This window comes from Macrotis lagotis, chromosome 1 (assembly GCF_037893015.1).
Source record: "Macrotis lagotis isolate mMagLag1 chromosome 1, bilby.v1.9.chrom.fasta, whole genome shotgun sequence".
NCBI classification, from domain to species: domain Eukaryota; kingdom Metazoa; phylum Chordata; class Mammalia; order Peramelemorphia; family Peramelidae; genus Macrotis; species Macrotis lagotis.
In genome coordinates this window covers 348,700,753-348,844,931 of record NC_133658.1, presented here as the reverse complement: position 1 = coordinate 348,844,931, position 144,179 = coordinate 348,700,753, and the positions used below count along the sequence as shown (strand labels likewise).

The 144,179-nt window shown below is 39.1% G+C and overlaps 1 long non-coding RNA gene across 1 annotated transcript; it reads right to left on the bottom strand.

The window, feature by feature from the left end:
* Nucleotides 1-32,947: 32,947 nt before the first annotated feature.
* Nucleotides 32,948-143,173, bottom strand: LOC141517755 (uncharacterized). The gene is made up of 3 exons (XR_012476977.1): nt 143,015-143,173; nt 74,553-74,743; nt 32,948-36,034 (listed from the first exon to the last, which is right to left on the bottom strand). It is a non-coding gene; the product is annotated as an uncharacterized LOC141517755 (long non-coding RNA).
* Nucleotides 143,174-144,179: the final 1,006 nt, after the last annotated feature.

Here is a 144,179-nt window from a genome sequence, read left to right as displayed (position 1 = left end):
CTCACTTTATCTACTCAGCTACCATCCCTTTTGTTCTAACACAACAGCCTCCTGTCTGCCTCCTATAACCCGAGTACAATAACTCACACTGCTTATCATGCCTGAAATACCCTTACTTTAATCCTCACCTATTCAATATCCCACCTACCTCTTCTGGAAGCTTTCAGTAATGTATGGGGCAGCATAGTATAGAGAAAAGTGTAGAGAACCCTGGTTGCAATCCTTCCTAAGCTATTCACTACTAGAGTGACCTTGAGCAAGTTACTTGGTCTTATAAGTCTCATTTCTTTCTCTATCAAAAAGGATGAGGAGAGATGACCTCAAAAGTCCTCTCCAGATATAAAGTCTATAAACCTCTGACTTGATGTGCATTCTCCAGGCTATGACCCCAACTTCAAGGTCATCCTACCCCCACAAAGGGATGGGATTCCAAGGATCTGAACTTTGGTTTGTTTAAACTTTATTAATCTGAACTCAGTAAGTTTTTTTTTTAAAAAAAGGTATTGTCCTCCCCTCTTCCTTCCATTTTGGCCCAGAAACTGTATAACTCATCTCTCCTACCAAGTCTGATTTCCTATAGTCCTTCTCTCCCAAAACCCACTCCAAAATCAGTACCAGAACAAAGAAAATAAAATCAGAAATGAAAACCATCCTGCTCTGATCCAGCAAGTAGGAAGAGTTGGGGTACAAATCAAAAAAGAACATTTACTATACCATAAGACTTGAGATGTTTCCTATTTCTTATATTAGTAATGGTTCATGAACAAGGATCACACAGGAATAATTACAATCAATAAAAAAATTAGCAATTATGATACAGGGTATCCCAAAATATGAGCACAGTTTTAAGCTTCAATAGCTTAAAACTATTGGCTTTATTTACACTTTAAAAGCTTAAAAACCATTATCTTTTGCAACTTACAGCTAATCCTTTCCTGCCTCCATCAAATATCTTCCATCAGAAATAGGAAAAGGTAAAGGTTTCTACCTCTGGGAGAAAGTCATAGCCTTTAACCTATTAGTCCTAGATTTAATAGCTTAAAACTATGTTAAGACTTTTGAAAAATCCTGTAATAGTATTTATTTAAATGGTGCTTTAAGTTTTTAAAGTATTTTCCATACATTATCTCATTTGATCATCACAACCCTGTAAGATACATTCTATAGGTATTTTAAATGTTCATTTTACAGATGAAGAAATAGAGATTTAGAAGGGTGGACATGTCTTACCTACTATCACAAAGTTAGGAAGGATATGCCAAAGTAGAAACTAAACTCAAGTCTTACTGACTCCCAAGTCTAGTATAATATTCTGACACTTATGTTAATTGTCTTCAACAATTTTGACAAAGCTGCCCTGAAAGTTCATTTTGATTTCAGTTGGTTAATGAGAACATAATGAGCCTCTCTCTCCCTTTTCCATCATCACTATATTTTCTTTTCTTCAAATACAGAGGGAGTCCTTCCAAATGCTGCTCTCAAGGGACAGGACTAGCCCCCATTTTATAGTCTAATCAGGTCATGCCAATGCTTTTCCTGTATGCAGTTATGTGTCCATAATAATAAGCAGCACTGGAACAAAGGTGATTCCTGACCACAATCAATTCTCAATTCAAGTCAACAAAGATTTATTAAGCACCTGCTGCGTACAAGACCCTGAGCTAGAGACTTAGACTGCTAAGATGAAAGGAGACATAGGTCCTGCCTCAAGGAGTGTACAATCCAATCATCTCAATTATCCATTAGTATGACTCTTCCAAGCTGGAAGGTAATGAGCTGAGCCCAGAACTAAAAGAATAGGAGCAGGAGATTCAGTTGCACTATATTTGGAAAATTACACTTTATTTCCCAATGATCTCAAGCAACTTCCAATAGCAATCTGTCTTTTGAACACCAAAGTTTTCTGCCAGTAAAAGAAGCAATGTACTCTAATGGAGAAAAATTCTAGATCTGGAGACCCAAAGACCTGGGTTTTAATTCAGCCTTTGATACTGGTTGGTCATGAACAAGTCACTTAACCTCAAAGAAACTTTGTAACTAAGTCCTGTCTATAAAGTTTAGATGAGTTGCCATATTGGTATAATGGGAAGAATACAATTTAGACTCAGATGAAAATGGGTTCAAATCTCAACACTTAGACTTTTAACTAGCCTCCTAATATGTCTGGGATTCATGTTCTTCATTCATACCATAGTGGGGGAGGAGGGAAAGTGGATTAGATATCCTCTAAGAGGTACTCCATCTATGAAAATTGTAAAATCACAGATCTTTGACATTGATACTTTCTTTTTTATTTTCACTTCATTTTTGAATTTTTATTATTTTTACTATTTTTTCCATTTTTTTTCAATTTTTATTCTTTTTTCTTCTTCCTATCTCTCCTTTACCTAATACCCCCAAAAAGGGAAGAAAATATTTTCCTAATAATACTATCTAGCTGGAAATCATTGACCCTCAGAATTTCAAAAGAATCAAAATTATCACCTTTCTAGAGGAGTGATAGGTACATGGTGGGAGTTAAAAGTCTTTAGCCTTTGCCAATAATGACCTATTTGTGAAACATAGTGTAAGAGATACGACCAGGGACAATTGTGGCAAGTCATGCAGAAAAAGTGGAAGGCAATAGATGGGCAGACTGAATGCTATACTGGTGCCTAAAAAAATGTTCAAAGAACCAGAGAAATGTCTGTAGTTTATTAGGCAAATCCTCTAGGGGAATTTGTAGAACTACATGAGCAAGAATCACTCAAGAGAATGTTTGGATAGAAGGTGATCTTTAGCAATGGAGGGAATACCCACATCAATTATTATACAAAACCACAAAAAAGTATTGAAATATAGAAATTCCAAAGATAATTCAAAAATCACCCATATCTGGTTTGGGATTATAGGATTTAGAGCTAGAAAGGTCATGATAGATCATGTACTCAAATCCTCTTACATTATAGATGTAAAAATTGAGGATCAAACTGAAGAGGTGACCTCATAGTATATTAAGAATGAAAAGCTGGAAGGTGGCCTTAGAAGATATTTAATCCAGTGTCTTGACATGTGAGGAAGTTATTGGTCCAGAGATGTTTCTTGACTTGTCCAAGGTAAACAGAAACTAGCAGTCAGATCTTTTGACTTTAATTCCAAGGATCTCTCTTTTATACCAGACTGGGGGTGGGGGGTATTTTAGGAACAAGAAGGAACATATCTATTGATGTCTTTCTTTGGCTAATGCCAAATTAGAGCAAATTAGAGCAAATAGTTAATGACAGGAGACTGTAGCAAGTAGGACAAGGGAAAGAAGCCATCCTGTGTTCCAAAATTAAGCAAGTATGGTTTAGAAAGAAGGCACTAGGGTAGGAGTTCTTCTCCCTGTATCCCCTCTCAATCTGGGTCAGACTAGCTGCCCTGTGGCATCCCACCCAAACAAAGTTCCCTTTTAGACAAAGACTTGGAAATGGGCAAGAAACAGACCACTCCTTGAAAGAACTAATCTTTCCTTTTTAATCAGCCACTGATCTCTCCTCCCTTCAACTTGGGTGTCATTAGACCAAAGGACCCTATCTGCCCAAGGGGCACCTGAGGAGACTTCAGCTAGATCAATGTACCAGTCCCACAAGCAATTGTGCCAACTTCAAAGGGTTAAGACAGCAAACGCACTTATCGACTGGCGATTCTTGGTGGGATCAGTGAGGCATGACTGATTCCAGGCCATTTCTAAAGAGCCCAGCTTTGTGGGGCTGAAATAAATAGGGGCCTGTCAATAACTCAGATCCAGGCGTATTGACATAGTCTGCAGCCTCAATAGGCAATTAACACTTTACAGTGGATATTACCCGTTGGCCTCCCTGGATTTTACTGCGCGTTCTCTGCCATCGGCTCCAATATTGAAGGTTCTAAATAAAAACATAAAAATGATCTTGAACAGGCCCAGGCCTTGCCTGATTGATTCCTATGAGATAGAGAGCTCATATTTCCTCTTCTGTCCTCTTGTTCAGCCTTCCACAGACATCCCTATGGTCCACTCACCTGGGCACACATCTCTCTACAGCTTTCTCCAGACCCTCGTGTCTGAAGAGGAGGCATCTGATATCCTAACTACCTCAAAGCCTTGATGTCAACTTCTTCAAACAGAGCATCTCCATCAAGCAAAGGAACTGGGTTTTATAAGAGACAGAATGGAATAAATAATAGCATGAAGAACTAGTTCCAAGTCCCTGTTCTTACACTCATGAACTTTGTAATTTTGTGCAAATCATAATTTGTCCACTCTTCATATATTTCATCTATAAGATTCTCTTTCTGCTAATTCTAGTAAATGTAGTCCATCTAGTGAGAGTGGATAAGCCAGTTCAGGTGAAAGGTAAAGTTTATGTAGTTGAACAGTGGGAGATAAGTTTGAAGAAACAGAAATGTGTCTGATTAGGGAGGGCCTTGAATGTCAAAAATACATACATTAATCCAGGGGTATTGGGGAGCATTTGAAAGTTTTGGAGATAGAAATAAACATGACTAAGGTAATGTTTTAGGAAAAATAATAGGGTAGTATGTGAAGCAGCAAGACAAAAGGAGAAGAAACTGGGGATATTTATCTTAAAGGGACTAAAAAAAACTGGTTGAGGAGACAGGAGAGAGAGATGATAGCCAGTTTAAAATAACTGAAGTGCTTCCACATTGAATAGGAATTACACTTGTTCTGTTTAGCAGCAGAGGGAAGAATTAGTGGATGGAAATTGCAAAGAGGTACATTGAGGCTTGATATTGGAGAAATTCTAACAATAAGAGCTATCAAAGAGAGGAATGGGCTGCTTCAAATAATAGATTCATCCTCATTAGATGTCTTCACACAGAAGCTGGATGACATCTTGTTTTATTTGCCTTAATGGAAATTCCTTTCATATATAAGTGAAATTATATGGCTACTTAGCTCCTTCTAGTTTTCAAATTCTCTGATTTTCTGAGACCGGTGAAGAGACCATAGCTAGGCAAGGGGTGATAAGAAATAGGGTAATGACTGTAGGAGTAGAGAGGAGAGACTGCATACAAAAGTCATTAGAAAGAAATAATTCATAGATCTATAGACACATTGATTGAATGGGGTGGAGATAGTAGAGAAAGGAATTAAAAAAGACAGACTTTGAGCCTGAATGGCAAAAATGGGGAAATCTAGAATAAAAGCTGATGAGTGATTTAGGGGTGGTGTGGGAATGGTGGGAATAAAGAATAATGTTGGATATAGGAAAGTGGACTTAGCAGGAATGTGGTTCCCTGGGGATGACTCCAAAGGAGGGACTCTTTAGAAAATTGTCCAGGCTTAGTAAACAGATAAGTCATTCACACTGAGAGAATGATTTGTTGCTATGTTAATGGAATAAAAAGATCTGACTGTGATGGAAACTTGTCCTCTCAAGAACAGTCTGAGCGATAGGAGAGGGTTAACCACTCAGTTTGAAGGAAAACAAAAAGTCCTGTATCCTCTCTAGGGAAATAAATTGATGGAAGCTGATTTCACCTGAGTAAAAATAAATCTTAATCACCTTTGTGAAGAGGGGGGGAAAAAAGACCAGCAGGCAACATTCTATAAATGAGACCTCCTTTTTCACACCTCCTAAGTGTTATTTCTTGAACAATAACAAATATGATGTCACGTTCAGGTTACCAAGAGCATCTCGGATTCTGATTAGAGAGCACCACTTCAAAGAACAAGAAAAAATAAAAATATAAGAGGGATTCAAAAAAACATTTAATGAAGTTAATTTCCCTGCTTACCAGCCTAGATTTAGGAAGACAGTTACTAGCTATGTGGCCCTGGGCAGGTCATTTAACCCTGTTTGCCTCAGTTTTCTCATCTATAAAATGAGTTAAAGTAAGGAAAATGGCAAACCATTCCATTATTTTTGCCAAAAATTCCAAACAGGATCCTGAAGAATTAGGCATAACTGAAACAACTCTGCAGTAGTAACAACAACAATAGCAACCCACCAAAATGTAGTGGGCTGCTTCAAGAGGTAATGAATTCAGGGGCAGCTAGGTGGCTCAGTGAATAGAGCAACTACCCTGGAGTCAGAAGGACCCAAGTTCAAACCTGGTCTGGATATTTACTAGCTGTGTGAACTTGGGCAAGTCAATACATTCCATTGCCCCGCCACCCCCCAAAAAAGAGGTAATGGATCCACTCTCCTTGTGCCAACTTCAAGGAGAGGTTAGATGACCACTAATCAGATATGCTATGGTGAAGATTCCTATATGGATAAGGTAGTTATTGAAGTCCTTTTTAATTCTCAGAATCTTAGTCTGTGAATCTCTGTCATTTATCCTCACTGAGACTAGTTCTGCCTTCTAGGACCAATGAGAACAAATCTAATACTTCTTCCTATATGACCAGAATTCAAATATTCAAAGAAAATATCATAGACAATGTCTTCCCAAGTCTTCTCTTTTATTCTCCAAACCATTTCAAATATTTTCTTTCTTTTTTTAAAGGTATTTTTAAATTTTAAATTAATTCCTTTTTAAATTTTGATTCCCAGAGACTTTTCCTTTCTTCCCACAGCTTCCCCACTTCCAAGAAAGCAAACAGCATAATAACAATTATATATGCAAAGCATATTTGTTAACCATATTGCAAAGCAAATTTTTTAAAAAGTAAGAAAATTTACTTCGATTTGCACTCAGAGCTCATCAAGTCTCTGCAGGATAGCATTTTTTTTTCATGATGAATCCTTTAGAATTGTCTTATTGTATTGATCAGAGTAGTGGAGTTTTTCACAGTTGATCATAATTACAACATTGCTGTTACTGTGAATATTGATCTCCCAATTCTTTTCACTTCACTTTGCATAAGTTCATATGGCTCTTGCCACATTTTGTTTTGTTCTTTTTTTTTTCTGAAATCATCCTGTTCATGCCATTCCTCATCGACAGGATCCTCTCAATTTCCAACTATTTTCAACCACAGAAAGAGCTTCTATAAATATTTTTGTACATGTAGGTCAGTTTCCTTTTCCTTTGATCTCTTTGGGATACAAACCTTAGAAGTGGCGATTCTGGATCAAAGGGTATGCACAATTTTATAGCTCTTTGGGCCAAGTTCCAAATTGTTCTCAAGAATGGTTGGACCAGTTCATTACTCCACCAAGAGTTCATTAATGTACCTATTTTCCCCAATCCCCTCCAGCATTACTTATTTCTAATAGGTGATATATCAGAATTGTTTTAATTTAACATTCTGTAATCAACAGTGATTTAGAGCATTTTTTATATGAGCATAGATAGCTTAGATTTCTTCTTCTGAAAACCGTCTATTAATATATTTGACCATTTATCAATTGAGAAATGGCTCTTATCTTTATAAATTTGACTTAGTTCCCTTTATATTTGAGAAATGAAACATTATAAAAATATTTCATCTTACCTCATTATCTATTTTTACTTTTGCTTTATCTGAGATTATGATTGATACTCCTGCCTTTTTTTTACTTTAGCTAAAGCATAATAGTTTTTGCTTGTCATTTATTCTAATTGTGTGTCTTTATGTTTTAAGTGTATTACTACTTATACACTGCAAATTATTGGTTTCTGGTTTCTAATCAATTCTGCTATAAATTCTCTGCTATTGAGCCAACCCATTCACATTCACAGATATGATTACTAACTATATTTCCCTTCAAACTAATTTCTTATTTATCCTTCTCTCTCTTTTTATCCTGTCCCTCCTCAAAAATTTGTTGTGCTCCTGATCATGTTTCCTTTAACCCATCCACCTTTTATTAATCCCCCTCAATATCTTTTATTCCCTTCCACTACTATTTCCCTAGTGGATAAAAAAGACTTTTATATACTAATTCTCTTTTATAATTTTCTTGCATCATTCTCATTTCTTGTCCCAGTTTTTCCTCTGCCATTCTCACCTCTTTCTTTAATTCTTTGTAGAAATATTTGTTAGTCTTGCATTTTGCAATTAAATAATTAATTTTTCAATTAGCAATTTTTGAGACTTTGCTTGTGTCTATTTTCACACTGTTGTCTTCTATGTGTATGTCTTGGACCTTCCATGCCACTGTATTACCTTTTTATGGTTAAATGTTGTTTGCTCATTTTTCCAGCCTATTTCTTTTACTTTGAACTTTTTTGTTAAAGTTGAGCCCTTCCCCCCTTCTGGCTTTTTTTGTGCTGCTGTTTTCAGAGTTAGTTCTGGGGGGTCTGCAAGTTTTTGGTACTTCCAAGGTGATGTGATCCTAGGAGAGGTATGGTCACTGATCTTCTGGTCTGTGTTCTGGTCCTTTGCCAGAAAGAGTCCCTGCTCTCTTGCAACCACAACTACTAGTCCTCCTTTTCATCCTGGAGCCACATCTCCTGTTCTCCAGCAACCACAAGGACTAGTATTCCTCTTGGTCCTAGACCTGTGACTGGATCCCTTGTTCCCCTATGACCAATAACAAGGATTCTTCTCCCCTCTGGACCAATGAATCAGAAGATGGACTTATGGACTATTGAATTGTCGATCAGCACCAGTTGTACCTAATGGCAGTAAAGGGTCCCCTATAATCTCTTTCTGACCAGTTATCCCAGACCTTTACCTTTTCTGAGCTGAAAGCCCCAGATGCTGCAATCTCAATTGCCTCCAAAGCCCACTGCTGATACTCCTGCCATCCCAGTGTTAACAGACCTCTCCTGCAGACCTCCTAAGTTATCTAAGGCTATAAAAATGCCTCCTTTGACCTTTTGTTGACTCTGCTATTCCAAAATTGGTTTTGAGAAATTATTGTAAAGATTTTGGAGAGGAATGTTGAGAGAGTCAATGGGTCCTGGTTTGAACATCCCAGATGTTGATTTCATGAGCCCTTCTAATCAACTTTTCTTGAGATGAAATACAACTTGTCAATGCCCTTTCTAAATGACCTTTCAGAATCTAAATTCTTAACTAAATAGCTTTTCCCTCTGATAATATTCACCTAGTTGATTTGGACCCATCCCTCCAGATCATTCTGGATCCTACTTCTATCAACTAACTTGTAAGTCCTGGCCAAAATGTCAAGGAGCCCTATAGTTCCCCACTAGAGACGACCCTCCAGAGTGACAGTGATTCATCAATTCCTTCTCTTTGTGTATCACCAATCAGCCAGCAGGACATTCACCAAGAATGCTCTCCTGAATCATCCACATCTCAGCTGCTCTGCACAGGAATCAGTCCAAAAGCAAAGATGGACCAATGTTTTTGTTTTCCACTGAGTAAACTAACTGCTTTTGCATCTTTCCCCTTTAATGATTCCAGCTAATTATCAAAGCTGCACTTCACAGAGCTGATGCTGCAAACAAAAGACAAATTATAAACTTCAACACCAGCAATTACAAATATTTCTATGCAATTACACAGAACCTCAGTTTGGGTTAAAAACAAATCAAAATGAAGAAAAGGCACACCCTGCTTCCTGTTCCTAGCCCCAATTATAACTGCACTTAGGTGAACGTCAAGTAGGCTACGAGGTGTTAACAAACGAATTTTAGAGCCCATTAGAATAAGCTTCTTCCTGATGAACCACCAATGCTCAGAGATTTGTTCTTTTCAGTTAAGAAATGGAGCCTAGTGAGGGATTATAGAATCATGAATTTAGTGCTAGAAGAGGCCTTAGATGTCAGCAAATCCAAACCCATCATTTTAAAGATGAGAAGAAATTGTGACTACCTTCTTCAGGTTCATACAGTTGGTACATTTCTAAAGTGGTCCTCTTGTTTCCAAGCCTCACACTCTATCCAATATACAGTGACATTCCTAATGGCTTTCTCTGGATTTCTCTGAAATGGTTCCTGGACAAGTAACTAATACATCTTAGTGTCTCCATCAGAAACACTGGCAATGTGTTTTGTTTGGGTTGGGGGTTTTTTTTGGTTTTTGCAAGGAAATGGGATTAAAGTGACTTGTCTAAGGTCACACAGCTAGATAAATATTAAGTGTCTGAGGTCAAATTTGAACTCAAGTCCTCCTGACTCCAAGGCCATTACTCTATCCACTGTGCCACCTAGCTGCCCTTCCCACCCCCATTCTGTACTGCAGAATTGAGGTATTGAGTATCTCTCTGACTAATTTCACATATTCCCCCTCAGTTCCACCCCAGGGGTCATACAAAAATTCTGATTTTTTAAAAAGAATTAAAATAATTTGGAGGATTCCTTAAATTTTGGCAAACATCAGAATGTCATTTGTTTTAATTTTTCACTCATTGATTTTCTCAGTGGTCCAAGGAAGAGGGTAGATGATCACTTGCCCAGCATTATTTCATGGACAGATTCAAATTGAACTCTCAGCAGACCATGAAAATGGGACTAAAACCAATAAGATGGAGGTTAACAAAGATAAACTTCAGTTCAAAGAATTAGGTATACAAGCAAAGGTCAAGGGAGATCTGGTTGGATATACTAGAAGAGGGCAGTTAGTGGACTACAAACTAAATAGAGCTTGATGTGGCAACCAAAAAAAATACTATAATCCTAGAATGCATTAATACAAGTCTAGTGTCTGGAATGAAGGAGGTGATAGTTTCAATTTTGTTCTGGGAAGATTACACATATAGAGTATTGTGTTCGGTTGTGAATGCCACATTCTATAATATTAATAATAACTCACATTTATAGGGCACTTTATGGTTTAGAAAACACTTTTCCCACAAAAGTCTTGTGTAATATGTAGTAAAGGCATTACCATCTCCATTTTACAGATAAGGAAACTCAAATAATTTGCCCATGGCTACAGAGCTATAACCAAGTTGAAACAAGTAGGGCTTTTCCTCAAACACAGTCAAATTTAGAGAGCTTCAAATTGAGAGGACTGATGCCAAAAGTCAACACCCTACTGCCATTAGAATGAAAAAAAATGGCTATGGGCCTATGCATGTAAAATGATAGCAAATAAGGGTAGGATCCCCAATATAACTTCCCTCACACACACATATTGCTATGACCCCTCTTCTCCATTGTGCATTGACATTATGCCAACATATCCAACTTTTCTGATTAGAGTTTTCTCACTGAGGACTCAGTTTTGCTATCTCCCTTTCCCTTGGACCTTCCAAAACTTCAGCACCCTGTAGCCTTTCCACCGAGCAGTGAGTTAGGAAATGAGAAATGGTGGGCAGATCCCCAAACTTTAAAACCTCTATGCCAGAGATGTATTTGATACCCAGTAATGGGAATAGATGGAAAACCACCAAGTGATAACCTTAGGTCTGAGGACTCAGTTGACCATCACCTCATTTTCCCTGGCCTCCATTCATCCTTAGATCACCATGCCCAAAGGGAGGCTCAGCCCAGGCAGGGAGACATGCAGGAAATGGAACAGCCTCACCCCAATACCTCAGTTCTGCAATTCAAAATGGCAATGGGGAGGAGCAGCTAGATGATGCAGTGGATAGAGCACCAGCACTGGAGTCAGGAGTACCTGAATTCAAATCCTGAATCAGACAATAATTACCTAGCTGTGTGACCTTAGGCAAATTACTTAATCCCATTGCCTTGTAAAAAAAAAAAAAAAAAAAGAATGAGACGGGGTATCCAAGCAGCATCATGGATACTATGGCCATAAACTCTTCCCTAACCAAAAGGTTGAGTTCCCTGAGCTTCAAATATGGACACTAATGATTGCTGAAGGTACCTTCTTCCCCAGAATTGCATATGTTCCAACAATGATGCAATCCTTTCTTACATCCACTTCATTGACATTGTGGGGGTAAGACCAAACAGGTATGAATCTGCCTGTCATGAATCTATCCATATCAATTATGCCTTACATTCCCACCTCAGTGGAGGGTCCCCTACGTTTGCTGCCTCCTTCCTGTGGTTGGGCCTCACCTACCATCAGCTCAAAATCGTGAGTGTGAAGGCAGGTAGGTAAACAGGCTTGCTGGGGCACTCCCATACCGTACTGGCCCAGCCCAGACCCTGGACTCACCACACAGACATAATACACAGCTTTTTGCTTGTTATTATTCAGTCATTTCAGGGGTGTCCCATCCTTTGTAACCCCATCTGGGGGTTGGCAAAGATACAGGTGGAAATAGGAGGAGGAGGAGGAGTAATAATAATAGTAGGAGTAGATCTTTGCCATTTCTTTCTCCAGTTGATCCAGTGGATCCATTTTGTCAGAAAATCAGAAGTCAAGTGAGTTGCCCAGGATCACATGACTAGAAAGTGTCAGAGAATGGATCTGAACTCAAGTACTCTTGATTCCAGGCCCAGTGACATAACCACTGAACCACCAACTGTTGCCTCTAATTAATAGATACTTAGTTAAAATAAGAAGCTTCTAGATGGTACCCAGTGGTGAACTCCCTTGCCAAAACATTCTCTCTCTCCTTCATGAAATGAAATCCCAGGATCTGTATCTCCACCCTCCTCACCACAACAGAATGAGAACACCTTTCCTATCCCTTGCCTTCCTCAGGTGAAAAAAATCATAACTACTTCTCTTCAGTCAATCAATCAATATTTATTAAGAGTCAATAAATATCAGCATTGTGTTAAGTGCTGGGGAGGATACAAGAAGAGACAAAAGATGGCCCCTGCCCTCAAGGAGTTTGCAGTCTAATGGGGAGACAACATGCAAACAAATATATAAAAAGCAAACTATATATATATATATATATATATATATATATATATATATATGATAAATAGTAAATAACCTACAAAAGGAAGGCACTGGTACTAAGAGTAGTAGTAGTACTGGTGGTGGTGATAATAGTAGTAGTGGTGGTAATAGTAGAAGGGGGAGGAGTAATAGTAGTAGTAGTAGGAGTAATAGTAGTGGTATTAGAAGTAGTGGTGGTGGTAATAGGAGGAGGAGTAATAATAGAAATAGTAGGAATGAATCTTTTGAAGCAGTTAGGTAGCAAAGTGGACCTTGAATGTTGAACTTGTAATAAATGAGTAGGGCACACTGAGGTTGGGGAAGGGAGGAGGAGAGGGGAGATGAAAGAGGAAACCTGTGTTTTGATCCCAGCTCTGTTACTACCTGCATGATCCTAGATATATCCACCATCTATGAAACTCACAATATCCCAATAAAGAAGACAGGGAAGAGGTTATTCTCATTTTGCAGATAAGGAAGCAAAGCTCCAGGGATAGAAAGTGAATTACTTTTCATCATGCTACTAATAAGAATCTATATGGCATTTGGGGGTTGGGGGGAGAGGCAAGCAAGGGAATTGTTTGGATTTCTTTCTCTCTTCTAACCAATGTTCCCTGAGAATTTTCTCCCTATTTCCAAAATATTCTTTCCTGATTTTTTTATCATGCTCCTTGGTCTCATGTTCCTTGAGTGGAGAGAACACTTGGTTTGGAGTCAGAACAATCTGAGCTCAGATCTAATGCCAGACACTTTCTAGATGTGGGATCCTGGACAAGTCCCTTCCCCTCTTCCAGCCTTTCCTCACCTATGTGATGAGAAGACCAAACTCAGTGACCTCGCAGGTCCATTACAGCTCTAAATCTATGCACCTTTTAAGACTTCTTCACCCAAAAGAATGACACAGAAAATATTGACAAATAATACAAAGTAATCTCAATGAAGGAGGACGTTTTTGTATCTGGGACAAATAGTTTTAGGAAAAGTCTTCAAAGAGGAGGTGATGCTGGAGCTGAGCTTTAAAGGAATAAGAAAGATTACCTTTTGAAAGGAAAGACTGGCTTATACTGGTGACAGGGAAGCATCCACAATAGAGTTTGTAGAGACCTTACTTATCCATTATACTGAATCATAGCTACCTGCAGTCCAAGTCAGTGACAGAGATCCTATTGAACAGTCCTCAAAGTCCATCTTCCCACACTCCATGTGTGAGACATCCTAAAGGTTTAGGGTAAGATCAAGTTTCCTTGACCATCCTTACTCCTATTTAATCACCACAAATTTAAACTTTTCAAAACAGACAACCAAGAAAAAAGTGAAAAAAAGAAACACAGTGACATAATAGTACAATAGAAGACTCACTAGACTTAAAGTCATTGATGGGTTCAAATTCCCAGTTGCAGTATTTCAAGTCTGTAGGACCTCAGACCAGTTATTTAACTTTTCTGAGATTTAGCTGAAAAATAAGAGAGCTGGAACTGCTACCCCTTTGAGGTCCTTTCCAGCTCTAAATCTGTGATTCAAGTAAACCTGGTAACATTTCCTAAAGAGTACTTTTTAAGTAGTCACCCATTGAATCTTCAGCCACACTATGCAAGTCATTCTCATCTCTCCTAACAAAAAGAACAAGACTAAGTCTATGAAACTTCCATGTTCTCATAGGTGTAATGGAAAAGGCTTGGTTTTGAATTCAAACAACCAGGATTGAAATTCTGAATGAAACAATTATTGTGTGATCATGAGCAACTCTCTCTTAGCCTTTCCAAGTCTCATTTTTCCCACCTGCAAAATGAAGATACTAATGTTTTAACTATCCACCTCACAGAGGGTTACTGTGAAGAAAATACTTTCTAAGTCTAAAAATATGATATTGATATTTGAGACAAGACCATGTTCTTGCAACCAAGGATGATAGCACTGACTACCTGTCTACTTAACCCCTCCACAAGTGCAAATGTGCCAGAGGCATAGGGCAGTTGATTCCTCTATGCTTCCCTGATAGGAATGTCCTCAATATTCCATAGATGCCCAAGGGTCATTTAGTTGTGTACAGAGAGCATTTAGATCACTAGATAGTACATTGGATAGAGCATTTGACCTAGAGTCAGAAAGACCTGAGTTCAAATCCAACCTCAGATACTTATTAACTGTGTGACCCTGAGCAAGTTACTTAACACTAATTGCCTCATCTGTTTCCTCATCTGTAAAAATGAGCTGGAGAAGGAAATGGAAATGGAAATGGAAAACCGCTCTGGTATCTATACAAGAAAAACCCCAAAAGAGGTCATGAAGTGTTAGACACAAGTGAAACAACTGAACAACAAAGAAATTAATGAATTACTGATTATTTTTCTTTTGATAATACTTTATTTCAAATTTAGTATTACAATTTAGCATTGCAAATAATACAACTGTCCCTTATTAATTCATCTGTTATATCATAGTCCCACAAGTGCTTAGCCCTAGTTCTGCAAAGCATTAATGGATCTGCTGAACAGAACCCAAAAACTTATGGAAGAAAGAAAACAACTATTTATTAGGCACTTTGAGTGTGCAAACTGCTCAAGTACATTAAAAATATCATCTCATTTGATTGTCATGAAAACCTTGAGAGGAAGGTGCTATTATTATTAATCTCATTTTACAATAGAAGAAACTGAGGCAACCAGCGGTTCAGTGACTTGTCCAGAGTCACAGTTAGTAAATGATTGAGATCTGTCTCCAGGCTCAGAGATCTAGTCTACTGTACCACCTAGTTGTCTATAAAATGTGTAATGTTGCATTTACTGTCAGAAATGACTAATATCTTGATTGGTTAGAATGAACTGCTTTTCTTCATTTGTGTTATAAGAGATTGTTCTCTGGGTTGGGGAAGGATATATGTGGAAATAAAATGATGGACATTTCTGGAGAGAGAATTGATGGTGTCTGGATGCAGGTTGAAGAATTTTTTTTTTATTTTACTTATTCCCTCTCCATATATAGTTAATGTGGAAATATGTTTTGCATAACATATATATATATATATATGGATTATATTTCTTGCCTTCTTAGTGAGCAGGGGAAAAGGTAAAGGAAGGGAGGAATGTGGAAAATGAGTATAAAAAATAAAAATTGTTTTAAAAAGAAATAAGCATGATATAAAAACAACAAATAGTGATAAATATGAGGCTTTAAAAAGGAACAAAAAGACAATTTGTTTTCCCTTGGTCTGGGCAGGAGAAGAAAGGATGTCATACATGAAGATTTTATAAGTTCAGAGCTTAAATTATTCTTTTTTTGTTGTTTTTTGCAAGGAATGGTAAATGACTTGCCCAAGATCACACACCTAGGTAATTATTAAGCATCTGAGGATAGATTTGAACCCAGATCCTCCTGACTCCAGGACTGTTGCTGTATCCACTGTATCACCTAGCAACCCCAGCTTAAGTTTTCCTTAATCAGGATTTGGGCAGCTAGGTGGCAAAGTGGATAGTGTACTGCAGGCCTTGAACTCATCCTCCTGAGTTCAAATTATTAGCTGTGTGACCCTGGACAAGTCACTTCATCCTGTTTGCCTCCATTTCCAAATCTGTAAAGTGAGCTGGTAAAGGAAATGACAAACCAAACCAATACACTATTCTTGCCAAGAAAACCCCAACAGGTTCAAGAAGACTCAAATATTGTTGAAAGTCACTGAACGACAAAATCAAGATTAAGCTAAGAAGCTGACCTTACAGAAATTGGACAAATGAGGTTTCTGGGTAAGAGACCTAGATAGCAAAAAGGAAAACACAGACCAGGAAAATGAGAGCACCAAGGACATGGGAACAGGAATTCACCCCGTGCTCCCTGACCTCCTTGGTCTCTAAGCAGATGAGGCAGGACATCTGGGATCTGTCCTCCATCCTTGGCACCTCCCTGGAAGCCTCCCATGCCCCACCACTGGCACCAGTTTGGCCAAGTCCAACAGCCAAGTGAGATATATAATTGGACAACCAGCCCAAAAGAGACATCAGCAAGAAAGTTCAGAGTATTTTTGAAATTGAAAAATAAATTTTTTTTTTTAAAAGGGGAAAAGCTTTTCTTGTCAGTTTGGAGTAATTAGTTGTGGGAGATGATGACGGAGCAGCGAGAGTTGCTGCAAGGGGAGGGAGCAATGTGGCAGCAGCCAAAACCCTGACAGACGAGATGCAGATTGCCGACAAGATAGCGCCTTTCACATTTCAGAAATCACACTGTCAACAATGTTTCCAGACTAGGGAAATTAGCTGAAGTCATCAGGAGCGGCTGGCAGCCAACAGCAGGCAGCCCATGGGGCGCTTTCCATTTGCTCTCTGTTCCTGTGTAAGTGAACTGCTGGTCCTGGTGTGACTCATAGAAACAGTAGAGGAACCCATGTTCCTCTCCCGAGGAGGAAGAGAATCATCATCAGAGCCGGTTTCTAAAAGGCTCTAAGCACTTTCTTCATGGGAGCCTTGTGAGGTCAATTGAGAAAATGAAGTCAGGGGATGAGGTGACCAACCCAAAATTTCATACTTGATTGAGTGTCCGAGATAGAATTTGAACACAGAACCTGGGACTCTAAATTCAGATCCATTTCTAATACACAGGTTTTGGGGAAATGATGAGGTGTGTTTTAGTAATCTCCTTGTGAATTAAAGATTCATTCATTCTATGATGGTGGTATCATAGATTTAGATATGGAAGTATCTCAGGTCCCTAGCACATCATAAGGGTCTAATCAATAAAGGCTCATTGATTGAGTTCTATAAATTTTGAAAATAAATTTTATAAGTGACAAAACTGAGGACTAGAGAAGTTAAACATTTTATTCTAAGTCAACAGGTATTAGGTGCCAGACCTTCAGCCAAGAGTCTGACTTAAGGTTGCTGTTATCTCTGAGAGAGAATGAATATTTCTATCTTGCTTTTCTAATCGATTTATAATTTTTGTGTTTTCTAACACAACCCTAGGCCTATTCAAGATTCCTTCATGAGCTACCTTCCCCTGAGTCTCAGCCAATGGGAATTTCTTGCTTCCCTCATCACAATGTACACAGTGTAAGCCCTAGTAGCACATCTCCTTATGGCTCAGAGACTGAATTAGGAAATAGGATGTCTTAGCCGATCAGCAAATAGTGATCCCTGGAGAGAATCTGAAGGTACCAGGGCTCATAGAGACCTTGCTTTCGGGATCCATGCCTAGGAGATTTTCCCCTCTAAATTCAGTAGCATTATTTAGAGTTAAAGCAAAAACCAAATATTTTAGAGATGTGCATACATAGCCAATCTCTGACCACGGACCAGAGAAAGAATGAGTCATTTTTATTTTTATTCTTCATTTTAATTTGCCAATCTGCCCTAACATTACCACCATATCCAATCAATTGACAAATCTCTTTCATGCTATCTCCACTAGGGGAATTTTTTATTTTTATTTTTGCAGATGTAGCAAGGCATCCTAAGGAAGAGATAGGAAGTGATCTATATACCAAGCAATTATAACCATCACCTCAAACATTATCACTTCCTCTCAGCCCTACATGGAGATAAAGTAGGATTCTAAACTCAAGAAGCTTAGGAATATCAATACTCCTCAGGCCTGGCCACACAGTCATTACTGAGGAAAGAAATCACTGTGGAAAAGGGTCGACATTCCTAGACACCATCATCACCAGCTCCCACAAATAGGTCCTATAAGCTCTAAAAGTCCAACCCAGAAAAAGGTCTGACTTTCAACTCAATTCCTTCAATCTACATCCTGGAAAGCAACACCCTTGGAGATGCAAGCTAAGAAGGACTTCTATGAGCACAGCAGCCAGTGAAGAATCAGAAAAGACGGGTCTGTTACCAAAGTCCTTGGCACTGTCAAATGGATCAGCATCTGAAACATGATATATTTTAAAAAATGGAAATGGCAATAAAAGTTGATTGTGGTGCTACTAGGGAGGCTGAGAGTAATAGATGACTTGAGTTTTGGAGTTCTGAACTACAGTTGAGTTAAAGCTGAGTGGGTACATATATTAAGTCTAGAAACAACCTGGAGAGAAACTGGAGTGGAGAGAGATGGGAGGAAGGCTGACCAAGGAGGGCAAATTGGCCCAACTTGGAAATTAAAGGTCAAGGCTTCTATGTCTACTAGTACAATGGAATCGGACCCATGAATGACCATTAAACATACAAACTTTTCAAGATAAGAAGATCCAGTCTGTAGAGAAAGGGGAAAGGAGAGAGGAACAGAGAAGGGAAGAGAAAGGAAGGGGGCAGGGGGAAGGGAGGGTAGAGGAGAGAGAGGGAGAAGAAATAAAGATGAAGCATTATTACCTGCTTTGCTTCTGCACCCTAAGGACCATGAGCCTTTCCATCTGACTTGTAGCTAAAACTTTCTGTATTTGTTATCTTTCCCCTTAGAATATGAATTCCTTGAAAGCAAAGAATGTCTTATTTTTCTATTTGCTTCCCTGGTGTTTTGAACAGAGTAAGTCCTTAACAAATGCCGTTTCATTCAGTTAGTCATTGCTCTCCTTCTCTACACTCCGGGATATTTAAAACAAAACAACAACAACAACAAAGGCTTCCTCTGTTTGGCTCTTAAAAGCTCTTCACTCAATCTGACTCTGATGACTCCATCTTTCCAGGCTGACCACACATTATTCTGCTCACATTCTGCATCCCAGTCAAGGGTCTTCTTGCGTGACATTCCAGGTCCTACCTCCATGTCACCTCTTAGCATTCCTGGCTCCCTTCAAGTTTGGCTCAAGTACCACTTCCCACAAGCGGATTCAATAATAATTATAAAATGCTTATCATTAGTGCCTCACACATAGTAAATGCTTTTAAATGCTATTTCTAACATTTAAACATCACTTTAACTTTGAAAAGCATTTTATAAATATTCTCTCATTTGATCCTCCCAGTAGCAGTAGGAAATAGATGATAATATTATCCTCATTTTTCAATTGAGGAAATGAAGGCAGGTCAAATGACTTGTTCAAGGTCACACAACAAGTTAGGTCACACAACTGAGGTTAGATTTGAACTCAGGTCCTCCTGTCCCCAGATCCAGAGTTCTGTTCACTATGCCACTTAAGATTTAAATTCCATCTCAATCTTAGACATTTACTAGCTGCTTGACCCTAGGTAAGTCATTTAGTTTCTCAGTTTCCTCAATTGTAAAATGAGGATAATAAATGACCTGACTCCCAGGTTTATTGTGAGGAGAAAAATGAGATAATACTATAAGGTACTCTGCAAATTTCAAAATAATATTTAAATGCTAGCTATCATTACTTAAATAAGACATTCAAGTTCACCAAGTTCTTATTTTTTAATTTTCATGAAGATTGTATTGAAACATAAGCTCCTAAAGGCAGAGGCTCTTTTACTTTGTTACTGTACTTTTAGCAGTATCTGAAATACAGTGCTGAATAAATGTAGTTGATTAAATACTACAAGTATTATTACTCTCATTTTGTTCAATTATTTTCAGTCGTGTCCTACTCTTCATGGCTCCATTTGGGTTTTTCTTGGCAAAGATACTGGAATTATTTGTCATTTCCTTCTCCTGCTCATTTTACAGATGAGGTAACTGAAATAAACAGCATTAAGTGACTTGCCCAAGGTCACACAGCCAGTCAGTACCTGAGGCTAGTTTTGAATGCTAGAAAATGAGTCTTCCTAACTCCAGACCCAGTACCTTCCACTTTGCCATTAATTGCCCTGAAGTCTCATTTTACTAAAGAAGAAACAGCAAAGTTAAAGTCCAAGCAAAGTCCTTTGAGAATCTAAGGGATCATAAAGCTCATATATTTAGACTTGGATGTTACCTTAGAGATTCTAATCTAGACCTTTCATTTATAAATCAAGAAGGTGAGACCCAGAGAAGGAAGTGACTTGCTCAAGGTCATGCAGGGGAGTGGCAAGCCAAGATTTCTAATATGTCCTTTGACTGCAAATTTGGAATTTTTTTTTTCCCTCTAGATAACAAGGAGGGCAAGATGAGGTAGAACCTGAGTTGATAAAGACAGTTGATAAAAGACAGAAGGGAGGGGGATAATCTCCTCTAGGCATGAGAAACAAAGCCATTCGGGTCTTATTCAGCACAGCAGTTTGTCACCCATCCCCTCTCATAGCTAACTATCTCTCAGCTCTCTCCCCAGGAGAGACAGTATGATAACATGAGAAGAAAAGGGATTTGGAGTTATCAGGGACTTGGGTTGAAATTCCAACTCTTTTCTTTCTTAATCGTATGTGGGTTGTTGGTGAATTCATTTCCTTACCCTAAGCCCCAGTTTTCTCTTCTACAAAATGAAGCATATGGACAATATAGTATCTTGAGATCCCTTTCAAGCCCCATGAGGAGGAGTTGCAACACCCACCTGCTCCCATGACAATTCCCTAATACCCCATTAGCACCATCCTCACCCCACCCCACCCCTGGATACAGTCAATTTTCCAGCTTAAAGCTCAGTTCCTATGATTGCCTTCCCACAAGCAGGGAACCCTGGATTCCAGGGCATTACCAGAGCCTCTGAAGACACAGATAACCAAAGCAGCAGTTTATCATTTATTTATAAATCTGTCCCTAATCTAATTTCTTACACATTATCTAGGGGCAAAAGAATACAAAATAAAAATAGGTTCCTAATAAAGAATTGACACACAGAAGGATTTGATTAACATGCAAAATGTAGATTATAAATAGATTTATAAATAAATAATAATCCCCTGAAATGGTATTATTTGTCTTTCTATTCGCAACTGTTTTGAATGCTGAATTCTGATTAAATCAGAGGCTGTTATTGGTGAACCAGAGACTCTGGGGATTGATAATGGGCAATCACAGCAGCAGTAACAATAAAATCCACCTACTTCCCTTTCCTCCACCCCAACATCCCACCAGGCAAATGGGGATCATTGTCAGAGCTCAATATACATTCCCCTCCTCCATCAATTAAAGTGGAGCTTTGCAGTTAATGCTAGTAGGGCATCATACTCATCCTCATCTTCCTCACTATTATTATTTAATTCCTTGAAGGATTCATTCTTTTATCAGAGTCCTGCCTCCATCAATACAGACCTCAAACCCATGGTAGATGATTTCATCTGCCAAGGCAAAAAAAATATCAATTTTTGTGACCAACATGGTGATAATCATGATCATGATCATGATGATCATTTCATTCAATATTGTGGGCCAGGCATTAGTGATATGAAGGCAAAAACAAAAGTGTCTCTACACCCAAAGGAGTTGAAATTCCACTGAAAGGAATAATACATACATAGAAAATAAAGATCTAAATTCATTGCCAAGGGAAGAGCAAAGGTCTAATGTGAAAGGCAATTCTTTAAAGCAATGGTGGGCAGCCTCCAGAAGGACAATGGAAGGGTAAGATAAAGATAGGGCTGATATACAGGAGTATAAGGGAGCAGGGAATATTGGAAAGGGAAAGGAATTTGGTCTAGATAGCCTACACCTCAGAATCTTAGAACTACAGAAGTTCTGAATGGAGTCAGAAGGAAGTGGATGGTTATTTCTTTCATGGAGCACTGCCATAACTTGATTCCACCCCACCATCAACCCACATGGACCTTTGTTATAGCATTACTACCAATAATAATTATTATTAATTATTATACAATCAATCAATTAAGATTTATTAAGCACCTACTATGAGTCAGATATTATGTTAAATGCTAGGATACAAAAAAAGGCAAAAAAAGACAGTCCCTTCCCTCAAAGAATTTACAGTCTAATGGGGTAGACAGTATGAAAACAAATATATTAAAATATACAAAGAATGAAAAGGGAATAATTAGGGAAGGCACTATTATTATGAACAGTTATGAAATGATTCTTATAAAAGATGAGATTCTATTTGGTTCTTAAAACAAACCAAGAAAGTCAGTAGGCAGAGTTGAGGTAAAAGAACATTCTAGGAGAGCAGCCAGAAAAAATTCCTAGAACTTAGAGATGGAGTATTTTGCTTATACAATAGTCAGAAAGCCAGTGTTAATGAATTGAAGATTATGTAATGGGGTAAAAGGTTTAAGAAGATTGCAAAGGTCAAAAGTGGCCAGATTGGAAAGGGTTTTGAATGTCAAAAAGAAGGAGATACATGATCAGATTTGCACTTTAAGAAAATCATGTCAGTGGTCTAATAGAGGATGAATTGGTGTGGGGTGAGACATAAGTCAGGCAAAACCACCAGCAGCTATTGCAATAATACAAGTATGAAGTGGTGAGGAACTGCACTGGGGTGGAAGCAGTGTGGAGAGGAGGGGAGGGGAGGGGAGGGGAGGGGAGGGGGGAGGAGGTGTATTCAAGAGATATTGCAAAAGTGAAAATGGCAGGCATTGTGGCAACAGCCTTGGATAGGGGGAATGAGAGATAGTGAAGAATCCAAGAAAAATCCTTGACTGTGAACCTGAGGGACTGGAAGATGGTGTTGTCTTCTTCGGTATAAAGAAAGGTAGGAAGGGGGGAATTTAGAGGAAAAAGACAATTTTAGTTTGGAATCTAAATTCCAGCAAAAGAGACAGAGAAGGAGCCAGATAGGTAGGAGGAGAACCAGAAGATAGTAATATTCCCAAAACTTAGAGAGAAGAGAATAGTAAGGAGGAGAGGGTGATCAACAGTGTCAAAGGTTGCAGAGAGATCAAGGAGAAAAAGGATTGAGAAAAGGCCATTGGTCCTGGCAACAAGATTATTGGTGACATAAAAGAGCAGTTTTGGTAGAATGATAATGTCAGAAGCCAAATTGTATGAAGAATGAGAGAAGATAAAATGGAAACTCCTATTATTATAGATGGTCATTTTTAGTAATTAGCTACAAAGGGCAGAAAAGATATAGGGCCATAGTTAACAGGGACAAGTAGAGAGATTAGCCTTGTTAAGGAGTAGGGTCACCTCATCATGTGAGTAAGGGGAGAAAGAGAAAAGAGTGCCAGAAGGCATCAGAGTGATAAGAGATTGAGGAAGAGAGGAGATGAGGAAGCTCACAGGAAATACTCTCAGTTTTTTCTACAAAATATGAAGCGAGATTATCAGATGAGAGGTTGGAAGGAGAGGAAGCCATGGGAGCTATGAGGAGGGATGAAAAGGTTTGGAAGAGCTACTGTGGGGAATGGGATGGTGAGGTGATTAGAGGAGCATAGTAGAGTTGCACATCAGCAACGCAGGCCCAAAAAGGTCACATAACATAAATTTGTCGTGGACCCAGACAGAACAGTTCCATAATTTTTACCACTTTCATTCAGAGTACATATCTAAGAGCAAAATCAGTAAATGATAGAAATGACCAAGACTAAAGGTTGGCAGAATTATTATTATTATTATTATTATTCCTTATAGGAGTCATTTTTTAAATTAACTAATTAGCTCAGATAATTAAACCTCGAGTCAGAAAGATCTGTCATCACATTGTACCTCAATACAGTGTGTGACCCAAGTCAAGTCACAACCTCCATCTGCCTCAGTTTCCCCCCCTCTGTAAAATGTGGATAATAATACCTTTGTCCCAGGGTTGTTGTGAAGATCAAATGAGATAAGATCTGTAAGGAGCTTTGCAAACCTTCATGTTAAATAAATAATAGGTACTATTATTGCTGTTGATTATTAATATATCAGGATAGGTGTTGACTCTATCAACAAGGATCTCAGTTCCATGGTAGATGGTTTCATTAGCTGCTATGGCCAAAAGAAACTGATTAAAGTGTCAGTCTGAGTAAAATATGGAAGGTGGGAGAAGGAGATCAAAGGATAGTAGGAGGGAAGATGTAGAGTCTCTAACCTGCCTAATGGTCAAGGCAGGGGTCAGTGAGGTCCTGGGGTCTGACTGGTTATAAAGGGTTATAGCACTTTCAAGTTCCTAAACCAAATAAACTATGCTAATATGGGTGTTGGCTGGATTATCTTCCCTGGGGTCCTGGGAAAGGCTCAGGAAGGTCTTTATTGTAACCAGTGAAAATGATGTGGAGCCCTTTCCAGTTTCCATATCAGTTTTCACTTCCATAATCTCATTTGATCAATATATCAGTGTCATTATGTTCCAGAAGCATACTCCTTTTAAAAAACCCCAAAGTCTATCATGCAGGTCTAATATGAGAGGAGATTCAAGTTAGAAGATGTGAAAATCAGGGCAGCTAGGTGGCATAGTGGATAAAGCACGGGCCCTGGAGTCAGGAGTACCTGGGTTCAAATCCAGTCTCAGACACTTAATAATTACCTAGCTGTGTGGCCTTGGGCAAGCCACTTAACCCCATTTGCTTTACAAAAATAAAAAAAAAAACTAAAAAAAAAAAGATGTGAAAATCCCACCAGCTCCCTCCACACTCCCTACTAAACAGAGAACTAGGAGTAAAGGGGGGGGGCATAGACTATGCCCCAAAACACTCCCCAGGCCTGAAGGAAGAAGTGAAAAGGTTGGTCTGCTAAAAGTGGGGAGGAACTCCAAGGGAAAACTCAGACTGGGGCTCTGAGTGAAGAGATTCTGGTTACAGCTGAACAATTCCAGGTGCCGGCACTGCATTTTGGGCCTGCCTGCCTTTCCCAGTGACTGATGGATGACTTTAAAATGAAGGCATCAGAGAGAGCCAGATGTCCAGGTACATGCTCTGGATGAGCCTGGATAAGCTTCTCCCCAGTTTCCTCCCTCCCTCCCCACCCCTTTCTCTACCTCTTCCTGGGAGAAGCAAAGAAACAACATATGTAATTATTTACATAGAAAGAAAGACCTTCAGGGACAGGAAGAGATTGTGGTTGTCCAAAGAGAGTTCCAGGCACAGGAAGGGATTGTGGCTGCTCAATCCACAAATGACCCAAGTCAGGATTTTAAATTAAGACCCTGTAGAGACTTCAGTGATCCTCTAATCTGATGAAGGTCATTCATTATATTAACCAAAAAACTGGGTTCCACAGAGGTAGTGATTTGTTCAAGGTCAAGAGATAGAAAATGGTAGGCTTAAATAGTAAATACAAAGTCCAGATCCCCAACTTAATCCTTACAATTAGAAGTGCTCTTGACCCTTGCAAATGTCCTCTGAAGCATCCTAAACCCAACTGCCCTGACTGTTAGACTGTGAGCAGTCAGTTTCTAGTTTCCCTGTCATGAGCCAGAGATACTTGAGTTTGATTCCTCCTCAAATATTACTTAGCAGAACAATTTTGGGTGAGTCAAATGGTCGTGGTTCAAGAGTTGGAAGGATCCTCAGAGACTACCTAATCCAGCTCCCTCCTTTTATAGATGAGAAAATTTAAACAGGTTTAATCAGTGAGATTAAGTGATTTGTCCAAAAATCACGCAGATATTAAGTATCAAAGGTAGAATTTGAACCTAGGTCCTCTGACTCAGAGCCATTGTTCTCTGCACTATATCACACTGCTCTGAGACACAATTTCTACATCTGCAAGGGATGATAGCACTGACCTCACAAAGTTATCTTAAGGACCAAATGAAAAAAATTTAAGTAAAGCATTTTTCAAATTTTAAAGCCTTGTCAGTATAAGTTATTATTAAAATTGATGCCTAGCTTTAGGACACCTTCATTTTCATTTGGGTCATCTTTACCATCTTGCCTCAAAAAACCTCTCCAGGATAGCTTTCCCAATGAAATTTATCCTCACTTTTTTGGGAAAGATGAGCACCTTAGCTGCCCATTTAATCCCTGGGATTCTTTCAAAGGGTCTGAAGAGTTGACCTGTAAACTTTACCTGACTTGGCCTCAGTTACTTCATATATAAATTAAATTTATTTGCACATTGTGTGATTCACTGACTCATGTATTTCACTTCTTAGAAATCCTGATCCCTCCTGAATGGTCACAGACATGCTAATCAGTGAATCAGAGATAAGACTTCAAGACCTCACCTGTTGGGGCTAAATTAAGACCTGCCTTGCAGGTATGTGAAACGGCTCAGAAGAAAGAAGGGACCAATAGGGACCATCCATCAAGAGCCAGGACTAGGTCAGCTTCAGGGGCCAACCCTGGAGGTTGGGCCTGCCCACCCTGCTCAGAGCAAATGCTGTTTCCTTTCTCAATGGGCTGAGCACAAAGTTTCCAGTCTATCTTTCTTCCTTAAGCCCTCACACTGAAGGGTTCGATATTGTCATAGCTAACTCTTTCAATTCAATTCCACAAGAATTCATTTATATAGGCCAGGTACTTACTAAGGGATGAGGATACAATGGCAAAAATCCCAGCTATCCTTATCCTTAAGAAACTTACTACTGGGAAATAACAGGCACATGGACATAAATGTAATATATATTATATTTATGTTTATATACGTGTGTGTGTGTGTGTGTGTATATATATATATGTATATATATATATACATATATATATATGTATATATATATATATATATATTGCACTAGGTAGCATAGTAGATAGAGTACTGAATCTGAGATCAGGAAGAATCAGGAACTTCCTAAGTTCAAATCCAGTCTCAGATAAAAATAAGAATGTTTATTCTTCGACAAACATTTGCAAAGAAAGCACATGAATTGGATCTGAGTGAGGGGGCACTGTGCTAAGATACCAGCTTCACTTTTGCCTCCAGAGCCATCTGGGTCCAGTGGTCAGATATGAAGCAGGATGACTGGAGATGGCCCTGGATGTGAGGAAGTCAGGGTTAAGTGACTTGCCCAAGGTCACACACAGCTTGAAAAAGTGGTGTCTGAGGTCAAATTCATCATTTAACCCTGTTTACCTTAGTTTCCTCATCTGTAAGATGAACTGGAGAAGTAAATGGCAAACTACTCCAGTATGCTTGCCAAGAAAACTCCGAACCAGTTCATAAGAGACCCAATTTGACACATCTGAAAAATGACCAAAAAGAAAAATATATGCATGTGTGTGTGTGATATATACACTAGACCTAATTTTTAAAAGATCAAGGTCTCTCACTGCTTCCAGGGCCATCTCCAGTCATACTGATTCATATCTAGCCACTAGATTCCAGATGGCTCCAAAGAATAAAGTGAGGCTGGTGACTATGCACAGCATCCCCTCATTCAAATTCAATTCTCTTGCATGGCATCTCATTATCTCCAATGTCATGGCCTTCTTTGAGAAAGGGCAAACATCAATCAATCAACTCGTGTTTATGTGTGTGTGTGTGTGTGTGTGTGTGCATGTGTGTGTATATATATATATATGCATATATATCAAAAATACATGTGAGTGTATTGTATTGTGATAAATACATGTATGTATGTTTATATATGTGTGTCTGTATGTAAATGCATGTGAATATATACATATATATACATTAAATACAAAATAATTTTGAGGGAGGCAAGGAGCAAAGATTCAGAAAAGCCTTTGATCACTTCTTGTTCTCTCTGTCCCCCCTTCTTGGTCTGGTGGTATTTTCTCTTTTCTTCACAATCTTGACCTTGTTTACCATTTCAGTAAATCCCTGTCTTACAGACTTGAATTCTGTTCCTGTTACTCATCATATCCTGTTAATTCTTAAAGCTGGTTACCTCCAGGTCTTTGTTGTCTAAGCTACTGCTCTTCAGTCATTGAATTCTGCAGAGGGAAGCTGGCAAAGGAGAGGACCTTCTTCAGGATGAATTCATGGTATTTCACCTCAACTGGTCCCTCCTGGCTCAGAGCATTCTTTTACTTATCTTTATTTCCCTCCTTCCTATACTCTTCACAGTTACTATTCCAAGCTGTCTCCTCATTCCTCAGACCTCCAAACGTCATGCTCCCCAAACCATTTCTCTCAGCAGGTAACCACTCTCCTACTTTACTGAGACTAAGGTCATTCACCTTATAAGCTCCCTTGTACATACTTCTCCCCAATTACATCTTCACTCATGTGCTGGTTAGCTTCCATTTCAGAAGATAAGGGGGCTCTCTTCCTACTAAAACCAATCCCTCTACTTATGCCTTTTATCCTTTTCTGAGAATTTATTCCATCAATTATGCTCTCTGTTTCTTTCTTCTCTCTCCTTTCATCCCTTCTCTTTGCTTACCCTCTTTCCCCCTTCTCTTTTTCCTTCATCTCTTAATCTCCATGTTTTGGTTACTTTTCTGCTACCCACAATTCAATTCAATAAATATTTATTAAATATCTATCATGGGGGGCGGCTAGGTGGCGTAGTGAATAAAGCACCAGCCCTGGAGTCAGGAGTACCTGGGTTCAAGTCCAGTCTCAGACACTTAATAATTACCTAGCTGTGTGGCCTTGGGCAAGCCACTTAACCCCATTTGACTTGCAAAAACCAAAATATATATATATATATATATATATATATATATATATATATATATATATATATATATATATATATATATATATATCATGTACCTACTTACCACCTAATATGTGTTATGCTAAGCACTGGCTGTACAAAAAGAGGCAAATGATGGCCCCTGCCCTCAAACACCTTACAATCTAACAGAGGAGCCAACAAGCAAATATATATAAACCAAGCTAACCACAGGATAAATAGGAGATCATTAAAAGAAGAAAAGTACTATAATTAAGAGGAGTCAGGAAAAGTTTCCTGTAGAAGATGAGATTTACAGATGAGGAAACTGAGGTAAACAGGGTTAAGTGCCTTGTCCTGACTGATCCTAATCAATATTCTTCATGTCTTCATCAGTTATCTTTCTTACACAAACTCTAATTCCTGAGAGTATTACTCAGTTTCAGCCAAGTATTTACCAATATTTTTCAGATTATCTTTGGAAACATCTTGGGAAAATTAGCTGGTTAATGGTATAGTTAGGGGGATTATATTGCTGGTTATTTATTTATATGGCTGAAGAATAACCTGATCCCCAATGCAGGTTAGTGTATTAGATAGAGATAGTGGGCCTAGAGTTAGGAAGCCCTGAGTTCAAATGTGATGTCAAGACACTTACTACCTTTGGGACACTGGGTAAGGTACCCTGTTTGCCTCAGTTTCCTCATCTGTAAAAAGAGCTGGAGAAGGAAATGATAAACACCTCAGTATCTTTTGTCAAGAAAACCCCAAATGGGGTCACAAAAAATTAGACCCAACTGAATAACAAGAGCTAAGATTAAGAAAATGATGTCCATCTGGAAAGAGGTCTCTAATGTTCTCTAACACTTACTTGTATACCTCCAATCAAGTCACCTTACCTCTGTCGGCTTCAGTTTCTTCATCTATAAAATACAGGTGATGATAGAATCTACCTCTTAAGTTTGTTGTGATGATAAAATAAGATGAAAGAGAGTAATATTTATATTATAATATTTATAAACCCTAAAGTGATAGATAGATGGCTGGCTGGCTGGATGGATGGATGGATGGATGGATGGATAGATTGTTATATGGCAATTCTAGGACATTCTTAATAATCTTCTTTTCAACATTTTTATCACTGATGTACAAATTTTACAAATTCATAGTACATTTCATATAGTTCCTCTCACAGCACTTCCTTCTATGAATCTCTAATTCATATACCATGTAATATTGTGTAGTTTAGCTTCCTCAGTTTGTATCTCATGCCTCTCAGCTCCAGGGGGATTTGGACTTTCTTCCGCTAGCATTAAGTATAATATGGAAGAAGTGAACCAGTTTGCTGTACACATTTATCACTTACTAAAGATCTGTAAAATGAGGAATTGAATGAAAATATAAAATGCCTAATTATCAAATTTTCAAATAATGTGAAGCTAAGAAGTGTAAAGTTGGGGCATTAGAGTTATGAACCTAGGGGGCCACTAGAGCAGTGAATATAGCCCTGGCCCTGGAGTCAGGAGTACTTGAGTTCAAATCCGGCCTCAGACACTTAATAATTACCTAGCTGTGTGGCCTTGGGCAAGCCACTTAACCCCACTGCCTTGCAAAAACCTAAAAAAAAAAAAAAAAAAGGAAAATAATTATGAACCTAATCCTGCTTCTCTCCTCAAAATCCAGGTAGGTCAGAAAATCTTAGAAAGCCAGAGTTGGAAGGGACCTTAGAGAACATCTCTTTGGTGAATTCATGTTTACTATCTCCTTACATGTTGCCAGCTAATGATCATGATAAATGGTACCTAATGAGTGAAGACACAATTATTGAAGTGTGAATGGGGCTTTAGCCCAGGGAGTTAACATGGGCACAAGCATGCTTCCTTTCCACAAAGTTCTAGCACCTCACTTTGAAGTTTCTGCAGGACTATGCCACCCCTAAGGTCAATACTCTCCATAGTTCCACCTACCCATCTCCCAGGGTCCACCTTTCCATAGAACTTTTTAGGGGGGCAAGAGCCAAACACTCTGAGAAGTGGGACACAGTTAAAGTGAAAGTCAGGCTGTTACTAATCTGCTTCTCTCAATTCCTCCCCTCCCCCAAAAAATATCTTTTCCCTAGATGAGATATTTCCCACTTACCTCTCTGTAGATACAGTTCTAAACTTCTTTGAGATGCTAGGAAAAAAATGGAACCCTAAATACAGCCAGGAAGAAGCTCTATCTTCCTGTGACCTTATGTCTTTTGCTACAGACTCTTAGTTCTTAGAGGAAATTCCCAGTTCTAATCTTATAGTCATAAATAATGCTTCTCCTCTCTACAGCTCATCCTTGTTGTACCTTAATAAAGAGTGATGCACATGAGCCACAGCCAGGACTTCCCATCGCTGACTGTTATTTACAGATCTGATAGATGACAAATAATGAAAATAACTCTTGGTCATATTTATGGAACAATCAGACATGATACATACGAGGGTTTAGCCATTGATCAGCTGTCTTCCCATTAGGAGCAAGTTCTTATGGAGGATTCATGATATTTTTCTTTTCATTTTTCTTTCTTGCTGATTTCTATTGTGTCTTGCTTTATTGTGTTCTGCATTCTTCAACAAAACCAATTGTAACCCCAAATCATGTTTAAAATAATGAGAGGGGGGCCTCCACATAATTACATGTTAAGGCCTTGTTTCCTTGAGGACAAAACATTCAGGGAAGTGGAAGGAAGAAAAACTCAGATGTCCACATGCTTGTCACCTAGCTATCACATGAAACCCTCTAATGACAGGCAACTCACCACCTTTCCAGGTCTCTTATTCCTCTTCTAGATAGATATTATTGCTAGGACTTTTTTTCCCCCAAAGTAAAGTAAAATAAAGTAAAAATCTATCTCCTATTCTAGGTAAATAGAAACTAAAATCAAGTACTAGAAGTTGTTTCTTTTTAAATTGATCTTAGATAAGGTAAATAGTATGGAAAGCATTATTTCTGCCCCTATCAGCACTACAGCCACAAGTAGGAAGAAGAAAGAATGGACAGTAGTGCCTTTCTCTAATCCCAGCAGAATCAATCCTTCCCTCCCTCAGATACAGTCCAGGTTATGGAGATCTGATTTCCCTGGGCATTATGTGCTCTATTTGCAATGAACCATAGTATCAAAGAATCTGAAAGAGACCTCGGAGAGCATATAATTCAATCCAAGCCCCTTATGACATCTGATTCCCTTCTCTTCTTTAGAATCCACAAGTGGGCATCCAGCTCCTCTCTAAAGACTTCCAATGGTGAGGAACTCAACTTCTCAAGAAGTGACTCATTCCATTTGAGAGCAGATATAATTATTATGAGTTTAATTCTATTGAACTAAAATTCTGCCTTCCTATAATATAAACTCATTGATGACTTGGCCCTATGAGCTAGAACCAACAAGCCTAATTTCTTCTTACTCATGGCAACTCAAAGTCACAACCTTGGAATTATGCTCTTCTCTCTTTGACTTCCAATATCCAATCAGTTACCAAATCTTATTGATGACAGCTCTCTCATTCAGCCCCTTCTCTCCAGTCCCATGACAATGACCCTAATTCAGACCTCATTACCTTTTTGCCTGGATCCCAGTCCTCAATTCTCTCCCCTATCTAATCCAACTCCTTGAACAACTGCCAACAGGATATTCTTAAAGCATGGATCTTACCATGTCACTCCCCTGCTCAAAAAACTCTTAAAGCTCCAATTGCCTCACAGATAGAATATTAATTTTGCCATTTGACTTTTAAAGCTCCTGATAATCAGACTCCAGCTTACCTCCCCAGCATGATTTCACAAATCTCCTTCACCTACTCTATGTTCCAGTCAAACAAGGGTATGGTCCATCTGGAGTGTTGCCATTACCCATACAGAGGTACATTTCACACATTCCATTCTTGTATATATCTGGAAAAATTTTTAAAGGTTAATGTGTATTGAATACTCAGTGACAAAGGAAAATATATTTATTCATCAAAGAAACGAAACTAAAATTTAACTAAACAATATTTTAAAAATCAACCACAAAACTTAATTTTAAAATACACATTTTAAAATTCCTTTTAAACAAATCCTTGCCTTTTTCATAAAATATAACACTGAACCCTATTTTTCTGACTTAAAAAGCATCTTTCCAACTGAAACTCACTCTCCAGCTCTTTCTTCCCTTTGCCATGAAGGACCTACTGGGGAGCTCAAGGACTGATGACTAAATGTGGGACCTTTGAAAATTGGATATCTTTAGCCCTTTTGTCTTCCTTGCCCCACAAAGTTACCCAATGACAGTCAGCCAGGATCCCTGGGCAAGAGTAGGGGGGGTACCTCAGATGTGAAAGGAGGAGAGATAAGAAGGTATCACAGTGGGTAGAATGCTTAGTTTGGGGAGTCAGGAAGCCCAGGGCTCAAGACTGTGCCTCAAATATTTACTAGCTGTGTGACCCTGGGCAAATTCTATATTCTCTGGGCCTCAGTTTTCTCATCTGTAAAATGAAGAGGTTGTACTTATACCTCTTGGGTCCCTAAGCTCTAAATATATGATCTTATGATTTAGGTAAAAGAAAGGTTATGAAATAACCAGTTTGAACCAGCTCTCATTTTATAGATGAGAAAACTGAGGCACAGAAGTGAAATAATTCAGCAGATTGGAGATTTGAACCATATCTCTGACTTTAAATCCATTTTTTTTCACTAGACCATGCTACCTAATCTAAATGTTGACTCCTTTCATTTCTTAATCCCTAAATATATTTTTCTCCCAACTTTGTTGTCCTCCATTATGCTCACCTTTATGCTAAAGTATCAAGTGATAGTGTACTATCACAGATTTAGAGCTAGAAGAGACCTTGATAGTCATAAAGTCCAGTTCTCTCATTTATAAATGAGGAAACTGAGGTCTAGAGAAATTAAATAACCTTCCTAAGGTCACACAGGTGAAGCAGATTTGGATTTGTAATCAGACTTAGAGGGTAAATCAACACATTTTTCACAGCACTTGTCCCAATGTGTTGATTTGATTTCTTGGTTTAGAAGGATTTATATATGTCTTTGTAGAATTCCTCTGTCTCCACATAATTATAATAACTGGTCCTTAAGGATTTGTAGGCAGTTAGATGGGTGGTGCAGTGGATGCAGGAAGACCTGAGTACAAATCCAGTCTCAGATACTGTGTGACATGGGCAAGTTACTCAACCCTGCTTGCCTGTTTTGTCATTTGTAAAATGAGCTGGAGAAGGAAATGATAAACCCACTCAGTATCTCTGCCAAGAAAACCTTATGTGGGGGTCCCAAAGAATCAGACATACTGAACAACAGCAAAGGGTTTGCACCTTTTATCTCATTTGATCCTTGTAATAATCCTAGGAGGTAAATATTGCTAATTATCCTCATTTTCAGATGAGGAAACTGAGGCAGCAGTCAAATAACTTTCCCAAGATCACATAGCTATAAGTGTCTGAGGTTGGATTTGAACTCAGGCATTCCTGAATCTAGGTCCTGTGGAGACAAAAGAACTAAAGATATCCAATTTTAAAAGGTCCCACATTTAGTCTAATGTATCACCAAGCTGCCATGGTGTTAAGCACATAAGGTAAAACTTATCTTCATTGGCGGTCTCTTTGCCTATGTCCATCATGAGCTCTTCAGGGTGAATCAGATAAACAAACATCCTACAAAAGGATGTTTCTTCCTGCCCTTAGAGGGTGAAAACAATTGCCCCAGTCCCTCTTGACATCTCCCCAAGGAGAGCCTTCATTGATTATGGCTTCTCCTCTACTAGTTTCTGGTATAGCAAGAATGTCAATATGAATCAATTCAGTTTCTCTAATAGAGTATCAACCTCAAGCATGTCAACTTAAGAATTTCAATAAAGTAATTTTTAGGCAATCGAAAATCTAGGTAATCCTTAGTACTCTCTGTCACCTTTCCTACCACTCCCCCATCTTCACCTTGGCAGCACCCAGGCCTGAAGGTTATACTGTGTTTTTATCTGATTCATGAGTCATTATGGTCAAAGAACCTGGACCTATTGGTCAACCCAGAGTTCAAACTCTGGGCTGCTTCTCAAACAGCATATGGAGCTCAGAGGAGCATTAAACCCAGGAAAACGTGCCAGATCTTGCACTCCCTAGTCCAGGCTTCCAGACGCCAGGTCCACCTTTATGTTTCAATGAGCCACTGAACTAGAACTTTTAAATGATATAGTGGAAAGAAACCTGATTCTTCATAACTCTTCTTGTGTTTTCTTGGCAAAGATACTAGAGAGATTTACAATTTCCTTTTCCAGGTCATTTATAGATGAGGTAACTAAGGCAAATATAGTTAAATGACTTGGCCAGAGTCACACAGCTAATAAGTATCCTCATGAATAACATGAGGGAGATATTTGTATTTTTAACCCTATATCTAAGATTCTTTGATGTGGCTACAACTATAGGCAAGGATGGCAAATCTGAAAATACTTGCAGGGATTGGGAAAGGGAGGGATTAAAAGAAGAAAAATTAGTTAAGAAAAATCAGGTAAGGGACTCTGCCCACTCCAAATCAGATTCTTACTGAGAGTTAGCAAGGTGTTTTTCAGGGCAGCTAGATGGTGTAATGAATAGAGCACTGGGTCCAGACTCCAGAAGATCTGAGCTCAAATTTGATATCAAATACATTCTACCTGTGTGACCTCACCCTGTTTGCCTCCAGGAGAAAGAAATGGCAAACCACTCCAGTATCTTTGCCATGGAAATCCCAAAAGAGGTCACAAAGGTTCAAAAATGTAACCCTGAGCACCTCTGACCAGTGTTTGTCTCAATTTCCTCATCAGCAAATTAGAGATAATTGCACTTTGTTTCTAGAGTTGTGAGTATAAATGAGATAATTGTAAAGCGTTTAGCACAATACTTGAATTATAATAAGCAAGTGTTTAAAAATGTTTTTTCTCTTTCCTTGGTCAACAGAAAAGTTAAAAGAAAAGTCCTCACAATATTCACAGAATAGAGGAATACTGGCTATTTCTTCTGAGAAGAGCAGAAATGTTGTTGAATTAGTCAAACAGACCAAGAAACTCTCCAGCCTTCAATCTTCATGACAGTTTCTTCCCCTGGATATCATGAGATCCTCAGCTCAGTAGCATATATGATCTTTCCTTCTCTCCAGAAACCATTGAGCAGAGAAACCTCCTTGGGTGGTGATTTTGTAGGAAGGATCTTGATTTTCTATTTGAATGAGAGAAAAAAAAATCAATTCAAAACAAAATAGGACATATGTATAAGATAATGAATAATAATGGAATAAAGGCTTTCTACATCATGTATCTCTGGACTATGAAAGACAAACCAGGAATCTCCTTTACAGATTAAGGAGAAATCATATTTTTATTTTTTTAATTTTAATTAATTATTTTTATTTTTAATAACAAGTATTGATATTACTCTATCCCTCTTACTAATCTTCTCCCTATTGAGCATTTTTAAATGGAAAAACAAATAATATCTGCACAGAAAACAACACAAATTCACACATTAGCTATGTCTGAAAATGTATATTTCTTCTACATTTTAAATTTATCACCTCTTAGTTAGAAGGTATCTTCATTCTTTTAGCCTTGTTTTATTTTTGCATTAATCAGAGTTCTAAAGTCTTTGAGAGTTGTTATTCTCTACAATTTATTACCATTATATTGGTCATTCTAGTTCTGTTCCCTTTATTCTGCATAAGTTCATAAAAATCCTCCCAGTTTCCTCTGAAATCGTCCACTTCATCATTTCTTATGGAACAGTAATATTCCATTACATTCACATAACACAATTTGTTTAGTTATTCCTCAATAGAAGGGCACTCCCTTTAATTCTAATTTTAAGCTACCAGGGAAAGAGTTAGAAGGAATCATCGAATCATATAATATCAAAACTGGAAAGGACAATGAATGTAAAATGTCAGAGCTGGATCATTGGATACCATCACTTTTTTGTTCAGTCATTTTCAGTCATGTCTGACTCTTCATGACTACATTTGAGGTTTTCTTGGCAGAGATACTGGAGTGGTTTACCATTTCCTTCTCCATCTTATTTTATAAGAGAGGGAAATTAAGGCAGAATTAAGTGACTTGAACAGGGTCACACAATTAGTAAGTATCTGAAGTCAAATTTGAACTCATGAAGATAAGTCTTCCTGACTCCAGGCTCAGCACTCTATCCACTGTACCAGGTAAGCTGCCCAAGGATTGTAAACCAAAAGAAAATGGAAGAAATGGAGGAACCTTAGAATGTATCACAGAATATAAGAGATGGAATGGACTTGGAAATAGAATATTAGAGCCAGAAAGGCCTCTAGAAATCAGTTAATACAGTCTCTCATTTTACAAATGGGAATACTTATACCTAGAGGAAATGCTTTACAAGAAGTCACAAAGAAAAATCTCTGCCTCTTATAAATCCTCAGCAGGAATTCTTAACCTTTTAGCATTATAGACCCCCTTTCCAGACTAGTTAAACTTCTGTATTCCTTCTCAAAGTAATGTTTTCCCGCCTACATTCATAATTGAAGGAAATGCTAAATGTCAGAGAGATGTTAGCGAAAATAAAGGTGCAATTTTTTCCCATCCAATTCATGAACCCCTGAAATCTATCCACAGATAACATGGCGGGGGAGGGGAGAGAAGATTGAGAGCTTCTGCTCTATTGAAAGATCTTTTGCTAGAATTTTCTCAGGGGTGAGCCTAGAATGAGAAAGGGGCAGGGAGAAGGTGGGGGGGGTCACAAAGGCCAGGAGCTCCCCCTCCTGCCCCCTTTTATGGAGGCTCCCTCCTGCCTCCAGAATATGGAGCCTACAACAGCAGAGGGCTCCTCAGGCCTTTGCTCAACTTCTCTCTTCCTTCCTCCCTCCCCTTCCCAGTTGCTCCCCAAACACCAGTCCTGTCAAGAGGAAATTCTGCTAAAATAGGGAATGAAGATGGATGATTAATACAGAAAGAGGGTGAGAGGGTAAATATGAATCATAAAGAGAAAAGGTTTGACGCTAGCGTTGATGGACTAGCAGTCCCTCTGAAAGTGGTTAAGAGTCCATTCCAGTGCCCCGGGGCCGTAGATTTAGATTTAGCAACTGATTTATGAGACCAGAGATGTGGTTCCCCTCTGGGAATGGCCTCTTTGCTCCGGGCCTCCCCTCTTCAATGGCCAGGCTCAGTGGGAAAAATCTGACCTCCTCTCATTCTCAAGCCCCCAGCCCCTCCTTTGTGCAGAGCTGTTTCCTTGCCTGCCCCACACCTCACCCCCTCACCCTTACCCCTTACTCCTCTGCGTTCTGGCTCCTTAAATTACCCAGAGGTACACAGAGTAGGATTTCCCTCATTTTGTCTCATATATACCAAAGATGCTTTGCATTAAGAATGGAGTTTCTGTGTAAAAATGCTCACATTAGTGATATTTTTCATTCTGAAAGATTAAATAGGAAATTATGTGTAGGCATCAAAAATACTCATTATATGAAAAGATTCTACGCCATTATAAAAATGAGTTTAATATATTCTAACTTGTCCCAAAATGTCCTCAATGACTCCATTTTTCTCAGTTATATTTCATTATCGCCACATAGGCACCATCACTCCAACCAGCATTGGTTCCATCAAGAAACATTGAGGGATCAAGTCTTAGGTGCTCTCTGATAAAACGTGAAACTAAGGACTCTAACTAAACTTTCGAGAGACAGAACCCACAAAGGGACCCAGTGAGGCAGTTCTCCTACTCAAGGTAACCTGGAAAAGAGAAGAAAGGCTCTGCTCCCCGGGTTGGAGGGGCGGCCTGCCAGAGGGGTGGCCTGCCAGAGCCAGAGCGAAAGAACTTCAGACTCCCCGAGGCAGCCCCAGCGAGCCGTGGCTCACAGCAGCGGGGGAGCACTGGGCACAAAGTGGGGGAACAGCAGGGGACCTCTGCCAGAGCAAGCACATGGAACCCAGCCCTCAGGGCACACAGAGAACAGCATGGTCTTTCTGCAGTCCAGATCCAGGAAACAGAAGCAGGCAGAGCCAGTAAGCAGGAGCCCCCAGGGCATGAGCCCATTGAGCTGAGGGAGGGGAGTGAAGACAGACTGTAGAGCTCTGTTCTCTGCCTCTGGAACAGGACTCTGGGGCTCTGACCACATTCAGATCCTGATCACCCTAACCCTAACCCCCCTCCATAGAACAGCAGGGCACCCCCACCTCAGCCCTGTGGCAGAGGGGGGCGCTTATGGTCATTCATAGACCAGGAGGGAGGACAGAGCTTCACACACTGAGACCCTTGTGGGAGTGTCCCAAAAGCTCAAGAAGCACCCCAAAACCAGGCTCAGGCTGGGAAAATGAGCAAGCAGAGAAATAAGAGGAAGACCATTGAGAAATATTTTGCTCATGAGCCCAAGAAGGATCAAAATACTCAGTCTGAAGATGAGGAGGTACAGGCTCCGGCATCTAAAAACTCCAAGCAAAACAGAAATTGGGTTCAGGCCATGACAGAGCTCAAAAAAGACTTTGAAAATCAAATGAGGGAGTTGGAAGAAAAACTGGGAAAAGAAAGGAGAGAGAGATGCAAGAAAAACATGAAAATGAAGTCAGCAGATTAGTCAAGGAAATCCAGAAAAATGCTGAAGAAAATAGCATGCTAAAAACCAGCTTAGGTCAAATGGATAAAACAGTTCAAAAAGTTACTGAGGAGAAGAATGCCTTAAAAAGCAAAATTGGCCAGATGGAAAAAGAGATAAGAAAACTCTCTGAGGAGAACAAATCCTTCAGACAAAGAATAGAATTCAGGGAGATTGATGAATTTACCAGAAATCAGGAATCAACTTCAAAACCAAAAAAATGAAAAATTAGAAGAAAATGTGAAATATCTCATTGAAAAAACAACTGATATGGAAAACAGACTTAGGAAAGATAATTTTAAAATTATTGGAATACCTGAAAGTCATGATCAGGAAAAGAGCCTTGACATCATTTTCAAAGAATTACTACAGGAAAATTGCCCTGATATTCTAGAAGCAGAGGGCAAAATAGAAATGGAGAGAATCCACCGATCCCCCAGAGAAAGAGATCCCAAAAAACCAACCCCTAGGAATATTATAGCCAAGTTCCAGAACTCCCAAGTCAAAGAGAAAATATTACAAGCAGCCAGAAGGACACAGTTCAAATATCATGGAGCTGCAGTCAGGATCACACAGGACTTAGCAGTAACTACATTGGAAGCTCTTAGGACTTGGAATATAATATACCAGAAGGCAAAAGAGCTTAGAATGCAGCCAAGAATGAACTACCCAGCAAGGCTGAATGTCCTCTTCAAGGGAAAAAGATGGACTTTCAATGAACCAGGGGAATTTCAAATGTTCCTTTTGGAATGGCCAGAGCTGAACAGAAGGTTTGATCTTCAGATACAGGACTCAGGTGAAATACAGAGATTGGAGGAAAAGGGGAAAATATGAGGGACTTGATGATGAACTGCATGTATTCCTGCATAGAAAAATGACACTGATAATACTCATATGAACCTCCTCAGTTAATAGAGCAGGTAGAGGGAGCTTTTCCAGTTGAAGCACAGGAGAAAGCTGAATTCGAAGATAAAATATGGTGTAAAAATGGAGTCAATAGAAAAAAAAAGGAATGTAATGGGAGAAAGAAAAAGGAGAGGGGGAATAGGCCAAGATATTTCATATAATAAGATTTTTTTATTATTGCAATGAGCTATTGCAATGATATGAAAGGGGGAGGCAAGGGGGAATGAGGGAACCTTTGCTCTCATCAGAGATGCCTAGGAGAAGAAACAGCAAATATACTCAATGGGGTATAGACATCTGGAGTAAGAAGGAGGGGGGGAGCAAGGGGAAGGGGTGGGGATGTGAATAAAGGAGGAGAGGGGGGAGAGTGGTCAGATATAACACATTTTCTTTTTTACTTCTTGCAAGGGGCTGGAATTGGAAGGCCTGTCCAGGACCATAGGGCCAGGTGGATTCTGGGCCTAAGGGGTGGTATGGGGGCTCAGGGCTTCTTGGCCCCAGGACCAGGGATCTGTCTGCTGCACCACTCAGAGATGGTACAGCAGAGTCAGAGTGAAAGGAGAGAGAAAATATAGTACATGGTAGTGGAGAAATAAGAAAGGAGGGAGTTGCGATCAGTAATGGCAACGGTGGAAAAATATGGAAGTAACTTTTGCGATGGACTTACCATAAAGAATGTGATCCACCCATGACAGAGTTGTTGGTGTTGGAACAAAGACTGAAGCACATTTTTTATTATTATTATCTGGGGGAGGGTGCAGGGCAAATGGGGCTGGGTGGCCTGCCTGGGGCCACATAGCAGGGTGATCTTTGGGTGTCTGAGGCCGGATTTGGATCCCGGTGCTCCTGACTCAAGGGCCAATGCTCTGTCTGCCACCCAGCTACCCCTACTATTATTACTATTTTATTTTATTTTGGGTCTTTTTTTTGCTTCTTTTAGGTTTTTGCAGGGCAGTGGGGATCGGGTGGCTTGCATGTCACACGGCTGGGTGATTGTTGAGTCTACGGGGCTGGATGTGGGCTCGGATGCTCGTGGTTCCAGGGCTGGTGCTTCGTCCATTGCGCCACCTGGCCATACCTACAATTATTACTATTATTTTTTAATTTTAATTTTTTTCTCTCCCCTTAACTTCATCGCCAAGCAAGTCTATATTCATGGGGGGAGGGGTATTTTGTTCACTCTTAAACAAGAATATTTTATTAATGTAAAAAAAACATTTGTACAAAATGAGAATTAAAAAATAAAATTAACAAAAAAATTAACAAAAAAAAAGAAAGAAACATTGAGTTACCTCTTCCATTGTACTGAGGGGAGTGGGGGTACATTGTAAACAGAATGTTGGACTTGGGAGACCAAGGCTAGATTTTCTGTTTGGTTGCTGTGTGACCTTAGGCAAGTCTATTCACTTCTCTAGGCCACTTCTTCATTTGCCAAATGAAGACTTGGACTAGATGATCTCAAAGATTCTTTTCAATTCGGACGTCTCTTTAACTGTAGCTTTTCTGCTTTCCCATTGTCCTTCTGTCCTATTAACTTGAATCCAATAAAAGTTAAACATAAATATGTCTCCAAGATTGTGTTCTTAGTCAAAGAGATAGCTCTTGAAGTATTTTCATAGATCTACCCAAGAAAGAACACAGAATAAGTAAAACAACCAGTTGAAGAGTAAAACAATTAGTAATCTAGCCATTTACTTTGTTTTAATTTACACACAGCCAAATAACTGGTTTCACTGCCCTTTCTACTTATCTGACTAAAACGATCTTGGGTGGACAGAGGCTGGGCATCCCTGGAGATCATCTCTGCCTGTCCCAGATAGACCTTGTCTTTGCTAGACATGAGTATAGTTTAGTGTCAAAGGAAGAATACTAGATTGAGAAGTCAAGATGCCTGGATCTTAATCAGGACAGTTTTTGTTCAGTTATTTTTCAGTCATGTCTGACTTTTTGTGACCCCAGTGGGCCTTGCTTAGAAAAGATACTAGAATAGTTTGTCATTTTCTCCTCCAGTTCATTTTATAAATGAGGAAACTGAGACAAAAGAGGGTTAAGTGACTCACCCAGGGTCACACAGAGTAAGTGTCTGAGGCCAGATTTGAACTCATAAAGATGAGTCTTCATGACTCAAGATTAGGTACACCTAGCTGCCTACCTGGAACAATAACTAGTTGTCTAGGACAAATCAGTTTCCATATCTACAAAAGGAAGAAGTTGGATCTAATTCATTAAGTATTTTTTAAACATGCATACAAAAAAGAATATGTCCACATAAACAATTGAATACAAAGAGATTTTGCATGAAAACTTCAATCTCCATTTCAAAAAACAATGCTTTTTTTTGAGATAATAAATTCTACATGTTATTTTCAAAAGTATCCTGCTTATCTTTGCTATCTTCTGAACTTCCTTCTGTTCTCTTTTATGTATTTTTAATTGTGTTGTAATACTTTTTAAGGAGCACCATTATTGTTCAGCCCTCTTCCCCACACTGATCTCTCTCATTCTCATCTCCATTAACTGTATAAAAGACTGGGGGGGCAGGGAGAGAGAAGGAAAGGGGAAGGAGGGGAAGCTTTGGTAAGACACATAAATCAAGCAGTATGACATGGAAGCTATGTCCAAAAATGTGTATCTCTTCTCCTTGAGTCTGTCACCTGTCTGCCAGGAGGTAGCTAACATATTTCATCATAGTTTCTCTGAAGACAAGATTAGTCATTGTTTTGATCAGAGTTCTTAAGTCTTTCAAAGTTGTTTTTCTTTATATTGTTGTTGCCCTTGTATAATTTTTCCTCATGACTCTGCTGACTTTACTGTGTCAATTTATACTACCGGAAATTCTTTGAAATCATCTCTTTCATCATTTAAAAGTCATAAATAATTCTATTACATTCCCATACAACATTAGCCATTCACCAATTGTCCAAGAGGCCTTCTAAGGCACCCCCTTAGTTTCCAGGGTTTTTTTTTCATTTCCTTTTCCTTTTATTCTTCCTTCAGGATCAAGAAGTTTGCATTGCTTTTGACTATTTTTCCCCATTATTATTCTTCTCTTAATTTGTTTTTCTGATGAATTCATGTAATTCTATATCAAACTGTGTGTGTTGCTATTATTTACCTTTTTTGGATAAGAGCAATGTTCATATGGTATTTCCCTTTCCTCCATATTTGTATATACTTACACACCTTAATTATGAGAAATAGTGAATTCTATCATTTTCTTCTTCTTTGTTACACTTGTATATTCCTCCATTCCCCTCAGTACTCTTTCCCACCATCAGATTCTCAGGGTAGAATCAGAATATTCACAAGATCTCTTATTTAATTTCTTCAATATCCTTTAAAGATATTATGATTCTGAAGGAACACTTGTTTCTTTTTCCCCTATTAAAATGTTAGCACCACATCATATGGCCCCTTTCAAATATATTTACTCAAAAATCAAATATATTTTCCTAGACTTCTCTAGATTCTGTTTATTTATTGAGAGTTCCTACTCTTAATCTTTTCAGTCAGCTGTCAATAAACATTTATTAAGTACTTATTTATCAAGCACTATGCTAAGCACTAGAGGATTGAAAAAAAAAGCAAAAAAGATAAGTCTCTGCCCTCAAAGAGCTCATAATCTAATTTTCAAAGAAATGCCTACAAGTCCTTCATTTCATCATTTCATTAAAAATCTTTTTTTTCTCCTTCTAGGATAATAGTTTTGTCAAGTAAATTATTCTTTTTTTAATTATATTTATTTTTGTACAAATGATTTTTTTATAATTACCAAAATATTCTTGTTTAAGAGTAAACATAATACCCCCTCCCCCAAAAAAATATAGACCCTCATGAGCAATAAAGTAAAGGAAAGGGGCGGCTAGGTGACGTAGTGGATAAAGCACCGGCCCTGGAGTCAGGAATACCTGGCTTCAGATCTGGTCTCAGACACTTAATAATTATGTAACTAGCTGTGTGGCCTTCAGCAAGCCACTTAACCCCATTTGCCTTGCAAAAACCTGAAAAAAAAAATAAAGGAAAGAAGGGAAAAAAATTAAAATTAAAAAAATAATAATAATAGAGGCAGCTAGGTGGCAGAGTGGATGGAGCACCAGCCCTGGAGTCAGGAGCACCCAAGCTCAGATTTGGCACCCAACAATCACATAGCTGTGTGACCTTGGGCAAGCCACCCAACCCCACTGCCCTGCAAAAACCAAAATAATAAAATAATAATAATAATAGTAGAGGCAGCTAGATGACACAGTGGACAGAGCACTGGCCCTGGAGTCAGGAGCACCTGGGTTCAAAGCCAGTCTCAGACACCCAACAATCACCCAGCTGTGCGGCCCTGGGCAAGCCACCCAACCCCACCTGCCCTGCAAAGCCCCCCTCCAAAAAAAATAATAAAAAATGTGCTTCAGTCTATGTTCCAACACCACCAGCTCTATCAAGGGTGGATCACATTCTTTAGGATAAGTCCATCACAAAAGCTACTTCCTATTTTTCTACTGTTGCCATTACTGAACACAACTCCCTCCATTCATACTTCCCCACTATCATGCACTATATTTTCTCTTTCCTTTCACTCTGTCCCTCTTCTTAAATGTGCTGTAGGGTAGCTGAATGGCACAGCAGACTGATCACTGGCCCTGGGGTGGAGAAGCCCTGAGCCCATATACCACCCCTAAGGCCCAGCAACCACCTGGCCCTGTGGTCCCCAACAGGCCATCCAATCCCAGCCCCTTGCAAGAAGTAAAAAAGAAAATGTGTTATATCTGACCACTCTCTCCCATGGTCCACCCTCTCCTCCATCATTCTCATCCCCCCCTTCCCCCTGTCTTCCTTCTCTCCTTCTAACTCTAGATGTCAGTATCCCATTCAGTGTATATGCTGTTTCCTCTCTGAGCCACCTCAGATGGGAGTGAAGATTCCCTCATTCCCCCTCACCTTCCCCCCTTCCATATCATTGCAATAGCTCATTGTAATAAAAAAATCTTATTATATGAAATATCTTAGTCTATTCCCCCTCTCCTTTCTCTTACTCCCAGTACATTTCCCTTTTAGCCACTGACTCCATTTTTACAATATATTATACCTTCAAATTCAGCTCTCTCCTGTGCTTCATCCATAAAAGCTCCTTCTACCTGCTCTATTAAATGAGAAGCTTCTTATGAGTATTATCAGTATCATTTTCTGTGCAGGAGTACATGTAGTTCATCATCATTAAGTCCCTCATATTTTACCCTTCTCTACTCTCTATGCTTCACCTGAGTCCTATATTTGAAGATCAAACTTTCTTTCATCTCTGGCCATTTTAACAGGAATATTTGAAATTCCCCTGGTTCATTGAAAGTCCATCTTTTTCCCTGGAAGAGGACATTCAGTTTTGCTGGGTAATTGATTCTCAGTTGCATTCCAAGCTCTTTTGTCTTCTGGAATATTATATTCCAAGCCCTACAAGCCTTTAATGTAGTTGCTGCTAAGTCCTGTGTGATCCTGACTGCAGCTCCACCATATTTGAATTGTGTACTTCTAGATGCTTATAATATTTTCTCTTTGACTTGGGAGTTCTGGAACTTGGCTATAATATTCCTGGGGGTTGTTTTGGGGCAGGGATCTCTTTCTAGGGAGATTGGTGGATTCTCTCAATTTTTATTTTCCCCCTCTGCTTCTAGGATATCTGGGCAATTTTCCTGTAGGAATTCTTTAATAATGATGTCAAGGCTCTTTTCCTGATTATGACTTTCAGATATCCCAATAATTTTTAAATTATCTTTCCTGAATCTGTTTTCCAGATCAGTTGTTTTTTCAATGACATGTTTCACATTTTCTTTCCATTTTTCCTTCTTTTGGTTTTGAAGTATTGTGTCTTGACTTCTCGTAAAGTCAGCAGCTTCCTTCAGCTCCATTCTACATCTGAAGGATTTGTTTTCCTCAGAGAGAGCTTTCTTATCTCTTTTTCTGTCTGGCCAGTTCTTTTTAAATAATTCTCCTCCTCAATAACTTTTTGAACTGTTTTATCCATTTGACCTATGCTGGTTTTTAACATGTTATTTTCTTCAGCATTCTTTTGGATCTCCTTGACTGAGCTGCTGACTTCTTTTGCATGTTTTTCCTGCATCTCTCTCATTTCTTTTCCCAATTTTTCTTCTATCTCCTTCATTTGCTTTTCAAAATCTTTTTTGAGCTCTGTCATAGCCTGAACCCAATTTCTGTTTTTCTTGCAATCTTTAGTTGCAGGAGTTGTACTCACTCATCTTCATATTGAGTATTTTGATCCTTCTTGGGATCATAGATAATATATATATTTCTCAATGGTGTTCCTCTTTTTTCTCTGTTTACTCATTTCCCCAGCCTGCACCTGGTTTGGGGGTGCTTCCTGAGCTTTTGAGTATTATGGGGACACCCCCACACACATAAGGATCTCCATGTGTGAAGCTCTGTCTTCCCTCCTGGTTTGTGAATGACCATAAGTATGCCCCTCTGCCACAGGGCTGAGGTGGGGGGGGGGGGCCTGCTGTTCTATGGGGGGCCTAGACTGTGATCAGGATCTGAATGTGGTCAGAGCCCCAGAGTCCTGTTCTAGGTACAAAGGACAGACCTCAGAAGTCTCTCTCCACTCCCCTACATTGGGTATGCTGGGCACTCAAGGCTCAGTTGCCTGGGGGGCTCCTGCTTACAGGCTCCACCTGCTTCTGTTACCTGGTTCTAGGCTGCTGTGGCTACTCTACTCACTGAGTGCCGTGAGGGCTGGGCTTCATCTGCTCGCTCTGGCAGAGATCCCCCTGCTGATCTTCCAAGTTGTGCCTGTGCCCCCACTGCCATGAGCCAAGACTCCCAGGAGCCCTAGGGATGCCTCCGGGAGGCTAAAGTTACTTCACTCTGGCGGGCCACCCCTCTAACCCCATGGAGCGGAGCCTTTCCACTATTTTCCAGGTTACCTTGGGCTGGAGAATTGCCTCACTGGATCCCTCTGTGGATTCTGTCTTTTGAAAATTTAGTTAGAATCCTTATTTTATAAGTTTTGAAAGAGAGCACTTAAGGGAGGCTCTTCTCCTGTCGCCATCTTGGCTCCACCCCCAAGTAAATTATTCTTAATTGTAAGTCTGTATCTTTTGTTATATAATATTTCAATATTTCCTTTGGATTTTAGTTGAAGCTTCTAGGTCTTGAGTAATTCAACCTAGTTTCCTGTTTTTTTAACCTCTTTCTAGATGCTTGCAGTATTTTTTGTTTTATGTAGGAGCTCTTTCACAGTTCCTTTCAGGAATTGGTGTATTCTTTCTATTTTTACTTTGCCTGCTGTTTCTAATAGATTTCTAATAATTTTTTAATTGTTATTTCTTGAAAGATGGAATTCAGGTTTCTTTTTGATCATGATTTCCAGAGATTCAGGACTCTTCAATTATCAAATGAGTGACATTTATTTAAATCATAAATATATTATCATCATTATATCTCCCCTTGATCTGTTTTCTAGATTAGTTACTATTTATGATATCTTACATTTTCTCCAATTTTTTTAATCTTTTAATTTTGTTCTAATATTAATTGTTGTCTCATAGAGTCATTGATTTCTTTTTGGTCTATCTTAGTTTTCATGAAATCCATTTCTTTGAGAAGATTTATTGCTTTCTCTCCTAAACTACTTACCCTCTTTCCAATTTATTCTTCAAGGCTTTTTATTTAATTTTTATCTCTTGCTTCCATGTCCTTGTGAAAAATCCACCTGGGTTTCTGTTTCTCCTCTTTCCAGCTTCAGTCCCTGAATTGGAGCTTTGTGGCAGATCAGGTTCTACCCCCTGATGCACTTTGGGTGGGATAGCTGGCCCTGCTTGGGTTCCCTGGACCTCTACCTTCTTGGGCTTGATCTTTTCCTGAATCTTTGAGGTTCCAAATGCTTCATCTTCAGAGCTTTCTCTGTTATCTCAGAGCAGAGTTTTAGGGATGTAGAATTTCTTGACCTGGGATGAGCACAGCAGCCCCACACTGGTCAGAACTTTACTTGTCATGGAATGCTGCTACTCCCCAGGGTTTCCAAGGTCCCTACTCTAGGACTGACTCACCTGGGATTTTCTCAGGGAAGCTTTGCAGTCAATGTAAGATCCTTGTCATCTCTGGTCCTTTTGTTTGTGGGGTCCCTTTCCTATTGCCCTTGGGATTGTGGCGAACTTTATGTGTGGTTCTGGCATGAATTAACACTACACTTAATATAGTTTTTCACTGGATTCTACAATCATCTGGTCTGGTAAACTTTAGGGTTTGAATAGATTAGGTATGTGGAAACTGGGCAGTCACCCTCCTGAGAAGGCAGTCATGTTGGCAAGAAATGCAAATCAAAAAAGACTAGTTTCATAATCTTGGTCAGTTCTGAGATTCCCCAGTTTGCTCAGGGAAGCTTGAACAGGGCAGGTCTTTTTTTTTTCCTAACTGATAATATTTCTGAAATAGAAAGCCTTGGATTCCAGCCACAAGCACCATTGTTCCTGTCTCTGGGAAGTGGTAAGGGTGTTTTATGCAATCAGGTTCTAAGTTTCCCAAACCCCAGGATGTTGGGTATTATTGAATATCAGTCCAGACCTGAAAGATACCCATTCGGTAGGTCTAACCCTGGTCCAGGGCAGAGAAGAAGCCAAATCCAGGTGTTGCTGAGTTCAAAAGGAAATAAAGTTAAAGTTGCTGGAAAGATCCAACCTGCTTTTGCCTATTCAGACAAATACAGACATACAGACACAGGCACACACACACAGAGAGAGAGAGAGAGAGAGAGAGAGAGAGAGAGAGAGAGAGAGAGAGAGAGGAAACAGCCCTGTAAGTAAAGCAGCAATGGGAACAGATTATTCTTCTGTAATCCATTTTTGCATACAAAGTCTGGGTAATCTTTTTAATGTTCAAATCTGACCATATCACTCACTGCCCTGCTCAGAAACTTTCATTGACTTTTCATGTCATTTTTCTATCCTTTTTTTCTCATATCTTCCTTCCTTCATTTCTCTTTCTTCCTCTTTCTCTTTAATTCTTTCTTTTTCTCATTTTTTTCTTCTTATTTCTCTTTCCTTTCTTTTCATCTTCCTTCTTTTTCTTTCTTTCTCCTTCCTTTCTCGATCTGCGATTGTACTGTCCTAGTGGACTCCTAGTATGGAAACTCCTTCCACTGATACAAATTTTCACTGCCTGTAACTTAGTTTTAAAGAGTTGCCCTAGGGGATTGAGAGTCCAAGTTACTTATCCATGTTTATACAACTAGCAAGTACAGTAATTTCAAGTGGAGCAAGAATTTGAAGTCTATGAACTTATTTTTGTCATTTATAACATTTTGATAACTGTATTTCACTCTAATTGGTTTTCTTTCTAATCCTTTTAATTTATACATTCAAAACCATTATTCCTAGAAGAGGTCCAAGGGCTTCCCCAGACTGCCAACCAGAGACATGCAGTAAGAGGTTGCCAGGTGAGGCTCAGCTCTGCCTCAGGTATAAGTGAATAAGTCAATAAAAAATAAGGCTCCTTCCCAGCTCAGAGATTTGGAAATGCTGAGATTCTGTGACCTCTGGTCTCTATACCAGCTCTCCTATTGTTTTCCTTCCAAAGAATAGTAAAATCATTAATAATCCCCCTCACCCTCCCTTGGGTTCACCCATCAGGGGATCCAGCAGGTGAAGTGGGCTCTTAATTAGTCCTTCACAGAACATGTTTGGCAGGGGAATTTGTCCTTGAGCTGTAGGATCCCAAACGAGCTTCACTGGGCAGTAGCAACCTTAAATGAAGTTTCCTGAGTTGGGGCAGTATTGACTGTTGGGATGGCATCATCCAGACTGCTCAGAAAAATTAAAAGATAAGACAAAAAATTCTTGTAGAAAATTAAAGGCGAAAAGTGGCAGAAAATCTGACAAATGTCACCATCTTACAAAAACTTTACTAAATGATTCTATCTCCCAAGGATTCCTAAAAATAAGATTAACATTCCCCTAAATTCCTTCAGGATAAAGAGTCATCACTGTTCTGGATACAGCAAAATATTTTCATTACTTGATACACATTATATACAAAAGTTTGTTGAACTGAAATCAGCCAAAAGGAATTGAACTAAATTTTCATAAATAAAAAACTCAGACTCTTTCTCAAATTATTCCCTCCATTCTTCCTCTCCTCATTTCCATCTCCTGACTTCCCTGGTTTGTTTCAAGAATTAACTAAAAGGGTAGATAGGTGGCGCAGTGGATAGAGCACCAACCCAGCAGTCAGGAAGAGCTGAGTTCAAATTTCACCATATCACTCTTTTTTTTAAGGTTTTTGAAAGGCAAATGGGGTTAAGTGGCTTCCCCAAGGCCACACAGCTAGGTAATAATTAAGTGTCTGAGGTCAGATTTGAACTCAGGTACTCCTGACTCCAGGGACAGTGCTCTATCCACTGAGACACTTAGGCAAGTCACTCTTAACCCCGTGGCCTTAAATAAACAAAAACTTTTTTTAAAAAGTTAACTAAATCCCTTTGGCAAAAAACTCATTTCAAGTGCCCCTTAATGGTAGTTAGTTTTCCCTCTAGTTACCTCTAATTTATCTTGTATTTAACTTGTTTGTAATAGTTGTTTGCATTGTAAACACCCAGAGGGAAGAAATTTTTAAATACTTTCTTTTGCATATAGTAGGAGTTTAATAAAGATTTTGACTTGATTTGACATAATTGTCAAAGATGATTTCATTTTCTCTAAGTCAACAAGTAGAGAGATTCATTTTAGGCATGAAGTAGTTAGAAAAGTTAGAAAACAAGAGAATAAAAATGAAAGATGGGAGAAATTAGTCTCATTACACCGGAATGTAGAACATATAAAGAGGAGTAGTCCCATAAAAGGCTGGAAAGGCAAATTTTAACCAGATTATAGAGGGTCTTGAATGCTAAAATAAATCCATGCTTTCTTTGATAGGCAATGGGGAGCTACTGAAAAGTTTTGAGTAGAAGAGTGATGTGCTCATGATGATAGATTAGGAAAATTTCTTGGGTGACATTAAATATAAATTGTACATACTTATCAGTTTGACTAAGATGACAAAAAAGGGAAATGATCAATGTTGGAGAAGATATGGGAAAATTGGGACTTTAATGCATTGTTGATGGAGTTGTGAACTGATCCAACCACTCTGGAGAGCAACTGGAACTAGGCCCAAAGGACAATAAAACTGTTCGTACCTTTGATCTTCAATATTTCTACTAGGTCTATATTCCAAAGAGATCATAATAGGAAAAGTCCCACATATTTAAAAATATAACAGCTCTTTTTGTAGTGGCAAAGAATTGGAAATTGAGGGAATTCCCATCAACTGGAACAGCTGAAGTGAAGGTATATGAATGCTATGGAGTATTATTGTTCTGTAAGAAATTATGGCTGGCAGGACTTTAGAGAAGCATGAAAAGATTTGCATGAACTGATACTGAGTGAAGTGAGCAGAACCAAAAGAACATTGTATATATTAACAGCAGGACTGTGAGATGATCAACTATGATGGACACAGCTCCTCTCAGCAGTTCAGTAATCTAGGGCAATCCTGAGAGACCTACTAATGGACCATGCCATCCACCTCCAGAAAGAGAACTATGAAGTCTGAATATAGAGCAAAGCATACCATGTTCACTTTTTGAAACTTTTGTTTTTTTTTTCTTTGTCTCACAGTTTTTCCCCCTTAATTCTAATTCTTCTTTCACAACATGATGAATATGGAAACATGTTAAACATGATTTTACCTGTAGAACTTTTAGATTCTAAAAGATTGTTTGACACCGAGGGGAGTAGGAAGAGAGGGGAGGATTGTAGGAAAATGCAAAACCCATAAACTTGCAAATAGATGAATGCTGAAAACTACCTTTGCATGCAATTTTAAAAATTAAATTAAATAATAAAGAAAATTAAATATATATATTTATTTATATATAAATTGCAACAGAGAAACCTAGAACCATAAAGTCCAACTCAAAAGTTTTGACAATAATCCAGGTGAGGAGAGATGAGGGTCTCATTATTGGCCTTGATAACTACCTCTTTATGAGCTTGTGGGCTTCCTTCATATCCACGTAGCCCCAGTTCTCCCCAAGCCAACAACCTGCCAAAACGGTGATGAAAGTTTAGTGACAAAGTAAATATCAAACACCTCCTTAGAAATATAGCGTGGTAGAACTAGAAGGGACTTTAGTCATCACCTAGTCTAATGATTTCATTTTTTGGATAAGGAAATTGAGGTCCAAAAAGAGAAAGTGACATGACCCAGGTCAAATAATTTCATGAATCTTAAAACACTGTCTAGATGTGAGTTGTCATCATCATTAGCTCTACTCACTCCAGTCTGTGTTATTCCCACTAAACCATAGGACACAGATGTCCCCACCACACTAAAAAGAAGCATGGGATTACAGGATGGTCAACTTAGAGTTTAGACCTCAGAGGTCATTTATTCAACTAAGACTCAAAAGATGTAAATGACTTGCCCTAGGTCCTTTGGACAGTAAGTGACAGACTCCTTACTTCTCTCTCCCCATTGTAACACATTTTTTGCCCACTTGCTCCCATCTATTTCTCTTTGTGTTCCTGCTGCTTCTCATAAACCTCTATTTTCTCATCTGCAAAATGGGAATAATACCTTCCCTAAATGCTTCCCAAAGGTTTTTGAAGTTTGAGATAACTGATACAGAATTTCTTTGAAGAAATATCAAATATACCATATAAATCATGAATTATTAGGGCAGGAGCAGAGAATGTTGAACTGGAAGAGACCTTAGAACATAAGATGCCTAAGGTTAAAACTGGAAGAGATCTTAGGGGTTTCCTACTCCAAATCTCAAGCTGGCATCAAAGAAGGCACTGTGCTCCATGGGTAAAACAGAACTGCAATAGCTCAAAAGAACCGTGAGCTGTGCCAATTTAGAGACATCTCCACTCCAAATGTTCCTATGGGTTATTGGTGCCCAACCTGTGGGGGAGCCATCTGAGCTTATACTAGTCTAAACAGTCACCACTGGACATACTGTATCTTGACTCTAACATAGTGAGTCATTTTGATCCCCTTCGAGAATGAAGGACAATAACCCACATACAAACTGAGGTCTAGAAGATGGGTATCCTATTTTTCTCTTAAGCATACACTCCCTGAGAGTACCTTTCACCCCATTTCTATGGTATATAAACCCCACCTCAGTCCTAGTTCAATAGTCCACCAGTATCCATCCCTGTGGAGGGTGCCAAAGGACCAATTCTACTTGCCTGGCATTTTCCATGACGACTCTGGTCTCTGGGTTGCAATGAAGCAGCAAGCTCCCATGGGCCTGCCTATACAGCTACAGTTAAACACATTTTATTAAAAGGCACTAGACACATCCTCAACACATTACTTCTTTTTTCCCCTTGCAACCCCATGATTCCACATGCACACCTGCAGAGAAACAAGCCCACACCCACAGCTCTCTGCTTGTTTCTACCTTTCGCTTGACCTAAACTGTAGGTTCTATCGGCAGTGAACTCAATCACTGTCCTCGCCCAGGCTTCTATTAAAGCTTGGCTCTAACCATCCAAGAAATTAGTCTCCCGTGCTCAACCCCTGCTTCCCCCACCTGAGGTGCAGCACAGCAGCTGTGCTCAACCTTTGGTCCTCAACTACTGTATTTCATCCATAAACCTGAGCTTCCTCCCACCTCATCTCACCCCCCTTCCTTTCCCTAGTAGCAGCTAAAAGCAGGACTTGGGACTCTCCTGGCTTCTCTCATATATACTCAAGTTCTGTTATCAAACCATAATAAGAATAAGGCCCTTCTGAGTGTGAATATCTTTGGTCAGTGGTAAAATAAAACTAAGTTTTTATGGCGTCTGATCATAAAGGTCCTAGGACCTCTGACAAAGGCATTGCATGAGATCATTGGGAAGAATTCAGAATATATGATCAAGGGCACAACTGGTACTGACCTTGGGACCCAGCTATCACTCTCCTACCCTTTGGCATATATTTCAAGGATAGATCATTTCAATGTTTGACCCTTCACGATCCCAATTTGGGCTTTTCTTAGCAAAGAGTGTTTGACAAGTACTTTGCCATTTCTTTCTCCAGTTGGCATATATACCCTAGGCCAAATAACTTAGGCACTTCATGGCCCAGATTGAAACATAAGAAATTCTAAGAGACACACAAAACACAGAGAAGGGACTCTCTTATCTGAATCTCCTATCTCTCCCAATATAGGAAAAGTCAGTCTAGGAAACAGACTCCTCAAAGTCATACTTTGTCACAAAGAGGTCTCACCTGGCTTTCTTCCAAAATATTCAACTGTATGGTAAGGGTAACAATCAAAAGAATTTTAATTTAATTTTAAATTTACTTAAATTAAACTTAAATTTTTTAAATCATTAAGTTCTACTACAAATAAGACACTGGCTAAAAGGTAGTCCAACACCAGCCTAGGGCAGAGAAGGGAGGAAAAAGGGAAGTTCTCCCTGCTTTTATTTATTATTGAAGGCATCATGAGAGTTGCAGAGAGGCTGCTGCCTCCTTAGGAATATTAACAATAGCTACTGTCTTCCTCTTCTCACAACTCAATGATCCTGGATTCCCAACTTGAAGCCTGAGTCATCATTCAGTACCACCGGCAACAGAGCAATGCATTCACCTGGTGTTCCTTGAAGAAGTTAGATTCCTCATAAGTATCAAATAATAACAGTTCTTGCTTTCTACAGCATGTTAAATTTTACAGACCTTTCCTCACAAATATTCTGTGAAGTAGATAGTGGAAGCATTATGATCACCATCATTACAGATAAGCAAACTGAGGCTCAGAAAATGTAAAAGGCCTTCTTAGAGTCATCTACCTCCAAGTTTACCCCTCGTTTTCATTCTGCCAAAGTATATAATAACAGAAAGCAGAAAATTTACAATTACAATTACAGTCATTCACTGAGTCGCTGGTACATTTTGCATTGGTTGTCCCAGTTGTGGACCCTGGGTTGTGGGGATAGTTGAGGGAGATGAGAGGGAGAAGAAGGCAGAGAGAGGGGCAGCTCAGCAATTCTAAAGTCTTTCATTAGTAAAAGGCAAGTGAGAAAAAATGTCTAGAATAAAATAAATTGATGCAAGATTTCCAAATTCTTCAAGGATGTGTATATTGTGTCAGGGCTGAGGTTGAGAGAACTTGACCAACTTAAATGCTAAGTAGTTTTTGTCCATTTGAAATCACAATCCTTATACTTTAGTTATCTTGTACTCCACAAATATGAATTTTTTCATACATAAAGAAATGGACCATTATAATGTCAATAAAGAAAAGGTTCTAAGAAAAATAATCATATAAATATTACAGTTAGTTGGTATAGTGGGATAGAATAAAGAATGGGTCTGGAATTAGGAAAACTCATAGTTCTGAGGTCACAAAGAGTAGGCCATGACTAAAAAACAATTGAACAACAAAACATTACAAGGAATGTGTTTATTTAAGAGAATAATTGTTTCCAATCACTTCAGACCATTATTATATTGCTTTAACTGTAGAAAACCACCAAATAAAGATTGTATCTCTAAAATACCCATCCCTATGCATGGCATTCCTGCCCCCTTGTCTTTCACAAGTTGTCCCTCAGACTCATTTTGGCTCTACCCTCATAGAAGAGAGGCTGAGGTCTATTCTTCCTATTCCTCCTCTGTTCCTCCTTGCAGAATTCCCCAAAGTAGTTTGGGTGTTCTTGCAGGCCAGTACTGGGGAATTTAAAGCCTCTAGATCCCTTCTAGCTTGAAATCCTATTATCCTATGATTCTGTCCTAGTAAGGGAACTGAAATCCCATTTTAGTGCCCACAAAACTGTCTGAGTTTGTTTTAGTAGAGAAGGTACATCCCAGGTTTAAATCACTGGGATAAAATATTATCTCCACTATTCAAAATACTCATTGAACCCCTGCCCTTAATATCAACCCTTTTGCCATACCTTGAAGCAGACTTCCTTCTAATAACTAAATAGCCTGTTCTCCCATTCTTGATCAGTCTCTGTCTAACTGGATCTCTAGTATTTTCAAAGGAAAGACAGAAATAAAAACATTGCAACTTAAAAAAAGCAATTTTTAAGGTCATACAGGTGTCAGGAACACTCATTTTCCTGAGTTCAAATCTGAACTCAAACACTTACTAGCTGTGTGACTCTGGACAAGTCACTTAACCCTGTTTGCATAGTTTCCTTATCTGTAAAATGAACTAAAAATGAAAAAGAAAATGAGAAAGAAATGACAAACAACTCCAGTATCTTGGCAAAGAAAAAAACCCAAAATAGAATTTGGCACAACTAGAAAAAAAATCACTCACCCAAATAATCACAAGATCTCTTCTTCATAATGGAGCACTTTCCTCTCCTACTGCCTGACTTTCCTTTACAAAAGTATCTTTCTACAAATTTCTCTAAAGTGGAAAAAATAGGATTATTGAAAACGAGGATGGTCCATCTCTTCATGGAGCTTTGGGAGGTGCCTGACAGCATGGAGAGTGCAAGTCATATTTTTATGGGGAGCCAGGACATGGGTGCCAAAGTGCCTCTTGGCCCTGTTCTGCTTTTTGTATGTAATTAAATTGAGTCCACTCCTTGGCTTGGTTTTCTCCCCGAACAATTCAACCATTTGAGTAATCTATTCTCAGGGCACTCATACATCACCTGGGTGCACCCTGCCTCTGATGTATGACTACAATCCATCAGCAGAGTGCACCCCCACACCCAGGATGGATGGGTGCCGTACATCATCACAAGGGGCCTGAGGGGCCATGCGTTACTCAGGAGGTGGCACCACTCAGAAGGGACCAGATGAGGGCCAAGAGGAAAGATGTTGGCACCATTGGAAACCCCTGTTTATATTATTCTTTACTGAGCAAGCTAGAAGGTATGGATTTCTCTGATGACTGGGTATTTTTTTTTCAATTTTTTAAAAGACTAGAACAAAGCATTACCAAGTAGAGACCTCACAGGGCTTGCTTTAATAACTAGATGAGACTCATTTACTATTAATATTGTCATAGAACTAGAAGGGAACTTAGAAGCCATTGAGTCCAATGTCTTCATTTTACAGAAGGAGAAACTGAGTCATAGAGAGGTGAAATGACTTGAGTTCAGTCACATAATTACCAAGTATTTGGGAAGTATTTGAGAAGTATTTGAATTCAGAATTTTTAGTTCAAAAGCCAGTGCTCTAGATACAATCTTATGCTGTCTCTTGTCCATTGCATGCAGACTTAGGGCAACATAACCTCCCATCATCACTCAATCCAATGCATAGTAGACATTGACTACCTTTAAAGGCATTGTCGCAGAGACAGGCTGAATATTCAATCAATTATCTAGTTTGAATACTAGCTCTACTACCCTCTCCCCATGTGACATTAGCAAGTCATACCTTCTTTCTATAAACTGCCAAAAAAGTACAGACCTGCACTTGTGGCTTATCTGAGAGTTCCCAATATCAGTGACATTCTAGGTCTAGTCCCTGTGCCTTAGAAATAAACCAAAGCTTTCCCAATATATAAATAGCTGAAAAGCAAGTCAGTGGTCCCTGCTCCCTTTCTCCAGAATTATTTTGAGAACTTGTCATGAAGTGGGGCATCAGAGATACATCATTCCTGCCGAAATCCCAGAGGATCCTGGGGACACAATTAGCAGCCTTGTGTTCTCTGCATGGGGCTTGAGTCATAAAGTTCCCATTAATGCTAATGATATTTGCAAGCTAAAGTTCTATCTGCATCAGGGCAAAAACTACCACAACCCTCGAAGCATTGCTGAAAAGTGACTGTAGACTCTGCTAGTCTCTGGATTCAGGGAAAGCCTGGACCCCAGAGGAAGCCTCGAAAATATTGGACAAGTTCAAGAGCGAAAAGTCACTGGTAATTGGCTTCTCTCTATGGTTTTATGTTGTTTCAGAACAAAGAAAAATGGAAAACCTAGAGTCCAGAAACTGAAGTACAGAGACCCAATTTCAAATCCTGCCACTGATTCGTCATAGCAGGGTTACCTCTAGCTAATCATATAATCTTGAATTTAGGAGACTTAAAGGTCATCTCTTATTTTACAGATACGAAAACTGAAATCCAGAGAGGTAGTACACCCAAGATTTGGGCTTATGTCTTCTGAGACCAAGCCATGGCACTTTCTGGGCCTTAGTATCCCCATCTATAAACTGGGAATAATAATATTTGCACTGTTCACCTTCCAGGATTGTTGTAGGGAAAATACTTTCTAAGTCTAAAAGCACTAGAGAAATGAGAGACAACAGTTTTATAAGAGTACACAGGAAGCTATCAATCAGAATATGATTGGACCTAGTCATAGGTCTTCTCTGAGTTCCGCCATAGGCTATATCAATACCTTGCCTTCATATTATGTATCAAAATGCTTATCTCTTTGTCTGGTAAATATCTTCCTCCCCACCCTTTAAAGCCCAGCTCAAAAGCATTTCGTCCAGGAAACTTTTGCCGATACACAAGTAGATAAATCAATCAATCAATAGATATTTATTGAGAATTTACCAAATAAAGGGATTGTGTAAAGATCTTCCCATCTGATGGCCCATCTCACTTTGTTTTGAATTTCTCTGATGCACTGATCATGTAATGTTTAGTTATAGTTATTTGTGCTGTCATTTTCTGTTCATACTAGATAGACTACAACCTAGAGTGGGGAAGGGACTATTTCTCTAAACTTCATACCTCTCCCAACATCCACCATGATACTCTGCACTAAACATTAGATAGTTAGTAAATATTGTTAATATTATACTTTTCTTGCAACATTCCTATAGAGAAAGAAGGATTATCCCCATTTTATAGATGAAGAAACTAAGTCCCAGGGAAATTAAGTAATTTGTCCAAGGAAATATAATTAGTGATTAGCAAACCTTAGCTCCCAGCCCAAGGCTCTATTCTCAATACCATATTTTCTGTCCAGATTCACTCATTTAGGACAGCTTTATCCTGTGTGTCCAGAGTCACCTGACCTACCCAGTTTGTATTCACCCTAGGGGCTCAAGAAAAACATTTGTCAAATGGGAAAGGACAGGAGTCTTTTTTTTAAAAGAAAAAGACAAAAACATCCCTGGGAATGTAAATCTTCTGTTACAATATGTCAAAGACAGTTATTTTATCAATGTCACCTCAGCCTCTAGAGAGAGAGTGTGGTGCGATGGTTAAACTCCCTATGCTCTGTTGCCAGGTCTGCTGCAGCCTCCTGAAGTGCCTCCCTTCCCTAGGGGACCTGCAGTTTCTTTCTAAAACAGGAATTGAGGCTGTAAAAGTGTTTGCAGAGTCTCTGGAGAAATAAATACACTGCATTCAGATCCTCTCTGCCTGGATCAGGGCTCAGGGTCCTAGATTTGTAAACACTGCCATCTCCCAAGGTGGGGTCAGGGTCTCTTTTGAGGGAGGAGAATCACAAAACTCTCCCCAAATTCTCAAAATAGAATTTTAATTTATTTCAATATAGAAAAATTAGAGCATATTATACTACAGTTACAGGGACCTGGGAAATAGTTCAGAATGTCAGCTCAATGTCTAACCATATCTAGACTTATAGGATCATAGATTTAAATCAGGAAAGGATCTTAGAGACCATCTACTCCAATTCCAAAGGAGGAAATTAAGAACAAGAGAGGAGAATGGATTTGCTCAAGGTCATATTGCTAATAAATGGTATAGCTAGGACTCAAACCCCAGATCCTCTTGTTTCATAGCCAACATTTTTATTCCACTACACCATGATGATTTATCATACTACTTTCTTAATGGAATAGAACTCCCCAATAAAGCAACAACTATTCATAAGGAAAAGGAACCCTCTTGGGAAAAAACAGAAACATTTCAAATAGTAGTAACAGGGCAATAATAGGAGGAGGAGGAGAAGGAGGAGTGGAAGGAGAAGGAAAAGTAGCAGCAGCAGCAGTAACATAATAGTAATAGTGGAAGGAGTAACAGAAGCAGTTATAGTAATAGAAATAGTAGTCAGAATGGCAATATCAATAGAACTGTAGATGCAATGGTGGCTGTAATACCAGCAGCAAAATCATTCACTGATGACAATAGTGAAATATTAATAGCAAGTAGTACAGGTAGTGGTGGTAGTGATAGTAATAGCAATAGTAGCAACAAATCATATTGATATTCATGGTAAAAGTAGTGGTGGTAGTAGTAACAGCATTATCAATCAATCAATAATAGCTAATATAGCTAGCATTTATATAGTGATGTAAGAGCTGCAAAGCACTTTATCTATGTTATCTCAATTTATCCTCACAACAACCCTACCCAGTAAATGCTAATTTTATACCCATTTTACAGATGGAAAAAATTCAGGAAGTTCATGAGGGATGACTGATTTTCCCATTTAAGTAAGAGATCTTTATCGCTAAAAAAATAAAAATATTTATTTAAAAAGAAAAAAGGACTTTTCCTCTGCTGAAATAAGTAAAAAAGGAATGTCATAATTAAGAAAAAAAAAGAAGATGTGAATCACTGGGATCATTGTGATCATGTGTTTATCAAGGAAGAGTGAAGGATTATCATGCAGTGTGAAGGGTTTAGTTGTGAAGTGATCATGTAAATTAATAATGGACTCATGTTGTAGCTCCCTGTATCCCAGAGGAATAAACGCATTCCTCTATGGAGGAAGTAATAGGTCCATAATTGTGTGATTTCCTCCATTAATATTCAACAGCAGAGGTTTAAGAGCAAAAAGGGAGGGCAATGGAGTTAATCCCAGATTAGGATTTGATAGAATATGAGGAGTGATAAAATAAGGGAAGACAGGAAGCAGGAGAACATTCCAGGCATGAGAAACAGTCTATGTGAACATGATACCAACTTCAGGGAAAAGAAAGTAATCTAATTTGGCTAAAACATAAAGTATAAGGAGAGTGATAGAAAAAAAAATCTGGAAAAATAAGATGAGACAGACAGTAAAGGCCCTTAAAGCCCAAACTATGGCAATGGCATTGCATACAACAGTCAATAAAGAGCAAGTCAAAATTTTTGAGCACGTACAAATGGAATAGAACTTCCCAATAAAACAATTTAGTTAGATCTGTGAGTTAAGATGGTTCTTTTTACTCCTGAATACAAGACTGAAAGAAGAGAAACTAGAGGCAGGGAAGCCAAGTAGTAGGATGTCATTACAATAGTTAAGCTGAGGTGAGGGTCTAAAACTGAAGGTGGTGGCCACATGAGAGGGGAAAAGTGAATAAATCTGAGGGAAACTGATGAATTGTAGAATCAGATACTCAATGATAAAACGTTAGAAGGGAAGGGAAGGAGGGGCAGATTCAAGTTGATTATAAATAAATCAACTTTTTGATTATAAATTAATCCTTTTTTTTTTAAGGAGTAGTAGATTTCTCCATTTCCCAGAGGTTGCTACTTAGAACAGACACCACAAAGCTCTGATTGGTAGAATCAACAAGACTTTGCATCTTACTGGATAGGGAAGGTGAGGGAGAGGAAGAAAGCAAAGATGATTCTTTGGTTGTAAATATGGACAACTGAAAAGACTGATCAAAAATAGGAAAGTTTGGAGGCAATATGGGTGTAGGCAAGCTAGATTTCCAATATCAATAGGGACATACAGACAATTGGCAATACATTAGAATCCCTGAGAGAGATTAGGGCTGGGGATATACATTCCTGAGACTAGAAATAATATTTGAACCTATGGAAGTTGAAGAGAAAAAAGGCATAGGAATAAGAGGGTCCAGGAGAACACACACAGTAAAGATGCAAGAGATGGATGATGATTCAATAAAAGATATGAAATAAATAGTAATACCAGAAGAGAGCCATGAGAGAGCAGTGTCACTGAAGCTAAAGGAGGAACAGAATCCAGGTAGAAGGGTAAACCCCAAGTGTCAAAAGTTGCAGAAGGATGATGATTGAGACAAGACTATTGTATTTAGCAGTTAAGAAATGATTGTTAACCTTAATGAGAACAGTTTAGTCCAGTGGCAATGGAAATGTAAGGAGTGAAAAGTAAGGAATTAGAAATAAGTATGGATGGAACTTCCCCAGAAGCTTGGCAATAAAAGGGAGGAGAGGATGTAGAAAGGGAGGAGATTGTGGAAATGACAGGATTAAGTGAAGGAATTGTGTTTTGGAGGTTCATTATATTTTGGAGGTTGATTGTTTTTTGGTTGTGAGTTTTTTGCTTGGTTTTTGTTTGTTTGTTTTAAGAATCAGGAGACCTGAGCATGTTTATAGGTAACAGAAAAGAAGGCAGAAGAGGACAGATTGAAATGTGAGAGGATTGGGGAATAATCAAAGAAGGGGATTATAAAAAGAAAAAGAAGCTATTAAAAAATTTAAGAGAAACAGATCCTAGACCTCTCACAATTATGGGTAGGAGATGTATTCTTAACCAAACAAGGAATAGAGGCAATTAGAAAAGATGAAATAGATAGCTTTGTGTAAATAAAACTGAAAAACTTCTGAAAAAAAATAAATTCACCTAAGAAAAGGAAAGCTGTTGAAGGGATGAAAAATCATTTATTCAGATTTCTTTATTGAAGATTTAATAAACAAGATATATATGGGAGAGAGAGAGAGAGAGAGAGAGAGAGAGAGAGAGAGAGAGAGAGAGAGAGAGAGAGAGAGAGAGAGAGAACGCAGCTAGGTGGTGCAGTGAATGGAGCACCTGCCCTGATCAGGAGGACCTAAGTTCAAACCCAACCTCAGATACTTAATACTTGCTTAGTTGTAGGACCTTGGGCAAAAAACAAACAAAAAAATTAAATTAAAGAGAGAGAGAGAGAGAGAGAGAGAGAAACCAAAAGCCATTTCTCAATATATAAATGGATATTAACAAAGAGTTCTCAAATGAAGAATTGAAAACTCTTACAGCCATATAAAAGAATATCCCAAATCAACATAACAACAGAATTTCCAACCAACCCATAAAGTTTCACCTATATACTATGCAAAATGATATTGATGACAAAAGGTAAAAATAGTCAATACTATTGGAGGGGTTATGACAAAAGGGTTATGGAAGGAACTAGCAATTATGGGAGCTAGGAATCAGTGCAACCACTTCAGGAAGCAATTTGGAATTACACAAATTAAATGACTAAAATATTCATACCCTTTGTCTATTCTATTAGGTTTATACCTCAAGGAGACCATTGATAAGAAGAAAGTTTTCACATACACTGAAATATTTATCATAGCACTTTTTGTGATAGCAAAGAATTGAAATCAAAGCAAATGCCCATCCATTGGGAAATGGCTAATAATAAATATGATTAATGAAGAGAAACATGGAACTATCTACATGCATTAATACAAAGTGAAGTAAGCAGAGCAAAAAGTCAAAACAAAATTAAAAAAAGAATCTATACAATGGCTACAAAAAGAATACCCACCAAACAATTTTAAAAGTGAATTATAAAAAACAAGCACATTTCAAAAGATAGTCCTACCCTTCCCATTTACAGAGATAGAGAGTCCATGGGTGTTGGACACTAATATGTATTCTCAGGCTTTTTTCAATGCACTAATAAGTTATACGAATTTTTTTCCTTTTCTTTTTCCTTTCCTTTTTTTGTATTTAAAAAAAATTACTAGTCTGAGGGGCAGCTAGGTGGTACAGTGGATAAAGCAGCGACCCTGGAGTCAGGAGTACCTGGGTTCAAATCCTGTCTCAAACACTTAATAATTACCTAGCTGTGTGGCCTTGGGCAAGCCACTTAACCCCATTTGCCTTGCAAAAAATAAAAAATAAAAAAATAAAAATAAAAAAATTACTAGTTTGTGTATAGGATGGCTCTCTGGGAGAGGTATTGGGGAAAATTAGGATGATATAAAACAGGCATGAATAAAATTTACTTTAAAAAGAAAAACAATGAAGAATTTAAAAGAAAGAAGGGAAGAAAGGCAAGGTACAGGTTCAAATTGGTTATAAATGAAACTGGCTTTTTTTTAGGAACAGCAAATTTTATTTTATTCTAGAGACAAAGGGGAACCACTAGAATTTATTGAGTTGGGAATGACATGATCAGCTCTACACTTAAGGCAGATCACTTTGGCAGCTGAGTTGAAATAAAGGAACCTAGAAGCAAGGAAATTCAATTAGGGGGCTGTTGCAATAGTGTAGGCAAGAGGTGATGAAGGCCTTGAACTAGAGTGATGGCTACAATGAGAAAAGAGAAGTAATAGAATGCAAAAAAATGCTTTAGAGGTAAAAAAGCAAGATCTGGTGACTGATTGGATATGTCAAGTAAGGAAGGGTGAGGAGTCATAGATAACATCAAAATTGTGAACCTGGGAGACTGAAAAGATGGTTCTGCTCTAGACAGAGATAGTTTGGTAGAGGGAGGGGTATGGGGGGAAAGGTAATACATTGTTTTGGACATGTTAATTGTTAATTAATAATTTATTACATGTTAATAATTAATGTTAATTAATTTGGACATAAAATGGCTTCAGGACATCCAGTTGAAAATGTCCAATAGGCAGTTGGGAATGAAGAACTGAAGCTGAGTGGAGAGATTGAGGCAGGATAAATAGATCTATGAGACATCTGCTTAGAGATGATAATGAAGCCTATGGAAGCTGATGAGGTCACCCATAGAGAGTGTGTAGACAAAGGAGATAAAAGGAGACTAGGAAAGAATTTCAGGCCAAGCTTATTAGATATGACTCCATGCTTCACACTGGCCATGCCACTTGTCTGGGATGCACCCACCCAAGTGCATAGCTTAACTGATACCTTCTACCTGAAGTCTTTCTTGATAGCCCCCAGTTTCTAGTATCCTGCCGCCCAAACTGCCTTCTATTTGACTATATCAGTGCAATCTGCCTTAAATAAAATAAATATTTAGAGCCTATCATGTCTGAGGCAACAGGAGTAAGCTTTTTTTGTATAATAATTGTACTTGAATGTCCATAACAAGTCCTCACAATGGCTTAGAAGACAGAAAAGAACAAGTAAGGCTCAAGATCTGTGCTGTTTCCATGCTTAAGCATGGAAAGTCAGAGAACAGGGTCTAGCAAACCCTGAAGATAGCAATTGAAATAGTTATGCTTAATAAAAATATCTATTGATGACAAGAAAGGAAAATGATCAATGTTGGAAGGAATATAAGAAAATCGGGACATTAATGCCTTTTTGGTGGAGTTGTGAACTGATCCAGCCTTTCTGGAGAGCAATTTGGAATTATGCCCAAAGAATAATAAAACTGTGCATACATTTGATCTAGCAGTATCACTACTGGGTCTGTATCTTGAAGAGATCATGAAAAACGTAAAAATTCCACATATAAAAAATATTCATATAGCAGCTCTTTTTGTAGTGGCAAAGAATTGGAAATTGAGAGGATGCCCATCAATTGAGGAATGATTGAACAAATTGTAATATATGTATATTATGGAAAACTATTATTCTATAAGAAATCATGAAGTGGTTACAAATGTAAAACCTTTATCAGATTGCTTTCTGTTGAGGGACAGATTTCAGAAAAGCCTGGAAAGACTTGCATGAATTTATGTGGAATGAAATGAGTGGAACCACAAGAGCATTATACACACTAACAACAACAAGGTTGTGATGATCAACTATGATGGACTTGTTCATTTCAGCAGTACAATAATCAAAGACAATTTTAAAAGACTTATGATGGAAAATACCATCCATATCTAGAGAAGTAACTGTGGAATTTGAATGAAGACCAAAGCTTACTATCTTCAATTTTTAAAAGTTGTCTTATGTATTATATTTTTTTTCTCTCAAATGCTTCCTTTCTTCCCTTTATATTTGATTCTTCTCTCACACCATGATCATTTTAGATCTATTGTTTAGCATAGTTAGAAATGTAGAGTCTATATAAGATTGCTTTCTGTCTGAGAGAGGGGAGGGAAGGAGAGAAGAAGAAAATATAAAACTCAAAACCTTGCAAAAAAAAATGATGGGTTAAAACAAATGTCGCATGTACTTGGAAAAACAAATAAGTAAAATATTTTTTAAAATATCTATTTATTGGCCAATTTATTGATAGGTTGGTTTCTTTGTTGGTTTAACTGGTAGTCAGAAATTTTTGTAGAGATTTTTACTAATGCATCAGGATTGACCAGAGCCAAGATAGGTGGATGACAGGTTTTTCTGGAAATAGTGTCCCTTAAGACTATATTTTGTTGTATCTTTGTTAGAAGTAGTTCCATTAAAACAGTCCTCTTAAAAACTAGAAACCTGACTCCTCTCCTCCAACTCATGAACCTGAATCCTACCATCCTCCCTTTGCTACTTATTAGAGCTCTATTCAGTTTTGTTGCGATTTTATTTATATTTTTGGTTTAAAACAAACCTTGAATTCTAAACATAATTGCTCAAGAACAAAACCAACTAGTCTAGCATATATAATATTTCATATCCACAGACCCCAACCCCTGAAAAGAAAAAAGAAGTGAGGAAAGGAAATCCTCTCCTCACCTCTTCAGGACCAAGACTCTTCATTACAATCATAAAGTATTCACTTCCTTTCATTTTGTTTTGTAGAAGTTTTTTTTTATTCTTGGGCTTTAGCAAGTTAGACATTCTTTTGATAAGTCAGCCTTCAGTCTAGACTCACAGAACCACAGAGACCAAAAGAAAAGAGAGATATCTTCCCCTTGAGGCCATTCCAGTTCTCTTTTCAGAATCACTCCTCACTTAGGATTCCAGGGGCTTTATGAGACTACAAGTTAAAGATGAATCAGCAATATGATATGATATGATGGCCCACGAAAGTTAATACTATCTTAGCTACCTTAATGATGACATAGTATCTATTATCACCTCTAGCCTGCACTATTACAATCACCTCCTAACTGGTCTCCCTACTTCAGGTCTCTCCTTTCTTTGATCCATCCTTTTATATAGCTGCCAAGGGGGCATTACCAAAGCATGGATTAGATTATGTCACTCTCCTGACCAATAAATTCCACCACTCCCTAGCACCCATTAGGATTGCAGGCAAACTCATCTCTTTGACATGCAAAGTCATTAACACTTTGGCTCTAGCCTAGACCTTGCTCCCCATTCCCATATCCAGAACACTCTCCTCCCTCAAATCTGTTATTTAGCATCCCTAGCTTCCTTCAAAACTCAATTTGTATCAACTCCTAAATGAGGCTCATCCTAATCCCAGCTGCTAGTATCCCCTCAAAATTTACCATACTGAATGGCAATTTTAAATAGATATGAAAAACAATATATTATGTATCATAAACTTATGTTGCTTCCCTGACAAAATATAAGTTCCTTAAGGGGACAGATTATTTCATTCTTGTCTTTATATATCCAGTACTTACCCTAGTTTCTGACATATAGAGATGCTTAATGAAAGGTTAGTAATTGATAATATCCAGAACTAGGGAGTCATGTTGACCTAGTAAGACTGCTTTGGGATGGGTACTGACCACATTAAGTACATCAATAAAATGGCAAACAGAGAATGATGATCAAGATGGCAGTAGGGCTAAAGGTCATGCTATTTGAAGATCATTTGGAAGAATTGTAGATGTTTATCCTAGAAAAGAAAAAGCAGGGGAGAAGGGAAATGACAGCTCTAAATATTTAAAGAGTTGTCCATTGAAAGAGGGATTAGGCTTTTGTTTTGCTTGAACCCAGAAGGAGAAATCTAGGACCAAAGAGAAGGTCATAAGGAGGCAAATCTTAGCTAAAAAAAAAGGAAAATATTCTCCACAATTAGAGTTACCCAAGAGTGGAATGAGCTCTTTATCACTGAACATGATGAACAGAAACTGGATAATCACTTGTCAGGGATGTCATGGTGGAAAGGATTCCTACATGGGGTAGGCCATTGAATTAAATGGCCTCTGTTATCCCTTTGAATTTTTTCAAAAATTGTGTAAGTAGGAGCAGCTAGGTGGCACAGTAGATAGAGCACTGGCCTTGGAGTCAGGAGTACTTGACTTCAAATTTGACCTCAGACACAATAATTACCTAGCTGTGTGGCCTTGGGCAAGCCACTTAACCCTATTGTCTTGCAAAAACCTAAAAAAAAAAAAAAAAAGATTTTGTTAGTATGTGATTTCTTGAAAAACTTTGTTACTTCTCTTAGATGATCCCTAAAATGCCTTTAAAGCCCTCAATCTTTATTATTCACTATTTTTAAGATTTTTTTTTCCTTTTGGTCATAATTTAAACCCATTTCTTCAGTGGAGATAGAGAATACTTGATCTCTCTATGGAGATTTTCAAGTGGAGGTAAAATGCAATCAATGCAATCTGATCTAAAATTCAACAAGTATTTATTAAATAATGACTTCAAAAGCAAAAAAAAAAAAAAAAAAACTGAATCCCTACCTTCAAGGAGTGTGTAGTCTCCTGAGAGGACACAAGGCATAAGTGTTCATTTTTCAAAAGAAGAAAACACTAACAATAATGGGATTGGAATGACCACTTGTCATTGCTGTAAAGAGAATTCCTAGCTCCATAGAAGGTGAACCCTGTGATCCCTTGCAATTTCAAAAGCCTGGGTTTCCATCATCTTCTTCCAAATCAGAGAGGCCATGACTCTTTCACAAAAAATTCCCTGTGTGGATCTTCTAATTCCAAATACAACTTTGCCCATTAGTCACAGATACCCTATTCATTACCTTGGATCTCAGTTCAAGAAACATTCTAAATCTTGGTAACTTTTCCCCAGAAATTGCTTCTTTGAGTTTTCCTTTCCCACTCTTCCCTAGACAGGAAGGAAGCCCAGGCCCCTTCCACTAGTGCCGCCATGCGGGGGGTTGGCATGGGGCTGGAGCTTTTTGTTATTTCACTTTTGTGCGGGGTTAAAGAAAATGTTGGATTTTGCAGTTTAGCGGTAGGCCTCACAATGCGGCGGCTGTCGGAGAGGTGCTGATTACCCAACTCCATTTATCAAAGTGTCACTTTTCTGACAGCCGCTAATAAATATCCTGCCAGAGCCCCGGCCCCTGGCAGCCATGGCACTCTGCAACACGCCGCTAACCTAATTTGCTAATTGCTGCTTTCCCCATTAATTTTAGTCCTGTCTTGTTTGGTGTTGACATGGAGGAAAAAGAAATAGGGTGGAAAAAGCCAGCAAGAAAGAAAATATCTTGGGGTCCCCCACCCCCAGCCCCGCCCCACAACCCCTTCATCACACACTGTGCACTTTGACTCACACCTAAATAGCAACTTTTCCTCTTTTCTCTGACTATGGTTAGAATATATTAAAGATAATGGTTTAAACAATGGGTTATTTAAAGGGCTCCTTTCTACTCTGCCTTTTTTCTTCCTAATGCACCCATTAGGGAAGAGGAGATGAATTAGAACATCTAGGACAGCAAGGAGTTAACAGCATCAACCAGACCTCTGGTTCTCCCGCCCAAAAGCATTTCTGCTTAAGAAGCAACAGCTCAGACATCTCAAGCCTAGAATGCTCTTCCTTTCTGCCAGTTCTCTGTAGCTCAGACCTATAAAACTCCTATTAAGTGTCTGAACCCAAGCAAAGGTATGTTTATGATGATGTCAGTACCCTTTCTCTGGACCACTGTGCTAGCATGCTCAAGTTGACCAGTTCAGGAATAACACACACACACACACACACACACACACACACACACACCCCTTCAGAAAGTTCAGATTCCTAAACACAACTCTGTACCCTTTTCTACCTTGTCACTTATTGGGGGGGGGGGGGAGTGAAAGAACCCTCAGCTCTGGCATATAATAAAGCAAAGTCATTTTTCTAGGTCTGTTTCTTCAACCATACAAAGAGAAATTTGGGTTAATTGATTTCTGATGTTCTTTTTAACTCTATTATTCAATGAAAAAAATGGTAGGTTTGTTCCTAGCATTGATTGTTATAAGTCAGCCCCCCTAACTTTCTAAAGATCTCCTGATTTCATGTCTTTGTCCATGTTGCTTCCTATTCCTCCTTCTCTCTCTCTCTTTGCATCTTGATTCCTGCCCACCCTTTAAAACCCATTTGGATTTCTATCTCTTCCATGAAATCTATTCTTTTAAAAAATTCTTATTAACATGTGACATTTTTTCTTGCTTTCATTCACAAAAATAACTCCACTCCTACCCAACAAGTCATAACTTTTAACAAAGGAAGAAGGAGGGAGGGAGGGAGGGAGGGAGAGGGAGAGAGAGAGAGAGAGAGAGAGAGAGAGAGAGAGAGAGAGAGAGAGAGAGAGAGAGAAGAATGAAGAGGAGGAGGAAGAGAAAGAGAAGGAGGAGGTGGAAGAGACACAGAGAGAGGGAATGAAAGGGAAGGATAAAGAGAGAGGAGAGGAAGGAGAAGATAGGAGAGGCAAGAGAGAGAAAATGAGAAAAAAAGCAAAATTGAAAAGCACATCAACTAAGTTTGAAATTATATACAATTTTTCACATCACATCCCCCAAAGATGTGACTGCAAAGAAGGGAAGATTTTCTCATCTCTTCTAGAACCAATAAAGCTTGGTCATTATACATGCCATACTCAGTTTCAGTATTTTGTTCTTTCCATTGACAGTGGTAAAATTATGGTATTGTTTTTCTAGTTCTACAGATTCTATTTTGTAACTATTCATGTAAGTTTTTCTATAGTCACAAAAACTTTCTTGTTTTCTTTGTCAGTAAATTTCTTCCCTACTCCCTCTCTCTCTACTTTGTTTGCAGATCTCTACTGTGCTCATGCCATAATGTTGCATAGTATGTTTGTTTATATTTGTGTCTTGTCCCCCTATTGCAAGGTCAGCTTCAGAAGGAGCTGATCATGTATTATCTAAACTTTAACTTCTCTATTGCCTTGGTACATGGAGCCAATGGCAACACCAGTCTAGAATATAATTTCATTTGTAAAAACTTACAATGGAGGATGGGAGAAGTTTAGGGGTTGTGTTGCTTTCCAAAAAAGTAGGAAGCAATAGAGTACAAGTTTATAGAAAGACTGACCAAGGACTGAGCATAGTAGGCACTTTGACTGAATTGAATTTGAAAAGTTGCAGCTACTCATTAGGGAACTTAACCAAGGAAAAAGACCCTAACTGAGGCCAGGCAAAGTCAAAGAAGAAGCCCCTAATGTGAATGAGAACAGACAGGCATATGGCTTCACTAGCCATACAGAGGAAGCAGCACCAGAAGGATAAAGGGAAAGGGTAGGGAATAAGTATTGTTACAAATTTGTTCCTTGTTGCAAATATTATCTCATTGAAAAGGAGCAATGACACTCAGTTGGCCTCCACCCCACATAGGAAGGAGCCAGGAAGGTCTTAGCAGCTTCTCTGAGCTAACTTGTATCATTTCTCAAGGAAGTCCAAGTTCTGGTTCCCTTTATACACAGGCCCCTGTCCCAGGAGAAGCAGTGCCAGAAGAGTGCAGGATTTAAAGAACAAAGAAGTAGGAGCAGATTCCAACTCTGATATTTATTAGTTAAGTGACCTTAGGAACATTACTGTAACTCCCCAAGCCTCCTCATAAAAGGGGGGCTGTTGTTGTTGCTATTTGTCTTTCATTCTCAAAGAGGACTGGAACATCAGGAAGATGATGCCAAGACACGCATATGAATTGGGTTTGAGTGAGGAGGTGCTGTGCAAAATCACCAGTCTCACATTTTCCTCTGGGGTCACCTGGGCCCAGTGGCCGGATATGGATAAGGATGCCTGGAGATGGCCCAGGATTTAATAAAACAGGGATAATAATATTTGCAATAAAACTGTGGCATATGTATGTCATGGAACACTATTGTTCTATTAGAAACCAGGAGGGATGAGAATTCAGGGAAGCCTGGAGGGATTTGCATGAACTGATGCTGAGTGAGAGAAGCAGAACCAGAAAAAACACTGTATGCCCTAACAGCAACATGAGGGCGATGATCAACCTTGATGGACTTGCTCATTCCATCAGTGCAACAATCAGGGACAATTTTGCACTGTCTGCAATGGAGAATGCCATCTGTATCCAGACAAAGAATCGTGGAGTTTAAACAAAGTTCAAGGACTATTCCCTTTAATTTAGGGAAAAAAAACTGCTATCTTATTGTCTGATCTTGTTATCTCTTATACTTTATGTTTCTTCCTTAAGGATATGATTTCTCTCTCATCACACTCAATTTGGATCAATGTACAACATGGAAACAATGTAAAGACTGACAAATTGTTTTCTGTGGGGTGGAGAGTAAGGTGGGGAAAAATTATAAAACTCAAAATAAATAAAATCTTTAATTAAAAAAATAATAATATTTGCCATAGTCACCTCACAGGTTTGTTGTGAGCAAAAAAAGCACTTGGGAAACTTTAGAACATCATAAGAATAGCAAAGATCCCTTTGAGACTTAAGTCCTACAATTTTTGTTCCTTGAAGGAAATGGTCATTTCTTCAACTCCCAAGATAAACAAGAACCATCTTCTTCCCTTGCCTTTGATTCCCTCCTTCTTACCACTCACCACCCTGCTCCCACACTTGCCAAGCCGTTTTCTGAGATGGCTTGCCATTTCCAGAGTGATCTTCCTCCAGAGCCATTGATTGGTAGGTTCTTAGGATTGGTCATCTACTTTTCTCACTCTGAGCTAATAAACTGGTCTTTTGTCTTGCTAACCATGGTTGTGAGACTGGTTCAAAAGGATAGGGGTCTCAAGCCCTGGGCAAACCTTTTTCTAGATGAGCTAGGGTTCAAGTCACCATGCTGATGAGAGTCCTCCTAGTAGTACAATGGTCCTAAATGTTACAGGGCTTCCAGAGAAGTGACTTCAACTTCAAGGGCATAGTTTCTGGCCACAGTGGTGTAATATTGAAGAGATAGAGCAGAGGACAGGGACAGATAAGGATGAAAAACTGGGGGATTTCAAGAAGAGAGGGGCAGAGCATTAGGAAACTGGGGGTGGGAAGTGGGGCACAGAGAACTTTGCAGAGGGAGCTGAAGGAGGGGGGGCAAAGACATGAAGCAGAGAGTCTAGAGCCCTTATGGCACTAGAATAAAGTCCTGGAGACATGGACAAAGTGGGAATTTGTTTTGCTGGACTATGTATATTTGTTACAAGAGTTTTGTTTTTCTATTTTCCCCCAGGATGGAAATGGGGGGAGAGAAGAAAGAGAAAAATCACTTTTTGTTCATTGGAAAAAAATAAATTTAATTTAAACAAATAAATAAAATTAAAAAGGACAGGCCCTGATGGGGAAGCTCTTCAAAATGGGAAAATGGCAAGTCTGTAAGGTTTAAGAGGCAGGCCCCCCCCAACCCCACTCTTACCCAACAACAGAACCTGTTCTTTTTTCAAGAGGTGATTACAACTCTCTCTATCTCTCTCTCTTAGACAAGGCTTCAGTCTTACTCTTCTAAGAGTAATGTTCTTTGGTATACAAATTCCCCAAGCCCCACAGAGGCCTGCATTCAAGGTCAGGTCCTTGCAGCCTCCAAATGTGGGGAAGAGGAAGGAGCAAAAGAAGAGGAGCTAGAGAGGATAGCCTCCATTCCCACCCCCCTTTCTCCCTTGGTGGCCCAGTTTCCAGAGGGGATGTGGCTAGAGGGCAAGTCCCAGACCCATGGGAAACAAGGGAAGCAGATGGTCAAGGCAAAGGAGGCTGGGCAGGAAGCCCCCCCCCCAGATGCTCTGTTTCCAGGGGCTCCTACGTTTTCTGCTTCCATTATTACAGCCCCCTTCCACATACACATACCCCATGTTACTTTTCACTAGCTTCAGGAGAACAAAATACTGCCCTGCTCCCAGTGAAGGCAAAAGGACGCAGCGAAGAGTAATGGCATGTGAGCCCGTAGCCAAAAGCCGTGCTTCATGGTCCTTTAAAGAGAAATTTACTGCCTGCATTTAACGGTGTCCCTGTTAACATCCCTGCTGGCCCAGATCAGGGGGATATGTGTGCACAGCTCAGCACTGGAACAGCAAACAGGGCCATATTTCATCCTCTGCAGCTATCTCCGCACTTAGCTGACTTCCTTTCAGACCCTGCCAAAGTCCATTTTGTTTCCACCTTGTCCTTCCTCATCCTGACGGGGACTCAGACTCATCAAAGGCCCTGAAGCTAGGCAATGATCCCTCCAGCCCCTTCTACTCTCCCTCCCCTCTTTTGCTTTACTTTGATGAGGCTCTCAATCTGGTCCCCCTGGGAAAGTGGTTTAGGGTCAGAGATGATGACTTTCCATACTCTCTTACCTTCTTTCCCCCAAAGCACTAGTCTTGGGGTACTGCTCCCCACTTTCTCCCCCCCACAAACTTTGTCTCTCAGAAAGGAACACTCTCAAATTTTATACCTGGATCTGTGGCTCCTGCCTTCTTGTACAGAGAGTAGAGGTGTAGATTGACAAAATTCTATGTAAAGAGCTGGACACAAGGAGAATGAGCTTCTTGGATACCACTGGTCTATTCTCATGTTGATTTTTATGGTAAGACAAGACTTTTCTCTCTTCCCCTTAGAAAAGCTATGCTTTTCATTTCCCACAACCTAGAAGGGGAAAAAGAGAAGGTAAAGGTAAAGGGGATATGAACTTAAAATTTGTTTTAAGCCACAATAAAATGTCATCAAGGTTTCTCCTTGTTCAGCAATCACATAATAAGTAATAAGAACTCACTGTGGGAACACCTGCCCTCTGACCTCAATGGTAAAAGGAGGGGGTATGGACACTAGAGAAAGATCCTTCAAAAGTCATACTATGGTTGGCCAAAACCTCCTACTTTGACTCCAGTTCCAACAGAATGTAAACTTCTTGAGAGGTAGGTTATTTTTCATTTTTGCCTTTTCTATCTCCCAAGTAAATAAGGCATAGAGCCTTGCATATAGGGATAGGGACCAGACCTCTGCTTTCATTGGTAAATGAAACACCTCAACCAGGAAACTTCCTCTACTGATACAGATTGGCGCTATCTCTGTAATTCAGTCTTAGAGAGTTGTCTAGACCACCAACAGGTTAGTGATTTGGCCAGGATCACACAGCCAATATATGGCAAAAAGCAAGATTTAAAACCAGGCTTTTTTGACTTGGAAATCAATTCTCTCCACTAAACCACACTGCATCTTGCCTTAAACTTTTGTAACCTAGACCCAAAGTCCAATGATATGGGACTCTCCTCATTGGTGGAGACCAATATTCAATACTGAGTACTGAATCTGAATCTGTAACTCCTGCCTTCTTGTGCAGAGGGTAGAAGTGTAGTTTGATAGCCATTAGACCTTTTTGTAAAGAACTGGACACAAGGAGAATGGTTATAATGGTCTGTTCTCATTTTTGGTGATTTGGGGTTAGGACAAGACTTTCTCTTCCCCCTTTGGTGTCTCACTTTCTCCTTGTTCAGAGAAAGGCTATCAAGAAAGGGAGAGAAATCTTGAGTTTTCTTTGACTGCCCCTTTGATAGACACTGTGATTGTTATTGAGGTTACACAGTAATGATCAATAATTATCTACTGATTTTGTTGAATCCTTTCTAATATTCCAAGCAACCTCTTAATTCAGCCTCCCAGCATTTCTCCCTCTCTTAGACATTTTCACACTAGGCTCAGTGTTAACAGTCCTTTTTTGTGTGAAGATGTCTTTTGTCTCTGTTCCCGCCTCACCCCTAACTAGACTGTAAACTTTATAACCCCCCAAGCATATGGCACAAAGAACCAAAAAAGTTCAATAAATGGATGTGGAACTAAACTGAGGATAAAGAAGGAAGGATGGGATGGGTATGGGAAGAAATAAAGGAAATGCAGCAGGTTTAAAGCTGTTTTAAGCTGTTGTTCATCCTTCATTTTCAAAGAGGACCAAGGACGTCATAGAGGGAAGTCTTGACTTACACAAGAATTGGATTTAAGGAAAGCAGAACTGCACAAAGCCATCAGTCACATTCTCTCTCTCTTCCAGAGTCACAGAAGATGCATTTAAAAGATCCTAAGGAGAATGCTTTAGGGAATCATTAAAAAGTGAATAGGACTGCCTAAAAGTGATATCCATGTTGGACTGTTAGAGTGGAAGGAAATAAATCAAATCCCACCAAATATTAAAACTAAAAGGAATCTTAGAGATCTGTTCATAGATGACCATAAACTTATGAGCTAGAGGGGACCAAAGAGGTACCAAGGCCAAATCCTGAATTTTATGGATGGGGAAACTGAGGCACTGAGAGAGTAAATAAATTGCCCAGTGTCATCAGTTACTAAGCATCAGAGGTGGGATTGAATGCAGGTCTTTTTAACTCTGGCAGTGAGGTGGAACAGCAGACTGAGCACAAGGCCTGAGGTCAAGAGAACCTGAGTTCAAATCCAGCCTCAGGCACTTACTGGCTATGTGACCATGGGCAAGTCATTTAACCCAGTTTGCCTCAGTTCTTCATCTTTTAAATGACCTGGAGAAGGAAATGGCAGACAACTCCAGGATCTTTACCAAAAAAAATTCCCCAAATGGGTCCCAAACAGAACAGCAACTCGCTAGCTCCAAATCCAGGATCCTATTCACCCCATCTGACCTCCTCCTTAGTCTTCAAACAAGTCACTCCAACTCAAGATTCCCCCATTTTCACTTGCTCTCCTTCATCCCTTCTCTTTCTTGGTTTTGTTCAAGTCCCAGTTAAAATTTCACCTGAAACAGGAAGTTTTTCCTGATTCCCCTTTAATACTAGTACCTTCCCTTGCTCATTAGCTCACTTTATCCTCAGCAAAGACAGAGGATGGTGAAGCCAGGGATGTTCCAAAAATATACATCAGTATTTAGAGGTCAGTCTGAAGACTTCAAAAATGAGGACAAGTATCCTCGGAGTAGTACTCTCTATCTGAACCTGGGGAAACCGGGTCATAGGCAGTCCCCTCTTCTGATCTAGTTCCCCCCTAGACTCTGGATGGGCTACAGACCCTTTACTGCCAATAGACCCATACACAGACCTGTCACCGATTCACCCCTGATCCACCCAGAGCAGATTCTACTCCAAAGACCAAATCTGAAGAGAGAGCCCGTGATTTAGTGAAACATAAGTGTGAAGCCCAAGGGAAAGTTTGGCCTTGTCACAGATATCCAGAGGACTGAAATGAAGCCTGTAAACCTGGGTTGCAGGTCTTCAACTTCATTTCTAAAAAGAGAAGCTGGAGCAGCCGATCTCTGAAATCCCCTCCAGTTCTGGGTCTGGGATGCTGTCGTGCAGGATTCAATCCTCTCTCCAGGACCCCTGAATCTTGCCTAACCTTCTGCCTCTCACAGGGTCTAGGGAACAACTCTGGCATAGTCCAAAGAGAAATTTCTCAGATTGTGGGATCCCCACCAAGACCTAAGAAAGTCAACCACTACACTTCCAAATTAACCAACTTCTGCTTTGAATAATTGAACTCCAAATTGCCCATTCCCACTTTTGGGTTCCAGGATGGTGGGCAGGATAAGGAAGAGTCAGAGAAGAAACTTTAAGAAGACAAGGAGAGGGCTGCAGGACTCTGCTCAGCTCACACCCCACAAATGCACAGCTAGCTGGCTGCTGGCTCAGAGACCTTCCAAGGCTACCCAAGTCGAGTCAGCTCCAATCTGCCTGGGAGCAAAGAGGGTCTGAGCAGACGGGGGTTTTGCCAGCTGCTCTTCTTCCAAGCCCCCCATTCCCTGCCAGGAGCCAGGAGCTGTGCTCTGCCAGCCTAGGCTCCCCAAGGCCATCGGGTCCTCCAAATGAAAACAGGCTGGGAGAGTTCAGGGCCCTTTGGCATCCTTGTGGTAAGCACCTTTTGTTCCAGACTCAGAGCTGTTAATTAAAGATTGGTGATTAATGATGAAGCTCTCCTGGTTCCTATCTCAGGCTGAGAGGTCCTGGGGCTGCTGACTTTGCTGCAGGAGTCAGGAGTGAAGTTCCAAATGGAGCTATTTATAGCCCAGGTTGGTGGAGGAAGGAGCTCCAGGCTGAAAGATTGGGATCTCCTTCTTCCCCCTCTCTCTCTCTCACTTCCCCTCTTCCCACTCTCCCCTCCTTCTTCCCCCTCTCCCCTCCTTCTTCCCCCTCTCCCTTCCTTCTTCCCCCTCTCCCCTCCTTCTTCCCCCTCTCCCCTCCTTCTTCCCCCTCTCCCTTCCTTCTTTCCCCTCTCCCTTCCTTCTTTCCCCTCTCCCTTCCTTCTTTCCCCTCTCCCTTCCTTCTTCCCCCTCTCCCCATCTCTCTGCCCTTCTCCCTTTATGCCCCTCTCCCCCTATTCCTCTTCTCACCCCCTATTCTTCTTCCCCCCTTCTTTTTTCTCTTCCACCATACTCCCTTCTCTTTTCCTCTCCTTTCTATTCTCCTTTCCATTCCTCTCTTCTCCCCTACTCTTCCTCTCTTCCTGTTCCCTCCTCTTTTTCTTTTTTTCTCTTCTCTCCTTTCATCCCTTCCTTCTCCTCTTCTGTCCTTTTTCCCTTCTCTCATGCAATAGAGGAAGCCTACAGTCTCCTAAAGCCTGGGGTCTTGGGTCATTGCCACTTCTAGGTCAAAGAGTAGGGATACAACCACAACTCAATATCACCTTCTCCCCTCAAATCTATGGGCCTCAGAACCCAGTTATGTTAAGTAGCAACACTTCTATTTTTATCCTTCTAGAGGCTAGGATTCCCCATAAACTTAATCCTTCCATACATGGTCAGTAGCCCCTCCAAACTTCATGAGGCAGCCTTCCTGAGCTATGTTAATAACTATAACAAAAATCCTTCCCTCTTGGTCAACCTAGTGATGAGTCTCTCCGAATCTAGTTAAGTTAGTATTTGTGAGGCAAAAATAGAGCCCATTATTTGGCCTATAAAGGAAGGCTTTTCATTTTAGTAGCACATGAGAGAGCTTCTGCCTCCCCACCAAGGTTTCTAAGATCCCAATCACATTCACATCAAGAGGATGAAGAAACCACTAAAATCTTAAGTTCCTAAATCTAGAATTGGAAAGGAGAGGGGGGAGAAGAAAAAAGGAGGAGAGTGGGGAGATGGGAGAGGACGAGGGGAATAAACAGAGAGGAAGTAAAGGGCAGAGGAAGAGAGGGAGAAAGAGAAGAGAAGGGGAAAAGAGGAGAGGGAGAAGGGATGAGCCCCAGTTCTTCAACCCTGGAGCTCCTCCCACCAGCCAGTTATTTATAGCTTTTAAGTCAGTCCCTCTTGTTATATATGAAAAAGCCAAGGGGGTAAAATTATTAACTTGCCCAAGGTGACCCAAGTCATAAGTATCAGAGGTGGATCTGAACCCAGGTCCTCTGCCTGTCCTTTTCATTGAGCTGCAAGAATAACTTGATTAAAGAACAAAGTGTATACATTGCCTTTCCTGAAGTTGATCAAAGGCCTTTCAATTAATTCAAATGGTGGATGAATGAAAAAGCTTTTATTAAGTTCCTTGTGCCAAGCACCAAGGATACAAAGGCAAAACCAAGATTGTTTCTAGACTCAAGGACTTTACATTCTAATAGGAGACAGCACAGATGACAATATTTATAAGACTTCAAGGTTCACAAAGTGTTTTACCGTTATCATGTCACTGGACCCACACAACAAGGTAGATACTATTATTAACCTCATTTATAAATGAAGAAAGTGAGTTTGGGAGTTTATATGATTTGTCTATGACTTCATAGCTAGTAAGTGTGAAATAGAATTTGAATTCAGATTTTTCATACTCTTAGTATGGCATGCTATCCATTGTATCACCTATCTGCTTCATATATAAGAAGTAAAGACAATCTGAAGAGTCACAGGGATGGTGAATTGATCCATAGGGCAGTCAATTGATATGATTTTTTCCAGGAGCAATAGTTGTGTTGACCTGATATCTTTACCCAAAATAAGAGGTAAAAAGACTGGGTCGGGGGGAGTGGGGGGAGAGGGAATGAAGACTAGAAGGAATACGATTATCTGAAATTTTGCTTAATCATGCACCAATCCAAATACTATCTCCCAGAGTGAAAATTCTAAAGCTTAGTAGATTAACTCCCCCAGGGATTGGGCTGGGTGAAGGAGGAGTAAGGTTTCCGGGAGTCCAGTCAGGAGGTGCTGCTCCAGGTGGTGAGAAGCCGGTCAGTCACCAGACAGATGGTAAAATGATAAATTCCCCCTTAGGAGACCTGACATCAGGAAAGTGCTTACCAGTGACCTGGTCATAAACTGGAGGCATTGGAGCTTAAGGAAAGCATGAGGAACATAACCAAAAAGGTCTTTTAGAAATCAGAACCTTAGAGCTGAAAGTGACTTTAAAGATCAATTCATCCAACATGCTCATTTTGCAGACAAGGAAACTAACATCTAAAGAAGTATAGGGATTTACCCAAAGTCATAGGGTAAGTCAACAATATATTTCATACCAAAACTCAGGTGTTCTGGCTCCTAACAGTATAATTTCTACTCTACCATGATCCCACTTACTGTTTTTCTCTTCCTATTTCTCTTTGCCATTCCTTCATCCCTAACAATAATAAAAGAAACCCCCCCCCACTTGTGTCATTTAAAAAATCAGTTCAGATTTGAGAAATCATATTTCCCTGGGACCAGGAAACCTTTAGTTGGAAGAGTTTGAGGAAAGTGGGACTCAGAAGTTTCAAGACCTGATGTTATTGAATGTGTGATTTCAAAGACTGAAAGCTGGAAAAGAGAAAAGTGATCATTCCATCCAAACCTCTAGTTTTACAGATGAAAAACTGAGGCCCAGAGAGGAGAAATTATTTTCTCAGGGTCATACAGAGAGATGGCAAGGCCAGGATGTGAATTTAGTCTTCTGACTCGATCCTCTTTCCACAAGATTCGACAGGAAGATTCCTCTTGGCTCTCTTTCTGATCTCTACTTTTTGATGGCATTTTGGCAAGAAGCTGTCCTGGCTCTCTGAACCTTTACAAGGGCTAACTTTTCTCTAGCATTATGGCCATGAAGGGAAGTTGGAATGCTATTCACAGTTTGGGAATAAGATCCTTTCTCTGAGCAGCAGCCCCTTTCTCATTTTCTACTTCAATACCTGAGTTTCAGGGCAGGGACCAGTCTAAGACCATATAGGAGAAAGTTCAAGGTTGTGTGTATGTCTGCTCCCAGTCTTCTTCCTCCCTTCCAAAATTCCTCCAGTCAATGCTACACTTCTCTCCTTCCTACTCCAATCCAACCTATTCCCTTCAGGGCCTTGCCCTGCTCCACCTGAACCAAATAGCAAATTGTCTTTCTTCCCCATCTGTCTCATGTTTAAATAAATCATAAAAAGACCAATATGGACTAAGAAGATCTGAGTTTGAATCTAGGATAACCTTCAAGCCAACTGTATGGTCTTAGGCAAATTAGTGATTTCACCTCTCTGAACAAGGGCAAGGAAGGCAGAAACAGTAATATGATTAAATAAATAATTAATACATGTTAGTTTCTTCCTTCCTTCCTTCCTTCCTTCCTTCCTTCCTTCCTTCCTTCCTCATTACCTACTGGAAAGATCATCCCCTATAGGAAAGAATAAAAAAAAGAGAAAAACAAATCTTTAAGCAAAACTAAGTGATCTGCAAACATCTCATTGGATTCTCACAATAATCATGGGAGGGATGTGTTGTTATCACCCATATTTTACAGATGAGGAAACTGAAGCAGACAGAGATTAAGGGTTTAGGATCACAAAACTAAGAAGAGGCTAGATTTGAGCTCACATTTTCCAATTCCAAATGCAGCACTCAGTCTACTACTCCACCTAACTACCTCAGGGAGGAAAATGTAAATTAAAATGATCCAAAAGCAAAAGATATCAATGTTTTAACACAAAAGGAGGAAAAAATATAAGAAAAAATCCTATAACCCTTTAACAATAGCTTGGTGTAGAAGTAGAAAAACCACAGATATTAAAAGTCTATAAAAATCTATTTATATTGAAGGGGGAAAAACACAACATTCCCATTCACAGGAAACCAAATAGAATCTATTGGAATTAAAACCCATGAACATGCATGTCCATCCAAGACATATCCTTCTACTTTTGTCCTTATTCGGCATATGGCAATAATTGGGACCAAGAAAGAGTGACCAGCCTGGTGAAGCCTAGAGGCTAACTTGAATGTCTCCAGGACATAGGCTTATTCTGTTTTATACTCAAGAACAAAAAGATATAATGGCCTTTATAAACTGACCAGTTGGAGGCAAACAGACCCCAATCACTTTTGAGTATATTAATCATGAGTAAAGCTAGACAGGGCTGCATACAAGGAATAGTAAAAGTTCCTTATTAGCCTGTGGTTACCTGCATGGATCCATCAATCAGTAATTGTTTCTTTGTCCTGTCCCATCTCCCCTATCCCTTCTCTCCTTTTTGGAAGAAGATATTAGTCTGATCAATTGTCTCAGAAACCTGAAAACTGAATACAAGTCCTAATTCACAGCTATCCCCTATGTGAATCTGAGCATTTCAATTTTCCTGTCTATAAAAAGGGGATAACACTGTTCACTTCATGGGATTAATATGAGATCATCCCTTTAAAGAGCTCTAAAAGTATAAATTGATATTGGTTATAGTTTATTCCTTTTGGTTTCCCTCATAAGCCTTCTGGGTGCCTGAGGCTTGTCTGATAATCTAATTCACAATGAGATGCTAATGGTTAATCTACTGAGTATTCCTCTCCCAGACTTCATATTAATAGAAGACTGGGTAACCTAAATCCAAAGAAGTAACTGATAATGAGAATGAGGGGTACCATAGCAAGTCAGAAACCAGAATTAGAATGGGTCCCAGGGTCAGTAAGATCGACAGTACAGGACTGATCTTCCTACGCACAGGTCTAGCCTGTTTCAGAAAACACTAGCTGGATGGAAGAAATTGGTTAATGGCAATATGGATATTAGTCTTGAGCCAAGAAAACATGGCTTCAAATTCTACTTTAGATACTAGCCCTGTGAATCTGGACAAGTCATTTAACCTCTCTATGCCGAAATATCTTCATCTTCAATGATAGACTTTTCAAAAAAAAGTTCTAAGTTACTTTCCAGCTTTATGATCCTATACTTCTATCTTAAAATGAGGACTCATGAGATCATAGGATTCAGAATACAACCTTAGAGATCATCTTGTCCATACCTACCAGACACAGGGAGATACAAATTTTAAAAAATGAAAGAGTCTTGGCCTTCATGAAGCTTAGATTCTTGATGGGGAGGGGGACAAGGTGGGGGGGGGGGGTAGAATTCTTACTTCAATGCTCTGGACACTTCACCCTAATGATGAGCCTTAATAATGATAGCTGATATTATTATGGCATCCATCCCATATAACAATGTCTCAGATGAGATTTCAGTTAGGTGACTGGTTATCTTATTTAAAAACCACTCTCAGACACCCTTTACCAAAGTTGCCAACTTCCCTTTACACAGTTTAGAGTTTATTAACCCAATAAAGAGAAAGATGTTAATAAATCCTGTAATTCTTGCTCATAGACATCTCAACCTCTAGTTCTTAGAATTCAGGTAGTATAATGAAAATAGTTCTGAGTCTGGAGTCAGGAAGATTCATCTGAATTTGAATCTGCTCTCAGACACTTATTATCTATGTGACCTTGGGGAAATCACTTTACTCTGCCTCAGTTTCCTCATTTGTAAAATGAGATGGAGAAAGATATTCCCATATCTTTGCCAAGAAAACTTCAAATGGGATCACGAGTTGGACATGACTGAGCACAACAGCAACAACAACATCAAATGATAATAATAGTGGTAGTAGTAGCTAGCATATCTTTACTTATCTCATTTCATTTAATCTTCTCGCTACCCCTAAGACATGGGTTCTCTTATAAGCCTCATTTTATAGATGAGGCTAAGGAATTTGCCCAGAGTCATATAACTAATCTGATGTGTGATTAACTCAGGTCTTCCTGACTCTAAATCTAACATTACTGTCTCTCTAAGCCTAGATTTTCTCGTTTTTAAAACTACCAATTAGATTCTATTCATTTGAATTCAATTTTGATCTGTCAGAAAAGCTGGTTAATTTAACCTTCATTATATTACCTGAATTCAAATTCTGCCTCAGATGCTTATTAAAGCTGTGTGACCATGACTCTCAGCCTCAGTCTCTTCATCTACAAAATGAAGATATAACAGCACCTACCATAAAGAGTTGTAAGAATCAAGTGAGATAACATTTGTAAAGTACTTGGTATACCTTACTGTCTTATCTAAATGCTAGTAGTAGTAGTAGTAATAGTAATGGTAGAGCTAATAGTGGTAGTAGTAGTAGCAGTAGCAGGAGTAATATCAATAGTAGTAGTAGTAGTAGTAGTAGTAGTAGTAGTAGTAGTAGTAGTAGTAGTAGTAGTTGTTGTAGTTATAGTAATAGTAGCAATAGTAATGATAATAGTAGTAGTGGTGGTGGTAGTAGAAGGTCACAAAGCTAATAAGCATTAAGAAGTAGAATGTGGCAGTAAATGAAAAATGACAAGTATCCTTCCCACCCACCCCCGACTTCCCCTCCCATTCTCCCACCCTCAAAGAAGTCTGATCAAACCAAAGGTTTTACAGTTTCAAACAGCTTAGTTCCCTCTTGGGGAGGTTGTAGTTTTACACCCCAAAAAGGCAGTCAACTCTTTGACAGCAATGGTCAAATCTTAGCTAATCTCTAAATCTAGGATACTAACAGCCAGTCTTATTTTAGATTCAAACCAACCTCAGGCCTTCTCTTTGTCCCCTTCAGACAAGACTGGCATCCCCCTCAGGGACAGGAAGCCTTCAGCTAGGTACATGTGCCTCCATCATTACAAATAACTAACCATTTTTTTTAGCACATAGTAGATTCTAGCCACTATGAAAATCATTTTTTAAGTATTTAGAATCTCATTTGATCCTCACCACAACCCTGGAAGGTAGGTATTATGATTATCCCCATTTTACATTATTTTGTTAAATATTTACCAATTATATTTTAATCTGGTTCCGACAGCACTCAAAAGTGTCGTAGGCTACATCGGCCAAGAATTGTGTTTGACAGCTCTGCTTTAGACATAACCACAGGCAGGGACACTCATGTGAGGGGAACAAGGAAAACACAAAAGTAAGGGCTTGTACTCCTTGATTCGAAAGCCTTTATGGAAAGGAAGGAAATGTTAAAACTGTTTCTAATCACTGCCCATAATGGTCCAATGAAAAGTCAGGGTAATTAGCAGTTTAATTAAACTTCTCTTGCTGCTCCACATGAGAACAATGCACAGCAACACCTGGCTGGAAGCTTGAGCATCTCCACAGGCTACAGATGGAACCCACAGGCCAACTCTGTCTTCCTGCACAGAAGCTCCCAGGCTGGCTAAGTAATTAAGGTCCAGGATCTCAGGAGAGAAGCTCACGTGCTGCCAGCCATGGGGTCCCTCCCCCTTCTGCTGCTTGCTTCCAGAAAGGAAGGAAACTGCTGAAGTCACTAACCTGCCAGCCACCACAGCCCTCCACTTCATGGCTGGCCGCCCAGGGTGAGAACTCCAGTCTGCTTCCCCACTCTGCTCATCAGAAACATCAGATCTGTGGGACACAGACCAAGGGAGACATAATAAACCCTAACCAATTAGCATTGGATTTTTTTAAATTTTGAACTTTTTAAAATTAATAAGCACTTTTTTTAATTTTCCACTTCCCTCTTCTCAAAATCGAAAAGAAAAAACAAATCCTACTAACAAATGTGCACTGTCAAGCAAGACAAATTCTGAAATAGGTCATGTCAAAAAGATTGTCTCATATTCTATCTTCTTGAGTCATCATCTCTCTATCAGAAGGTGGATAGCAGGCTTCATCATCAGTCCTTTGTAAAAGGGGTTAGGTACTGCATTGATCTTAAGGTCCTTATCTTTACAATATTGGCATTAATGCATATATAAATTATCCTCCTGGTTCTGCTTCCTTCATTCTGCATCTGTTCTTACAAGTCTTCCTGGGTTTCTCTGAAACTGTCCTTTATATCATTTCTTTCAGTTATTATATTAATCCTTTCAATTCTTATAACATACTTTCACTTCAGTTGATGGGAAGGCCCTAATTTTCCAATCCTTCACCACTACATAAAGAGCTACTATGAATATTTTTGTACTCATAAATCCTTTTCTTCTTTCTTCAAATTCTTTGGAAAGTAGACCCAGTAGTGGTACTGCCAGGGCATGCACAGTAAAAGACTTTGGAGAAATAGTTCCAAATTACAATTAGAATAGGTTTAGAGCTAGAAGAAATTTCAAAGATCATCTAATCTAAACCTCTTATTTAATAGAAAGAAAACTAAGATCCAGAAAAGTTAAGTGACTTGCTCAGGCCACACAGATTGGAACTAAGGTCTTTTGATTCCAAAGCTAGCATTCAATCCTAACCAGCCAGTAAATATTAAGTATTTATTAAGAACTATGCGTCAGACACTGTGCTAGTGCTATGATACAAAGAAAGGAAAAAACAAACAAATGAACAAAAAAAAACAGTCCCTGCCTTCAAGAAGCTTACTGGCTAATGTTACCTTACATTGTTGATTAACCCTTACTAGAAATGTACATCTCTTTCTGTACTTCTAGCCCATCACTTGACTGCCAAATAGTGAGAAATATATTTTTCTACTCAGTATCCTAGAGTCAGAACTGATAATAGGTGTTTTTAAGTCTATTTTTAGATATATGGAGAGTAATTTACCTATTTAATACAAAGATTACTGTGAACTTCTAAAGAAAAGAATATTTATTAATATGAAGAATAACTTCCCAAATTAAAGATTTTTATAAATTAAAGGTTCATACATTATATTTATTTTACATGTGTTTCATTGAAAACTTGATTTTGCTAACCTTATAAAGTCAACACAAGCTGAATCTTCTGCAGGAGGCTTTTCCCCAAATATCCAGCTAGTTGAGTAGACCCTTCTAAGGTTATCCTTTATCTACTAGGTATTTACCTTGTGTACACCTACATTTGCACAGATTGTCTGCCCCATTAGAATGGAAGCTCCTTGAAGTCAGGGACTGTTTTTACATTTTCTATATATCCCTAACATTTAGCACAATGCTTTGTACATTATAAATGTACTTTTAAAAATGTTTTCAATTGATTGATTAATTAGTTGATTCTTCCATCACAGTTTTACTCCAATTGGTGAGTTAGGAAACAGATTAAGTGACTACCCCAAACATGTGAAGATTTCTCCTAGCAGAATAGGTGGACAAAAGCAATTTTTCTGATGAATAAAAAACAGTTGAAACAAACGTTGTGGAGTGTTTAGAGACATTGAAGACACCAAGGTCAACCACTGTATCCTAGTAATCCTGATGCTTTTCTTGCCACTGGAACTTGATGAGTCTGGAGGAAAAAGAGAGGCTTATAATTTGCACAATTGTCTCCTTAAATCCAATTTACAAGTAAGGCAAAAACACTCAATTGTGATGTCATTGCTCTTTTTTGAAGAGTTTTTATGACATGGAAGAAGTCCCCAAGTACATTAATTCTGGGGGAGTGGAGGGGGAGAGATGAGCTCTAGTAGGTTCAAATAAGCAGGTAGCCTGTGATTATGTCCTTATGAGAGATTATGTATATTTGTAGGACCAAGTTAGTCAAACGTAGCTCATCTCCAGAGTACTGTCCACTAAGAATTAAAAATTCTGATCACAACAAATCAAACCAAAATATATCCCAAGATGGAAAGGGTTTAAAACTTTCATTAATAGAAAGTGCACCAGTGAAAATAAGGAAGAAGATGAAAATAACAACAGTAATAAGCTAGCATTGATATGATACTTTTAGGTTTAAAAATCACTTCATAAATATTATATATATATATATATATATATATATATTATATTTAAGACAACCTGCAAGGACAGTTAAGGAAATGATTAAGTTACTTGCCCAGGGTCACACAGTTCAAAAATGACTCAGGCTACATTTGAACTCGTGTTCCTAATTCTAGATCCAGTATGCCATTCACTATACCATCTAACTACCTCAATGTTGGCAGCTGGGTGGCACAGTGGATTGGCTGCCAAGCCTTGAGTCAGGAAGACCTGAGTTCAAATCCACCCTCAGACATTTATTAGTTGTATGAATCTAGGCAAGTCACTTAACCCTATTTTCCGGGCTTTGGGAGGGGCACAGTGGGTGGTGGAATAGAGGAATCAACTACCAAATTGACTAGATAAAGAAGCGATGAACTAAGTGAACCACTTGGGTCCTCCCATATCCTCCACCACCTAGGATCATAATTGCCCATAGAGCTATTGAATTGACTCAGTGTTCAGACTATTGGATTGTGATAGTCCAGCAACTGCTTTGAATTTGGAGTAGAGGATTAGATCAGTTCATCCTTGGGACAATTTTATCCTATGTTATCCCAGTCTGATTCAATATAAGAAGGCAGAACTTAATAACTTCCAAAATCCAATATACAAGGGAAGAGGACACAGGATCCTTAGGATCTCTGACCATGGAAGTTTCTGTACCATAATCTCAAAGGATCACAGATCTAAAAGGTTCTCCAAGATCATCTAATTCAGCTTTCTCATTAAAGCACAGAAAGTTAAGGGGTTTGTTCCAGATCACAGTCTATAAGTGTCAAAAGCAAGATTTGAACCTATTTCCTCAAACATCAAATCCAGTGCCCTTTCCATTGTGCCACAATGTCCCTGTTTGTTCAGATCTACCCATCATACATATTTCTATTCCCCAGATGAGCTCTTCCCTACAAAATAACCTAATTAGGTGACATCTCTCCTCCAGGGGTTTTGAAGCCTGAACAAAGTTCCAGGGACATCTAGATCACTATTCATTCTGGGATTGGAATTGTTCTTCATCTAAAGTAAAAAGTGCCATCTTTGCCTCTTGAAATCCCTGGTTTTCTTTACAACTTAGCTCAAATGCTATCCATGAAGCCTTTCTTGATCCTCCTAACTGCCTTCTCTCAAATAGTTCCCTCATATTTATTTTATAGATACTTCTATAAGAACATGCTGACTTCTTCAATAGCATATAGGGTCCTCAAGGCCTGTAATTGTTTCAGTATTGTCTTTGTGTACTCAGGACAGTGTCCAGTGCATCATAAAGACTTAATATTTATTGGTTGTTGGTATCATGATCTCTACATGAAAAAATTCTCTCACACCAAGATAGTTCCTCAGGAAGAGTTTCTGTTGAAGACCACTTGTTCCCCAAGGTACTTTTCCCTCAGGAGAGATAGCAGAATGCAATGGAATATGGCCCCAGCAGATTCTCCCTCCTCTTTCCCCAGGCAGTGACTTTGTAGTGCCTGTACCAGATTTCACTATGGAAGATTACAGAGTCTCCATGGAGCCAGTTAGCTCAATCAACTAGCAGGGACCACCCAATACCATTTTTTACCTGGATGTCTTAAAAAAGAAAAAATCTAACTTGGAATTCCATCCTATTAAGTGTTCTGCAGACAACCAACACTGTCATATGAATGTCTTTCAAAATAACAATATTTTGAAACCGATTTTTCCCCCCTCAAGGACTGAGAGCTAGAAAGGACCTTAGAGGCCTTCTATTCTGACTCCTCAGATTGTCCAATATCACAGAACCCATGACTCTAAGTTCACCACTCTTTCCAGTGCACTAGAAGGTCTTAGTTTCATTTATAATGGATGGATTGAAAGTGTCCCATCCCATTTTAGCTCTGAATAACTAGGTAACTAGAATAACTAAGCTTAACTAAGTAAACACACACACACACACACACATACACACACACACATATAGACATATATTAACTGAGACCTTAGACTCAATGAAAAAAAGGCTTTTGGAATACATGTAGCATTCAAATACTTGAGGAAACAACCACTACCCAGAGATTTATCAATTATCAACAAAATTGGGCTGATTAGGGGGATCCAGACATTGCAGTGAATATGGAGCTGTAGCTTAAACCTCTGATAAGGAAAAAAGAAGAAGGATGAGAAAAAGAGAAGTAGAACAGCAAGAGGAATAAGGAGGAGGAGGAAAAAAGAAGAGGAAGAAAAGGAGAAGGAGAAGGAAGGAGGAGGAGGAGGAGAAGGAGAAGAAGGAGGAGGAGGAGGAAGAGGAGAGAAAGGGAAGGAAAAGAATTAAAAGATGATGGTGATAATGTCTATAACTATTTGACTAAATTATTCCCCCCGATAATCCTGGGAGGATGCAAATTGAGGCAGGAGGGGGTTGTTGAACCAATGACATTAGAAAATCAACTGTGATCTCTCAGGTCTATCTATCCCTAGAGCTCTAAAGGTTTAATATAGCCAGACTATATTGGGAACCCAATTCATCAGTGGAAGTGGGAGTTGGGATAACTAATAATAGCAACAACAACAACAACAATAACAATAGCTAATACTCACATAGTGTTTTAAGTTTTATAAACACTTTTCAAATATCATTTAATCGTTGCCACTGATGAATAGGTGCTACTATTATTCCTGTTTTGCAGATGAGGAAAATGAGACAAAGGATAAATGATCTACACAGGATTACACATACCTAAGAGTTACAAGGACTACATATACTATAGTTAGTAGCTGTGCTAGCTGCATATTGGAGTTCACTTCCCTAGGAGGTTAATAGGATATATACCTTATTCCTTAAAGCTATGGCTCAAAACAAGTGATTAAGAAGCCTGCTTTTCACATCCTGGCAGAGAGGTGATAGATTAGAGATGGAAAATGAGGCATATATTTCTGACAGCCAAAGTATGAAGTTGTTTTGCTTGACTATACTTAGTCAAAGAGGACTAAGTTGGGGGGGGTAGAGGGAGTTGGAGGGGATATGTAATGCAAAAAAAAGGGAAAAAAGAATCAATAGATTAAATATTATAATATGAAAGAGCAAAAGAAAATTCAGAAAGGGGAAAAGACAAGCAGGGCAGTTTGGTTACTATCATGTCAAATTTAATATATATTTCTCTTTAAAAAAAATAAAAGTGGGCAGCTAGGTGGCTCAGTGGATAGAGCACTGGCCCTGGAGTCAGGAATACCTGAGTTCAAATCTGGCCTCAGACACTTAATAATGACCTAGCTGTGTGGCCTTGGGCAAGCCACTTAACCCCATTTGCCTTGCAAAAACAAAAAAATAAAATAAAAGGTATTAAAAAAAATAAAAGCATGTTAAAAGTTCACCATTTCATATGTAACAACTTTCATATGCTGTTTTTCCCAGTGTAACCATATTATCGGATCTTTCCAAAGCTTTAGAATGTTGTGGGATTAGCAGTTTTACTCTCTTTTTATAAGTCATCTGTGAAGAGACTTTTCCCTATCATGATTGGATAGAGACTGAGTGAGTTAAGGAGAGGAATTCTTTCTTTGGATAATTGTTTTAACCTTTGTCTTGAAAAGACAATGGAAAGAATTCTTGAGAAAAGAATACTTGGCATGTTGAGATAAGCAAGCAGAGGGACTATGCTACATATAGGAGAAGAGCTTACCAGTTATAATGACGGTCAGAGGTGACTTTGGTTATGATCTTTCCCACAGTTTAAACATTATAAATGAATGAATGAATAAACAAAGCATTTGTTCCAGCTTACTATGTGCAAAGTACTGTGTTAAGCACTGGGGATCTAAATAGAAAAGTAAATAATCATGTGCATCTTTATGATATTATTGGTTAGCTTGTTAACAAGCTGTATGATGAGTGACATTACTATTTATCTAAACCTGAGCAAATTGGAGGTTTACTATAGGGATATAAGCTGCTTATAGGAAAGAAGACTCAAGTTTATCAAGCATTCACAATCTTTTCTGCTCTTTGTAGATTGCTATGTTCAGGTTTGTTGATGTCTTGTAAGCTATATTAAAGGAGAAAATTTTAAAGACAGTAGATTCATCTCATGCCCAGACTTTCTCTGTGTCTGCCAGTTAATGCATGCAAACAAATGGTTGGGACTGGATACACATATGTGTACATACGTACCCCAGTGAAACCTCCAGGCTTCAGGACACTGACTCAGATTGAGTGAATCCCTCACTGACACAAGGATAACCTCAACCCTATTCACCTCTGAAAACTTCACAGTCCAGAATAGAACTAGTAGAAAAACTGCAATGGCAACTTCACATTGACCAGTATCCTGTAGAGCTTACCTCTATTAAGGCTAATAAATTCTAAACCATGATTGTGAAACTGGACTATATCTCCAACTGTCTATTAGTTCCTCATTTATGCTTCTCTTCAGACTGAACTCTCAATGTGGCAGTAAAGGCTGAATCTGGGCTCAAAAGGGAGGTCCCAGGTGTGTTTGAATCCTTTCCTCAAATCATAAATTGAGACTGATAGGAGGCTTTAGAGGTCATTGAGACTGACTTTTTACTTTAGAAAAGAGGAAACTGAGATTTAGAGTGATTAAATAATTTGTCCAAGATCACATAGGAAGCAGGTGGCAAAGGTAGGATTTGAATCCTGGTCCCCTCCTCTTTCAACTGTCTCTTTCAACTGTACCACACTGCTTCCATAAAACCATTCACTTCACCTCTCAGCTCCAGTTTCCTTATCCATAAAATTGAGAATAGTTCTTATACTGCTTATGTCACAGGGTTGTTGGGGGGAAACAGTTTGCAAAACTAAAAGTCCTCCAAATATATGGCTTTTAATTATCCCCTAGAACTTTCATGAATTCAGATTGCAAACATTTTTCTACAAAACTTATTAGGTTAATGCTCCCTAAAAACAACTCATTTATGCTGCCCATGTTCAAATACCAATTTCCCATTGTGATAAGGATTGCTTCTTCCATTCATCTATCTCACCTCTAGTTTTACAAACTTAGGAGTGTCCGCTTTCTCCACTGGGGCTCCAATCTTCATCTCTCACAAGTTCCACAGGGCTGGTGTCATCCAAACATCCACATGTCTAAACAGAGGACCTGTCAGAGCCACTGTGAAAATGAGTCACAGTCACAGTTACAGCCTGGGTAACGGCCCAATAAAACCTCATTAAAATGATCCACATCCCATCTGCCAAGTGCACATGACAGCCCCAGCCATGAAAAGAATGGGGGTCTGGATGTGAATAGAGTCAACACCACCAGAGTCACATCCCTTTTTAGAGTATATTTTCTATTTATAAAGGCAACACTTACAACACAACATATTAAAACTGGAAGGCACCTGCTCCACCCCTTCTAACATGTTACATAGAAAGAAGTAGCAAGAGGTAGGATTTGAACCCCGAACCTCTGTTTCCAAACCTAGTGATTTTTTTATTACAGAATGTAGCTTCCTTAAAAGGAAAGGGGTTTTTTTGGTTTGTTTTTTAGTTTTTTTGCAAGGCAAATGGGGTTAAGTGGCTTGCCCAAGGCCACACAGCTAGATAATTATTAAGTGTCTGAGGTTAGATTTGAATTCAAGTACTCTTGGCTGGTGCCCTATCCACTGTGCCACCTAGCAGCGCCAAAAGGAAAGTTTTGAACAACTTAGTTGCCACAGTGGATAGAGCATCAGACCTGAAGGACTTGAGTTCAAATCCACCCTCTTATACTTATTAGCTGGGAAACCCTGCCAAGTCACTTAACCCCAACTGTCTGGAAAGAAAGAAAGAAAGAAAGAAAGAAAGAAAGAAAGAAAGAAAGAAAGAAAGAAAGAAAGAAAGAAAGAAAGAAAGAAAGAAAGAAAGAAAGAAAGGAAGGAAGGAAGGAAGGAAGGAAGAAAGGAAGGAAGGAAGGAAGGAAGGAAGGAAGGAAGGAAGGAAGGAAGGGAGAAAGAAAGAAACCTTTTCTTTTCCAGGAGCCACATATAGTCCTTAGAGGGAACATGGCCTTTATCCACATACATAAAATCATAAAACTCACAGTCATGGACAACTCCTTAGGATAAAAAGATGCTAGATATAGGAGAAGGGAACTCATAATTTGGTCCAGTCCTCTCAATTTACAGAGGAAGAAACTGAGGCCCAGAGAGGTTAAGATGATTTTTTTGAGGAGAAAGCCTCAGTTTTCAACTATTCATTAAAAGACTGCAGGGTCTGGTGTATTTGTTCTATTGTATGCTGTTCTCTTAGAGCCATAAATTCCCTCTCCAGTATAAGGGACACTAACTACTGAATCTGGTCTATGGGCCAGATGATTTCAAGTAGTGATGAGACAAAGGAGCCAGTGAAGTTAATTTACAAGCCCTGACTAGCGTTCCAGGTCCTGCTAAACCCCTCTTTCTCCATGAATCCTTCCCTGGCTACTCTAGTTCCTAGAGTCACCACTGGACCCAATCACCACTTTAGCCCTGACCCTATATGATCTCTAATCATTTCTGATACGTTGTTGTTGTTGAGTTGTTTTCAAGCATGGCTGACCCCTATTGGGAGATTTCCTGCAAAGACGCTGGAATGATTTGCCATTTCCTTATCTAGCTCATGTTACAGATGAGGAAATGACTTGCTCAGGGTCACACAGCTAGTTAAATTTCAGAGACCAGATTTGAATTCAGGAAGATGTGTCTTTCTGACTTCGGACCTGGCATTCTCTCCCCTGCACCATATAGCTGCCCAAATTCTTATGTATTAGTCTAGTGTTACTGAATAGTGGATACAGTGTTGAACTTGGAATCAGGAAGACTTGCATTCAATTACTACCTCAAATTCTTATTATCTATGTGATTCTAAATAGGTCTTTTAACCACCCTGAGTCTTTACTTTACAATCTGTAAAATGAAGATAATAATAGTACCTATGTCAGATACTATATAGAGGCACTTTGCAAACCCAGAGGTGGAATATCATGGTTTCCCCAATAGAATAAGCTCTTGGGGGTATCTAGATGGCGCAGTGAATAGAGCACCAACCTTGGTGTCAGGAGTACCTGGGTTCAAATCCAACCTCAGACACTTAATAATTACCTAGCCGTGTGGCCTTGGGCAAGCCACTTAACCCCATTGCCTTGAAAAATCTAGAATATAAGCTCTTGGAGAGAAGGAACTTTCATTTTTGTCTTTGATTCTTGATACATAATGGCATTATTGTGGTTCAGTTCTCTAGTTTTTTCTAAGTCCATTTGGGGTTTTCTTGGAAAAGCTACTGGAGAGGTTTGCCGATTCATTTTACAAATGAAGAAACTGAGGCAAACAGGGTTAACTGACTTGTCCAGAATCACACAGCTACTAAGTATCTGAGCTTGAATTTGAACTCAGGTCTTCCCGACTCCAGGTCCAGTGCTCTGTCTACTGTACCACCCAGCTACCCCTGCCTGAGCATTATTAGGCACTTATTAAATGTTTGATTGATAGATTGACATACCTAAAGACTTGTTGGTCATTTGATTGAGTCACTCTCTGATATGACACTGTTGTTTACATATCCACTGATTGTTTTAACCATCAAATTTCTCAAATTTTTTTTTTGCCCTGGGTCTGTAGAAATACTGTCTGAGAAATCTTGTTATCTACAAAAAAATGGTTTCTATTTCTATAATGCTTTAAAAGAATCCCTGGGAACAGCTAGGTGGCTCAGTGGATAGAGCACCGGCCCTGGAGTCAGGAGTACCTGAGTTCAAATCCAGCCTCAGAAACTTAATAATTACCTAGCTGTGTGGCCTTGGGTAAGCCACTTAACCCCATTGCCTTGCAAAAAAACCAAAAAAAACCAAAAGAAGACAAAAAGAATCCCTGCCTTACAACAACCATATACAACTGTATAAAGTATCATTCTACCCATTTTACAGATGGGAAAGCTGAGGCCCAAGTTGGGGACCAGGATTTTCACTTGGGTTTTCTGACTGCCAACCCAATGTTCTTTATACCTTTCTATACTACCTTAATGTCTGCATCAGCATTTAAAACTTGAGCTCCAGCTCAGAGCTGCCAAGCCCAGAGTTTTTCCCACTCTATCACAAAGCTTTGTAAACAAAGCTCACTATGGCCTCTTATCCTAACAGTCTACTTGCCAAATACAATTTCCATTTCCTCAATAGAACCATGATTTAACTGTTCCTATATTACAATAAGGCCTAGTAATTAAAACACCTCAAATCACAGAATTGCAAGATTTAGATTTGAAAGGGATATCACCCAAAAAAGAATCCACACTACAGAATATATAATAATGGGCAAATAATGTTTGTCCTTCATTTTTGAAGAAAACCACACCATCAGGGAGGTGATGCCATGACAGGCACATGAATTGGATTCGAGTGAGGGGATGCTGTGCTAAGTCACCAGACTCACTTTCTCCTTTGTAGTCATCTGAGTCCAGTGGCCAAAAATGAATCAGGATGGCTGGAGATGACCCTGGATGCAAGGCAAGTAGGCTTAAGTGACTTGCTCAAGGTCACACAGCTAATAAGTGGTAGGTGTCTGAGGCTGGATTTGAACTCTCATCCTCCTGACTTCAAGGCCAGTGCTCTATCCACTGAACCACCGTCCTTAATGGCATATGGTCTTCACTTAAAGGTCCCATCCCCCTTCGTCTCCAATTCTTTCACCTGATCTTCATATGCCATAGACTAAGTTTCCTCACAATACTAGTTACCTTCCTCCAGATACTCCAGTTTATCAATGTTTATCTCTGGTAATACACGAGAGCACAATACCCCAGATATGACCTGACTTTGACAGCAATACAATCATCTCCTTATTAGATCCTATGACAACTTGCGTCTCACTTTTTGGGTTGTTGTATCACACAATTAATTAATGTTGAGTTTGCAGGTCACTAAAATATCCAGATCTTTTTCCAGGAAAAAAAGGCCCTGCACCTCCCCCCCATCTTGTATTTATAAGTCAATTTTTTTTTTAAACTAAGTGTAAAACTTTATTTTGTAAGTTGTATTAAATTCTTTCTTTTTAGATTCAGTTCTAAATGGAAGTGCAAATTAAGAAGAATTTAGACTTAATAAACACAGGTGTAATTGCTATGGAATTTGTCCATGTATTTGGGAACCAATCAGCAAGGAAGAAATCTCAGGGTCCTGCCCTCCCCTCCAGTCAAACAGCATGGACACCAGTGTTTTTCTCAGCTTCCTCTTCTCCCCTGTGGTTCTTCTGACTCATGGCCCTGCTTTTGCAACATTAGCTCATAGTGAGCAAAGTGTCCTCCTCTATAATTATACTCCACCCCTTGTCCAAACCACAGGACCATCTATTCAGCATGAATCCCCCAAAACTCAGCTTGCTTTCTCTCATTGAGAAGGAAATGTGAGTTCTGCTCAGCAGGGTCACCATGACCAAAGTCTTGATAAATGCTATGAATCTCTACCACAAACTCATCCACGAAACTTTGGTCCCAGCAAAACAACAAAAGCAAGCTTTTATTAAGAAGTTAATGTGAGCTGAATCTCATGATCTCTGAGGTGGCACAATAGAAATAGAGTGCTAGGCTTGGAGTTAAGAAGACCTGAGTTCAAATCTAACCTCAAATAATTACTAGCTGTGTGACCCTGGGCAAATCAATTAACTTCTGTCTGACTCAGTTTCCCAAATTAAAAAATGGAGCTAATTATTATCCTCAATTGCAAATTTGGATAATATTACTCACTTCTCAGTGCTGCTGTTAGAATCAAATGAAATGATATTTGTAAAGTGACTGGCACATGATAGATGTACTGATGTTCCTCTACCACAAAATCTTCAATGGTTCCCAGATGCCTACCAGGTAAAGTTAAATCTTTCCTGCCTAGCATTCAAGGTCCTACTTTGTCTCTCTAGATATATTTTATATTATCATTTCTCTCAACATTAACTAAAGATTTTGTGGCAGAGGAAAATTAGGACTAGATGTATGCATAAGAAAGATTATTCTGATTGTATCACCAAAAAAAGAAAAAGGAAATATACTTATGAAGAGATTTTATTTCTTATCCATCTAAAATATGCAAGGTTTTGCAGTAAGGAGCTAATGGTACAAAAACAAAAACAGCACTTAGTCCCTGTCCTCAAGGAGATTACATTCTGTTGAGACAGGTATGATGGACAGAGTAGAAAAGATAGAGGGAGATGGAGAGGGAAAGGAAAAGGGAGAGAGCAGACAGGAGAGAGGAGACAGTAGACAGGAGAGAGAGAGAGAGAGAGAGAGAGAGAGAGAGAGAGAGAGAGAGAGAGAGAGAGAAGCTTTGGGAAGAAGTTACCAAAAAAGGAAGTTGCTAAGGCAAAACACATAGGGATGGACGATGGGGGTGGAGCACTATTCAAGGACCATTTTTAATATGACCTTTTCTAAATGTACATCTTTTTAATGCCAGATAATTCCACATTCCAGGGCCTGCAGAGATTTATTTTGTGCTAAGTCAAGTGGTCTGTGTTAGAGTGAAGGTTCAAATCCTCAAGTGGACAATTAGACACAGGGTCATCATTTTCAGGGACCAGGGTCATCATTTTCAAACCTGGCCAAGGGCACTCATCTGACTTGGTCCCAGTTCTGTCCAATAACCTTTTGACCAAGGACTTCTAAAGAGAAGAGAGAGTAATTCAGACCCACCCCTGACAGCAGAGCCTGTATGCCAAAGACATGGGTTGCCTTTAGTTATCCACCCATCTGACATTGTTGCCATCCCATTCCTCTCCTCGTGCATGCTCACTCTTCTCTGGGTTTTCATGATATTGCTCTCTTGGCTCTTTTTAGACCTGACTATTCCTTCTCAGCCTCCTTTGCTAAATAATCCTCCACTATCATGCCTCCCAAACATGTATGCATCCCAGTCCCCAATCCCAAAGCTCAGCCATCTTCCATTCTGTCTCTATCTTCTCTCAGTGACCATGTTGGCTGCCATGGATTTAATTATCATCTTTATACAAATGACTCATAGATCCATATTTCAGTCTTTCATCACTAACTGGTTTTTGGATATTTCAAAAACTGGAAATCCCAGAGATATCTCAAATGCAACAGGTCTAAAAGAGAGCTCATGATCTTTCCCCCGATACCTTCCTTCTACCAAACTCCTTAGTTTTTTTCTGGTATATTGCCATTATTCCAGTCTCCCGGGTTCATAACCTTGGGATTATACTGGATTTCTCTCTCACTCCATATATCCAATCATCTGCTAAATCTTGCTACTGGCCCTGATCATTTCATTCCTGGACTACTTCAGTGACCTCTTAATTGGTCCTCCCTGCCTCAAGCACTCTATACTCCAATCCATTCTTTACACAACTATCAAAAGTCAACAAAAAAATTTTCCCTAAGTACAGATCTAACCATGCCACTTCCCAGCTTCATAAACTCCAGTGGCTTCCTATAACCTTTAGAATCAAATATCAACTCCTCTATTTGCCTTTTAAAACCTTTCACAACCTTGCTCCAATGTATCTTCTACCTTATTGTGTAGGATCCTCCATGAGAGTTGCTTTGTTGTCCCCATGTCTAAAATACTCTAGTCTTTGTGAACCCAAAACTGCAATATAAGATGATCAAGTATTGCATGAAATGATGTTGCCTTTGGATACATGATGCATCCCTTTAATCCACACCAGGAGATCTGGACACAAGCCAGATTTTGAGGTTTCCCAGAGCAAATTCTGGAGGAGAGAAAACAAACCAAAAAAGTCTGTGAAATTTTTAGGCTTCATGTATAGGCCCAGACTCAAAATATGTCTGCATTTTGAGAACCAGTCTAGCTAAATATGAAGTAGATGGTCTTTTAATGATGAATTCTTCAACTATGGCAATTCATGAAACAAAGAAAATTACAAAAAAGCCCTTAGCTACAACCAGACCTATTTTGTTCAACCAGACCTGCTTAACCAAGTTACTGATGCAAAAAATGGGTAATAGATAAAGGAAAGAATATTGCCACAAATTATTACAATTTTGTGGAAAGACAAACAAGTAAATCAATTATCATTGATAATTGAGACCAAAACTGCCTTCATCAAAAATGATTGGCATGCTTGTCAAGGGAGATATAAGATAAGCAGGGGCTGTGACACTTAATAATATTCTCATTTATTTATAAAAAAAAGATGATAAATAGTATTATCTCATAGTGGGAGCAGAGGTGGTAAAAGTCTTTTTTTCCTTAAATTTAAGGAGAGACTCAATTAAGAAAAATCATTCTAAGATCATTTCAGCATAAAAGTAAGAAGGAGGATGAATAGATAAAAAGAGACCTGCAAGGATTTTTATTACCAGCTCTTTTTACCATTGAGAACAGTGGAACTACTACATTTAGACTCTAGAATCACAGACCTGTATATGTTTATAGGGGAGATAGAAAAGGCCCAGAAGAAAACAAAGATAAGAAAAGCATCTAGACTAGGTCAAATCTACAAAAAAAGGGGGGGGGGTGATCTATGCTGAGGCAACACATTTTTAAGGATTGCAAATTATCAAGTTATTTGAAAGATATGAAGATCAAAGGTTTGGGGATAATTTCAAACTTTGCTATTTTTTAAAAAAATACAATAGATAAAATTTCAGAATACCAGATAGAATTATCAAACTATATATATATATATATATATATATATATATATATATATATATATATATATATATATATATATATACTCTTTTCCATCTATATTAATTTTTATGAGAATATTCCAAGCACAGATTGAGGGCTTCTTAATAAAGACAAGAGAAGGAAAAAAGGGGTCAGTTTTCACAAGTAGCTTTTCACAAGAAGCTTTTCACAAACTTTGTGGAAGACCACATCTTTACTATCACACAGCTGACTAAAAGATATAAAGAATATAAAATTTCATTGAACTTAATACTTATTAACTTCCAAAAAAATTTGATTTGTTATTGCAAAATGCCCTTTAAAAATTTTTGCTCCAATAAGGCATTGCCCTTGTATCTGTCAAAATTTTACCAGATATAATAATGATAATCTGTTGGATGACCCTTTAAGCAAGCAAGATTTAAACAGGGGAAAATATGTTCACCAAAGGTATTTGTCACTGTTGTGGAGGAGATCTAAAATAGAGTATAAATCTTGAGTGGGAGGGAATCCCTAGAGAGGGCAGGGTCCTCTAGCTGCTCCTGTTTTTCAGATGATATTATCTAGTCCCAGAACATTACAGAGCCTTCTAAATGCTATATACCATCACTCCAAAGAGTTGGACCTAACTATCTATGCAGGAAAAAAAAACCAAGTGGACAAAGAAAGTCTAGTCTATAGCATGTAATTGAATGGGTATACTTATCTATATACTTATCTTGGAAACACAATACAGATGAATTATGAATTGGTCCAGTAATTGAACAGAATGAGGAGAGTAGGCTTCATTGCTTTTGGAAATTATAAAGTACTTCTAATGATCCGAAGTTTCTCCATAAAACAAAAGACTATCTTTTTTAATGCTAATATTTTTTCATGGCAGATGTAAGGCTGAAACACTAGAAACTCTGAAGAATTAATATTGAGAATATAGAAAGGTATATGAGAGGCATAAAAAGACTGCAATGCAATACAAACAAGGAATTTCAAAAAAATAGAATGGGGGAAGCTAGGTGGCACAAGTGGATAAAGCACCAGCCCTGGAGTCAGGAGGACCTGAGTTCTGGTCCAGCCTCAGACACTTAATAATTGGCTAGTTGTGTAACCTTGGGCAAGTCACTTGGCCCCATTGCAAAAACCTAAAAAAATTTAGGATAAAGGATTTCATCTGAGAAGTATAGGATTAAAAAAAAGATGGGTTAGTCATGTGATGGTTATGAGGGATAATCAATAGACAGCCCATATGCTTCACTGGCATCTTGAGATATCAGAAGAAAATAATGCATGTCTGTAGAGCACTGGGTAGATCCCTTTGACAAAATATTAAAGGATAATCTTAGTTAGGACATTGCCCACATACAAAACAAGTTTCCAAGATGGATAACATTTGGAACAAAATAGATGAGAGGGCAGCAGTTACATTCAAAACTTTGGGGAAAGAATAGACTCTAAGAGTTGGTGTTTGTTGATAAATATGTGAGTGGGCTCTGTATTACATTTTGTGCTTGCTTTTCTTTGTCACAAGAAAGAGTTCATTCTGGAGATAGCGTATGATTTTCCCCTGAGATTAACTCCAATTTATCCTGCACACATCTTGTTTATCCATAATTGTTTACATATTGTCTTCCCCTTTGGACTGTGAGCTCCTGGATACAGAAAATGATTCTGACTTTCCTATATCCCCAGAACTTGAAGAAGTTCCTTGTCCTTCATAAATGACTCTTGACTTGATTAGGAGACAGTGGATAGAAAACATACAATAACATAAAGACAAAAGGTATCAATTCAACATATTTTAAAGGTACCATTGAACATTTTTAATTAAAAAGTAAAAACAAAAAATAAGTGAGTAGGAGAGAGTAATTTAATATATGAGATGACAGATCCATTTGAGGACATGCAAGGCACTATGCTAATTAAACACTGATGATTTAAAGGCAAAAATATCCCTGGCCTCAAAGAGCTTACAATTCTGTAGTCAAAAGGGGGGAAATGAATATATTATATTTTCATAAATGGTTATGAAAGCTATGAATACATCATGAATTCATATAACATTTCAAACTTCCTTAAAATATGTTGTGATGTTTCTCTTAATCCACACAACTGAACATGTGTTTGGTAGATTTGCAGGTCCTCACAACAAGGCATAGAGAATAGATCTTAGCATCCTGGATGAGGAAATTTCCATCACACTATGATGCCCCCCTAAAATAAATTTCTGTTCATGATTACTTTTTCACCCAAGAGTACCACACATGAGAGTGAAAGTCTGGTTTGGGGGAAGACCAACAGAGAAAGAGGGTACAAATCCCAGCAGTGTAACACAACATTTAGCATTCACGTTATCTTTCTTTAATATGGAAGAATTATATCACAACTACCTACCTTACAGGGATGTGGTGTGGAAACTACTTTTTTAAGTTTTAAAACACTATAGAAAGGTTATTATTATAGGATCATAGATTTAAAATTGGAAAGAATTTTAGAAGTCATCAACTCCAACCCCACCCCTCCAATTTTATAGATGAAGATATAGAGACAAGTGAAATAAATGACTTGTCCAGAAGCACACAACTATTAAGTGTCTGAGGAAGGAGTTGAATCACAGTCTTCCCGCCTCTGATAAACCTAACCCTTTATCCTCTACTCCACATTGCCACTAATTTCTTTTGAATTAATACTTCTAAATGACAATCATGCTATCATTTCTCCTGGTTCTGTGGAAAATTCAAAGGGCCTAGGAATGATTCGGAAGGACTCCACAGAAGAAAGGACTCAAGCTCAGGAGTTCTAAGTGATTCCAGTAATCCCTTATTCTCATTGGGGGAAATTAGCCTCTTTCTTTGGTCAAGTTGGATAGCCTCCCATCTCTATCCCACTCCATTTTACTTTACAACAAAAAAAAGTCTTTCCCCTAAAAGACTTGTAGAAGATGCACTGAAGGTGATGCCGAAGTCTTGAAAGGAGAGCTACAGAAATTCCAAGATCCTAAGAAAGTCTCAACCCAACCCAAAGAGACTTCCAGGAAAAAATACACCTCATGCCAAAGGAAGATAACAACAAGGGATGGTAGTATTTTGTTCTTAATTTTTGACTCTCCACTAGGATCCATCTTCCACTAAGGTATCAATGTCCTGCATAAAAAATGAGCATTTACTCAATAAACTCCAGTGCCTGTTTTTTACATTCAGAATAGATCATCATCAATATCCCCAGCTGCTCCTACCCTTCTGTTCAGAGAACTCTTTGTAGGACTGAGCAAAAAACTTGCCCGCAGTGCCCTTTTATAGAGGGCTTAAAATCCCAGATCAAAACAGAAGGAAAAGATAGAAAGCTTAAAAACAGACAGCCAATGACTGAGAAAGTCTATGAGCAATAAGACAATAAGCTTAAGAAAATAAGTGGTGGATTTTTAGGTCAGAGAGAGAACTGTCAGATTTTTAATTCAGAAAGAGAAAACAGGAGTCAAAGGTTGCTCAGAAAAAAAATTGAAAAGAAAAAATCTAATTAGAACTGAATCTAAAATTGACTGGATGATTTTGTAAAATTCTCACCATTCCCCCAAAATAACTGTATTCTTCACTGTTCATCCAGATGTTGATTGTTGGAACCAGCATTCTGGACCCCTGTATAGTAACTAGCTGTAAATGTAGCCTAGGAGAGTTTTTTTCCTTAGGGTGACCTGTTTTAATGAATAGATAAGAACGGTTTGTAATTAGCATATCAATTGTGTGTCTGTAGATGGAACTTTTAACTCTATTTCAGGGTGCTGGAAAAGCCATTGGCTCCTTCAAGTCATTTAAATATTCTCCAGAAGCCCCTTTTACACTTTTAATTTACTCACTGAGTCCTTTCTGTATAGATTGTACAAAAGGTGACGACAGGCCAGCCACTGTCAGAAATATTCCAGATTGGAAGAATCCATAGAGTCACTGGAATTAATGAGATGTTATTAGGTTGTGGATGATGTTGCCAAAATGAGAAGAATGTGCTTTGTTTAACAGGGTGTGTGTCATGTAACTACTCAGAAAGGCTGACCTGAAAGGCATAAGTCCTTGAACCTATGGAAGGATGGAAGGAAAAATTTCAACAGACTAAAAATTGGAGAATCCAGAGTCCATTCCTAGCTTGAGGGAATTGTGTACTCTAGGAAATGAGAGAGGGTAGTGTAAATTTGGAGGGGGGGGGGTGAGGGGGGCAATAGAGAGTATTTCCATGTATGTGTTTGTGTATGTCTTAATTAACTGACCTACTCTACTTTGTTTTAACACAGCAGAGTGCAACAAACCCACAAACTACTAACAAATCACATTGCCCAGAGCAGTTAAACAAAACCACACAAAAAAGAATGAAGGCCATCAAGACTACACAATTTGACAAATGGATTATTTTCCCTCATTAAGGGAAAGGGAAGGAATATGTTTTCAATTAACTGGTTCAGGCCCAGTCCTAATCATCATATTATTCTAATAAAGTTGGCAGCCACTTAATATGTTCATTTACTGAGTTTAGACAATACCTATTTTGATCTCCTGGTTATGCTTATTTTATTCTGTATCCATTCATTCAAGTCATCCCTATATTTCTCTCAATTCTTTTCTGAATATTTGTGGTTCCTTTTTTTCCAGGAACATAGGGTACTTATAAAAAGAATAGTAACAACTAACATTTACATATTAACTTAAAGTTCACAAATCATTTTATTTATAAAAACTATGAAATAAGTAGTACCCACATTATTAACTCTGTGTTACAGATGAGGAAACAGTGGCACAGTAAGATTCACTGATTTGCCCAGGACCATACAGCTAGAGAGTGTCAGAAATAGGATTCTAATGCAGTTTTTCCACTTCAGAGACACAATTATTTGCACAATACTATGCTGCCTCTCAAATGGGGGACTGGTGTGAAAAGTGGGGTTGCTGATGGAAACCCTGGAGCCAAAACATTGGAGTCAAATTGGAGAGGACTTTGAATGCCACACTTGGGAATTTCTATTTTATCCTACAGGTAATAGAGGACACAACTAAGCTATGGCTGATTTTGTTTTGTTTTTTTTGCAAAGGGAAAAAAACCTCATTTGACTCTTTTACATTCACACTTTCTTTCCACTCTGCCCACCCTTTTGCCCTAATTTAAATGTGGGCATAAAACATTATAGCTGCAAAAGTTGTTAGAGATCGTCTCTTTCCCACCCCCTCATGTTACAAATAAAGTCAAGGCTAGGAGACACTCGGACAGCCCTCCTTCATGCTACACTGCAGAGAATTTAGAACTGTACAAGGTTTCATACAACAGAAAAAGATGGAAAGCACAAACCTCGTAAGACTTTTGGTGTTGTAGAAGTAGAAAATCTACAGGCAGCCATGGAAATTACTAGGGACTCTGAAACCAAAAGCCCAACTTGGCACCAGATCCTGAAGGATCAGTACGGGAATGACTTAATATGTGAAGAGAAAGAGAAGGGAGGTGAGGTGAATGAAGTGAAGTGAAGTGAAGTGAAGTGAAGTGAAGTGAAGTGAAGTGAAGTGAAGTGAAGTGGTTTTAGATCAACAGCGTGCACAGAAGGGAGTACACAGCCTACATAGAGAGAAAAGCACAGTTTTAAGAAAAGAACTGCAAAGACTTCCAAAAGTTTGAGTTGAGGCAGGGGTCTTTTTTGTTTCTAATTAGCCTCCAGGGTTATCATAAAGGCCCTTAGGCTATCTGCTCAGCCTCTCTCTTCCATGATCTCATCCCCTCCTTGAAGAACAGATTCTACTGTGTGATGGTTCTTTTAAGAAAGTAGCTGAAGGTTACCCGTCCACAGGATAAATGAGTAAAAAAAAAATATATTTTTTGTTGTTGTCTTTGTCATTCCAAATTATGCTGACCTTTGACCCAGAAAGAGGTTCAAAGCATATAAATAGAGCAATAAGCACTGGCATAAATGTTTTGATAAAATGAAAGGGGGAAAAATACATATTATAAACACCACCTCCGGGGAAGTGCAATCAGAAAAGTTATTAAACATTCTGTCAAAGGCTTGGCAGTTCCAACTGTCCACCCCACCCGGCATTTCGTTCCTAATAAAGGCAGCGACGTGATATTTGTCGCTCTCAAATGCATAATTTACCAGTCAAAAAAGGCAGAGAGAATACATTGCATTTTCATAAAGGGCTATGGAGTTGTCCAATCTTCCCAAGCTGCAGGAGGACAGGAAGCGGGTGCCATCACGGGGGCCTCCTCATGCATTATGAATCGAAAGGCTTTGCAATGCAGAGTGAGGGCTCTCCACTCCCCCTTAGACTCAGAGACTGCAGGCTGTTAGGCTTAGAATCAACCTTAGATGCCATATCATCTAAATCCCTCATTTAACAGGGGAAGAAACTGAGACCTAGAGACCAGAAATCACTTGCCCAGAGAGAATAAGTGAACTGGGGTACCAACTCAGACCAATATAAACTGCTTGCTGTTTCCTATATATGACTCCCCAACTCCAGCCTCTGCCCTTGCACTGTTTGGAAGAAATTAATAGTAACTCCGTTTCTTGGAATTCCCAGTTCCATTCAAGATTCAGATTCCTATAAGAAAATATGGAATGACAAAGACAGCAACACCCTTCTATACGAAGCCTTTCCTAATTCTACTACTTTATAGAACTTAGTCCACCTTCCCAAATTATTCTGCATATTTTTTGTATCTACTTCAAATTTCTTGATTTGAATCTATATTGTCCACCTCCCAGAATAATGTAGATTCTTAGATTTTTGTCTTTGTATTCCCAGCACCTCATATAGTACCTGGAACATAGTAGGCGCTGAAGTTGAATTAAATTAAAATAAAATTAACTGAATCAAATTGAATGGAATACAACTATGATTTCTAGTCTAGTGTTCTTTCAGTCAGATCATACTGCCTCCCATCACCCAATCCACTAAGATACGTATATATGTGTATATAAAAATATGTCTATGTATATATACACACATCATATACAAATATGTATGTGCAGATATATAATTGTAGATGTATATTTATGTTCATTGCTGTGTATAAATATGTATGCATACACACATTGTATTATATACAAATATCTGCCTTTGTACAAATACATAGTGTATACAAATGTGTATATTTAGAGATATGTATGTGTATGTTCAGTCATTTTTCAATCCTGTCTGACTCTTCTTGGTATCATTTGGGATTCTATTGGTAAAGACACCAGAGTAGTTTATCATTTCCTTCTCCAATTCATTTTACACATAAGGAAACTGAGGCAAATGGGATTAAGAGACTTGCCTGGGTCATACAGCTAATAAATATCTGAAGCCAGATTGGAAGTAATGTCTTCCTGACACAAGTCTGGTACTTGCTCCATTGTGCCACCTATCTGCCTGTATGTTTATACAAACACATCCCATATACATACATACATGTGTTCAAATGTGTGTGCATGTGTGTATGCATGTGTGTATATGTATGTGTCATATGCTATGTAAGTATCCCTGGACCTGGAGCTAAAGGGTGTTTCAGAGGTCCCAGAGCTGTCTCCAGAAGCAACCTTGGTTCATGTTCAGGGGAGCTGTAAGGTTGGGGTCAGGGGAATGCACTTGACTTGTATTTCAAGAAATAGGTTTGGCTACCTATCCTAGTACTGATTATATATATATCTCATATGTAAATGTATATATGTTGTCTCCCCCCAAAATGCAAGTTTCATGAGAGTTGGGATTGTTTCATTTTTGCCTTTGTATCTCCGGGTTCTGGAGTAGGTGCTTTTAAAATGCTTGGTCATAAATTCGTTTATTCCTACCTGGGTTACTATGAAACCACAGAAGACTCTTCCTCTCTGGCCTTCAATTACCTCATATGCAAAAGGTGGTTCATAATATTTATATTACCTATCTCTATAAAGCTTTTATGTGTTAAATACTTTGTAAACTGAAAAACATTGTGGAAATATGACTTAACGCCTGTTGATGTAAACTTGATTGTCTTAAGCACCCTGTCCCCCAAATATCTTTCTTTTGTAGACACAGAAAAGGCTTCTTGATTACAGGGTCTTTCTTAGAATTTAAGGCTGGAAAACACACTTCCCAAGGAAGAACAGTTTCTATTCTTTACAGATGAAGAAATTGAAGATCATATTAGGGAAACAACTTTGTATATAGGTAGTCAATAATAACCCAGGGTTATTATTATTTTTATTATATTAATTATAATATATTAATTATAATAGAATATAATAATTAATTATTATATTAATAACCTGGTATCATGGACTCCCAATTCAATGGTCTTTCTTTTACTCTGTCAGCAGCCTCAATACAATCTCAATAAATTACTACATCCTTATGATGGAAGACAACACATGAAAGGAGGGAAAGGTGAGAAGAGAGATGGTGATGGAAAGTCTTCAAAGTTATGTGGAGATTTAATTCTAGTCAAGATAAAGCTCATCAGAGCTGGGGAATCCAAGGTTGGAGGTTGAGGTTGGGTGGAGGATGAGAATGATGGTCAGAGTGTTGGCAACATAATGTGAAAATCATTCCACAAGCATGTAGTGCTTGGCATGTAGTGCCAGGCACTGTGCTGGTCCCTGATAATACAAATGAAAAGTAAGTAGCCCTTTTCCACAAGGAGCTTATTAAAATGATTCTCCTGACAGTGCTTAGAATCTGCATGGGCAAAGGGATTCAGAGGCCACTCTGACTGATTGTCATTCATGTGAATTTTAAGGATCAGTCTCTGACTTATAAATGCAATTATACACAAAGCTCTGCCTCTGAGTCCTCCACGGAGTTTCCTCCTCTTCCCCCTCCCCAACAGCTGCCCAAAGATGCTTGCTGCTGTCTCACACTGTCAATATGCAAACATAGGTAATTAGTGTTTAATCAATATTTGTATTATTTTAATAAAGATTTTCTTGAACCGTGGTTTGCCATGGCCAAAGAAGCCATCACTTACTGAGGATGGGCAGCCATTCTCTGTTCAATTAACTGGCTCCCCAACCACACTCAGGTTGTTATTGTGACCATAGCTGAAGCCTTTCTAGTGTTGAACTTGCCTTCACTTATGCTCCACTTGCATAACCTTGAAGAATCCAGGAGCACCTGTATGTCACAAGAAAGTCATTTTTATTGATTGAGAGGATCAGAATGAAGAGGAAGAGAACAAGGACATGCATGATCAGGATTCTCCAGGGCCTACCAAAGGGATCTGAGCTATTTAAAGATTTAATCATTTATCAGAGCAGCTGGATGACCCAGTGAGTAGAGCACCCACTCTGAAGTGACCTTGGGCAAGTTACTTAACCCTGATTGCCCCACATGCAGAGCCATCTCCATGTTCTGATTCATATTTGGTCACTGGATCCAGATGGCTCTGGAGGAGCAAGTGAGGCTGGTTACCTAGCACCCTACCTCACTCAACTCTAATTCATGTGCACGTCATGGCATCACCTCCCTAATGTCATGGTCTTCAAGAACATAGGTCAACCATCATCATCATCACTTATCAGTGACAACATTAGGAAGAGGCATAATGTCATAGAGGCAAGAGATCTGGCCTTGGAATCATAAAGAACTGAGTTCAAGTTCTTCTATCTATGTGACCTAGGCAAGTCATTTAATCTCTTCATGCTCACCACCAAATTTTAAGTCTATAAATTCCAAAGAAGGTACAAATCTAAACTGACCATGGGGTTACCTCATTCCAAAAAAGGTACAGATCTAAATTGATCATGGAGCTATCACATTGCAAAGGAGATACAGATCTTAATTGGTTGTGGGACTATCTCACACAAATTCCCAACAGGATGAAATCATAGACCTGATCAGAAAGTGTTCTGACTGGCACTAACTTACATTTGGATCTTCTACTTGTGACCTTGCACAAGCAAGCCTTTGAGAGCCTTAGTTTACTCATCTGTAAAAAGAGATGATTGGAATAGATACCCTAAGATTCTAATTCCCATGATTCTGTTGGTTCCATAAAAGCAGGCAGCACAGTGGTGCAGTGGATTGTGCCAGGCCTGATGTCAGGAAAATTCATTTTTCTGAGTTCAAATCAGATTCTTTCTATATGACCAGACTACTTACTGTGTAAACCCTGAGAAAATCATTTCAACCTGTTTCCCTCAGTTTCCTTATCAATAAAATGATTTGGAGGAGGAAATGGCAAAACTACTTCATTATCTTTGCCAAGTAAACTCTAAATGGTGTCACACAGTCATACACAGTTGAAACAACTGAAAAACAACAAAATAAGGTAGTTGGATTAGATGAACCCCAAGATTCCTGCTGGTTCTAAATTCTATGATTATATTAATTCCAAGAAAGCAAACATTGCCCTCCACAGAGTAACAGCACCAAATTGCAAAGGAGCAACTCACCAGCCTCTCGGAGTCCTTAGGTGGTGCAATGGATAGAGCATTGGCCTTGGAGTCAAGAGGACAGGAGTTCAGATCCAGCCTCAGACACCTGAGTCTTACTAACTGGGTGACCTTGAGCACTTAACCCTGATTGCCTCGCATCCAGGGTCACCTCCAGTTGTCTTGATTCATATCTAGCCATAGGATCCACCTGGCTCTGGAGGAGAAAGTGAGGCTGGTGACTTAGTCATGGCACCACTTCCCTGATAGTGTGGTCTACTTCAAAAAAAAAAACATTGTGCACTGCAAATTTAGCCCTTTTTGAATTAAAGCAATCGCCACACCACAGGTCTTGAATAAACAACTCACATAGCTCACATCATGGAGCACTTTAGGGTTTACTAACAACTTTGCTTTCTGAGGTCTCAGAACATTGAACAATTGAGCCCCACAATAGCTAGGCAAAGCAAATGCTATTACTGTCCTCATTAAAATGAGTCCTCTAATTATGCAGACAATGATCGCAAAACTTAGAGTGCATGGTTCAATGGAAAGAGTGCCAAACTTGGAGTCAAAGAAACCTGGGTTTGATCTTGCCTCCACCCATCCCTGCCTGAGGGACCTTGGGCAACTTGTATATAATTCCCTGAGCTTCTATTTTCTCATCTATAAAATTTGGGGGTTACAGGGTCTTTGGCCCTCAGTTTCATCTCCAAGTTCTAAATCTAGGATCCTATGGGTCAAAAAAGACCTGTTTCAAACACAAATCTTCCTGATTCTAAGTCTAATCCTCTGCCATATGCCATACAGAAGGTGATTCAATCTGTGTTATGTGGGAAAATGGAAAAATGACTAAGTCTAGATATTTTAAGATGATTAAATGTCATAAAGATGTATTCTGTGATATTTGTTAAAAATTCTGAACTTTTGAGGCACCTAGGTGACACAGTAGATAGAGCACCAGCCCTGGAGTCAGGAGGACCTGAATTCAAATCTGCCCTCAGATACTTAATAATTACCTAGCTGTGTGAACTTTGCAAGTCACTTAACCTCATTGCCTTGCAAAAAACAAACAAAAAATTTCTGAACTTTTACATGAACCAATGCAGAATAAAGTAAGCAGAACCAAGAAAACAATATATACAATGATAACAACTGTGGAAATCAAAAGAATTATCTCACAAAACAATCTGAAAGGAATGTTGAAAATTTTCAAGGGAAGAATATGGCTCAAAGGAGAATCTCAGAAAAATATCTCAGTACTCTCCTTTGTGAAGGTGAGGGGTTCACAGGTGTGGAACATCATAAGTACAGTCAGTTTTTTTTTCAATGACCTAGTAGGTTTTGTCAACTATTTCTTCTCTTCCTCTTTTTCTTTGGCATTCTTTGGTGAGTAGAGTTCAGGCCTAGAGGAAGAGTCATCTTCCTGAGTTCAAATTTGACTTCATATACTTTCTAGGTGTGTTATCCGAGACAATTTACTTAACCCTATTTGCTTCAGTTTCCTCATCTGGAAAATGAGTTGGAGAAGAATATAGCAAATCATTCTAGTATCCTTACCAAGAAAAGCCCAAATGCAATCATGAAGAGTTGGACATGACTGAACAACAACATTTTTCCTTAAAAAATAATCTTTGTGGGGGCAGCTAGGTGGCACAGTGGATAGAGCACTGGCCCTGGAGTTCAGGAGGATCTAAGTTCAAATGTGGCCTCAGACACATAATACTTCCCCAACAGTATGACCTTGGACAAATTACTTAACCCTACTGCCTTGCAAAAAAACAAAAAACAAAAAACAAAAATAAAATCTTTGTTCTATGGGATAATGAGGGGAAGAAAGACAGATACAGGGAACAGATAGGTGGTGTAAAACAAAAGAAAGCAATAGCAATATATTTTTTACTGTAAACTGTAAATAATTTCACACAAAAAGAACATAAACAGTCATCATTTCAACTTGCATTCCTCCACAGTCTCTCTTGGTCTTTTCTACTGTGCACAAATACATTTTACAAGTCAGAAATATGTATGAATAAAAGCTGTTTGACATTCTACTCTTTTACATGTTTACAGAGTGTATAGTCTCAAAGTGATTATTTTTTATAAATGCAAAATTCCACTTCTAAAGTGCAGATTTGCGGGCCAGCTAGGTGGCGCAATGGATAGAGCACTGGCCCTGGAGTCAGGAATACCTGAGTTCAAATCCGACCTCAGACACTTAATAATTATCTAGCTGTGTGGCCTTGGGCAAACCACTTATCCCCATTGCCTAGCAAAAACTAAAAAAATGAAAATAAAGTGGAGATTCCATTTGCTGCCAAGCAACAGAGGCAGTTTTATAACCAAGTCATCTCAGACCTTGGGATGCAACATCAATGATGAAGCTCTCAGAGAGGAAGTCACCATCATGAGAAACAAGTAGATGTCACCAGGCATGCCAAAACTGGAAAATCATAGAAATCTAAATTTAGAGCTAAAATTAAGTCACATGCACACACACATACACACACACACACACACACACACACACACACACACACACCATTTTACAAAGAGGACAGTCAAAATCCGGAAAAGTCAAGGAATTTGTCCAACATTACTCACATAACAATTAGCAAGGTCAGGATATGAACCTAGATCTTCTGATTCCCAAGCCAAATATTCTTCCACCACATCATGCTGCCCCAGTCACTGAGGTTATACTTCCAAGCCGCATACAGCTAGCTATACATGAAAATTTGATTTTTGACCAAACTTTCCTGGTTTCTAGAGAACAGAACTAGACAAACAAGGACCAGGACTGGGTATTCCCCATTCAGATAAAATCACAGGCACAGGCACAGGCACACACACACACACACACACACACACACACACACACACACACATAGAGTACTTATAGAGCATCTATCACAGCTATCTGTGTGGCTGTCTAATTCCCCCCCTACTAGAGCCTAGTGTAATGTAAGGATAGGTAAACTGCTGCCCTCAAACCATGAGGAGGACTTGTCACCTGCACTTAACTAATCAGTCAATAAAAATTTATTGTGTTCTTTATGAAAGTAGAAAGATCTAAACTTTCCATTTCCCCATTGGTTGGCACACACTATGTACTTAATATTTCATGGATGAATGAATTCTTGAACCTCAGTCACCTTTCATGATTTTCAAGATTCTTAAGAAATGAGATATTACAGAGATGACTAGATTCAAACATCCTGGCTATTTACTAATTCCAGAAAGGGCAAGTTCAACCTGAATAGGGAGCAGACTTTGATTCTTCCCTGTGAGAAAAATGGAGAAGGACCAACCAGCCAGTGTCTTACCCCACAAGCTCATCCAGGCTGCTGTCACCTACCACAAAGAGACTCAAGAAAACATGCCATAAGAAATTTTCTCTCCATGTAAAATTTAGATACTATCTCTTGCACTCCAAGCTAGGCTTTCTCAGGTTCATTCAGTTCATCTTGGTTCTTTGTATAACACATAAATATTATTCTCTTCCCTGATGATTCATAGTCCCTCCCATCCCCAAGTCCACATTTGAAAAGTCCCTAGAACTGGTATCACAAAGAAAACAATATGATGGCACATCAGTACTCTTAGAACTTCTCCTGAGGTTTCACAATTGATGGAAATTTTTAGCAACACCCATTTATGTACCATAAATTTGTATAAAATCTAATGACTGCTTGTGTGTATGTCTGTATCCTGTCTCGCTTGATGGGTGCATGCATGTACACACACACACACACACACACACACAAACACACACACACAAACACACACACATGCACTGACAGTCTGACTTAGTTCATCAGAATTCATTTACAAACTTCATTTCTTTAGGATGAAGAAAAGAACCATATTAACATATCAACGGCACATGCATGCTGAGAATGTGATTACCCCAGACTTCTTAGGATCTCCCCACACACAGGCACCCAGGGATGGATTAACACTATATTTTAAATATGCTCAGTCTCTGTATCTCCCCACACACAGGCACCCAGGGATGGATTAACACTATATTTTAAATATGCTCAGTCTCTGTATCTCACTCTCTCATTCCCCTCCCCCACCTCTTTTTTTTTTAATTCCTCTAAGCTTGTTTCTCTTGAAATTTCCACCTTGTGGTTGTGTACTGCTGACTTCACATTTGCTGTGGTGTGAACTTCACATCTGTGAATGGATGACAGGGAAGATTAATAACCCTGCTCCCTTCGCCTTGACTGTAGGCCTATCTAATGAATAAATAAATAAATAAATAAACAGAGCTCGAATCCCCTAAATAGAGACCCAGAGCCTGAGAGAAACCAGCATTTTGCTGAATCCATTCTTTAAGGGGAAAAAACCCAACCTCTAATGATCTCTGCTTTACATAGTCGGCAGTTTTTTGGGGTGGCTTTTTTTTGTTTGTTTCTTTTTTCTTTCTTTTTTTTTTTTTTTTTTGCTAAACATTTTATGGAAAACAAAAGTTTTCGGGGAGGAATCACCCCCCTCAATCTCCACCAGCCAAAGCGAAGGCAAGGTGATGGAAAAGCAGGTGCTAGGGGGTGGATCTGATTGGCTGCCTGACCAAGTGAGGAAGGCAAAAGGGGATACTGTCTCCTCTGGGACAGCCCCCCACCCCTGACCACATAGGGAGGCTCCGATCAGCCCTCCAGGGGCCCCTCACATATCTGTGGTGCCCCAATCTTCCCTTCCAGACCCTTACTTACTTAGCATAACCAGTGGAAGGCAGAGGTCTAAACCTTGGGAAGGAAAAGGAGGTTCTGAGGATTTGCGCAAAGGGAGGGGAATTCCTGCCTTCCCTCAGCCTTGGGGGCTTGCAGCTTCCTCAGATACAGAGGAGCCAGAAGTATCCAGGGCTTCCTGGGCAAAAGCCGACAGCTTCAGGGCTACCACTGAGCAGAGCTTAATTGTGACTGGAAGGATATTTTCGTGTCTGAGAGCCCAAAGACACTCAATCTAATTACACCCAAGTTTACAGGCCAAATCTGTGCAAACACATCTATACCCAGGCTCTAAATTCAGCTTTTAAAAATTTCACTGAAACCAATTCCAAGGTTTGTGGTAGGCAGGGACCAGGGGAATGGCGAACTCAGTTTTCAAATTCCCCTCTCCCCTCCCTTGTCTCTTAGTCACTGAATCTTTAACAAGACCTATTGTTGCTCTTGGAAGAAGCAGTAGCCTGTGAACAGTCCGGAGGGGAGGGGAGGGAGAGAGCGAAAAGTCCCAGAGAAGTGAAATCAACAGCCACCAAGGGCCTGAACCTGAGACTCAAGGTCAAGTCCAATGGAGGTCAGCAGGGCAATGAGTCTGGCAGTCTCCGCCAAGCCAGGAATTCTCGGGAGAAAAACACAGTCTAAGCAGAAGTCATCCATCACCATCTGATCCTAGCCATGAGTGGTTGTGAATGAGCTCTAGATTCAGTTCATCAAACACCAGTCCAGTCCCTCAAGCTCTCTTTGCCTTCCAGGATGGAGAAAAGAGAGCTTTTAAATGAAACAGTGATGCCTACCAACCTACAAAGAAGAGGCTCTGCCTTTTTGTCCTAGCACTAACCTGAACATAATGTCAGGACCCATTTGCCTGGGGGGGGGGGGGGGGGGGCGGAGAATGAATGAACAAATTGTGGTATGTTAGTACAATGGAATATGATTTCACCAGAGGAAATTAGCAAATATAAGGACTTCAGAGAAATATGGAAAGACCAGTGTGAACTGTTTCAGAGCTAAGCAAGCAGAACCAAAAAAACAATATTCAGGATGGCTGCAATCATGCAAACAAAATGAAATGTGAACAAAATAATGAGAAACTAAAAGGAAGTCAGACACTGAGTAATCATAATGGCACAACTTGCCTGGAGAAGAACTAAAGAAGTCCCTTCTTCATTTTGGTAAAGAGATAGTGAATTAAGGGTTCAGGAGACTGTAAAATCTGTCCAATGTAATCAATATGCTGGCTGGATGAGCTTAACTATTTTTCTTTGTTACAAAGGAGGGTTAGTGTTGAGGGAGGTGGGAGAAGAGAGACCAATACCTGGAAATTACTTCAAAGTTAAAAACAAAATGCATCAATAAAATTTATTGTCAAATGCATTTTTAAAAGGTTCAAAATTGAGACCAGTTTCCCCCTCTTTTTCCACTTGTTTTGACTGTAGTAAATCTTGACTCCAAACAACACCCTAATAAAACTCAGAGGTCCCAATTCGGAAGCTGAAGTAACCAATCTTCTAAGCTATTTTAACACTTCATGGATCTGTGACTTCTTCGAGGGTGCTCTGTCGTCTGAAGTAGATAGCAAACCATTCCACTCGTTAGCATAGTCTCATTAGCTGCTATGAACAAAATCATTCATCATCTGTTGACTAAATTTTTTAATGCTGAGTTTCTCCCTACTCCAGCTGGTTCTCAGACTTGTGGATTCTCACTGAGGTCAGACACAAAATGGAGAGATGAGAATCAAGGTCTGGGGAAAGAGAGGTGGGTTCAAAATTAAACCCAGCTCGACTCCTCCCTACATTGTGACTTTAAGCTAGACAGTCATCCTCTTTTCTGTAAAAATGGCAGTTGGACTATGTGGTCTCCAGGTCCCTTCTTGCTCTAGATCTATGATTTTAGGATCATTCACCAGAGTAGGATGCTGGGAGCTTTGCCTTCAGAATCCAAGGTTGTGTGTTGAGGGGTGGCTAGGTGGTACAGTGAATAGAGCACCCGCCCTGGAGTCAGGAGTACTTGAGTTCAAATTTGACCTCAGACACTTAATAATTACCTAGCTGTGTGACCTTGAGCAAGCCACTTAACCCCATTTGCCTTGCAAAAACCTTAAAAAAAAAAAAGAATCCAAGGTTGTGTTAAGTGATACAGTGAGTCCCAGGAGGAAGATTAAGGATGGAGAGTTCTTCTAAATAAATAATAAAAAAAAAGTCTGAACACTTCAGCAGTCCCCCTGCTTTCCATGTCTCTCTGCCTCAGCTTGTACCAGCTACTAGGTCCCCATGAAACCCCACCTCAAACCTGATCTCCCTCTCCAGACTTGAGGCTAGGTGGCATAATGACTCCGTAGAACATTGGGTTTAGAATCAGGAAGACGAAAACTGGAATCCTGCCTCTGACAATTACTAACAGTATGACCTGAGGAAAGTCATTTAATAATTCTGTGCCTCCATTTTTCTCACGGGTAAAAAAGAGGTCAGATTTATTGGTCTCTAAGGCTCTTAAATCTTTGATCCTATGAACCTTTCTCTGAAGGTAAAGGTTTACCTGGGCCTTTCCTTCAGACAGAACTTAGGAGCTAAACTTCTCTTTCTCTAAACTTTCTCACTTCTCTTTTTCCATCTGATACTGCCTTCAACCTTCTTAGCCTCTGAGCAATGTGGGGATCCAGTTAGAGGGAGGATTGAGGGAAGGATTTTGTTCTTATTGAGTTATTTTTCAATTGTGCTTGAATTTTACAGCTGTTAACTAAGGGTTAAGTGACTTGCCTAGGGTCACTATTACTCATTTTGGGAAGTCCCCCTGCTCCAACCACTAAGACTGGGACATAGTAAAATTTCAATAATGTCATTGACTAAACATACATATTTGTGCATTTATAGTTTCTAAAGAAATATACTTATGTGGTATATGCACTTTGTACATGTGTGTGTCATTATGGTACATACCTGCTTGCATGTGAGCATTTAGTATTTCCATGAACAAGTGTGCATTTGTATATATATGTGTTATAATGACCAGAAGTAACTTGAGAGATCACAACACTGAGAGGCTGACTTTTTGTTTCACAGGCAGAAATATTATTCCAACCTTGCTCTGCACTTTGCTGGCCCTTAAAGTCCCCTCCAAATGACTTTGAACTTGCCCTGGGTTAATTCTCAGCAATGAATCAGATTGGTTCACCATGGCTTCAGAGTCAATTTGTGATTTCTCAAAAACCCCACCCTGGGTGGAGCAACTCCCTTCCTGGCAGACCCATAGATACCTTCATGGAACTCACATCCTCCAGACTTCACCATCCCAAAACCCACCCTCCACCCTTCACCTCCCATAGGGACAGAAGGCTAAAATGAACAGCAGATGGAGAGACATCAGCACAGCTCCCCGAGGTCTTGTCTATAGATAAAGAAAGGGCCAAAGATAAATCTTCTTCCCAGGTGATGCCACTCTCTCTCTACCCTACAGAATTCTGTCATTCCCTGTAGTACCTGAGACCAGCCCCTGCCCCTCTCAGAGTCTGTCCTCTGGAAAAGAGCTCAGAGAAACAGACAACTTGCCTCACTCCATTCATGTCAATAAACCTATGTACTTTCAAACAATTCTTGTCTTAATGTTGAGTGGTCTGGGATGTCATTTGTTGCTCATTTTATTCATTTCCAAATCCATAATGATTTTCACTTCTGGTTGATGTTGGTTTGGAACAAAACAACTCTTTTAAAAAAAATTGACAGGGCAGCTAGGTGGCGCAATGGATAAAGCACCGGCCCTGGAGTCAGTTCAAATCTGGTCTCAGACACTTAATAATTACCTAGCTGTGTGGCCTTGAGCAAGCCACTTAACCCCATTTGCCTTGCAAAAACCTAAAAAAATAAAAATAAAAATAAATAAATAAATAAATAATGTGCCCATTCTTTGTGCTAGGAGGATGGGATGTAGGTCATTAGGATTTCTCTCTCTAATCCATCTTAAGTAATGTCCCAAGTTGATCAATGGATAATCAGTAAATATTAAATAAGTATTGTGTGCTAGACACTCCACTGGGGATACAAAAACAAAAATGGAACAATTCTTGCCCTCAGGGAGCTTACATTCTATCACAGTGTGCAAATCACATTATTCCTCTATTTCAAAAACTATACTGATTTCTCATTCCCTACTGATGAAAGCAAAAGATGGTCATTTAAGATCTCCTACAACCTGTCTCCCTTTCCCGTACTTAAGATATACTGCATTATTCTCAATTCTCTGTTCACATCCTGTCATCTCCTGCCTCCTTGACTGTTAGAATTGTCACCTTACCTGAAATGGACTCCACCATGTCCCCTCTCTGATGGTTGAAGTCCCTCACTTTCTTCACATCTCTCCCCTAAGTTTTTTGAGAGCAATGCCTCTATTATGTCTATTTTAGTATTCCCTAGCACTTGACACATTTTAAGTGCTTAGTCTAGCTAATCAATGCATCAAATGTAATGAATTATGTGACATTTCATTTCTTGCCACCATGTAAAGACTTCATCTCATGCCAATAGACACCCATTTCTCATCCCACCCACCCTACCCCTTAGAATCCCTACCTTCCTTCACAGTACAATCTCTATACTACTTCCTATGCTTTAGCTTCCTGATTCCCCTCAGTTACTGAGCTCCCTACCTCTTGAAATCATTGTTACATGGTATCTTCTTCATGTTTACCTAGCTATTTACATGATGGAATCCCTCAAATAGATTATAAGCTCCTTGAGGACAGGTACCTCCAAAACCTCAGACAGAGCCCAGCACATGATAGAAGCTTAAATCTTTGTCATCAAACATGATAGGAGAAAAGATGATCAAAAATATCTGAGATAACTTCATCTTACAAAGGGGTGGCCCCACTTTTCTTTTTCTCCCGCCATTATCTAAAATCTCTCCTTCTGTGACTTTGGACCTAGATAAAGTAGTTCAATCAGGAAGCAGGAGTAGTGCAGTGGATGGAGGATGGGCCTGGTAGTCTGTCTGTCTATCTGTCTGTCTTTCTGAGTCTCTCCCAAGGTCCATTTTCTCTGTCTCTGTCTCCCTAGTCAGACTCTGTCTCTAACTCTCTCTCTCTGTCTTTGTGTATCTTTATTCTCTCCTCTCTTCTACCCTATCTCTCTCAATTTCTCCTTCATATCTACCTGTCTCTCTCTCTCTCTCTCTCTCTCTCTCTCTCTCTCTCTCTCTCTATCTATCTATCTATCTATCTCTCCCCCTCTCTCTTTTTCAATTCCCCCTCCACATTGGTCTGTGTTCCTATTACTATTTAACTATCCCTAGCCAACCTACAGAATGCTGAGACAGAGAGAGAGAGTCGTATGTTCTTATCCCATCTGCTGTGTCCAGGGCCAACAGTATTCTCTGGGCCTGGTTTGTCCCAGTCATCTGAGCTAAGTTTCAGTTTAAGACAGCAGCTTTTTTCTTCTAATTAAAAAGAAAGAAAGACAAAAAGAAAAGACAAGCTGTTTTTAATGATCTCAAGGAAAAGATCTCTTTCAAAGATAATTTTGCTTTCAAATATTAAGAAAACTGTAATTAAAAGATGTTGCATAAATGTTCCTGAAGTTAGCATTAGGGAAAATATATTCTTTTCATTATATTAGCTCAGGTTTTTATGTGGAAAAATTGGGGTTTTGTTTGTGGGTATTTTGTTGCACCTTGGGTGGTTGTGAGGATCAAATGAGATGATATTTGTAAAGTACATAGCAGGCACTTAATAAATTTTTATTATTATTAGGTAGAACTGTAGAATATAGAAAGGTGAGATCTTAAAATCAGGAGACTTGGTAACCCTGGAAAAATCATTTAACTTCTCTGGAGGTTCTCTGAACTTCCATATTCTCATCTATAAAGTGGAGTTACTAGTCCTTGTACTACCTGGTTCATGGTGTTCTAAAAAAAAAAAGAACTTTGTGAAACTTCAAGTGTTACAGAAATCAGAGTAGTTATGAGTACTGCAATGACTGTGATTATTCATTTCCTCATATATTTTTTCTATGAATTTCAGATAGAAACAGTCCTGGAATAAGTCACTATCCTGTTATTTTCCTTTATTTTCATTTTCATCATCATCATCATTATTTGTCATTATTGTTAGCGGCAGCATTCTTATTAGAGCAAACTCTATCACTGTCAATGGCCATCTGTGGACTCTGGTGTTTGTAAAAAGAATTCACTGAACAATTAAAGAATCCCAGGCAAAAAGAAAACTACCCTCTATAAATAATTGATTGGATGGGAGGAGATACACATCGATTATAGAGGCTCAGAAATGATGGGGAAAGAAATTATATATCCACCCTGGAATTATCCAAAAGGTATTTCTACCCCACCTTTCCCTATCTCAGCAGTAGCCACAGTCACATATAAAAAAACAAGCCATTTTAAAAATATTAAAATTGAAAGAGATTATAGCTTTGAAATATGAACTAAAATGATCTGACACATCTAAATGCTAATTCAAATCAAGAGGCCCTAATAGATATTTAATTGATGTAATAATATTCTTTCATGATTGTTAATAAATAAAAATGTATAAATAAAAACATCTTCTCTTCTGTTTAATGACTATTTAATAGCTATCTGTGGCATAGCTGTTAATCCCTAATAAATATGTGTTTAATAATCAATTGGAATGCATTTATGTGATTATTGTCATTAAATCAGAATTAAATGCCACTTGCAGTCAGTCTACTTATGTCAGAATGAAACCGACAGCAAGGAAGTCCTGGTTGTGTGAAACCCTTTATAGCACGAGGCAGATCTTTACAAGTTTGATCAAGGAACACTGGACCTTGGCAAAGAACAATGAAACTAGATAGATTCTAAAAGTCCATTTAAAAAAGCAAAGTTAGGTTTCTCTATTACTATTCTTACCATCACAGCTTCTGTTTCCTTTTTTCTTTTTCTAAGACACACACTCAGTCTTCCTTGAAGAAAACTGCTTCCCACTGTGGCAGCTAGCACCACCAAATCTGCTCCTTTTGTAGGAATCACCGACTCTAAGAGTTGGGAGGGACCTCAGAAACCAAAAAAAAAACAAATAAAATAACCATTCCTGAGAATGGATCCTCTCTATGATCTCCTGAGATATAGCCATTCAGCCTCTACTCAAAGAGGTCCTAGGCAGGAACTTGCTACTTGTCAAGACAACCCACAGACCTTTGGACCAACACTGATTATTAGGAAGTTTGTCTTTATTTGGAGCCCAAATTTCTACTACTTCTACCCCTTTCTCAGGGGCCAAACACAAAATGACGAACCCCTCTTCCATTGCAAATTCTTAGAACAGTTCTCATGTCACCAGTAGGTTTTTTCCAAACTGGATGTCCATGGTTCCTTCAGCAGATCCCTACATGGCATTATTTCTAGTTCTCTCACCCACCCTGGTGTCTCTGTTCCAGTTGCCTTCCTCTGGACAAGTTCCAACTTCTTGATGCTTTCTCCTGAATATGGCTTCCAGAACCCCACAAATAAGATCCTACAACTATAGATAGTCACTAATTTGGCTCTGGTCCCTGAGCAGCACCACTGTGCAAGAGATAGGAAGTAATGTCACAGTATGAATAGGGTCATATCCCTTGATCTGGATATGAACTGGAGGCAGTCAAAGGTTCCTTCTGTATATTTCCTACTCCAGTCAAAGAGAATGACTTGTCCACACCACATTTCTCTCCCTTCCTCTGCCACCCAACACTGAAACTTCATACCTTTGTAAAATGTCCTTTCCTCTCTAATCATCCTTTAAAAACTGAACTCAAATGCCAGGGAGCTTTTCTTAATCTGCCTTAGTCAGTAATGACTGTTCACCTACTTCACATAATATTTGCTCTTCATTTTCAAAGAAGACTACAACATCAGGGAGGTGATACCATGACAAGTATATGAAATGGAGTTGATTGAGGGGGATACCGTGCTAATTCACCAAGCTCACTTTCTTTTCTAGAGTCATTTGGGTTCAGTGATCAGATATGAATCAAAACAACTGGAGATGGCCCTGGATGTGAGGCAATAAGGGTTAAGTGACTTGCCCAAGGTCACACAACTAGTAAGAATCAAACATCTAAATTGTACATTGACCCTAACTCTGCATGCAGGAAATACTTAAAAACACTTCTTGAAAAGAATTTTATAAGGCTTACTTCTGGCTTGGGGCATACTCATAGAATCTTTATAGAGTACAGATGTAGACCCATCCTTTTCCAAATGTAGATACTGAAGCTTGGGAAAGTGAATTTTAAGGTCCCATTGATAAAAAGTTAGGTGAGTTGAAATTGAAATTAATGTCCTCAAACTCCAAATCCATAGTTCTTCCACAAAACTTTGTGGTTTCAATCCTATGCTTCTTTCCATCCTCATAATGTTTCTCCTCTACCCCCTACAAAAAAAAAAACACACCGAATTTCTATGGTCCTATTTCTTCTTTTTCAAAAAATGTCTGAGTTGACAGGGTTTTGTTGTTTATTGGGACAATCAATTCTGGTTATTATCTCTGATCTTCCAGGGACCTTATATCTCGGGGCTGACGCAGGTTTTGCTAAAAGTAGAACTCAAGAAAATCTAATCAGAGGGGTTCTCAGAGCTGTCTGCAGATGTCCACTGACTTCCTAGAAGCAGATGCCCATATCTCTACCCCCAGGTTGAATTAAAACCTTTTGTTGATCAGTCTCTTCCAAATGTTACTGTTTCCCTCCTTCATAGCCAACTCCCACCTGGCCCCTGATAGTCTTCTTGCTCTCTCCCACCAGTTCAAAGCTGCCTTTAAGAGTAACTTCAACTATGTTTCAGTTCAGAGAAAACAAATATGATTAATCACCCTAAAAATGTCCTCTTCTAATACCTCTTTATATCTTTGCCAAGTACAAATTTGAGAATGAGTCCAGGCAAAAAAATTTAAATCCAAAAGTTTTAATAGATTCCTGTGTATTATTCAGCCTCTCTCCTCCCCTCAACCCATTCTCTACCTAATTGCCAAATTGATAATAATAAAGCCTATTTCATTCCCTCACTCAAGAAACCTCAGTAATACCCAGTTCTTTTTAGGATAAATACAAATTCCTCCATTTGGCAAATAAAACTCTCTACAATCTATCTCCAACCTATATTTCTAGATCTCCTTACATATGCTTAAATTTTATCCAACCTGGCCAGAATTTTTGGTCTTATCAAGGGACAGAATTAGGGGCAATATGATGTAGTGGAAAGTTTGTAAGCTTTAGAGTCAAAGACCTGAGTCCAAATTCTATTTTTTTTCACTACCTTGGTGAACTTAAAGAAATAATTTAACCTTCTTGGCTTCAAATTTCTCACTGGTAAAATGAAGAGGGTTTGAGGGTTCTTCCAATCTTTAAGTCTATGACCCCATGACCTCTTGCTTTTGTACCTAACATCAGTTGTTCTACCTCATTTTTTGTCTTTTGATCCCCAATGCCTAGCAAGTGTCTGGTGCATGCTTGTCTTATTTGAATCAAATTGAGTTCCCATTCCAGTGATTTCCTGTGCTTGCTGTTCCAGGAAAGGCCTAGGTAAGTACAGAGAGATCCATGACCATCAGGTTAGTCACTAGGTGATGAATTCTTCAGCCACAGTAACTGCTGAGATGGATTTAAAATGACACTAATAATTGACACTTAGTGTTTTAAGGTTTACATATCATTTTTATATGCATCATCTCATTTGAGATGGAGCTGCTGATGCAAAGCATAATCCAGAACTGGCCTCATCTGGTAGCTTCTGTGTATTTCAAGCTGGTATGCTGTGCCACCATGTATTTCAAGCTGGTGCTCTGTGTCATTTAAGCAAAAGCTTTCTATTGTCCAATATCAAGGCAACTACTTTTTAAGACCAAGTTCTTGGAAGCTGAGAACCCTGTCTTTCATATGATACAACTGGGACGATGCAGGCTCTTAAGAAATGCTTATTAGCTGATTGGTCTATATGTATTGGGTCTCTCTGTCAGTCCCTACTATCAGAAAATGCCTAAGGGGCTAGTTGTTTGTGGGTAGAATCTGTTCTCTGTGGTTTCTAAGAATTTCCTGTTCTGTTGCAAAAAGAGAGACACAATTAAATGTTCAAGTCTCAATGTCAATCCCAGGGTCTTAACAGGACTTCAGTTGGTTGTCTTTGGGAAGGAACCTTCTGGCAAAGTCTGCCCTTTAGAATACAGGACCTGTCACCCTGACCTAAACACTCTAAATTCCTTAGTTTTAGTTTGGTCCACTTTCTTGAAATATGAGCTCTTCCTTTAGAAATACAACTTCTATTTTCTCATTAAAAGCACTACAGATTTTGAGTCAGAAAAAACCTAGGTTTGAATTCTGCATGTGATTTGTCACACTCAAAAAAGAAAGGACAGTTAGGGGGATAATTAGAAAAATAAAGGGTAGTAGGAAAAGTCTACCCTGGTAGCAATTAGGTCAAAATCTAAAATCAAGAAGACAACTCCAGGTTCTGTCACTGACTGCCTAAAGAACTTGGGTAAGTCACTGCCCTTCTCTGTACCTCAGTTTCCTTAACTGTAAAATGAAGGAATTGCCTAAATTCCAGAGCTTCACCCAAGAAAATATCCCTTTTGTCACCCTTAAACTGTTGACAGCTTTCAGCCACTGGACTCAACTCTCTGCTCACAGAGGGCAACCACAGAGATATCCATTGAAATTCGGGCCTCAAAAATGGAAAGCTACATTTCGAAGAAAAAAAATAACTAAAACCTTATGTCAAGGTTTCTAAAAGAATCTATGGCCTTCTTAAACAGAGGGGTTTAACCGGCTGCTTACTGTTGTCCAAAGTCCCAGGGCGCCATCTTGTGACCATTTCATAAAATTGAGAAAAGGTTCTCCCTTTTTTGAATAACAAAATAAAAGCAACCATAACATAGAATAGCATAGGATATGGAACTACAGACCTTTGCTAAGCTACTCAGAGGATGTCCTTGGTCCATCACATGTCAATCTGAGTATGTCTGAAAATTCAATTTCTTCTTGAACCTGAAACACCACCGGGGAGAAAGGAGCTAAGAGAGCAGCACCTTCAAACTGATCCCCACAGATTGCTTTTTCTCACAAAAACATTGCTTTGTAAATGACTTTACGTCAGTAGAAATTCCCAGACCCTGATGGATAAAAGGAGTCCCAGTCCCTAAAAAAAGATAATATAATGAAGAAGGGAGGAAGTCCAAGAAATTAGGTTGCAATACAAACTATGTTGGTCTTCTCTATCACTTGGTCAGGTCATTCACAGACTTAGAATTGAAAGAGATCTTGCAGACCATTTTTTTCCAGACTGTTCATTTACAGATAAGGAAACTAAGACATAAAGAGGCTAAATGATTTCCCCAAGTGAGAAAGAGAGAGAGAGAGAGAGAGAGAGAGAGAGAAAGTACCTCAGTGATCTCATCTTTAAAATGAAGGAATTAGATTAAATGACCAATCCTTTAAGTTCTAAATACTTTAGAAAAAATGCATTCAGGCATCATGATGAGTAATGATGGCAGAATAGAAAGAACACTAGAATTGGAGTCATAAGGTCTAAGTTCAAATCCTAGTTCTACTTCTTACAAGTTACATAAGTTAAACAAATCTCTTAACTGCACTGGGCCTCAGTTTCTTTTGTTTTTGTTTTTGTTTTTTTGCAAAATGAGAGGAAGGGATAAATTTAATAAACTCTAGGGCTCCTTAGAGCTCTACATCCTATTTGTGTATTTATGTATATCTATGTGGAGAAGTTGATCTCTTATCTCCCTATATGATTGAAATGAGGAAAGAGGAGTCTATCTCCAGTATGCAGCCAACTGCCACCAGGGACAAGTGAGCTGTGAATTTTACCACTATTCCCAGTTTGTGTCTCCCAGTAACAAACAACTGATTCAGGTGGAATGAAGCTACAAATAAATGAAACAAATTTTTAATGTTACCAAACACTGTGCTAAGTGCTAGGGACATGAATAGAGAAGTAAGACAGTCCCTACTCAAGTTCAATAAGGAGAAAGTGATTAAACACATTGGAGAGTTCAGCAGCAGGGTGGAGAGCACCCTGCTGGTCCAGGGATTCATTCTCATTTTCATGAAAAGAACAAGAAGAAACTGTCTTTCCAATGAGTTTTCCAGGGAATCAAAGGTCTCAAGATAGCACTTAGCCTTGGCTGTCCCAAAGTCTGACCCTATATACTATAGCAAGAAACACTCAGATAGGTTCAGCTAGGTGGCGCAGTAGATAAAGCACCGGCCCAGGAGTCAGGAGTATCTGAGTTCAAATCCGATCTCAGACACTTAATAATTACCTAGCTGTGTGGCCTTGGGCAAGCCACTTAACCCTATTTGCCTTGCAAAAAAGAAACACTCAGATTCCAAGAGGCAAAGAACTAGGACAAACCAAAGGGCCATTTTTAGGTGTGCTCAGATCAATCTGAGGGCATCCCTCTTTTCATGGTGCCTGTCTGGTGAATGAATTTATTTCTACTGCAGATGGCATCTTCTTAAAACCCTTCTTTCTAGTTACTCTCAGACCACTTAACAAGGATATAGCAGGCCATTCTTAGCTGTCATTTAGCCAGTCATTCTAACTAAATGCCAAAATTTTCATACGGTCCCTGAAATGATCAGTTCTCCCTCAGTACTAAAACAGTTCTGCTCCTTGATCTCCTTCAGCCTTATAATCATTCCTCTTCTGTCTTCTTTTTATCTTCCTTTATGAAAATTTCCCAAAACTCATCTTCCATCTTCAGACCCTGAGACTGGTCCTCCACATGTATGATTTTTAACTTCTCCCTCAGTCTACATCTCAAAACCTCTCCAGTTTTCTCCAGTTACCTAGAAACATTTCCACTTGGAAGTGCCACTTACTTCAGAAATTTAATGCATCCAAATTTAAGCTCATGTCTTTCTCAGCCAATTTCCTTTAGTATAGTGAAATGGAATTTTGGCATCATAAGATGTGAGTTCAAATTCTGTCACTGAGTCACCTGACTGTGTCAGGTGAAGAAAAAAACAACAACCTCAAATACCAACATAGTTATAGAAACTACTTTTTGCATTAGCAAAGAACTGAAATCAGAGTGGGTGCCTAATGATTGGGGAAATGGCTAGGGGAAAAAATGGTGGCACAAAGCAGAAAAATATTACCATGCAGCAAGAAATGAAAAATATGGGACAGTTATGTGGTACAGTAGAGAAAGAGCACCAGCCTTGGAGTCAGGAGGACCTGAGTTCCAGTCCAACCTCAGACATTTAATCATTACCTAGTCATGTGACCTTGAGCACATCACTTAATCTCATTGCCTTAAAAAATAATGCTTTTGAAAAAAAAATGAGGACTATATGAATCTAAAAAAAATGAACTTTGTATGAATTGATGCTGAGAAAATAAGCAGAACCAAGAGATCATTATCCCCAATAAAAAAGTCACTAAAAGGAATATGAACTCTGAGTAACTGAAAAACCAAGTGATGGTCCCATAATGAAATATATACCTCCACATTACTCATGTCCAAGAGGTAATATACTAGTTAGATTGAATGTTGTATATTTATTGTCAGATGTAGTCTCTATAACTAGTGCTTTTGCATTTAATCTTCATTTTCTTTATATCCAAGGGACAGTCCATTCTGGAGCAGAACAAAGATTTTTTTGTTTTTCAGAAATGACCTTACAGCAAAAAGAATCAAAAAATGTTTCTAAAAATATCATAAGTGCCTTGAAACCAGAGATTTTCCTCCCTATTGTTTTTTCCCTCCTTTCTCCATTATTGTGATTTCATCCAAAGCTGAGCATATAGTTGACTCCATTAATGCTTAGGGACTAAATAACTTTTCTCCCACCAGCAACAGAAGTGAGTCAACCCCCAGGTGTGGATGAAGATAAAACTTGTATAGGCTGCAAGAGATATGTAGAATCAATGAATTAGAGAATGCTTGATCTGCAAGAGTCCTTAGAGACTAACTAGGCTGGTTCCTTCATTTATAAATGGAAAATTGAGGCCAAGAAAGGGGAAGGGGCTTGCCCAATGTGACATGGAGATTTAAGGTAGAGCCAGGACAAAAGCCTATGGTTCAGGACCCACTCATCCGCTCACATTGAGCAGATAAAGTATTTTTAGACCAGGTATAAACTAAATGAACTTACTTGATTGTTGTGAATTTCCTGCACTGACTGAGGAAATTGTGTGGGTGAGCAAACTGTTCAGTATTTTATATTTATTTTGATGGTCAACCTTTCATAATAAGCAACCCAGATAATCTAAAAGATTTCTGAAATGATTTATCCTGTTCTAGTTTTAAAACAAATTTGTGTTATTTCTAGAAAATTATCTTCTAGCTTCAATGAGTTATAAAATGCCAGAAAGGATTTCATAACCAAAAAAGCCTGAGAACATAGAATGTCAAAGCTGGAAGGGATTTTAGAATATAGAATATTAGATCTGACTCAGACCCTAGAACACAAAATAGTAGTGCCACTAACTAAGATAATGGAACTAGAACCAGCTAATTTTCAAAATCTCTTCTAGTTCTAAATCAATGGCTGTGCTGAAGGATGCTCCCAGCTCTGTATGTTTTAAGTTCCCTTCCAACTTGGACAAGTGACTTTAGAACATAGAATGCCAGAGTTGGGAGTCCTACATAAATAGAATCAAAATTATCTAGTTCACCTTCTTCATTTTACAAATAAGAAAAATAAATTTTACAGAGACTCCAAACTCCAAATCCAGTACTTCTCACAGAAACACTCTTGTCCCTCAACATAAAAAAGGGACTTTGGAGATCAACTAGTGCAACTCTAGCTGTGATCTAGAAAAAGGAAGCTGCTTGCCTCAGAGCTCCTATAGAGCATCTTATCTGTGTTTCTCCATGCATAGTTAGTACCCTGCTACTCTCTGGGAGATACTCCATGTCTGTGAAGTACAAAACAAGGTCAGCAATTGTTTCTTAAGAAAGCACTTACTATATGTCAGACACCATAGCTTCAGAAGAATCCAAATTTGAGATAATTCAAGGAGCAATGGGCAGAGAAGGGAAAGTCATTGGCTGCAGCACACCACCAATCATGAATCATAAGTTGGAAGTCATATTAAAAGACATCATAAAGGCCAATTTTCAACATTTTCTTTTAGAATTTTGAATTTCAAATGTTCTCCCTCCCACCCCACTACCCTTTATTGAAAAGGCAAGCAATTTGACATAGGTTATATTTGTATAGTCATGCAAAATATATTGCATCAGCAAGGGTATAAATGATGGTAAAAGGAGAATGAGAAATAAGCAATGATTTGCCTGCTTGCTACACTGTTATCTATATCCAAAGAACTAGAAGAAAGTCTCAAGTATATTAGGTAATTATTCTCTATGGAGGATTTAAGAGAAAATACAGAAAAGAATCGCACTGAATGAAGGGGTGGGTGAGTTGCTGTCTGAATTTGAAAGGCGTTCCCACCCTATGCCTCAGGAAAACCCCAGATTCCTTTCATGTTCAGCTCAAAAGTCACTTCCCACAGGAGGTGATACCCTCAGCTGGCAGTGCTCTCCCCCCATATCCCTACCAAAATTACTTAGCATTTACTCAGTTTATAATTTTTATTTGCTTACCTGGGAATATGCTGTTTATCTCAGGAAAAAATAAGCTCTTGAGAGTAGAAATTATTTCGCTTTTAGTCTTTTTATTCTAATCATTCATTTCAGTAATTGGTACACAATGGGTGTTTAATGAATGCATGGCAAATTTAACTCAACTCAACTGATGAAATCATGAATCCACTGAAGGTCCAATGGCCACCCCGTTTTCTTCATTAGACTAACTCCATGAGAGCAAGGACTGAACACAAGGCTATGCCTGAGACAGGTGCTCCATGATTTTATGTTGGTTTGACGGCATGAATTATCAACACATATACATATATATCTTGTCTCCCCTGACAAAATATAAGTTACTTTAAAAGGCAGGGGCTGTTTTATTTTTGTGTCCCCGGGAGCCAGCATATAGCAGGCATTAATCAATAAAAGCCTGTTGATTGATTGACCAACAAAATCTCCAAGGAGCCCTAAGCAAAGTCAGTCCTGGTGAATCTAAGGAGGATTAAGGATACCATGAATCCAGGTATAAAACTGACGTGGTGAATTGGGGTATAATAATGATGACTGCTGTCTGTACTGATCTGAAGAGTTATCTCACCTCCGCCTACCTTCTTTGGGAGAGAGGATCAAAGAGGAGCTCTTGGGCAGGACCGAGCTAGGTACAGATCCGTCTGTCAGTGCCCTCTAAGCTAGCCATATGGCCATCTCCGGGGTTTTTTCCATTTTCCTCATAACGAATTTTCTTTTTTCATCCATTTCAGAAGCAAAGAGCCAAGTACAAGAACTTGACTGGCGCGTGATTTCTCTCTGTGTCGGCACTTTTTTTTTCCCCCGAGCTGGGGCATAAACTCGTTCTCCGAGAGTTAACGCACCTGCCATTCCTGTGCTGACACACACAGCTTTTCAGAGAAACGAGAGAAAGGGGAGAGAAAAAAAAGACCTCCAAAGATTGTGCTCCAGAGACTTCTTGATTTCTGCCAATAACGAGTAGGTACCAACATGTGCGTGTTCATGACCGCCCTATGATTGATGGTGCCTATTTACAGTTCCTGCTCTCTCTCTCTCTCTCTCTCTCTCTCTCTCTCTCTCTCTCTCTCTCTCTCTCTCTCTTCCCTTTTTGCCTCAATCTCAATACCCTATGAATAAGATAAAAATATTTCTCCCCCTGGAATGTGGTACATAATTTAACAGGATGGTATTCATAGGAACATATATTGGAAGGAGTCTTGGAGGTCAAGTTCAACTCCATCATTTTATACAAAAGGAAACTGAGGAATGAAGAAAGTGACTTCTGAGTCAGACAGTTAATAAATTTGAGGCAGGATCTGAATCCAGCTGTTCCAGACTCCAAATCCTCCATTCTAGCCACTACATACAAGTTGCTTTTTTTATCTTCATATTCAGTATATGCAGGTAAATTAAAGAACTTCATACTTCCTCATGCCACATGGACCTTTTGACTAAAAACTAAACTCTCAGAGAAGACTGGAGCTGGAAGGGATATTTAAGGCCCTAGAGGACAAACTCCTCCATCTTTGAGATGAGGAAATTAAAGTATAAAGAAAAGATGACCTGCCCAAGGTCACAGAGATAGTGGGTTTTTAGAATACTGCAAGAGTTATTAGTGCTGGGACAGACAGGGTCCTTATTTTGTAGGAAACTAAGATCTAGAGGTAAATGACACAGTTTGGACTTGCTGCAGTTCAAATCCTGATCAGATGATTCTCAATCAAGGGTTCTCTCTGAATTCTTTCTTAGTTGCAAATAAACTTAAAGAAAAATTCACAGAAATTACATGATGTTGAAGTTGTACTTAAGTTGGCCCTAGACAAAATAATTGCTTGGGGCATTATTTTAACCACCAGGTCCTTTTTGACTGATTTATTTGTATCTTGTTTCAAATATTTTTCTTTAAAGTATAATACTCCATTACTTATGCAATCCTCAACCTTCACCAATTGAGGACTCAGAGATCTGCAGCTTGAAAAAGTTAGAATTAGCATAATAGTCTTTTAAATCCTATTCAAAACAAATTTTAGATATAGAGACAGTCTTTCATTACATCTTAATATATAGACTCCTACACAGGATTCACAGTCCATTTCCTAGGTCAAATTAAGACTAACCCATCCTTGGCTTCTGTCAGTACCAAACAACACATAACAGTGGTCTCTGCCATGGGAAACTAGATACACTCCCCATCACCATCGTACCTAGATGTCAGTCAGGCCTTTTCTAAAGAGACAGTGCCAGGAAACACCTGGAAAGCACAGTGGGATGTTTCACCAAACCAAAGAAATCTAGGCAACATCCCTTAACATCCTGCCAGTCAACCCAGTTCCATTCCTGCTTAGACTCTGGCCTAGGACACTGATGAGGAAACATATCTTCTTTCTTTCCTTACAAAATTGGAGAAGATGGATATGGAAAGAGGTATACACTGTCAGATGCAGTAACTATCTTGACTGAATTTGCTTAATTTCCTATTGTTTTTGTTTCATAGAGTGATAGGAAGAGATTTAAGGTGGGGAGGGGATTAATACAAAAACAAAAGACAACAACAAAATTCTTAAAAAGTAAAAAAGATAATTTTTTTAGCAGAAATGGTACTGGATTCAGAATCAGAAATTCTAGAATCAATCTTAGCTCTGCTACTCTGTGATCTTGAGTAAGTCACTTAAACCCTCCAGGCTTCATTTTCTCATCCATAAAAAGAGGGAGGTTAAATGACACAGCTCCTAAGATCCCTTCTAGCGCTAACTCTATGATTCCTGATGTTGGGGTATGAGGGGAAAAAATCACCAGATTTGACATCAAGTGACCTAGAGTTTATATCTTAAGCTCTGACAATACTGTATGTCCTTGGACAAGTTTTTTCCCATATTCTATTTCCTCATTTAGGAAAAAAAGAGACTTGAATTAGATGGTCCCTAAAATCTTTCCAGCTCTAATAGTCTGCAATCTAACAAAGGGAAGATCAGGTAAGAAGGAAACAAGCACTTAAATGTGACCAGGCACTCTGCTTCACAAATATTGCTTCATTTGATTAGCACAACAACTCTGAGAGGTAGATATTATTATGATGCCCATTCTAGTTGGTGAAACTGAGGCAAACAGGGGAAGCTAGGTGGTGCAGTGGATAAAACACCAGCCCTAGAGTCAGGAGAACCTGAGTTCAAATCTGACCTCAGACACTTACTAATTACCTAGGTGAGGCAAATGGAGATAAAGTAAATTACTCAGGTTTACACAGCTAAGGTCGGATTTGAACTTGAGTCTTCCCAACTCTGGCATTCTGTCCATACACTCCACTACCTAGTTTTCTCTAATTAGGTGAAAGATCTGAAGGTAAAAAGACAAATTAAAAAACCAACAACTGAACCCCCTCATCTTATCTTCTAATATTCTTTTGATATTTGCTTCATATTCTAATTTCTGTTTTATTGATTATGTGTTCATGTTACATCTCTCCCTGCTAGATGTTCTGTGTACAGTTGTTTCAATACCATCTGACTCCTTATGACCCCCACTTGGTGTTTTCTTGGCAAAGATATTGGAATGGTTTGTCATTTCCTTCTCCACTTCATTTTACAGATGAGGAAACTGAGGCAAGAATAGTTAAAGGATTTGCCCAGGGTCACAGTGTTAATAAATGTCTGAGGCCAGATTTGAAGTCAAGTTTTCCTGACTCCAGGCCAGCACTCAATTCACTACACCACCTAGCTGCCCAAGATGCTCCTTAAGACTGATTTGTTCAATCCTAATACAGGGTCCACTATAAAATGAGTATTTATTAAATGTTTGTTGAATGACTGAATGTAGAGAATGGAAAATACTTTTCAAAAGTTAAAATACTAGATCAGTGGGGTGACTAGGAGGTGTAGTGGATAAAGCACCGGCCTTGGAGTCAGGAGGACCTGGGTTCAAATTCGGTCTGAGACATTTGATAATTACCTAGCTGTGTGGCCTTGGGCAAGCCACTTAACCCCATTTGCCTTGCAAAAACCTAAAAAAAACTAGATCAGCATAAATTAATCATCAAGTTTTCATCAGCTTTAAAACTGGACTACAAAGTCTTCTGTGTAAAAAGTTCAGAACAATTGTGTTGGGCAAGTGACTTAACATCTATGAGCTTCAGATTTTTCAACTGAAAAATGGGGATAATAATAATATTTATGTGCTCTCAGGGGTTTTTTTGAGGCACAAGTAAGAGATTTAGATTTGCTTTGCAAATTTTGAAAGACTATCTAAATGTATGTTAATTATTATTAATATGATGCTTTTCAAATGTCTTCAGTCACCCCTTGCCTGCCATGTAATACTTTATTGATCTGCCTTGATCTTTAAAGCAAAGCCATCCCTGATGAGCTTCATCAAGATTCCCTTAGTTCATCTCCAAATTTCTCTTTATTTTTTCTTCATCTCCTCTTCTTTTCCTCGTGTATTAGGAGATTAAGTATCCCATCCTCTCCAACTCCATCAAGTCTTTGTCCAGGTCTCAAAATAACAAAGAGGGGTGGCTAAGTTGCCCAGTGGATAGAGAACTGGCCTTGGAATCAGGAGAACCTGAATTCAAATGTGACCTCAGACACTTAATAATTACCTAGCTGTGTGGCCTTGGGCAAGCCACTTAACCCCATTGCCTTGAAAAATCTAAAAAAAAAAAGGGGGTGGAGGGGAGGGGAGGAGAGGAGAGGAGAGGGGGAAGGGAAAGAAAAGGAAAGAAGAAAGCGGAGGAAAAAAGGAGAAAGGAGAAAGGGGAGAAAAAAGAAGAAAGTAGAAAGGAGAGGCGAGGAGAGGAGAAGAGGGAGGAAAGAAGAGAAGAGAGGAGAGGAAAAGGGAAAAAGAAAAAGTTTCCTTTTAACCCTGATGGCCCTTCAAGCTGTTGTTCTACCTCTTGCTTCCCCTCTACTGTCAAATGTTTTATTTTAAAAAAAACTAACCATATTTTTATCAATGCCTTTTGTTTTTACAACGTTCATTTCTGACTATAGCTCTCCTCTACCTAGTAAGCCATCCCTTGTTTAAAAAAAAAAGATTAAAAAACAAAGAGAAAATGAGAGCAATTCAGCAAAACTAACATACAATTTCTATTAGGTCCAACAGTATATGCATCATTCCACATCCTCATTTCCCTACTTCTGCAATTAAGGGACAAAAGCTACTGTCAAATTTCTTGGGAATGTTATACAATCTCCCCATTACCATCTTTGCAATCCAGATTTCAATATCCAACTCCCTACTTCCTTCACCACACTCCTGAAATGACCATCCCAAAGTGTATCAGTGATATTTCAGAAGCAAAATTATCTTATCTGATAGCTTCTTCTTAATCCTTGGTATCCTAAATTTTTGTGAATTCAAGGCTCTTTTGAATTTCTGCTTCTCCCCTGCACATCTATAAGTCTGTACTGGCACTATTGTTCCCAAATTCATCAAACTCTTCCCATTGACTCTGAGGGCAGAGGGTTTTAGTTCAGCCTTTGCTACAATGCAGAAGTGCTTGGCACTGGGTTCTAGAGGCTCTTCTCCCTGGATAGGAGAAGGGAAGAGACAAGCATAGGATTGAATAGCAAATTTTGGAGCTGAGATCAAGAGATGAGATGCTAATACTGTTGCAACTAGAATGTATCATTGCCTGGCAGGAACCCTTCCTTAATTTGGAAGGGATACCAATGGCTTGCATAATTGGAAGGAAAAGGGAGTAGATTCCTTATACTGGAACTCAGATCTTTCTAGCTCAAGCCCCATACTTGATTTTATACTACATAGCCTTCCTTATAAAAAGTTTTCTTACCAATATGACATTCCTGGGATCCTTTTAAAATTTTCTAAGCACTTTCACAGGTATTATTATCTCCTTTTATCACACAGGGTTTGGGGTTTGTTGTTTTTTTTTAAACAACTGGTATTTCATGCATAAGCACTTACCTACAATTCTTTCGCTACAGTTCCTATATTTTCACAAGAATTGAGTTAATTGCCTATCAGTGTCTCATAAAGACACTAGACTCATATTTTTTAACTCTTTTCTCCTAATGCAGTGGGAAGAGCTCCAGATTTGGAGTCTGAGATATTGGTTCCAAATGCCAATTGCCACCTATGTGATTTTGGACAGTTCATTTCTTTGGACTTCTATCCCTTCATCTATAAAATGAGAGAATTGAGATGGTCTAGACTAAATAGTGACTCTGGCCTTTTCTGGGCTTCAATTTCCTCATCTTTAAAAGTGAAGAAGATAGCCTCTGAAGTATATTGCACTTCCCAATCTTTGAATGTCTGAGTCTAAGAACAACGTTTAAATTCTAAAGCTATGAGTCTTCACTTTGCAAACCTTAAAGTACTATATACTGGCAAGTTACTATGAGAGGCAATGTGTCAGGCTTAAAACCAGAATGCAAATTCTTACTCAGAAACTTATCATCTAGTTGACCATTAACAACTCACTAACCTTCTGACCTTCAGTTCCTTTATCTCTAAAATGAGAATAAATAATATATCCACTACCTCTTCATAGGAGTGCCATATAAATTGAGCTGCTACTCTGAAAATTATAATGTGCTTTCCTCTTCTGGCCAGTTCTCCTGCCTCCTTTACACATTTACAAGCCTCAGCATTTCTGCTACAGCAAAGTCTTTATCCTAAATTGTTTTTGTTCTTCCTCCCACCCCTTTCTTTAAATAGGAACCTCATAAACCCCTTCAATGGACAACTGGTTTGCCTGCTCTTTCTTTCCCCTGAATGCTGGACACCACCCAATTGCAGAAGTCTCTCCCTATGGCAGTGAGAGGTCAGGTGCCACTATGACTCTCCCCCCCCACACACCCTTCTCTTAGGCAGGTGCTGTTTCTCCTGACCTGGAACCTTGTCTTGGCTCTTATCAGAACTCAGTTATATAAGACACCTCATATGACATCTCTGTTTTGTCCTAATTCTTCTGTTTCCTGCAGTTTCATAAAGGTCTTCTTAATGTCCTCATCCTCCAATCCCCGCCACTTTCTGTGAGGCAGCCGCAGACCTCCTTAGAAATGTCTTTGCATAAATCTTTTTCTGACTTCCTTTCTCTGTCCCTCCATCCCTTTTTTGTAGACTATCCATTTAGGAAAGAGATGAGAGATCATAGATTTAAAGCTGTAAATTACTTCAGTGTCCAACTGCCATCATTTTACAAATGGGTTAATGCAGGGGGCCCAGGGATGTTAAAAGATTTGGGGAAGGTCACACAGGGCTGTAAAGTGACAGAGCGGGATTTGAACCCAAGTTCTCTGACTTTGAAATCAGGACTATAATATTTCTAAGGTTAGGCACTCCTCCAGTTTTTCAAACTCTACTGAAAACTTTTTTATTATTAATATTTTTAAAAATCCACTGAGACTAATAACAAGGTTGGGTGCTCTAAGTACCAATGGCCCCTTTGTGTCATGACTAACACCAGATTCAGGGGCCAGGCAGTATCAGAGAGATTCAGAATTTGAACTCAAGTGTTCTGAGGCTCAAAGTACCACCATATTCTATTGCCTGTGCCAAATTCCTCCTCCTTTCCAAGATTTCACAGTGACTACATAGGATTTAAAATTTATCCCTAAATTGTAGTTGCCTTCTTCCTTCAAGTCAATGAAACATAAAAACACCAGGAACTGTACTCTAACCAGACCTTGCTCTCCTACTGCTTCCTATGGTAGGAGCCTCCTAAGTAGAGAAGAAATTATTATGCCCATTTATAAAGATGGAAAAGCTGAGACCCAAGAAGAATCACCCAATAAGCTACCTGAGGTCATCTCAAGAAGGAGCAGAAGGCAAGCCTTTGATGGAGCCAGCCCCTCCAGTGTCTCTGTGCTAATTTTCAGGGGAGTTGTCTTCTGAGTAGCCCAAGTGACCTTCCTGCTGAGCCAGCATAGACCTATGTGCCCAGAAACTCTCCCTCTGTGCAGTTGAGCAGCACAGTATTGGTATTGGTGAGCTGAACTTGTCTTTCTCTTATATTCCTCACACAATCACCCTGGAAATCATGCCTGGGATGATTACACGGAGGAGCCGTATGTCCTGACAGGTATGTAATTATGTACTGAGTAGCTTATCGGGCAAAATCCGTTTATTTTCTCTAGGCAAGCTATGCATCAAAACTAAGTAGAAGAGAAAAGGAAAAGAGGGAGGGAGAAAGAATGAAAGAATGAAGAAAGAATGAAAGGTCAAAAAAAGATTCCCAAAATAGGGATCAAGAAAAAAAGGGAGGTAGTGGTGTAGAAAGAGAAATTTAAAGTGAATTTGCAAATGATAGAAATATTAAGAAAGAAGGAAAGAAAAAGGAAAAGATGGAGAGGAAAAAAGAGGGAAGGGAATGGAGGGAAGGGGAGGAAAGGCAAAGAGAGGAAAGGAGAAGAAACATAACAAAGAGACAGAGAGTAAGTAGAAAGAGAAGGGAAGGGAATAGAACAGAACAGAAAAAAAGGAAGGCAGGAAAGCAGGAAGAAGAAGGAAGGAAGGAAGGAAGGAAGGAAGGAAGGAAGGAAGGAAGGAAGGAAGGAAGGAAGGAAGGAAGGAAGGAAAAGATGAACATGGTGCACAATGCTGTACTAGATAGCACAGCCTATATTTTTCCTTAGATATACCAATGCTGCCACAGTAATACTTCTCAATATTTCTCAGTGGAACCAAGGTATCACAGACACAAGTAACGGGACGATAAACACCATTTTTCACACATGACTCTCTCTCTCCTGACTCCATACATTGTCACTACCCATCTCTTTGGAATGATCTCCCTCCTTTTCCTCACCCTTTCATTTCCCTGGCTTCCTTCAGCTAAAATCCTACCTTTTACACACACACACACACACACACACACACACACACACACACACACACACTCACAAATACTCACTCTATTACCTTCCATTTACACTGTAAATATCTTCTAAGTACATATTTATTTGCATATTGTCTCTCCCATTAGAATGTGAGCTCTTAGAGTCCATTTTTTGCCTTTCTTTCTTTTGCCTTCAGCACAATGCCTGACAACAAACTCTTAATAAGTTCTTGTTTATTTGACTTAAAAGATATACTGACTAAAGCCCTTAGTCCTGGAAGCAAAGCTACTTGATAGCAGACATCCAGGACTATTTCACATATCTGCTGTAAATGCTGTTTCCCTGTTATTCATTCATACAAATAACTTTCCCACAACTCTAGACCAAATCAAACCTCCTTTCACTAAGTCAGGTTCCACAGTCACTGAAGGTTAAGCCTTTTGGGGGGACAGCAATAGACATGGCCTTTTCTTGCTCCAGAGACCTCAAGGATCAACTGGGAGAGTTCATGGGTCTCTCACTTGTTTGGTCTCTGAGATAGGGATGCCTTTCTAGGAGGGAAGTGGAAGCTCTGCCAACAGGCAACTGTGCTAGGATGGATCCACAAGACCTAGAATCTCAGAGTCGGAAATGTTCTCAGGAAAGCAGAAACCCAAGTACAATGACTTTCACAAGATCACTGCCAGAGGCAAAATTCAAAGCCAGATCCTTTGACTCCCAGTCTGTTGGTCTTGCCTTTGTTCCCTAACCAGTGTTCTGTTAGTCTCAGTTAAAAGACCCCCCCAAGGATTTGAAACCTATTACATCTAATTATTTAAAAAGTTTTCTTTACTTAGAACCAAAATCTACCCACAGAACCTAGTTCTGCCCTCTTGGAGCATGCAAAACAAGTCTCAGGCATTTCCCAACAGACAATACTTTAAATTCCTGTCAAAGAATATTACATCCCTTTCTTTTCCCTAAGTCTTCTTTTCTCCAGTATCCTTGGTTCCCTTAATATATCCTAATGTGTCTCCAGGCCTCTCCCCCTTCTAATCACCCTCCTTAGACATTTGTCCATGGAGATATCATTTTCCAACGTTTTTTCCTAAAATGTGGTATTCAGACCTAGATAGCGTACTTAGCTGTGAAGGTCATGCTAGTGCACTGGTAGAGATGGGAGAGACCCCAGACCATCCCAGACCGTTAGTCCTCCTGAGAATTTGGGAAGATGGACCTTCTATAAAGTAATCTAGATCAGACAGAGTAGGAATCTGGGGAGAAAGGAAGGGTCCCAAAGACATCAGAGATAAAGAGAACAAGCAAGGTCCAGGTCCAATAAGTCAGTAATCAGAAAGAACATCACTGACATTGGAAATCAAGGTGACATGTTATACAAGGCCAATTACCATGGACTTTTATTTCTATAACTGAACACCATCTGGTTGTATTGACTTGGAGCTAAAAAACCAGACCTCCTCAGAGATAGAGAGATCACATCCCTGATGTTATGGCCCTCTTTGAGAATGAAGGACAAACAACAACAGCAGCAACAGAAGCAGAAGCAGCAGAGAATGTGATCTTCTGACAGGTTCACATAGGAATAGTAAACTTAAACTCTTTCCTCTATCCCCTCCCATCTGGTGGATGTCCCGATGGTTCCCTCCCTGCCCCGCCCCATGTCCCATTTAGTCCTATGTTCTTATAAGAAAATCATCTCACTCATCTACTCTTTCTCCCCTAAAAACATTGTAATTTTCCTCCTGCCTTTTGTGCCCATCTCAAACAGCAAAACTTTCACTGGTCTGGTTCTGCTGACATTTTTCCTTCCCCTCCTAATGCTGTTTTTCCCACAAAATGCCTGAGACATTCCTTGATGCCATTTCCAATCTTTGTGTTTTCTGTAAAAAAAAAAAGTATATTCAACAAATATTCTTAGGGCATATAGAATACTATATATTTGGTACTAGAGGAGAAAAAAATTTTATCTGAGCAATTGGTTTTGTCCTAATAAAATTTACATTCTAGTGGAGTTGTAAAGAACAACAAAAATAGCAATATAATCCATAGCTCAGAGTCACTACCCACATAAACCAAGTTCATTCCTGGGGGCTTCTTATACAAATTACCCTTTCTCTTGTATCCCCATTTAGGAGACCATCAGAATTTAGCTCATGTCTAGATAGTCAAAGGGCAGTTTGGTGGTACAGCAGATAATGCATCAAGCTTGAAATCAAGAAGACTCATCTCAAGTTCCAATTTGGCTGTAGATATTCACTAGCTGGGTGACGCTGGTCAAGTCACTTAATCCTGCTTGCCTCAGTTTCCTCATCTGTAAAATGAGTTGGAGAAGAAAATGCAAGCCACTCTAGGATCTTTAACAAGAAAATTCAAAATGGGGTCATGAAGAATCAGATATGATTGAAACAACAAAACAACAACAACTAGGTAGCAAAAAAAAAGTTAGGAAAGCCTTTTTTCACAATGACTCATATATAACAGAAGCTTAATAAATGCTAGTTGACTGACTAAAAAGGTCCTCTGCTCTGGCACTTGGGTTCAATATAGAACATGTTTGTTTAAACTTCATTTAACAATGCAGAAAAGATTTGTAACCAGTCCTATAAAATGTCAAGAGAAGTTTCCTCAGCTCTCTGATGGGTCCACATTTTCTCCAAAGACCAACGACCTCCCCTCCCCTCCACTCTTCAGTAGGCCCTCACTCTCTCCAAAAGCCAAGGCTCCCCTCCCCTCTACTTCCCCCTTCCAATCTATTCCACCTCTTGAGAGATCTGTATCTACCTTTAAAAATGGAGCCCAAGGACCTATTCAAGGATGAAAACGCCATCAGCAATAAGGTGTCTACCTCCTGAGATTCATTACCACTCATCACTCCTTAACAGTGAACTTGAGAATCAGAATAATTTTAACTAATTGTTTCTTCAGCTTCAAAGCTGGGCCCTTGAATCAAGGCCAAAACAAAGGACATTTAAGATAATGTCTAAGTGGGGCAGCAAAAACCAGAAGAAAACTCACCCAGTTCCACCCTTGACAGTCATTCAACCTTTTCATTGGGACCCTGGGACCCTGAAAAAGCCACCTGTTCTGGAATCATGAAATCTATTTTCTCCCTGGGGGGAAGAAACTTCTCTTAAATTCTTTTCCTTCTCTCCCTTCACCCCATGTTCTGGCAGCTTGGGGATCACTTTGTGAAATTGAAAACTCTCTTGCATGCAGCCTAATGGGAGAGATAGAGGAAGGAGAAGTCAGCTCCTCAGGAAATCAAGCCTAAAAATTGGGTTTCCAGTCTGGGACAATTCTGAGAAGGGCCAGAGCTCTGTGGGCTGTTAATTTGAGGTTCCAAAAAGAAGAAATAATAACAACAATAACCGTAATAGCTGCAGCCACAGCATTTCCTGCACATTATGGCATCTGAGAAAGTGCTGACGGGGACGGCTGACAAGCTCCCTGCATTGTAATTCACCCCATAACATCATCTCCCAGCCTTATGGATTTCTCATTGAAAAATTATGTGATGCCTTTTTGGAAACCCAATACTGAGTTATTGATATCGAGAAGACAGCACGCTTTCAACTCCCAGCATATTAGCTTTATCCTGCCAGAAGGACTTTTCTCTCTAATTTCCAAACTTGGTTTTCTCCTTTCAGTTTAAATTGCATAGTTGTATATGTCTGTGTGGTCTTTTGTGTATGTGTATTTGTCTCTAAGAACATCTATTGTATATGTGTCTGAGTATGTGTATATAGATATAGGTCTGTTTGGATCTTTTTGTCTGTATAAAGAGATGAAGAAAGGAAGAACAGATAGAGAGTAGATCGTTTGATAGATAAGATAGAAAAATAGTAGATAGATAAATAATATATAGACTAATTAGACTAGATAGATAGATAGTAGGTAGATACGTAAGATAGGTAGATTAGTTAGCTAAATAGATACTAGATATGTAGGTGGGTAGGTAGGTAGTAGACAGATGGATGTATAGATAGATAGAAAGAGAGAGAGATACATCTCTGCCTGTGCCTGTATGTAGCTACTCACTTGTGTATTTGCATGTGTGTATATGTGTGTGTGTGAGTGTGAGTATCTATTTATATCTGTGTGACTAACAACTTAGTATAAGGAAAAGAGAGCTGGGATTGGGCCTGAGATTTGGGTTCAAGTCCCAGCTCTGACATTCCTA